The 144,179-nt window shown below is 32.7% G+C and overlaps 2 protein-coding genes across 3 annotated transcripts; one reads left to right on the forward strand and one right to left on the reverse strand.

Moving 5' to 3' along the window:
* The first annotated feature begins 15,021 nt into the window (after positions 1–15,021).
* On the forward strand, positions 15,022–107,185 carry LOC129808325 (E3 ubiquitin-protein ligase TRIM9). Of its 2 annotated transcripts, XM_055858169.1 has the most exons (10): positions 15,022–16,292; positions 94,659–94,754; positions 94,880–95,011; positions 95,170–95,271; positions 95,402–95,561; positions 95,650–95,682; positions 99,999–100,138; positions 100,197–100,335; positions 103,448–103,681; positions 106,624–107,185. In XM_055858169.1, exons 1-10 carry the CDS (start codon positions 15,450–15,452, stop codon positions 106,914–106,916), a joined length of 2,172 nt encoding a protein of 723 aa, XP_055714144.1. In that variant the 5' UTR covers positions 15,022–15,449; the 3' UTR covers positions 106,917–107,185. The 2 variants fall into 2 exon arrangements, with proteins under 2 accessions (XP_055714144.1, XP_055714145.1); XM_055858170.1 differs by lacking the exon at positions 95,650–95,682.
* A 19,307-nt stretch (positions 107,186–126,492) lies between these two features.
* On the reverse strand, positions 126,493–132,657 carry LOC129808326 (ATP-binding cassette sub-family G member 1-like). Its single transcript, XM_055858171.1, has 3 exons — positions 131,453–132,657; positions 131,135–131,391; positions 126,493–126,867 (listed from the first exon to the last, which is right to left on the reverse strand). The coding sequence occupies exons 1-3, from the start codon at positions 132,597–132,599 to the stop codon at positions 126,517–126,519; spliced, it is 1,755 nt and encodes a 584-aa protein (XP_055714146.1). The 5' UTR covers positions 132,600–132,657; the 3' UTR covers positions 126,493–126,516.
* Positions 132,658–144,179: the final 11,522 nt, after the last annotated feature.

The raw sequence follows: 144,179 nt of genomic DNA on the forward strand, positions 1-144,179 counted from the left end.
ATTATTCTACGCATAAAATTTTGGATTCAACGATAAATAAATTGCATCTGACATGATGATATGGGAGGAGTAGGACAAATTTGTTTATAATTACAGTGAAAAAGGAGAAAATTGCGAAAAGTCGGTGTTTGTTCTTTGAAGTCATCTTTCGTTTTCAGTAAATTACTTCCACGCCAAAAGAACGGCTAAAGGGAAGTCATGTGCAAATAATTTGCTGAATCGATTGGATTAAAAAGGTGTGAGATTTTGTGTACGTAACCTATAAAGTTTTCCCCAATTTCCGGAAGCGGATGACCTTTTATCGCGCAAAATTTAGCCCCGCGGGAAGACACTCATAAAACATTGAGAGACGTATTTAACGTATTTCGCCGAATTTAGGTGTTGTGTACCTTACCGATTATTACCTTTACCCCCGTGTCAGCTATAAAATATGCGAATCAACGCCAAGTCCCCATGAATAAATGCGATTTAATGTGGATTTACCGTCACGAGATGCGACGGTAAATTTCAATTAGTGAGTCCTCAGACGCCAAATACGAAATAAACTCCCGTAAATAATTAAATCATGCTGCTGTGAAAGAATTAAACTTGACCGTGCGATATGCAAACTTCGCGCCAATTTATTCTTTTACAATTGACCACAAACATCAATCGCAAATATTTAATTGGCTTAATCTCTTGTGTGACCGCGTGATATATAATTCTACTGAGCCAAAAAGCCCAACAAGAAGTGAGTGGGAGTCACAAAAGGAGTGAACAACTTGTCAGAGAGAAAATTGCTGCAGGTTCACTCAGCCATGGAATTTACTACTCAATAATCAATCCATTCTTTGCATATATAAGCAATTAATGTGATTTACTGTCCATTATGCAAACAATATAAAATCCATTAAATTGGCGCTCACGAGCTAATGTTTATGCTTTTATTCTTCATCGTTTTCTTCATCTACCCATTCGATGGATGTCCCTGGAAGACTTCTATAGAGATATTGCACTCTACAAAGCACTATATTTGCATTATTCTTCAGTATCTCACTTGCACAAGCTTAAAAATACAATAGAGAAGATGAGCAATCCGGAGGTTAATCACTACCAAAAATTTATTTCTTGTCTCTACAAAACCTATTCTAAAAGCTTCTCCCAAAAATTACATTAGGTCCCGCCCTCATCAAAAACAATCATTACTTTGAATTAATTTTGATATTGTTATATTGCTGATTAATTTGAATGTTGTCTCAAATTATTCAAAAATATCAAAATTTGTTTTCTGAAATTATATTTCAGTCACATGTATTAAATAATTAATTAAAATTATATTTATTGAGACTTTTCATACAGATAGGTAAAATTAATTAGATTTACGATTATTGTGAAGCTTTCCTAAAAGGTTTTTATTCTGATTTGTTGCTAATGTAATTTAAACTGACAAATTTATTTCAAAATCTGTATTAACTTACCTTAAAAAATGAGCTAATTATATTTTGTCAACTTTGAAGATTAAACATTTTTATAATTCTTAAAATACAAAATATACTATTTACAAGACAATTACAAAAATATTTGACTACGTAAACTAATAGGGCGTAATGGTTTTTTATAATTTCTAAGAAAGAAATCATTCAGTCCTAAGATAAATAAAAATTAAAGATTTACCACCCAATTCTTAGATAAATCTTTAAGTCTTAAATCCTCAAATCAAAGGTCGATTCGTATTCTCTGATAAAAATCTTGAATTTGAAAGTGTCAAAATTTATTTAAACCATTAAGACTGTAAATTTCGAATTCTACGCTAAAGTACCAACTTAAAGATGTCAAACGTCTATAAATCGCCTTTAATTTAAAAGCTGCTCGATAGGACCTTTTAAACCTCTAAGTCCAGTTTAATTTAAGATTTTAAAATGTTCAAGGGATGTGTTTAATCAAAAAGGTAAGTCTAATTTATCACAAAGATGTATATTTTTCTGGAGAGTAATGTAGTTGATCATTTACATATGTTTTTGCAGTGTTCCTTTCGGGTGGCCCCATAGAATTCAATTTTTCGGTGAGATTTGACCAAAGGGGATCATGTCTGTCACTTAATGTATCCCTGTATCTCTGTGTTCCAGAACAAAATTGACAAAGCACTCTTTTTGGCTGAGAAGTGTGTTGGGCCCTTCTTTCTTTTCTTTGGTCCAGATGAAGCTCCTGGAACCATAAATTGACCTCGTCACTTATCTACAGCTACTTCATGTTTGAATTACTTACCACTCAAAATTAATTGACATAAATTGCTTATTTTTTCCAGAAAAAATTCTGAAACTGGGAAATCTGTATGAGTAGGTTAAGTGTGCCAAATTCCGGCCATCTTGCAATTCCGGCCACCTATTTTGTTCCTCGAATTTCCATTAATTTTTAATTTTTACTTACTCTAAAGATTATACAATAGAAAAGAATAACGAAAAATGTAGCTTTGACAAACCAGATGATATGAAAAAGACATTAGAAGAATTCTCGAAGTGCAAGGAACTATGAGAATACAGGTGGCCGAAATAGGGCACTAAAGCTATGTCTACATTTTTATTCATTTTAAAATCTATCAAGAATGATTTTAGAGTAAATTAAGACGATAAACAGTCTACAAGGTTCCAAGCAACACGCCTTAAAAAGAAGGAATAAAAAAATCAATTTGTATTAAAAATGTTACATTTCAAACTTGAGACTTTGCCGCTTGCATGCAACTATGCCAAAATTTGGCACACTTACCCTAACTTCCTGTGTCTTCTGCTGAATGGGTTTGGTGTTTGGTTGAGTAACTGCCGATATTTCGGAGATAACTGAACTCTACTTGATTTACTGTGAGGAATTGCGACATTGAGGAGAAGAGGAACTGTAGAGATTGTTTTTTTGGTTGGCAATAAATCGAAACTTTATGCACCATTAAAACTGGAACGTCTTGTTTTGACATCGTGGATAATCAAATTTCTTAAGGGGCGCTAAAGGCTATTTTATCCAAAATTCTTATAACTCGGGTTTCGAAATCTTTAGTGTCAAAGTTAAAGCTTTAACTTAAATCTTTAGGCTTCTTTATCTCAGAATTGTGGGGTAAGTTTCCAAATTGAAGATTCACCTCTTATTTATTATTGCAATCTTGGCTCAAGATTTTCAGTTTCTTACGTTCAGCTGGTTTTTCAATTCAAAAAAAAAAATGTTTTGAAGATCTATTTCAGTTTCATTATTGCGAATTCTAATATATTTCCATTTTAAAAGCTTAATGAAATTTAGCATTTTAAAATTAAAGATTTTTTCGGAGAATATAAATCATCTCTTAACCCTTTAATGACGAGACAATTTTACTGACCGAAAATCAAAAAAAAATTAAACCGATAAACAAAATCAATGACGATACATCTTTAATTAAAGTCGGTAGGAAATTCGAATTTTCAATGTTTTCTGACATATATGAGACTACAGCGCCCCTGGTGTCAGTTTTACGAACCTCATCTTTCCATAGGATTATCGGGCATGTAAAGGACAACAAATATTTCCATATTTAGAAATAAATCGGTTTAGCATAATTGGTGATATAGGCAATTAAGTATCATAATACGGCAAAACGGTTTCGCCTAGATTCCAGGCGCAAAAACAAAATGAAATCAAAATGATAAGTATTTTTATAAATCATTTGAACCAAGCAATAGAAAAATAGCATGAGAACTCAGGGACAAAAAAAAGTTCAAAATTGTTGCATATAGTGATTAAATTACGGAAAACATTAGACTAATCATGTTATATCCGAAGCATTAACTTGACTGACTAAGCCTTTTTGACTTAAAGGAAGAAGTCATTTTTTATTTAACAATTACACCTTAAGCTTTCCTTAGCTTATTTCACAGTTAAGGGATAGGCATTGCCAATAAAAGCCCCTTTCAGCCCTTCAATAAAAGACTTAAAAGAATTAGATATAGTGTGTTAAATTTTGAAAACTTCAGAAATTGTAATTCCTACATCCTAATTCTGATTTTTTTAATATAACCATATATTGAAATAGATCCCGGCCAAAATCCAGAAAGTCAGATTCCAAAAGCTAAATCCCGAATCTTAAAAGTGTCATAGCTACTCCTATGATTGCACCCGCGTTTGCTAGAAGAAAACCAACATTTTCAGTATTTTGAGAAATTATTCCATGCATTGTCATCTGTATAATTTCAATACCTTCAGGATTTCGGCCATTCAAATTTAGGGATCTTGACTTTTCGAGACTTTGGTTATCGAAATTCTAGATTTTCGAAATTTTGACTTTGAAAAATTCTTGTTTTCCCGGGATTTTGACCTTTCGGGATTAAAATAACCCATTCGAGATTTCGTGCCATTCAGGATTCTGTCCCTTCGGGATTTTGGCCCGAATCGGGTTAAACATGGCATTACATTTTTATTTTTCCTACATTTCAATTCTTAATAACGTTTCAGAAAATGATTTTCACGTTCCTCAGGTTTGAAAACCATAATTTAATTTTTAAGAAAAACTGGACTAGGTCTCAAATTCAAAATTAAATTAATTTCTTTTTAAATTTCGATTTTTTTAAACGATTAAAACAAAGATTTTAAATGGAAAACAAATTAAAGTTAAACAAATGTATTTTTATTTCGAAAGTTAAAGTTTGTGTGTTATCTATTAAGGCAAAAGTTCCTTGATTTCCTCAATTTCAGCGCCACTGGTAGTATTCGTACAAAGTTTTAATGTTAGAAAAGGTTGTTAAATTCACCAAGAGACTTACTTTTTTAAATATCATCAATTAAATCTTAAGGATGAGTTATAAGGTATTATTTCTTAAGAAAAATATGATTTTGAGAATAAAACAAAGAATGTGACAACCCCTTGAAACTCTTCGCACAATAATTCTTCTCTAATCTAAACCAAACATACTCTCTCTCTAAAGAACATGTAGCTCTGACGATTGATTGGTAAATGGAGAAAATTAAACGAACACACAAATTGAATTTACAATAAAATAATATTTCAATTTGACTGTCGATCAAGTCTGGCAAGATTGAAACATTGTCGGTCACGAAATCTTATCCACACGGCGCGTTATGATTTGAACTCTTCGATAAGAATTTCAATGTAACAATGTAATCGATTGAGATTTTCCCATTTCTTCGCAGTGGATAAGAAATAAATTTTATACACGATTTGCCGGAGGACTATCTTTCACATTGTACTACAATTGAGGCCTCTGTGTTCTTCTCCTAACGGCTTTAGATAACTTTTCAATGAATAGAGATATACCGAAAGACATGGTTTGAGCAAAAAAAAATCTGAGACATGAAACTATAGAGTTTGCTAAAACGTGAAGATTTCATCACATTTGTGCAAAGCTTAAGTGGAAGATTAAAGTGTGAAGGGAGAACAAAATCTGTGTTAATCCGCAAAATTGCCAGCTTTTGCAGTTCATTTTCTTTGAATTTTTCACCACTCATAAATTCTCCCTAATTAAGGACAAATCTCATTTTAAATTCTTGATTTAAGTCCAAGACTCTCCAAGTTAATTCCAGCAAATGTTTCTGTAGATCGGAGCCACTTCCACTTCCCAGCACGGAAGTTAAAGACAAGAAAAATTTTCCATCCAACTCCAATCATGGTGATTTGACACAATTTTTCCATTTTCATATCCCTTCTTTTGCAATATCACTCAATTTTCCTGTATATGTGGCTCGAGGGTGGATGAGTTTTGAGGAAAAGGGAAAAGAACTCTGCATATGAAACTTGTTGCTACTCATAGTCACATTTCCTGCACAGTTAAACACAGAGCTAAAGTATCCCCGCAGGGCTGAAAAAAGGGAATCTCCCTGTGATGGGTGGTTGTGGGTGAACTAAAGGTATCAAAATCATCAAACAGAAAATGCTACAAAATCGCCCCAGGACTCACCATTGGAGACGGATATGAAAAATCGGTTTAATAGAATCCCCGTCCCTATGGATTTTCATTTCAATTCCTTCACTATTTGCCAGGAGTACGCTTCACAGGACCTTCCTCCTTCATTTGCAAATTAAGTCCTCCAATCCTGCCTAGAATAAATCAGAATAAAATGAATATTTACCGAACAAACTGGCACTTTATTAACTTTTTTCTTTTACTCTCAATACCACCTTCTCTTTATTATGCTTTTATTGAGCACATAGTGCTTTTTTTTTCCTTTTTCTTTTAATGTTTAAAGCTTTAAAGTAATTTTTAGCATACCCCATGGTATGATTTGTATCGCATTTGACACCATTGTGTTTTGCCACACGAAATTGCAGAAAACAAATTCGTTTTGATTTTTTGTTTTCAAGAAACAACATCAAAAAGATTCAACCTGTATCTAAAAAACTCGCTATTTATGTTACTTGTATTATTTTTTTAAACACTATTACAGTGCGACCTCGATAGTGTTAATTATTTACAAGATCAATTATTTCCAGGCCTGTTGACACTATTGGATCCGTTTGAAAATCCGAAAATTGATCCGAAAAAAATCAATTAATATGAACAATTTTGATACGAAGAGGTATTATTTTATTTTTGTACTAGATCATTGATGAATTCAACGCGATATTAGAATATTTTATTTAATTATACCGTAAATTCTATAAAGTCGCACATTAATCGAACTTTCATTGTTTTAAGTTAAAGAGAGATCAATATATTATTATCCAATAACACTGAAATTCCATTAAATTTTAGTTAAAAAATTAAATATGATCAGCAAAAAATAAATTTTACTTATCTTATCTGCACCTGTATCAAATTACGGCCAGCTTACAATTTCAATCACTTCTTTTGTTCCTGAAAAGACAATGGGCAAAACGGTCGAACCTTTCGCCACGAATGAGACCTATGCCTTCGTATTGGCAAAGGTAACAACTTTTGTTCCTGGACCAATCCCAAAAGTATTGTAGGAAAAGCACTAAAACGTATAAGAATTGTAATGATTTTTTTGCAAAACTCCTTTTATACAATAAAGGTTAATCGTATATATATTGGTCCTTTTTAAGAATAATTTGAAAATAAGGACTCAAAGAAAATTTACCTGGAACTTCCTCTTTATTTTCTCTGTAGTTTTCCAGATCTTCCTTATAAATCTTTTACCATCCTTCAAATTCATAAAAAAAAGGATTGTAATCTAGGGAAATGTCTCTTATGCAGTGATATACTTCTTGAAAAAAAAAAGAGTTAAAGCCTCTAAAGATCACAGGATCCGAAAAGATACCGTTATTTACTTACTTTGAGTAATAAATTCAGAGAAAAAATGTTTTTGATTAATTATATTCAGAACCTTTTGTTAAAATTCTGTAGTAACGGCACCTTTACAAGCCTATGAACTTCTGCAATCCTAGCTCCTTTTTGAAGGAGAACATTTCACTAAAGACGACAAAAGGATGTAATCGAGGCAATACTTTTAATGGAATTAAAGAATATTCGAGGATATTTGAGCAAAATCTGGATACAACAAAAATGGAGGGATAGGGATACGGTTTTTTTTAGGACAATGTTCCTTGAGTTCAGTTTTCTTTTAAAAAACGTTATTTGGTGCCAACAACTTACGATATGCCGTTATTTAAAAAAAGCAGGTTTCATAAAAATAGTTCTACCCGTTCTACCCATTTCTTAAGAACCGTTACTTTTAAGATATTTGAAAAAGTTGACGTGATGGACCATAAGTTTCTTCGGGTAATAAGTTCAAAATACACAAAGGAATCCGAAAATACATGTGATTTGCCATTAAACAAAATAAGGTTTCGTTTTGTTGCCCTTTAATGTGCGATGGCTTTAAAACATGGCTAGTTTGTATGGGAGCTACCAGATGGAACAGTCAAAGGGAAAATCTGAAAATATTTATTTAAAGCCTAAGTCATATATCGACTTTGACCCAAATTTCAGTAAGATCGGTTAAACCGTTTTCGAGTAATCAATTGTCAAAGTTGCGAATTTTCAGAAGAATATCGTTAATTTCCCAAGGATTGACAGTCCTTTTTGACTTGGGTCTCGGTAATTTTTAAGTCATACACCAATATCTACAAAATGGGCCTAGTCCCATCTCTGGCGAAGGGTTGGACCAGCTCCCATACATTTCTGACCATTGTCCTTTGCATGAATTTTCAGTTCTTACGTAAAGATTAGTAAAGATTATACGATACAAAAAAGAAGAACTGTCGATTCAGCGAACGAGATGATGAGAAAGTCCGGAAAAATAAGGGAGTATGAGAATCAAGGTGGCCGAAATATTACCCAAAACTATGTCTAAATCATCTTAACCCATTCTTTACCATGGTATTATACATCATACGCAAATTGAGTGATTTTTGATGATATATATCTGGGCATTTTTATCCGAATTGCTGTCGGGAATGGATTTTTAGTAACTTTAGTTATTTAATTACTTGAGAAAAATAGTCCGCCAGAGATGAAAATACATTTTGTTATTATTTTCTTGCTTCGCGGAAGGTCATGCAAATTTTTTGCTCAAAATGGCGGACGGAAAATACAACATCTCGTCGAATTTGTTAAAATTGGCCTCTTTCCTCTTTCCTGATTTGAATTCTAGTTCCCAATTGGTGTTCTTGGATAGTCACTCTATCTAAAGCAATACAGTTTGTAATGAATTAATGCACAGAATTTAAATTCAGTGACCGTTAAGACGTGTGTTTGACAGAGGCTCCCCGCGCCCCCATATGAGATAATTTTTTTTTCCTTTTAAAAACTTCATCTACTAATCTGTAGGAAACTAATTCCAAAATATGAACATTCTATCTCAAGTATTTCTGGTACATTGACTGAATGGGTTAAAATATATTAAGAATAATTTTGGAGAAAACGAAGGTGATAAACTCTACTTCAAGATTCCAAGCAACATTCCTTAAAAAGAACTAAGAAAAAAATCAATTTGTATTAAAAATACTACATTTCAAGCTTAAGACTTTGACGCTTTGCATGCAACTATTCGGATTTTGATACATTTACCCTAACTCTTCAAAAACGACAAGGTATTTGCGATACTTCCAAATTCAAAACCACATTTTTCTTACCGTAAACAATCTATGATTTGATGAATTTAGACATTTTCTTCAAATAAGAATATCAAAGCGATACTAACTAAATTAATATACTAAACCTACCTACCGGTTTTGGCTGTTTTTCCTAGCGCGCTCGGTTAATTAACAGACCGCGGTAGGTAAAATGCTTAACAAATTTTTCTAAAAAAAAATTAATTGTACTGTTATTGTACTGTTACTGTTGTACTGTTGTATTATTGTACTGTTTAAATATGTGTTAAAAAGTTTTTAAATCGGTCAATTTGACCAATCTTGGTAGGATTAGTGATAATAAAATCAAACAAATGAAAATGCATTTATTTTTTTTATGTTAGGAAGCGTCACTATTGTAGTGGTTTAAAAAGTCATAATTCGAAAGCAAAAACCAAGAGGAAAAAATAAATAAACCATTCAATATAGAAAAAACGTTCTTAAAAAATGATATCAATTTAATGTTTTTCAGTGAAATAAAAATTAAAAGAAAAAAATAACGATTTTAAAATATAGCGCTCGCTGGGGATCTCAGTGGCGCAATAGGTAAGACCGTTGGCTCTTGGACGGTGATATCTCTGAATCAACAAAATTAAAAATAAATTTGCTAAATTAATCATGTATTTTCTGTATTAATTTTTTCTGTGAAATTACCATATTAAATGATTATTCCGAATATCAAATTTTTGTAATATATGTACTTTCTTCATTAATTTTGAATTAATTCTTTCTGTATTTTATATTATACATTTTATATTAAGTTAGAGCTTAAGTATTCTTTGTTCAAAATGTTTTATCGATCTTGGAATGATGGAAAATTTGAAAAGTGTGGTTTTATAATAAAAACCACTAATTTCACTTCATAAAACAACCATTCACTACTAGTCATATCCGTAGTCTGACTATTATATCTCCCCAATTATGCTTAAAATATTTTTTTACTGACTATTTGATCGATTATTTTTTTGTCTCCTTACTTTGAATTAGTTGAAAAATAAGTATTTTTTCGAAAAATCTTTTAAGACCGTTTCATATATTTTTTTGATTTTTTTCCAAAATCTATGTTTTTTCAAATGTCTAAGTGAATCAAAATCCAAAATCAAAGAATAGGGCACCTCTAGTTATTCCTTAACGAATTCGAATGAACAATATAATCCCAAAACTTTTCAGTATCATTTCATAACCAATTTACGGTTAAACTACGCGGGTTTATGTGATCAATCTTAATTGGATTTTTCGGCTCTTAACCGAATTTTGTGTTGAATCTTAGTCACTTGTACGGATTTTATGTACAATCCTAGTTGTTAAAACCTGTAAATAATTCTTCTGAATTTATAGCATATCTGGTAAATCAGAATAAGAAAACGTATCTCGAAACGTTGTATGCACCTTAACCTTCATATTAATTTCTCGTATAGTCCGAACGGTCCGAACTGACCAATTAAATAAATATTTCAATAATTTTGAAATTTTTTGAGAACTTACCAAGACTTTAGAAAATACTTTCGTAATTTCACAGGGCAGATATTCTAGCTTTTAAAGGTGATTAGGAATTAATTTTCAATAAGTTATGAATCTTTAATGTGTAAAGACAAACATTATTAATTCATTAGTTCTATTAGGGATTTAAATGTTAATAATTTGCCTTGGGGAAAGACCTATTAATTTCAGAGGATATGCAAAATTAGTTTGTGGTATACATTGTTAAATTACACAGGACAGAAGATGATCCAATATTATTCTTTACTAATTTATTGCTGCCCCATTTTCAGAATTGGCTCCAACTGACTAATTTTAACAAGGAATTTTACTATAGTAAATCATATTTATAATTTCTATAGAATGTTTGATTCAACCCGTTCAACCGCAACTGAAAGCTTTGAAATACTGATTGTACTGATTACACGTAACAGTGGCAAATTTATTGAATTGTATAGGGTATTTATTTTCCTTTAATTTCCTCTTGTGTATGCAACGGATCATCTTCAGTAGTGCTATATTCAGTGCAAATAGTGCCATTAATGCTTTAGTGGTTTATTATTAATAAAGAGGGTGACTGTTCTGTCGATTCCAGTCACACTTAAATTAATGGCTGAGGAGCGATTGTGGTCAAAGGTGATGATTTTCCTGCTGTCTGTATTGGCAACCAAATCAATGAGATTCAATTCAAAATGGTCAGAAATCACGTTTACGGCCTTTTCCTCTCACAAAACTCTTCCCACCGCGAAATGAACTTCCTGCAGAGAGCATCGAGGTCACAAGGTGAAATCTTCAGCGATAAGAATCTTGAACTTGTTCAAAAAGTTTTCATACCATTCGCTCTAAATCTACTTTTGTGATGATATCACTGAGAAGATTGGCACAATTGGCAATGCAGTAGTACTTTACTCTGCAATTTTCCTCGAATTTGGGCCACATTACGTAATCTTTTACGTATTTACCATGCGCTTTTTCCTTTCTGAAAGTATATAGCTCCAATTCTGTGAAATACAGCAGGTTGATGGTCCATTTTTCCTCGGTGCTTAACCGGAATAGTGAAATATTCATCTCAATTTCCAGAGGCAATTCCCATTTCAATCGCAATTCAAGAAACTTTTATTATCCACCAGAAATAAGTACGGGGAGAAAAAGCAATGAAAATCAATTTTAGTGCAGTTGATGGTTAGCCAAATATGAACTAACATTTGGCACAAGAACAGCCCAGAAATATTGCCAAAAGAGCCTCCAATATTGCTATCCTAAATCCAAAGAAAAGCATAGTTTTTATGATTCGGGGCAATTTCACTTCACTCAATGATGCCATTTCTACCACTTTTAGTACTTTAAGACAAATTTGAATGTCTTATCCTTCCACTCAATTGGTAATTCTTTGGAAATTTGTAGAACGAGATGTTTGAATAAAAATGCACAAAAACCTCTTGATCATACGAATGACAACCTGTCTAAAAAAGTTTTATAGTGGCAATTGGAATTTAGAAACTGTTTCACAACTTCTTATCATGAGATTACTTTTTGATCTAATCTAGGGGTTTTTAATTAACACAAAATAGTATTTTTGGATATTCGCGGTATTCCGAATATGATATAGAATATTCTCAAATCCGGCCGGCCGGGAACGTAAATTAGCCACATATATATTCGTGATCAGGAAGTGCTGAAACACATTTTGGCCAAGTTTGAGCGCGATCGGACGACATGAAATTTTGTTAGGATTATAGTAGGTGAGATTGTTAAGAATCTCACCTAATAATATACCCCTATTTTTTTTTCGTCCGAAAAAAAATCCTGGCCGGAGATACATGGCGTCAAAGATGGCGCCTCGCGCTTCATTCCTCAATTGCGATTTTTAGTAAATATTTTAAAATGCTCTATTTCGGGAACGGGTTGAGATTTTTTCTTACTCTTTATTTTTATTTGAAAGATAATTTTATACTCTTTAAAACGATATACTTGATTTTGCATTATGTGCTTAAGTTTCTTTGTAACGGTATTTTAAAAAATTTTTGAAAAAAATTAAAAATTAATTTTTCTCAAAAACCCCATTCTAAAAAAATTTCATTTTTTTACTGTTGATCAGTAACATTGAGTACTACATTCCCTGAAAAGGCGAGCTTCCACTTTTGCACTTACTTTTTTTAAAAAATATTTGAAAAATTACCATATTTTCAAAATTAAAAATAACCAGTTAAACTCAAAATTTTGAGTTCAACTTTTCAGGGAATATAGCACTCCACAATACTTATAAACAGCCAAAAAATCAAAATTTTTCGAAATCAAGTTTTTGAAAAAAAATTTTTTTTTTTGAGTTTTAAATACAAATGTCTTTTATTGACAAAAATAAGCCTTTAAATTATATTAAATACATGTACTAATTATGTTTTTTTGTTTTCTTTTACTTTTTCAAAAAAAAAAATTTTGGAAATTTTTTTGGATTATTTTTGAAAAAATTAAAAAAAATTTTTTTTTTGAAATTCCGTTTAAAAAAATCTACATATTGACACATGTGTCAAATGTATCTTAAAGTTTGATTTTTGTCAATAAAAGACATTTTTATTTAAAACTCAAAAAAAAATTTTTTTTTCAAAAACTTGATTTCGAAAAATTTTGATTTTTTGGCTGTTTATAAGTATTGTGGAGTACTATATTCCCTGAAAAGTTGAACTCAAAATTTTGAGTTTAACTGGTTATTTTTATTTTGAAAATATGGTAATTTTTCAAATATTTTTTAAAAAAAGTAAGTGCAAAAGTGGAAGCTCGCCTTTTCAGGGAATGTAGTACTCAATGTTACTGATCAACAGTAAAAAAATGAAATTTTTTTAGAATGGGGTTTTTGAGAAAAATTAATTTTTAAATTTTTTCAAAAATTTTTTAAAATACCGTTACAAAGAAACTTAAGCAGATAATGCAAAATCAAGTATATCGTTTTAAAGAGTATAAAATTATCTTTCAAATAAAAATAAAGAGTAAGAAAAAATCTCAACCCGTTCCCGAAATAGAGCATTTTAAAATATTTGCTAAAAATCGCAATTGAGGAATGAAGCGCGAGGCGCCATCTTTGACGCCATGTATCTCCGGCCAGGATTTTTTCTCGGACGAAAAAAAAAATAGGGGTATATTATTTTATCGTGTACTTTAACATATGTAAAATTCAGAAACATCTAAGACCATGACCCCTCGATTTGCGATTTTTTCGGTCGTTTTGAGATGGATTGGCCCAAATAAAAATGAAGTACTAAATTTATCAAGACAAAAAGGCCTGTCCTACCCCTAGCTTTACCCTACGAGATAATATTTACATTTTATTAACGTAGATATTACTTCTAAAAATTACGTAAGCCCTGTAAGCAAAGCTTTCGAAAGACTGCCGTCATTTTTCTGTCAGTTTTGACGTAACTAATTTAAAGTAAAAATAACGTAATATTGAGGTAAGACAGTGAATAGGAGTTACTTCAAGTTATTTCAGTGACGTACGAATAACGTGAATAACGTTCTCATGACTAAATTAGTACACTGTAGTAAAATTTTGCTATTCCGGCAAAAGGGAAATAAAATCAAAATGAAATATTAAACAATACATATTAAAACATTTGATGATGAATAAAATCAATAAACGAGTAAATATTGAAAATTCAGTAGACTCAATATTCTATTTGCTACACTCAATCTAAATTAGCAATATATTTCCATTCCTTGTGCCGCCTATTTACTGAGAAGAAGAGAATTGAAATTTACTTCCATTAAAATTGCATTGTGAATGTGTTTCACGGTGCTTAAAGTTGTTTACATGGTATGTTTACTTATTCATTGCATGTAAATAAGCAGACGCACATTTTTCAGCCGTGTCAAAGCTTTCCAAAGATCCCGCTGTGAGTTTAGTAATTCTTGGGTAGTATTTGGGTTAACCCATTTAGCCAATAAATACTCATTTTCCGATAAACTTTCCTATTTTTGCCCCCAGTTTTCTTGTCACCCTCACTTCACAAACACCAATCTCACTAATGTGTCCCCAAAGTGGCAACAGTCTCCAAATTGTTTCAAATTGTCTTCCATGGGAAGATGGTCCAAAAGTCCTAATACGAAAACTTTTTTTTCTGAGGCGAGAAAAAAACTTTCCTCCCACACTCAGCATCTTTTATTAGCTTCCTGTGAGTTGATTGATTGGTTTTATTCATCACTCCGGAGGAGCTTTCCCTTCTTTGGGGGCTTCTTTTCTGCTTTTCCTTCGCGCTGAGTTCCATGAAGAGGGATGAAGCGGAAGCTGCACGACAGCGGGATAATTTATTTAGGAGGAAGAGCAACTAAAGAAATGACGAGATGAAAAACATTGTAAAAAAATTGGTGTTTTGGCGGCAATAAGATATCAAAGAGCAATGGAATGGAGTGCCATCTCGGACTGGGTAGGGTAGAAATTGGTAGAGTGCGCAATGTGAGACCGTTTGAGGAGATTCCTGGTGCGCCTGGGAAGGTAATCGACAGCGAGATTCAGTCTGTTTTGGTGTATCGTGGAGTTCGGATCGTCAGCAGCTGCTGCCGTGGACTATTTTTGCCGCTCGTGCATGTGCTGAAGCCAAGAAAATTGTAAGAAAGAAGAGAGAACGAAGAGAGCAGGAAATTGTGGGATTGCTCGGTTTAGAGTGGATTAAAGTGGCGGAATCCCATAAGAAAGAGTGTGTAAGGCATGTGCAAGAGGTGCAATGTTTAAAGTGTTTTCACTGTGAAGTGTTTATTGGATAATTTTGCGTGTTAGACACTTGTCCCGGAGGGCCTCGTGTGCAGCTTCCGGGTGATCAGGGAAAGTATTATTAGAGAGAGAGAACACTAGAATAAAAATTTCCTCAAGAGACAGAGTGTAATATCAGTCAGTGTGTCTTCCTTGTATGCCCCGGAATTGTCTTTGGGCCACTCTACCATGGAGGAGGAGCTACGTTGTCCTGTCTGCAAGCAACTCTTTGCGAGTCCCGTGCTCCTGCCCTGCTACCATGCTCTATGCCTAGGCTGTGCCCTAGATCTGCAGACACCCTCTAGCACCACAACCATTGTCACGGCTCAGGTGCATCCAGCACCACCTAATCATCAGCATCCCCATCACGTATCTTCCTCCTCATCTGCATCCTCAACTTCCTCAGCTTCCTCCACTTCCTCTGCTTCCTCCACGGGCAGCTCCAGTGCCCCCGAGAGCGTCTCCTCGGATCAAGATCAAGCTGACAAAGTCAGCATCCTAAGCGAAGCCGATTCAGGTGTGGTCTGCTGCACTTCCAGACCTGGCTCCTACGCCGGCACCCCCAATCTCCAGGGTCTGCTTTTCCCACCATCCGGTGGGGCCGTTTTCTCCCTGGCCTGTCCCCTCTGTCGCAAGATTGTCTTCTTCGACGAGGGTGGGGCTCGCAATTTGCCCCCCTATCGCGCCATGGAGTCCATTGTTGACCGATTTTGCGAACGCGAGGCTCTCAGGTGTCAAATGTGCGAATCCGAGCCGCGTGTGGCTTCCGTTGTGTGTGAACAGTGTGAGATCCGCTACTGCGACACCTGTCGCGAACTCTGTCATCCCGCCCGTGGACCCCTAGCCAAGCATAGTCTCACCAAACCCCGCGGGGCTTCCACGGTCAGGGAGTCCGTCTGTGCTGAACACACTGAATCTCTGAGTCTCTACTGCATCACCTGCAAGTGTCCCACGTGCCAGCAGTGTCTCACTGAGAATCGCCATCATTCGCACGATGTTCAAGCCATCTCGGCCATGTGCAAGGCTCAAAAGGTAAGCTGGCACTTTCACTTCAATCTCCGTAATTGGGTAGCATACATAATGACCAAATTTGCGTTGCAAAATATAGGGGAACAAAAGGGATTACTTCTTTTAAGGGGCTACCAAAAACCTAAAGGTGATATCTCAAATTGTTTAATCTACAAATTAAATTTTCAAATTAAAAGAGAATTTTCTGGGTGATATCGATATGGAACAAAATATTCTTTAAACATTCTTACGGCGTTATCACACTTGCACATTAAAATTCTAATGTGATTTACATTAATTGTTGCTTGTGAGCGTCCAAATATGTTATTTATGTGTTTGAGTCACTTAATATTTGGGGTTTTTCTATTTATTGATAAAGAAGTGGACTTGGCCTGCAAAAATAAGTTTAAATTTACCTAAAACATAAATATTTTTAACATAAAAAAATTAAGAAGAATATCGCATTAATTTTTCGCATTAATGCTATAAATCAATTTATATCAAATTTTGTGGGCCAAGTTTACCTTTTTATCAACAAATAGATCAAATTTTGAATATAAAATGATTCAAACACATAAATTACACATTTGGACTCTCACCAGCGACAATTAATGTAAATTATATTAAAATTTTAATGTGCAAGTGTGATAACACAGTTAGGTAAATAAAAATTAGTTTCCAGTAATTTGTGTTAAATTAAATGAAATATTTAACTGACATACATTGGGACCTCGATAAAGTCAACTAACTAACTCCAGGCCTACTCTATTGAACTCTATTAGATTCGTTGACACTATCGAAGTCCGTAGAGTAAAAAAATATCTTTTGACTCTATCGAGAGTTATTTCTATCGAGGATTGACTCTATCGAGGTCCCACTGTATTTTTCCAGGAAATTTAATTCAATACAACTTTATAGAGGATCTATTTTCTCTAATACAAGGAAAAATATGTTTTCTAAGTCATTTTCTATAAGCTTATTTGGTAATGGTTCCGCAAAGACTTTAACTAAAAGACTTTGACTTTTGCATATTTGAAAACAAAACAATTAAGTCATTTGGAGTATTATTAAGTTGTGAGTAGGGGGCACCTTTGAATTGGGACACCTTCCTAGAGTTTTTTCTCCTAATTTTAAATAAAATTGGACCTTACTATGATATTATTTAGCTTCTCAAACCTATTGAGAAGATAATTATATTATGATAAATCTAAGTTCTATTCAAAAAGAGAAAAAAGTCCAATTTCAAAGGTACCCCAATTCCGTCTATAAAAAACTTTTGAAAAGATTAGTCAAAATACAAATATAATATGCAACAAATATAATATGTTGAATTTTATTTTAGTAAATATTCGACCGTAAAAATAATCGTGTTAGTTCTCTCAATCCTGAAATTCAAAAATAAACATTCAATAAATTGAACTAAATAAAAATATGTTTACAGTTTAATTTAATAAATACATGATAACATAATAAATATTTCAAAATTATTGTTAGGGACCTGAAAAAAGATTAGATTTAAAATTCTAAAAAAAAATAATTATCTTTCTTTTATTTAAAATATTAGGAATGAGTTCTTTTATTAATTTCTTATGCATAAAAAGCAAAAACATTGATAAATCATTTTCGAAAAATTCATTTAAAAATAAAAATTTAGATTATACGATATGATATTCGAGATTTTTATATGTTTACCTAGATAAACAAAAAGAAATATTCGAGTAAGAAGATGATTCATTATTCTTACTGGAGATTAACTGAACGATTTAAATAAAAATTAAAATTTGAATTTTTGGTATAGTTCAATACAAGTTTAATTTTCGGAAAAAAAACCATGAGAAATAAAATTCTTCGGCTACATTATAGTTTATTCTCTCTACTCACAAGTGGTGTAAAGTCTTAAAGAAATATATGCATTAATTTTGTCAAATTCCAATAATCGATTCATAAAATAGAATTTTGTGAAAAACGCAATCGGATTTTAATCGTCTATCGACCGAATCTTATTGCATAAATTTCCGAAGGCTTTAGGGAATACCGAGATACGTTAATCTAGCAAATGCAAGTTTTCATGTCTGTGTTTATGTCTTATTGATATAAGTAAAATTAGGATTTGAACTGTATAGTACCGTATAGTTCAAAGCTCTAGTGACCTAATCTAGAAAGGATAACGGAAAATGTATTATACATTGGCTACATGTGCGATATCAATCATCAAAGATTATTTCACTAAATACACTAAAGTCCCCTAAATTAAAATGTGTCACTTAAACTTAAAGAGAAAGACTTTAAATATTTTTTATGATATTTTTCTAATTGGGTCAAAATTTATTAAGATGCTTTGAAAAGTATTATGGTAGTATACAATAGTACTTTCTGACCTAAGTGCTCCTATTATTCACTCCTTAGAAATCATTGTTTGTTAGCCTTTCCTGAATGACTGGCTATATCTGCCTTGAGAACAGTTTTCCTGTTTTATTTTAAATAAAAAATAATAGGGGAGACAGGGGTAGATTTAACCTGATTTAACAATGTCTTCATCCTCAAAAGTACTTTTGCATCAGTTCCTGTTTAACAGTTCATAACGAATTTGAACCGATTCATAAATCACTCAAAATATCGTCCAAAAACTGGCTTAGACTTAGAAGTATTAAAAATGATTTTCGGATAAAAATTACTTATCGGTTATGAAACAATTCATTGCCGGTTCATCACCGATTGAAACCAATTCAGTCCTATCAAAAATTCCAAGACCTTTCCAACACACTTAAAAATAATACCATTCAGTTAATAAATATGCTCTTTAGAGCCTTATGAACGTTTGTTCTTGAAAACCCGTTTTAGAAATAATTCAACGGTAATTTGGTATATGGAGTAAATATCTGCCTTGGTAATCTCTAGAGCATATTCAAAAATGAAAAAAAGTTCACGACGCGTTTTTAGCAATCCCAAAAACATGGTTTTGGAGAGACACAAATTTTTATAGCCATTTTGTAAAAATACTTTGAAATTGTATCATAAGGTAATCATGATCAGTGTAATCATAAATTATACTGATCAACGAATGCCGGTGATAAGTCACAATTTTTGTAAAATTAATTATTGTCGAATTTCTTAATGGGTTAAGGTTCAATCAATTCCTATTTCCTCATTTACACCGCTTATTGTCAGCTATAAGTTAATTGGTAATGTTTTCCGGAGATAAGAAAACCTTTATTCTTTCAATATAATAATTAAGTTACATGTTCCTAATTCTATTCTTATTCGGCAAGATTAATTAATATTTAAAATATTTATTTTTTAATTACTTATTATCTAATTTAGATATCCGAAATATCTTCTCAAAAAATGACAATCTCATAATTTTTAAGCCTAAACTTTTCCAAAACAAGAAGCAAAAATTACTCCTGAAAATCACCCACAACTTCTTCCGGTTGATTGATGAGCTGTCGATGGCTCACTTTCCGGCAAAGACCATCCATAGCCGGAGAGCAAACACCAAAAGACGCACGTTTTCCGTATCACTCTCCAGTGTTTAAATAATTAACCACCTGTCAACCCATCAATTATCATAATCCATCATTTTGGTGAATCTTGAAGCCTTTCACTTTCGAAATTGTGTCAAATGTTCGTCTCAAATCTTCTGGGCAGCAATTGTGGATTGATTTTTTTTTTGTTAATGAAAAGATCCATATTTGCTTTATACTGTGAGAGAATTAATTCACTATTTCTTCCACGTTCACAATGTTAACAAGTAAGGCACGCAGAACAGTGCTCTCTTTTATCCTGCCATTTGAGAGCCACAAGCCGCCCTCACCGGCCCCCCGAAATGCCCTCCAAAGCGAATTGATTGCCAACGCACACCTTTTGTTGCCATTCCATCATTCCATTTTTATACCTTTACGGCCCTCTCGCTGTTTCTGCCATGTCGATTTATTAACAGATAAGATTCTCTCGTCCACACTCCACTGGAGTCGTAAAGCAATCTCCATGCCATGACATATTGAAGTCAGAACCACATAGGGGTATATGTCCACTTATTGGTTACTTTACATATAGATAACTCACTTTATTATTATTCAGGTAAAAATTGCCAGTTACTGGAAATCTTAATAACCACTTTCAGGCCAGTCATTAACTCTTTCGTCTCTTTTGGGACTCTGAGTACCCAAAGCAGCATATGAATATTCTATGAAAAACAATGTTTTTTAATTATTCAGAACTGATATAAATCCGATTCTTGTGGATGGTTACAAACTATAAGGATGTCCAAATGTAAGATATTTTTTGCTGGACCTCAATTATTTCCTGAGCTTAGATATTTTTGATTAAAAAATTGTGAAATTGGCTTGCAGCATATGCTGCGGTCCGGAAAGAGTTAAGAGTCTTTTCATTAAATCTGAATACAAAATGTATTAGCATAACGCTTCATAGAGAAACTAGACATTCCCGATCGGATTTTTAAATCATTTTTAAAATAAAGAAACTGGATTACAAATACCCTTAATGCCAGAAGAAATCCTGGTAGCCTAATGTCCTAGACACACTTACGACTTAAGCCGAGAGACGACTTAGTGGAAAATGATGGAAATGTATTTTAACCATTATTTCTAATATAATTACGCTAAGCCGTCTCTCGGCTAATCCTCATGTCTGTCAAGGCCCTAAATGGGGATTCGATCACGAGTTACTTGCATCTTAGAACATTCTTTACTCCACTCATATTAAGTAAATATAAATATTTTATTAAATATTCCCTTATATTTTGTATCAATTTAAAAATTACCACTTATTGGCCACCTTTGTGACCACTTTCCGGCCATGGCTTAGGAAGTTTTTCTAATGCTTCTTAATAAGCCTTAGAGTGGAAATTTTACTTTTCAAGGCTTTTAGAATACTCCAATCTACTTATAAGTGATCTGATATACTGAAGTGTGATCTGAGTCACTGAAAATGAATAAAGAACAATGGAGAGAAAGTCTAAAAACAAGTAGTTGCATTGTGTTTAGCTTGGAGATTATATTACCTGCCTCAAAGCATATTATGGCCAATTAGTGGTCATATTACTCTACAATGTTGTTTGAGATGGGGCATTTGGGTGCAAAATCACAGACTCGACACTGACGCACAATACACTGCTTAATCACCGGCAATCACTCATTGCTATCGCCAAAGATTTGTATTAGGGGTTTGACTTGAATTGGAACATGATAAAATTCAGATTTGAGCACACGTTTCGTTTAAACACCTTCGAGGTAAGGTAAATAGCAACTTAATTAGTCTTCCTCTTGTTCTCTCCATAAATCCAAAGTGTTATTTTTTTTCTTAAAAATTTCTCTCACAGAAAACTTCTGAAGAAAAAAATACAATGCCTAAAACATATTTCTTCCTCAACGGTCCTTCTAATCCAAAAGGGTTGGAAGTTTATGAGAGTTTGTCCAAAACTCGAGACTTGCCATTCACACTCTTACCCTCAACCTCCCAAGAAACTTTTGTTTAATAGTTTAATTAAAAAGGTTATAAATTCAGTGTATCCCTCCAGGCAAAAGGAGGGGACACAAATTTGCTAAAAACTCCTAAAGCTAATGGGTTTTGTCCCCAAGGAATTTTGTTATTTGCATGTTGGATTTGTTTCTATGCACCAACATACACCGCACTTTAAAGCCATGCTGAAGTTCATTAACTTTTCTTGTCAGCTAATGGGGTAGTAACATTAAAAAAATATATATAAAATTAAATATCATTATTTTATACCTTAGAGAATTTTCAAATTAAAATTTAGATTTCATTTCATTACATTAAATATCTCGCATTTTAGTTAATTTCACTGAGAAAAAAACGGGGGTGTGATTAACTTTTTTTTCCTCATAACTTTAACACTTTTTATGTGTAAAAATATATCAACATTTTTTAATGTTAATTTTACACCTTTTTAAGGGTAAAATTAACATGAAAAAGGGTACCTTTAACCCCTAATACACCTTAAAAAACATAAAATTTACATAAAATAAACATTTCCGGAATGTTATTTTAACTTTTTCGGATATCTCTCAGTGTTGTAATTAAGTGTTGAAATTGGATTTTCTTCAAGATTTTCTTCCTAAGATTTATGGTTTTCAGTAGGAATATTAGTGCATGTCCTTGAGTTAGTAAATGTCTATTCTGAGTGGAAGAGAAATTTCGAACACTAGAAAAGAATTGGAATGTCATATTTCTCGGACCTTATATGCTTTTGGCGATTTATATACTTTTTGCTGTAAATATTACCAGTTTCTAATACACGTTTGTTTAGTACACCGTATTATTCTTCTCAATATTGTTCTTTCCCTTTTAGAATTACTTTCAGTTGCTTTTAGATAAAGCGTTCCTTTAGATCTATTACAGTCATAAATAGAGTAACTTTTTAGGTTTATCTCTAATTTAGAACATGTCTGTACTAAACGTTTATATTTTAAAGTTTAATTATTTGTTTTGTATTTAGGATAAAGTGGTACAAGTTGGACAATGCTACAAGTTGGACAGGGCTTTTTTCTTGATAAATTTCAACTTCATTTTTCTTTGTATATTTTTAATGCTTTAGTTTTATAATTTGGTTCATTGTGCTTAAAAACAAATTTTGTACTGTATTTATCAAAAAAAAACCATGTCCAACTTGTACCGGCGAATTGTCCAACTTGCAACACTATGTCCAACTTCTATCACTTTACCCTATAAAACGTCTTCTCAATATTCTAACTTTAAAAAGTGAGAATTGTAATAAATCACATCGGATCGGCTTTTCAAACATTTTAGAACATATTAATATTATTTACAATACTAAATTTATTGAAGTTGCAAAAATTGTACGAAAATTAATAATTAGGGTGGAATAACCGGCTATCGCCATGTTTAGGAAAAAATTAAATTAATTTAATCATAACTTTTGAATCCTTGTTACAAGATAAGTCAAATTTGACACAAAGTTACTTAGATGTATTGGCTCTAGATACGTGAAAACAATAATCCTAGAACATAACGCTGGACTACTTAAAAAACTGATTTTTATTAATAATGCAAAAATAACCATTTCGCCGCCACTTTTTACCACTTTTCGCCAGTTTTGTAAAATTTGTAACCACTTCTCGCCACCCACTTGAAAAGAACCACACTCGGTTATTTTAGGCAATGCTATGAAAAGAATACATTCACCATTTCTCTTTCCTTGTGGTCACTTTATTATTACTCTCTTTAAATGATTTTTCTTCACTTTTATTTGAGAAATCAAATTATGGGGCTTTTGCAGAAAGTAAACAATGCAGATTTGACAACTGAGAATGTACGAAGTGAAGTTAGCGTCGCCTATTGAAAAGATATGGCGACAGGTGGTAAAATCAATTCCAGAATATTACCACTTCTCGCCATGCCTCATTTTTATACAAAAATAATATAAAATGAAATATTAATTGACTAAATACAAATTTTATGTATTCCACAAGTGCAATTAAATATTCAATAGACAAATTATTTACCCAAATAGGTATTTTTGGCCTGATGAAAATTTGACGACACTTAGTACATTTGGTAAGAGATGTTGGATTCGATGCACTTGCTTAAAATATTGCTCTAAAAAGTGATCAAAATCGTGAATCCAAAACGAATAATTATTATTTTTCGATTCTATGCGAAGAAGCAGAAAAAATACAAAAAAAAATTGCGACTCATTTATTTCATAAATTGCGAAAAATAGCGATTTCAATGTAAGTGGCGAGAAGTGGGGCACTGGCGAGAACTGGTGATTCCACCCTACTTTTATTAAAATCTTTCAAAGTATTATTTTAAGTTCTAATTATATTATACAAAACTTCACAGGTTTTGCCAGCTAATGGTAGTTCTTTTAGTACACGCATGTGAAAAATTTTTAAAGCATTAACTTTTCCAGTGCAAAAATATTGTATTACTGATCATTTTAATATCCAATAAATTTTTATGGGATTTGTTACTCATATTTTTAATATTGCGTGCAACAATTCAATTGAATATTAAAATAAATTGAACTGGAAAATAATTTGTGTCACATAAATATTTTAAATTATTGCTTAAATTATCTCATTAAAATACTGATTTACAAAATAGTAGTCAAATGTTTTATTATCTGTATTCTTCTATTATTTAATAAGTATTGTTTTAATTAAAAAGAAAAGGTTGACATGAATATTTTAAATCTTTTCTGAATTAAAATATTTCATTAATGTCATTAAAATATTAATGTCAAAAAACTAATATTCAAATGATAAGTTATGATTATTCTTTTGTTAACTTGAACAATATGCTAGTGAGCAAAGAGAAGAGAATTTATTAGGCCCTTGCGGTGCAATGACAATTGACACCGCACGGGCTTTCCTCTATGACGCACACGGCTACTTGAGCCATTTGTTTTTCTCTTCTCTTTGCTCATCATGCACTTTTTTAAATAATTTTCCCACAATAAAAATGGATTAGCTAGCAAAATTATTTGTATACAAATCCGAAATTTTGAATCAATAAATCCCTTCCACAATCACTTTTTTATTTTATAAATTCTTGGATATGCTATTTTTTTAACACAATAGATCATTTATTATATATCATTCTTTTAAACGATAACAAATATTAAATTCAATAATTTTCTCATTTAGATAATTTATTTTTATCGGTAAATGGTAATTTTAATTTTAAAATCGCAAATTTCGTTCACAATTTCATTTAGTACATGCATGTACTAAAAATTCATTTAATTTCAAATTCAAATATCTCGTTATCATTATTCTTTAAATTAAATACTAAAGCTAATAATTTTTTAAATTCATTTTTATGAACAAAGAATAATTTGATTTAAAAATTACAAAAGTCGCAGTTTCATTTGATACCTGCGTGTACTAAAAATTCTCATGGATAAATTTAAAAAATTAGATCTTGTGTTATCATTATTCATTTAATTTTTTTCAATTAAACAATAAGATTTACTTTGAAATTAGTACAGTTACAATAATGTTTGTTGAAAAAAATAGATTAAAAAATTTATCGCTTAAAAGGACAAGGAATATCAAATCCAACAAGTTTTAATATCAATTTTATCAGTGAAGCATTGATTGAAAATTCATAAATCTCAGTCGCACTTTCATTTAGTACATGCAGGTACTAAAAATTCATTGAAATTTCTCATATGAAAATTTACATAATCAGATATTTTATTATTATTATTAATTAATATTTTTAAATTAAATACTGCGATATGTCTTAGAATTAGTACATGTTCAATAATTTTTATTAAACACGATATTTTATAAATTTAATGAGCGAGAAATATTAAATCCAATAAGTTTCAAATTTATTTTCATCAGTAAAGCATCATTCGCAAATTTCGACCACAATATTATTTAGTACAATCATGTACAAGCTTGTAGTTTCATTTAGTACATGCATGTACCAAAAATTCATTGAAATTTCTCATAAGCAAATTTACATAATCAGATATTTTGTTATTATTATTCATTTATATTTTTTAATTAAATACTGCGATATGCCTTAGAATTAGTACATGTTCAATAATTTTTAATAAACACGATATTTTATAAATTTAAAGAGCAAGGAATATTAAATCCAATAAGTTTCAAATTTATTTTTATCAGTAAAGCATCATTCGCAAATTTCGGCCTTTTTGGCCACATTATTATTTAGTACATGCATGTACTAAATAAAATTATTGAGATTTCTCATAGATAAATTTGCTGTCATACCTCCATTTGCCTTTAAAATCCAAATTTGAGTAAAATCCCAAATTCACTCACCGACTATGCAATGCAAACAACATAAAAGCTTCTCATAACTCAAAAGTTTGTTTCATCTGCTTTGTAATTTCAATGTTTAATTCGCAACTATGTAGAAGTGTGTATATATTATTTAGGGTTCCATTGCAATAATATTATACATTAAATTCGCTTTATCTACTGTTTACATTATGTCTCTATTCGCAATGTTTTATCACAGAAATAATATATACAGATATAAATTGACCATGATTATGCTGCATATGTTTTAATCTCTGTTCTTGTCGTGATTTTTTTTATGATATAGCAGAGTGCAAATACCGACTGTCAAAGTAACTTCATTCGAATATTTCAAAGGAAATGGTAACATTTTTGTATGGGGAAAAAGAAGAGTCAAAATGTTGCATTAAATTGTAGCCACTTTATGCGTTGACCACTCTTTATTTTATGGTACTGTGAAAGAAGAGCCGGAAACTTAGTTTTCCACAATAACTGCTCCATTTCTATATTTATAGCAAGACATGGAAGTTTAACGAGAGACTTCCAAGTCCCCAATTTAATATCTTTTCACAAAGTTCCCGAGGCACAATTTTGCTATTTACCAACGCATTAAATTCTTTCAAGAATGAAAAAAAGGAAAAGCTGAAAGTAATTATTTAGTTGGCGCGTGGTAAACAATTTCAACTCGTATTTTCGTCAAAATTAGAAATACGTTTTTTTTTCACCCAGAAACGTGTCTTTGGCAAAAGAAGAATGGTTCTAGGAAAACTTTGGTATTTAGGTGAGTAAACAGGAAAACAATATTAGTATTTTTTCCCTTGTAATTTGCTACATAAACCCTCGATACCCTTCGAAAGTCTCAACCTAATACACTTGTAGTGAGCCAAACTAAGAGTTCTTCACCCTGGTTTTTTTCCATTGTTGGGTGAAATTTTTCTTCCCTTTTGGAAATGCGGAAAAAATGTCATATATTTATTCATTTGAGTGAAATGTCTGAGGGATTCTAGGGGATGGGTATAGAGCAGCACAAAAACACCCTTCTTCGTCCGTCCCTTTTGAAATTCATTCAAAAGGATCAAGGGAACAAAACCTTGTGCAATTGCGTAATAATATTTTGTCGTGTGTTTCCTCTTTGCCTTAAACAAAAGTTCTCTTTCTCTATTGGCAATTGGTTAAATTTTCCAGGAGCAAAAGAAGTGTTTTTATTGTCGTGCCAAAAAGGCTTAAGGAGGGAGACACAAATTCTACGTCATTAACATCCCTTTGCGTCTTCCGCCAAAAAGAACAAAATCTTCAGACTGAATTTAAACTTGAAAATCATTTTCAGTCTTCCATGGCACGCAAATAAAATGCAAATGAGCTCTTAACACTTTTGTTCTGAGGTTTTTATAATACCCAGAGCTATGCTCTGCAGTTCTTGTTCTCTCACAGATAGATTCCAGGTATGATGCCCAGTCCTTTGTCTCTCGTCAGATTATGACGAATGCTTCGAAAGATATGAGAATTTTATTCATAAAAGCAAAAGGGCGATGAAGTGTGAAGAACTTTGCTGAATGCTCAAATACTTGCTTCCAATAATCTGAATTAAATTATGCTTCAGATTATTTGGTTTGATTTAATGAAATAGCCCTTAGAATATTGCAATAATTTCATGCTATTAAAATTACTAAGAATATTTTTTATTAATGATTCAAAACCGTTTCGGATGCGAACAAAACATCTTTGATTTTCGAGAATTTTTACTGTAAATTCACATAAATTTCTGCAAAGATCGCATTTTCGGCTTTGATTATCCTCAAATGAAAGGAAATATTTCAACCAGTTTTTATACTCAAAGGCATTCGCAAATTCGATAATCGATTCCGAGCTTTTTAAATAATTTAGGTTCGGATCTGAAAAATTCCTCCATGGCTCCGTCCAGTAATAACATTTCGAAAAGACAAAATGGCTTCGGTCAGTAATAACCTTTCGAAAAGATAAAGCCACTTAAAAGACAAGACAAACTTATTCCAAAATCTACCGGAAGCCTAAAATCCAAGTTTACGCACTCGCCGCTTTAGCGCTGATTGTTCTGCCACTTTGAATTTCGGTATTTTTGACACTTCAATTGTCAAGTGTCAAGAAAAATGTGCAAACGTTTGATGCAAAAAATGATTTTTTTGTGTAATTTTGTGGAATTTCAGGATAACGGAACGTTTGAATTACAATTCCACTAAAACAGATGTCCTTTTGATGAACTAGCCCACTTTTGTGTAACTCATCGGATTAAACTTTCGAACTTCCAACGGGCTTTTAGGTAAGTTCTCTCTGATATTCCTTCGAATCGGTACAGAACAAATCTCAATCGGAGAGAACTCTCAAATTGGGAAGGTAATTTCTGAATAAGAGGAAAGACTCTAGTCCAAGCCAAACCTGGAAGTATAAAATTTGAGTTCACATATTCGCCGTTTTAGCACTGGCTGTTCTTCCGAATCGAATTTTCGGTATTTTTGACACTTCGTTCTAAAACCATGACAAAATGCGCAAGCGTTTGCTGCTGCACGTTATAATTTTAATTTCATTGAAGTAAATGTCCTTTCAAGAACTTATTCACTTTTTGCGATTCCTCGGTTTAAATTTTCGAAGTTCCATTGGATCTTTAGGTAAGATCTGTATACCTTCGAATCAGAGAGAGCTCTCAAATCGAGAAGGTTAATTACTGAACGTAAGGAATTTTTCCTTATTAGTCAATATTCAGAATCTAGAGAGAATTTGTACTGGTTCAACATTTATTTTCAAAATAATATATATAATTTTATGATTTACATTTATTTTCAAAATTCTCATTTTAAATCGCACAAAACTTTGTGGACGAATCAATAAATCGTAACTTACCCTTTAGACCATGTAGACAAGGCAAAACGATTTCGAATTAGATGATGTATAAATATACTCAATATGTATTAAAACTAAGATGTTTTGTTTAAAAATTTCTTTACAGAAAATTTGTTCCAAATTGCTCTTCAAAATAGAAAAAAACTACACTTTCTGTTATAATACAGGCACACTTGGGGGATTATTACAGTGTTTACGGAAATTTTACTTTAGGAATAGTCCATTACGCGGCATTTATACGGGGATTTTTATTTATTGATTTATTTATTTATTTATTTTCATAATAATGCTTTTGAGCTTGCGCTCTTGGAAACATATATAATGAACGAAAAAGAATACCGTTAACAAATAAAAACGAAAATCAGGACTTTTAATTCGAATCTGTCTTTTCCAAATAAAAATAATCTCACTGAGTTTTCTCGCAGTGTCAGTTTTGGCTACTCTCAGGCACACAAAATACCGGACTGATCTTTCTCCCACGTCAGTGACTATTGCCTATCTTTTTGGTGAACAAAAATAAGACTTCGAAAGCTCTATCAGTACTGTTCGAATATTTCGAACTTGTTTCTAATATTTCTAATTTGCTTCTACCGCCGATCTTATCGGGTAAGACTACAGAAAATCCAGAACCCATTTTCTGAAATAAATATCCTTGAACAAAATTCATTCAAAACGTATAAAGTGTAATACGGGCTTCAGACAATCCTACCTAATTAGCTTCATACCTACCGGGCTTCAGAGTTACCTAATCTAATCACAATTTTTGGAAAAATTTAACTTAGGATTGGATTATAAAAATAATTAACCTATTAGACTCTCAAAAAGCTATAAAATTGCTCGCTATTTAGGAATTAGAGACCTTCGGGTACTGGGCTAAACCTCTAGTCTGAAGACCGCTTAAGTTATTATACTTCTCATTATACTCAAATTTTCAAGATCATGAATACGAGTATTAAAAGCATTATAAAACACATATCTATTAGTGATGCACTCCGCAAAGACATTTACTAGGCTTTATATTTTAGCCGAGGCACACTTGAGCTATTTTACTACAGATCAAAAGGAGATTTTATCTCAGGAAAGAACCACTAGAGGAGATTTTCTAAGGCTCATTGTTGAATTTCAGCGTTATGCATCTGAAATACTTCCATATGCATTGTTCCTCATTTATTTTCAGTTCAGAATCCTCTTTTGCGTTTGTGCAACAAAAAGCTGTCTCAGACTTGTGAAAAAGGGAATAATATTTGTGAAATGTCTCTGTATACAGATTCCAAGGAAACCACCCCATACCGCTTAATGATGTCACTGAATTTAAATACCATCCACCTTGGGTGTGTTGTCTTTGAGCAAATCTTGCGTGATTTGCTCCTTTACATGCCTCTGTCATTCAACTGGAAGAGACACAACATACAACTGACAAACAAACATCATACCCCCTCAAGGCACACGATAAAAGCATGAATTTGAGAAAGCGAGAGTTTCCTCTTGCTCCTGATTTCTTCCATCGATAAGGAAATTAAAATGAATCCCACCATGTCTATTTAAGTATTTTCAACAAAAGCCCTAGTTTTATGCAGGCCTATTTCACCCATAATACTTTCCAACCCCATTTCTCTCCTTTTCAAAATGAAGTCATTATGCCAGTTTAATCTCGGATTTCCGACGCGCTTTATTCTATATTTTTTTTTCATCTCTTTTTGTTGAGTAACACATCCAAACAATCAAGAGGAAACAGCGAAACATTTCCCAATTTTGCAGCATTTGAAATTCAGGAGCATTCAGCTGCAATAAAATAATTTTTCGACAGAAAGGATTCCCTCCTCTAATACGAAATTCAATTACAATTTCTATTAATGTTCCTGTGTGGCGTGGAGTTTGTGCCTAGATGGGATACTGGCGTGCACTGAATTTTCGGAGGGTATGATTTTAATGCCTTGAGGGTGTTGGAGGGATGGTTATTGAACGAGAGTGAGGTGAACAAAATTCCTAATTTTCGAGGGTGACGCCCAAAAGTACATTTATCGTCCCAATGACGTTCTTCGTGATGAAATTTATCATCCCGGCCGGCCTAATATGATATTGTGCATAACAATCCAATCTGTATATTTTATGCTGTGCCGAGAAGCTATTAAATTCAACTTAACCTATATGGTTTTGCAATAAATAAATTGATCATAAGTTAATGTACCCAAAAAAGAAAAAGAAAAAACTGCATTTGAAGTAAATTTTTTAGCACAGGACTGTGCTAAGCCAATTCCTTGGATCAGAGGTGTAAAAGAATCGTTTGAAGCCGAACAAACGTCAAATGAAACTTGTTCGTAAATGGTCAAAAACGCTACCAGAACAAACTCATTTTGACGTTTATTCGGTTTCAAATGGTTCTTGCACACCCCTGCCTTGAATTATATTAGTTACTTAGCACATGACTGTACTAATCGATTCCTTAGGTCATTCCATTAAGAAATATTGCAAAAACAAGAAAAAAAAATTGTTTGAAGTGCAATACTATGCTAAATCAATTTATTAGATTATTTTCATAAAATGTATTTAAGAATTACATTCAAAGTGTGTTTATATAATTGAATGTTTAGCACAGGTCTGCAGTAAATGAAACTCATTAGATTATTTTATTCAAAGACGTTACATATACGACGTATACGACGAAACATATTTAAAAAATTATGTTGATGTAAAATTGGTTTAAAATTCATTATTTAGCACATGACTGTACTAAATAAATTCATAAAAGAAATCTAAAATTTTCCTATAAAATCAACTAATAAAATCAAGAACACATAATATTTCATAAAGAAAAACGCTATTTTAACAATGTTTCATAATTTCTTAGGGTTCTTTAAGAAAGTCGTCTTATTTTTGTGCTAAATTTCAGACGTGTTCCAAATTAAGTTAAAAGTTAGATTATTAATATTGTATGATTAGTTTTATCGACTTTCTCGGTTTTATTTAGAAGATTGTTGTATTGAATTTTAATGAATTTCATTTACGTTTTGGGATTCAATATAGAACACTATGGTATTGGTTTTTATTTGTTATGCAATTGAAAAAAAAAAACTTTGGGGTAATAGATCAAGCAGAGTTGAAATAGTTTCTAGGTAAATCAATAAGTTCTCTTTTAGAGACATTTAAAGTTTAACGACAAATTGGGATTTATTTTAGAATATAGTGGTATTGATATTGTGTGTGGTATTGGAAACGTTGTGGGATTCGTTTTACTACATTGAACATTTCATTTAAACTTATTGTATAATCGATTTTAAAAACACTGGAGATTTTTTTGGATGTTTTTTTATGAAATTTATGTATGGGGAGGTGGGGCTACTTTGTGCTGTGGGGCTTTATTGATATATGATTTTTTTCACCTATTTCCAAATGAAGCTGTTCCTTACAATTGTTTTATTTAGATCCACAATTGTTTGGTCTATTCAAATTACATCATGTTAAACTACAGTTTCCTTTGAAAATATGCGAAAAAATCGTTTAACAATGTAGCTCAACAACTCAAACCCCACTTCCCCGTACATAAGGTTATTAATTTTAAGGCATCGCAAGATAGACTTCAGTGAACTTTGGTTCGGCCTTATGGCATTCTGTCATTTTATTAATCTATCCCTGTCAAGCATTATGTTATTGATTTTAAGGCATAGTACGATCGATTTTAGTAACACTCATAGATTAAAAAAAACATTGTGGTATTCATTAAGATTTATTACGTGGTCTATTTCAAAACAACTTTGAGATTGTGAGAATGCTTTTTTACTAATTCTAAATAATCGTGGAATTGCCATTAGAATTTCTTATAGATTTATCCGAACTCTAGGTGACATTTTAGTACTATACTATCATACCTTATGGTATTGATCTTATGATTTGAAATTCTATTCTTGGATTCACTGGGATTGATTTTAATTTATTTTTATATTTATTTATTATACAACATTATCAAATTTATTACAATCCCACAAACCTAATTGGATATAGGTTTATGGTATTGGTGATATTCATTGAGGAATATTGTGAGATTGTTTTTACAGCCTTTTTTTTAAATCTCCGAAAATTGTGGCATTATGGCATTATTTTTACTCACATTCGGATTTTAAGTTTAAGACATTAGTGGTATTCATTTTAAGTTTACTATATCGGACAATTAAGCGAATACCACAACGCTAGTACAAATACCAATACCAATAATAATTTTAATGACTTTAATTTAGCTTAAAATGTAATTCAACTCTTCCCCTACATTACGAATCTCATTTTAATTTAGCATAACGAATCTTCCTGTGATTTTTTTTTTGCCTTTGTGTAATCTTTTTTACCGGAAAGTCCTCTCAATGTCAGCATTGAGATAACACATATTGCCATTTGACAATATTAGTAGGAAAAAGCGACCCTCTGTCATATCCCTCATATCCACATGTGTGCTGAGGAAAATTGTATTTCATATGGTGAATACCTCTGTGGCTGATGGGTCTGTTGAGATTGGAATGAGTCATCGACTACCCCGAAAATACGGTCATACACCTTTTGAGTGTGACTGTGATTTTTTTTTGTCGTTTGGGCATTGAATGGGACAAAATGCACATCTTCGGACAAGAGTGGACAATCGGGATGTTAATAGCATTGGCGGAATTAAAAAAGAACACCTCTGGTGCGACCTAGTGTCGCCCACGAGATGTGACAGGGCAGACAATGGATTTGTGGTAGGGGCAGAGGAGTAGGGTATCGGACACAATAGGATTTTGGGTGAATTATCGGTCGTGAGGGGATCATAGGATGAGGAAGGAAGTGCAGCATTGATGCGGGGATGTAGCATATGTTGGCAATTGGCTCTGACGCGTCGTGCAAGGCTGCACAGTATGTGATACAGCAATAACAGGCAGGAATATTGCTCCTCCAGCGGTACAGGAGAGATTGTCCTCATTGTCATGTGAGGGAGAGATTGTTCATTTCGTATCGAGAGAATGTTGTCAGGGAGACAAATGAAACAAATATTGATTTTGTGGTTAAGATAACAAACCAGGCGCCACCAATTATTATTGTTAATCCTTCTACACATAGCATCTGCAGAGAAAAAGCCTTCTCACCTCGCATAGCCACCGAAGGCAAATAAAAAAAGAGCCAATATTGTGTATACGTATCAGAAGAAGGGTAGTAGATTAGAGGATGCCGCAGAAAATCTGGCACGGGATACGTGAGAAATTATTTGTATTGAAATATTTCTTCGACTGTAGGACTGTTTTTTATGGCTTTTGCCAGCGTGAAAGTCAACAATGGTATAAATATATATGACATGGTTTTGTGAAAGACCAAACTAACAAACTGCCGACATTGCACGCTCAAAACAAATTGTTAAAATTTTACAATGTGCTATCTAGTCAATTGTATCTTCTTTTGGTAACGTTCTGTCTTTCTATGCGCCAAAATGAGCCACCGCGAAATCATTTCTAACTTATATACATCACGATCCCCCGTGTTACAGCTAATGTCATAAATCACTGATTATTGACTCCTTTATGAAATCACATCGCACATTTATACACGTAAAAATCTTTTCACATACTGTCCAATTCTTCTGTTTCTCAGCACCATTCTTCATCCCGCTATAAATCTCTACCGTGTCTTCAGTTACAGAAAATTATTAATAATGCCAAGATCCATTTATGGGCATCAGTCCACAATATATCATATTTATTGAAGAAGGGAAAAAGGGAAGAAAAATTCACTCTCTTCTTTATCTTTTTATTTCTTCTTTTCTTGAGAATTCACGGATATTGGAATCTAAGTGGTATGCTTAATTTAAAAGTTCTAAAAAATAAAAATTTTACCACATGTCTGTACTAATTTTATTCTTGGCATATGACAGATATTATGCACAAGGGACCTGTTTCATTGCAAAATAATAATGATCAAAAATCAGCGTATGTCATAATTATATTTTTAATTATATTTTCTCCAAACATTTGCTTCTCGCAATCTCATTTGTTTTGTACTAAAAAACCAAACCAAACATCTCTTGAGAGTCTATTTCTCGCGCATTTGTAGAAACCATTATTCAGCTAATTACTCGGTATATAGATATTGAACATATAATTGGACCTGTAAGAAAATAATAAAAAAATCCTAAGTAAACATTCGGAACTTTAGCACAAATCTGTACTAATTTTATTCTTGGCATATGACAGATATTATGCACAAGGGACTTGTTTCATTGCAAAATAATAATGATCAAAAATCAGCGTATGATATAATTATATTTTTAAGTATATTTTCTTCAAGCATTTACTCCAAGTACCTCATCTGTTTAATACTAAAAACTAAACCAAACATCTCTTGAAAGTTTATTTCTTGTGCATTTGTATAAACCATTATTATCTGGTTAATCGGTATATAGATATCGAACATATAATTGGACCTGTAAGAAAATATTAAAAACTCCTAAGTAAACATTTCAGAACTTTAGCACAAGTCTGTACTAATTTTATTCTTGCCATTTGACAGATATTATGCCCAAGGATTCTGTTTCATTGTAAAGTATTTAATTATAATTAATTACCGATTTGTTGCTTTCCCAATATTTGTTTCTGATAGCTCGTCTAGTTTGTACTAAAAAAAAAATAGGCTCAACAAGAAAAACAATTCTCAAAAAACAATACACATTTGCAATATTTGTGGCATTAAAATTTTCTATAGTTTTTTACACATTGATTTTTGCGAGTTTTGAAGTCAAGTAACTGAATTTATTTAAACTATCCCATTAATCTCTTATATTTTAATTCTGTTTTATATAAAATATTATTTAACCAATAATTTTTATGAATTTTTGATTGAATTTAACTACTTTATTTGTCTTTGAAACCATGACATAAATCTCGTATTTTATAATTCAATTATAAAGAATATTGTGGCATTGACTTCAGACAATTTTTGGGATTGATTTTACAAGATCATCATTACAATAATTTTAATAGATTGTGGAATATTTCTTTTCAGAAAATTTGAGTGCATTCTGGAATCGATTTCTAAATAATTAATGCTTTAATTTTAAAACATCGTGCTACAGTTTTCTGGAACATTTCAGTATTGCTTTTCAGAATATTATGGCATTGATGGCCATACTGGGTATTCTGGCATTTAAGATACGCTATTTTGGTATTGATTTTTATAAAATCCTAATTTTGGCAAGAAATGGCACAGAATATAGAGCACAATTCTTAAAATTAGTGAACTTTTAGAGATTGTACCATTACTGTGAGAAAAACATTTGTGGTATTGAATTTCTTTAGAAAAAAGAATTATTCAGTCTATTCCCTAATATTTATTTTATATAGATTACTTTTAAAAAAATACTATACCATGATGCTATTCCCAAATTATATTTCGTTTTTCTTACTTTAATATTTTACGAGAAATAAGATTTTTTTTACCATGAATTGATTGGATAATGGTGCTATTCCAATATAAAACGGACATGATTTTTTTTAGAACATTACTGTTCTCAAGTGATTCTACAGATACAGAATCGACTTCTCTTTTATGTTGATTGCTCTCACGACTGTTTTGTAGTTTTAAAACACGGCGAAGACTGGGAAAACAGTTGAGATAGGAACCAACCATGGAACCAACGCAAAGAAAAGTCGATAATGTAGAAGCACTTGAAAACAGTAATTCGCTAAACACATGTTCATTTTTATTGGCATATAGCATCATAGGCCATGTGCTAAAATAATTTACAATAAAATCAGAGCAATTTTATTTTTTTTTAAATATATTTTTATTATAATAGTTCTATAAAAAATGTGTATTTTTTTTTGACTAAAAAAACTGAAAACGCTTATAGTGCTGTTCCAATGAAAAAAGGAATTCTTTCTCCTGATTTTTTTTTTAGTACATGGTTGTTCTCATGTGCTTCTACGTAAGCAACTCTTTTCATTGTTGGTTCCTGCTACGACTATTTGGTAGTTTTTGGAAACAGTCGTGACAGGGACCCACAGAAAGGAAAGTCGATAATGCAGAAGCACATGAGAACCGTCATGCACTTAAGAGAAATGTTCAGGAGAAACATATCCCCATTTTATTTATCATTAGAATAGCACTGATGAGGTAAATTTATTGCAAATATTAAGAAACAAACTTTAAGCAATTTTGCATTTTTAGTACATGCCTGTGCTAAAATAACCCGTTACCTATAATTCCTTATAAATGGTCAAATTTTAGTAAAAAATGTTCTATTTAGACAAACTTTGCTTATGTGAGATATTTTTGCAGGTTTACCTTTCAAAAAGCATTTTTTACCTTTTACCAAGATGTTTATGTAAAAATCAAAATATTTGTAAACTTTTTGGGCCACACTTGATGTCAAAAGATTTTGGTAACTGATTTAATCCAGAACAAAACGGCTGCCAAAGAAGTATGATGGAGAAAGAAGACAATCTTGGCATAAAAATTGGGAGTGTCTTTTGACTCTTTCGCTTCAATTGCACCATTGTTTATGTGAAAAAAAAGGAATTTTTTCTCGTATACAATCTCATGAATTGAGACATTAAAATTATACTGGGGATTTAACTTGATGTATCAGATAGCTCATCATCATCACGAGAGCTACAATTCAGCTCAAGCTGTTTTCCACTCTATGGAGAATTTAATGCACACGTCCAGTGCTAATTTGCCTGAAATTTATTACAAATATTAGAGATATTGTGAGCTATTATCAAGATTTATAGGAGAGAAATATGGTACCGTGACGGATGCCTTTGAAAATCATAAATTGTCTCATACAATTTGCCTTTCGTTTTAACGTTGAACCCTGAAAATGCTCACATATTGCGCTTGATGACATAAATACCAGCATTTTAACGCTCTCCATATGAGTCTCAATGGTCATTTTAATCAGTTGATGAATTTTCAAGATTTATCTGTGCCCTCCATTGAGCACAAGTGACTGAAAAGTCACAAAAGAATAAGAGAACTCCGAGATTCCGGGTGTAAAGAATAAATATTTAATACAAAGTTTCTTGTCCTCATGCCGCCTCTCAACTACCATTTTCACTTCCATATCTTTCTCCGAACAATACAAATGGTGTGGAAAATAAGTGTAAAGTAGCTTTAAAAATAGACAAGACATGATAGGGAACCTTTCATCTTTGCCATTTGTGCCCCGTCTTGTGCTCTAAAGGAATGTTACAGCTCCGAAACTGACCCGTGTCGAGTGCCTTGTTGGCTAAAGATCACGTACCAAGATCATTTGTCACATTCAGTAATTTCCATTTGAGATGTCCGAACAGAAACATTTTCATTCCAAACATCAATATTGACCGTTTTCAGGGTGTCTGTTGAAAAGGCAAGAGATACCAAGAAAAATTGCCCTAACTTTTCAACTTTGTCCACTGTTTTTTTTTTTATTATTATTTTTTTCTATTTTTTAGAAAAAGTTCCTCAAGTGCTTTTGATACTGTGAAAATATGACTCAAAGACTTGGACGTTTGTCTAGGAAAACAAAAGTAAATAAAGCGAAAACTAATCTTATTATTTGGCTTCTGTCGTTCTTCAAATTTTCAGCCTCCTCACGTCCAGTGTACACATAAATAACAAGATTATTGTCACCCTCTCTCGTCCTTTGAAGGACCAACTGAAATATCAAAACAAGCCATCTGTTTGGAATAGCACAATAGAAATTGGAAATTCCTCTTGATTTTCCAAATAAACCTAAACATCCTAACACGGGTTTCAGACTTACATATTTTGCTCAGTTTCCGAATGTTTCTCAATGCTAAATTACAAACAATTTTATTAATATTTCAAAATCAAATGTATCAGTTGCACATAATATTGAATTCCAAATTAAAATTCGATTTGGATTCGATCAGAAGTTGGAAAATTAAAATCATATTGCTAAGGGGTGGATTCGGTGGAATGATAATTTTTCGATAATATCGAATCGATTGTATCGATAAATATGTATCTGTTAGATTTAATGTAGGGTCGAATGAACACCTCTTGAACAGGAAACCCCTATTGACATTTTTGTCAAAATGACGTATTTTCATTAATCTACGTTTTTCGATAAGGATAAGTGTTCAAATTTCGCATTCCAAATACGGTACAGAGCAAGGTGACAATAGATCCTGACACGAGTTCTTAAAGCGCCAATAGGCGTTCCTTTCACCCTATAACTACCTTTTACAAATTATTGAACCATTTATTGTGTCATTCTTAAAAGAATGTGCCTATTGATAAATATTTATATTAGCTACAAAAACAAAAACAGATAACCAAAGATACTACCGAAAAGAAATTATCATGTCACCCCGGGTCTGTAGCTCGTAAAAGTTTCTGAGTTTCGCATTTAAGAGTCTCTGTAAAAAACAAAATTTACCAAATCAACCGACAAAAACCTGAAGAAATTAGTGCTAAAATATACAACGTAAACATTTATGATATCTATTAGGATTTTAGTCACTAAAGTGTTAACGATGTTAAAAAGAATTTCATAAGTTTTTCCAGAGAAATTTTAGAAATTCTTTTTTTCAGTTACAAAACTTAACATGTTTGATTTTTATTGATGCAATTTACTATCGAAAGGTGGAAGCTAATATTTTTAATGTGAAATTATTTGAGTCGAATAGACTACGTGTACTAAAATTAAGATATCGATTTTAAATCGTTCATGAAATTTAGTACAAATATAAGGATAAGATACTAATCATATATCATAACTTATATGATTTATGTATAGTCAACATAATAATAATTTTCTACCAGGTAATTTGGTCTTAGTACAAATTTAGTACAGCTGAGTTCTAGTTATTTGAAAATTTTGAATTTTGCCATAATACATGAAAATTAAAATATAAATATTTGATACTGTACAGGGCGAGAGACAGAGCGTATTGGTGATTAGTAAATACTCTACAAAATATAATAGAAATAATAATTATAAATAATTTTATAAAATAGTTACTAAATAATTTAATATTAATGAAAAAAAATAAAAGTAAAAAATGTAATTACGAAATGTTTTTGATAATAATATTACTTATCAAAATTTTGCTGATGCCGAAGTTACATTATTTGAATATGAATTAAATATTTAACGTGTTAAGTGAAATATGATTACCTATTTTTGATACAAGTAATATGTGACGTTTGAAAAATTATAATAATAGAAAATGAAAAATTTGCGATCATATTTCTTTTCATATTTCTGCCAAAATTTCCAACATATTATTTTTGATACTTTAGTAAGATCTTTCTCAGTTATTGTTGTTTAAAAATTTTAGTACATAAATAAAATTAAGTAACTGATAAATAATTAATCTTTAAAAAGATAAAAATATCAAAATGACATGTGAGACACGTTACAAAAAAAAAATTAGTTGACTTATTAAAATTATGTTTTACAATTAAAAAATGTTTCAAGCAAGTGCTAATATTTAGTACATAGCAGTGCTAAGTTAAGTATTAGTTCTAATAGGACCAAAGTCGTATGTACAGAATTTCAATTCACTATAAGCATATTCAGTATTTATTTTGGTCTATATTTTTAAGTCTTTTCATAATTAATTTTAATTAATAAAATTAATTGTGAAAAGAAATAAATAAATCTTTGATCAAAATTATTTTCAATATTTTTAAATGCTTTAAGAAATAGTACTAATGAATTTAAAAGTAAACGTTTAACGACACTGAAAGGTTATTTTTCTAAAGTCGGTTTAGCACATGGATGTACTAAACCGGCAATAAATCTCAATGGAAAACAAAATCCAACCCAAATGTTTTAATTTTCTTATAGGTCTAGGAACTTTTGATTTCACATTTGAAAAACTGTGTTCTAAAAGTGTACTAAATTTCAAGCGTGTTCGAAAATATGAACAAAATAGCATGGAGAACATACGGCGGAAGTAAATGGGATAAATAAGTAGATTAATCCCAAAGTATTTCACATTTTTCTATAAAAGACCTCTGTTCCCAAGCTCAGAGTAATATTTAACCGAAACAACTTCTAAAACAATTGTAACTGAATTTAAGGTCTTAGGTATATTCAGACAAGTCCATTATCAGTGCTGTTCTTGTAAAGACTTCTTCAGACATAATTTGATTTCAGTAATTTCATGTAGGGGAAAGTACTCTACCTTCGAACGTTCATGCTTTCGAATAATGTGAATTTATTTTATCTTCTCTAAGAGACTTGCACACAATTATCACGCAATTATCAATAATTATTGATAAGCTAACTAATATTTAATAGAAATGTTTAAGTCTCTTAAGAGAAATAAAAGAAAATTCACATTATTCGAAGGCATGAATGTTCGAAGGGAGAGTACTTTCCCCTAATATTTTGGTGAACTTTTGACTTAGATTGACAGAATATGGAAAAATCTCTTAAAATTCTGTGCACAGTTTGCTGTCTTAAATTTAGAATATTTGAAAAGTACCTGAAACTTTTAGTCTAAAACGTATGTATATAAAGCGGTCTTCAAACTCGAGGTGTACTCTAGTTCCTGTAGGTTTCTAAATCATAAATAGGGGAAGGTGGGGCACCTTTGAAATTAGGAATTTTTTCTCAGTTTAAGTACAACTGAGCCATATAATGTGATTTAGCTCCTCAATCTGTTTGTGCACCTAAATTATGTCACGATAAGGCTCAATTTTATTTAAAATAGGTGAAAAATCCAAATTTCAAAGGTACCACTTCCCCCTACTAAGCACTTTTTCGGCTTTCCAGGAGTCTAATAGATCATCCTTCAGATCCATTAAAGTTAAGCCATATAGCCAAGAATTAGGTCTGAAGCCCGTATAGGGGTCGTGTTGGAACCAAAAAGTTCTTTTTAAGGCTACATAGGGTAAGTGTGCTTAATTCCGGCCAGCTTGCAATTTCGGCCACCTTTTTTGTTCCTCGAATTTCCATGAACTTTTAGATTTTACGTACCCTAGAGATTATACAATGCAAAAGAATAAAGAAAAATGTAGCTTCGACAAACGAGATTATGTGAAAAAGATATTGGAAGAATTCCCGAAGGGCAAGGAAATATGAGAATGAAGGTGGTCGAAATAGGCTACCAAAGCTATGTCTATATTTTTATTCATTTTAAAATGTATTAAGAATGATTTTAAAGTAAATAAAGACGGTAAACTCTTTACAAGGTTCCAAACAACACTCTTTCAGAAGAAAGAATTAAAAAAATCAATTTATATTTAAAATATTACATTTCAAACTTGAGACTTTGATGCTTGCATGCAACTATGCCGAAATTTGGCACACTTACCCTAGTTCTTTGATATTTTGCTTAGATTTTTCTGCAATTGGACATAGAAAAGAAAGTCATTCTTAGATAATAAACTGATAAACACTTTTTCATTTACTGGACTTATATTGTTTTATCGAAATAGGGCTATAAATAAGCTATTCATGCAGAAGAAATGCTCTTTTCCTCTTAAATTCTCTCTTCTCAAGCTAATTTGAGGTGATATCAATATCGACGTGCACATGAAACAAGATTATGGTGTCTCAAGTCTCAATCACACCAGCCTCATCCTTCTTTCGCCCACATCATCTTCAGCAACAGCGAATCTTGTTTATACTCGTGCGCTAATGATAGACAAATGAGTTTCTTCTCACTTGCCAGATGCATATGCGTCTCCAAGTCTCTTCGTCTCCTCAAAGACTCCATCTCCATCATCGGGCTCAAGCCATCAACTGAGCGCGAATAAAATTGCCAATTACTGCATTTTCCCTACTCTTTATCTCGTCTCAGTCTAGTGAATATTTATGCATATTGGGTGGTTTAATATCGAGGAAGTTAGAAAAAAAAGAGAGCAAAACTGTATGGCACTAAATGGTTTAAAAGCCCCCTTGAGTAAACATTCAAATTAAAATCTAACACTGACGTTAATTAATCTGTGAACCTAAACAAAAATTATCTCCACTTATTAATTAGGCAACTTGTAATCTTGGGACGAACAAAGAAATTCTGCTGAGGCAATTTTTCTTAGTGTGATAAGGGCCTCAATGGGCGTGTTCAGAGTTCCACTTGGAAGAAGAATGATTGTGACACTTTCTTGACCTCATTTGACCCAAGTGCCTCAGGTTGGGGATTCCAGAGAAAACAATGCCAGAGCTTATCGTGGTGGGAAAACAATCGAAAAGTTGGCAATTTCATTTTCACTTAGCGACATTTTGCATAGGTCTTCAATGAGTGGCTTCCGACTTAATGTTGGAGACTTTGGAAAATCTTCCATTCCAGCAGGATTCAATTACTTTTCAATTAAAACTTTCTGATTGCACAGGAGACTCCAGGAGATGATTAGAATTGTCCTCAATTCTTTCGAGTTTTCCGGGAAATTTTTGAAAGGGGATGAGAGTTGACAAAACTTTGGATTTACATTGAGAAACAATGGAGCAGACATTGTCGGTCGTAGGTGATTTATTTACGATTAACATGCCAAGGGTTAACGACCCTGAAGACATTTCAATCAGGAGCATAAAATATAATCATTTATTGAGCAATCCCACCCAAGACTCAAGTAACGAAATGTGACGAAATCAGACAACGTCAATACAAAGAAGTTATTGGTTACTGTCAGAAACAAAGTTTTGTCACTTTAATGAGAAAAGTGTGTTAAAAGGATACTTTCCATATAAAACGTGTGAAAAATTTTGCCAAATTGGGGAATGACATACTTTTGGCGTAATTTTAACAAGATCTGGTTTTCCGATTTCAATTTATTTATTAATAATCAATGCTTTTGATCAAATGCACTTTAATGCAACACGTGCGCCCACCGCCGTCTCAACGCAGAGCTTAAGCGTAAGATGGTTCAGATTGTGCATAAAACGTGCGCTTCTCATATTGTGCATAAAATCTGCACAGCTGAAGCATAAAACGGTTTACATTGTGTCGAAAATACGCACAGTTCAATTAAAAAAGGATAAGATTGTGCTAAAAACAGTTCAGATCAATTATAAAATTGTTAAATTTGTGCTGACAACACGCACAGATAAAGTAAAAAACGCTCAAGATCATATTGACGATCTGCACACCTCAAGCATGAAACTGTTAATAGTGTACTGAAAACATGCACATCCGTTAAACATAAAACGGTTAAGATTAAGACACCTGTTAAAAATTTAGATTCAATTTTATTTGAGCTAAGCAGGACTTATGCTCAATTCCAACCATTTTATTTTTGAGCTGTGCCCGCTGTGGCGGTTTCGAGTACCCATCCGTTTTAAGATTTTACCGGGGTGCATTTCGATCTTAAAACTAATTTTATTACTCAAAAAACTATTTTGGGCAAACTTTTGAGTAGTATGAATCGGTTCAAATCGTTTGAGAACCTGTAAACGGTAAATGATGTGAAAGTACTTTTGAGGTATAGTATATAGCATCTTAAGTCACGAGTTCAGGCATAGCCTGGGACGGTTGCTCATCCTCTTTTCGCACATCTTAGATCATCTCACAGATCTTTTCACTTTTAAACGACTTTTCTAAATTATGTTGTTACAATGAAATTAGTGCAATATTAACCCCAAAAAAGAGTTAAACGAATTAAAGTTTATTTGACATCGATTTGAGTAGTTTTTACTGTTTGTTTTCCTAAGTGTACTTAGGAGAAACTGGGGCACCACCAAACACGGGGCAGCACCGAACACTAATTTTTATTTCTAAACTACTTGGACTATCTCGACCATTTCTTCATTGGACAAGCATCCCTATAGTGCCTATAAATTCCTATAGGTCTTGTCCTCAGAAGTCGAATATCTGATTAAAAAATCGCAGTGTTTTGTGCTACCCCGTGTTTGGTGGTGCCCCAGTTTCCCCTATAATACTTGGTGTATTATGACTTTAATTAATTCGTGTCGTATAAACTTTTTACCAAGCGAAAATCTATCCCTTGGTATATGATACTTTTAACTGAGATTTCTTTTTAATAAGAAGAATACACTTATGATACGTTTATTAAGAGTTTGTGCCAAGCAAACAACAAACATCCATGTCAATTTAGAGCTTATTCCATTTAATAGAAGAGGAAACTTTTTTTGTAATAAACTTTCACCAAAGCACAGGTCGTCGTTACTATCCCTAACCGTTAAATTAGTTCAAGACCAACCAACGACAATAACTCATAAAATTTTCTAGAATTTTTGGAGACATCCAATTTAAAGTGTTGACACTGTCGGAAGTTTGGACACATTGTGCTCATACGTCTCAAGGAGAAGTACATTCGCAATTTCAGCATTAGGGAGATATGGGATTCTGCCACAAGTTTTCGTCTTGGCCCATTTATCTTGTTTGGCCTGAAACATTTGAATGAGAATGTGGAAAAAAAAAGGAGCAAGAATAGGCAAAATTGTGCTAGACCCCACAAAATAGGAATTCTATCGCGTGTTATATATGTTTTGTCATGTTGTCTTCCTTTTCCTTTTATTTATAGTTGATCTGGGGATCAAAGTTTTCCGAGATAAGAGTCCCTTTATCCCCTGGTACAGGGGTATCACCCACAATTCTCTGAGAATAGAGGATATTTTCCAGTTTTAGGGAAAAACTTGAGACGGGGTTTGAAGTGGAAAAAGATGAATAATAAGATCAAAATGTGATCTAGGACAAATAAAGTGGCTTCTCAGTGCCTCGGTCATAAGCCCCCTCATCCCTGTTTCTTTGCTATCATTGGACTAAAATCACGTAGAATTGAGGGTGTTGCCCACAAAATGCAGAAGGGTGACGTTTGTTCCTCTTTTTGGTCTTCATCTTTTATTTGAGAAACCACCCACAACACTACTGAAGTGTATTTCTATCAGTTTAGCAATAATGAGATAAAATTGTGCCAACAGCTGTTCACCTTCCTCATCGCAGAGATTAAAATTCAAGCATGGATATTATAGGAGTATGTTCTGTGGGAAGTGAATATTGTGCTTCGGTGCGTGGATAAATTTATGATCACGCAAAGAGAGAGGGTGCAGGGATATAAGATGGAAGTTCTCGAGGGTGCGGGAGCATAAGAGAAAATGATTGCATTTTTGTGATAAATTGAACGTCACCATCCGATCCCTCCATGAACATGTGTAGATATTATTAAATATTGATTTCATACATCCATCTAATTTTGACTCTCACCCTTGAGCCCATCCACAGGAAATTTATTCATAGACTTCCAGAGTGCAGAATACTACGGTAATTTCCATAATTTTTATTAAATTCCACACTGAGATAGCTTCAAGTCCCTTGTCGATGGTAGACACTCTGCTTTTTCCACAAGCTTGTCCCCTTGACACATAATAAAATATAAATTTCGCCCCCAACAGACATTTTTGCTGAAATTGCCTTTTAGTTGTCTTTACATGTGTGTGTTTACTTTACCAAAAAGCCATTTGAATATTTCTTGGGTGGCAGCTCAAGTGTAAAATGACTACAAATCGTGCGTTATATTTTAACTCTGGATGCACTCTGCAGAATCTCGAGCGAACCCAGCTGACATAGTGCAATATCCCGATGAAACTTAATATCACTCACGTGAAGCAATTTTAATTATTTATAGAGCTATTCTAAAGTGTATGAGCATATCACCGCTCCGGAGGCGTATGTCGATTTTCATGGATTCTAATGAAAATAAAAACAACTCTTGTGGCATTTGAAAATGCAATAATTTTGATCTTTGACGTTGTCTTATATACAATAATGTCTAAAATGGATATAAGAACGCTAGCACCAAACCTCATAGAGTGTAGTGAATCCACCTGAATGCAATTCGGTTACCTTTATTGCTAAAAAAAATCCTGGTGATTTGTAGAGAATTCGAACCGGGGACATTTGTATCATTGAGCAAGTATTCTATTCAAAAACCCATTATACGTATACGGATAAACGTTTTTGTGATACTGAATCAGCGATATTTCTGGAAAGATAAACCAAATTAGAATGTTTACCAATACTCAGATATTCTAAAGAAGAAGAGTGCGAAAGAGTAAGATAGACTATTGCAAAATATATGAGAAAGAAATGTGTGGAAGCACCATTATGGGTCTGCCACACCTTTCAGATCAGGAAAATTTCTTTCTTTCTTTCTTTTTCTTTCTGACACATTTTACATATGTCTATCTTACTCTTTTGTATTCTTCTTCTTCTTCTTCTTCTTTTAAACATCACAACAAATCCAATATAGCTCAGTCACAATCGAGCTTAGAATGCGAAAGAATAAGATAGACATATGCAAAACGTGTGAAAAAGAAGTGCAAATTTTGATGTCATGAAATTTGCCCGATTGAGAAAGTACGACGAGCGAAATTCAATTAGGGACAGACCTATAAGTGGGTGGTATGGGTGGTTTGTAAGTCCGATCGATTTAATATTTTTTGTGCCTATAGGCGTATCGAACAACACTTCTTATGTTTATGACCCACATGCATTCGCGTTCGTGCGTGCACGTCAGTGAATATATCAAATTTGTGGGCGACTTTTTTTAAATGAAAGTGAAAAAATCTGATTAACGAGAATTATTTTAATAATATGAACTTGATTCCTTATTCTTTATAACAGAAATGAATCTCTTAGGCATATTTAAGACCAATTCATGAAAAGTTTCTTGCTTAATTCGCTCCATGTCAATTTGACATTCAATTCAATTCATATTTATTCATCAGATTAATGCATTCCCTTCCTTTGCGGCCATCGCCGTCTTAGCGTTGTTACTCCGGGACGGAAACGATGGAAAGTCCCTTCTCTGGTTGTATGTTATACAATCACAAGATTGCTAGGAAGTCTGGGCTGCTAGGTCTGAGATGATTAGATTAGATGATTGGTGGATCATCTGTACATTGAAGGTAGAAGAGCCCTAACGGCTACGGGTTCCATTTCTGTTAAAGCATGGCGGACCTCTCCTCTAGTCAGATGTCGTACGCATTTAGCCAAATTATTAACTACCACGGGAGCAAGATAGTTGATGCTCCTCCTGAATGCTTCCGAGGTTGGACGTGGCACCTGCAGTAACTCACCCATGTGTGAGCCCGCATCATTCTTGAGGTCATCTACGGTCATTAAGCCCAAAAAAACACAGATATTGGCTTAGGGATCAGCTCTAAAAATGATAATTGGTGCCAATACACTCAGGGATCGGCCCAAAATTTGGGGAATCAGGCTTAGCTTCTAAATTCATGAGGTCTAGTGAATTTTATGAGGATTAGCGACATGAGCGCCAGTGACAAAAATATAAAACTTCACTTTGGGTGTTTTTGGGTCCTTTTTAAAATGTCAATTGGGTGAAAAAACATGGAGAGTAATGGTACGCAATGTCACAAAATCTTAAAATGCATTGAGATTGGCGTAATTGGAAGATCAGAGTATCTGTACGAAAAATCTATTGATATTGCACTTTAAAAGTGTTTCAACAATCAAAGTGTGCACATTAAATAGAAATTTATGCAAAAACGCTAATCCTTGATCCTAAATCCTCAGTGTATGATATTCTGGGCTGATCCCGTACCGCCAAATTTTTAAAGCTGAGTATTCTCGGGGATCAGCCTGTGTCTATTTTCGGCATTACGGTCTCTTTTTTCTCATTATTTTATCTTGCAGTGATGCCTCACAGATTTTCAATATTATTTGGGCCAGGTAAATCAAGTGATCAATACAAAATTTTCAGTTCTTTCTTCTGAAATGACGCTATTACAAGACTTACTTAGTAAATTTCCGCATTATCCAGCAGAAAGATGGCATTACCACTGATTTAGGCGTATTGATATGACTGAATCAATACGCCAGGGTTACTAAAAATTTACTTCTTGAGGACTAGTATTTGCTATGGTAAATTTTGGAAAAGCGGACACTTATGTTCCGACTTTTGGTATGTCCGGCTTTTGATACGTTCGACTGTCCGACTTTTAGCAAATTACCCTACATGCTAATTCGATAATTTCCAAAATATATAATTTATCAATTTTACAATTTTACACAAAAATGGGGCGAATATATTTCATTTATCTTCATTGATGAGGAAGGAAACACCAAACCTAATAAATCTTCATGGATATTTTACACAGCGGTTTTCTCTAGGTCAGTCGGGTTGTTCTTTTTGTTTCAACGTTGTATTGTCCGCGCAAAGGGTGTGGCAAAATGATTCTTTACCAATTTCCTCAACATGCCATTTCTCATCATAAATTGTGTCCTCTGTCGAAATTGCCACACTTGGGGCTATTCTCTGACGAATTATCGACTGATACGGAGACAGTGATTGAGAGAAGAGTCATGCGGGTACATGATGTTGATGTCGTCATCTGCCGGTGGAATGTGCAACGGAAATTGAACTGATTATGTGCAATTATGAATTTTCTCTGGTACATTTTGCTTGGCCCGTTGGTGTGTGCGTTTGCGTGACGATTGTCCAGTAATTGGTGTTGAGACCAGAGACTTGAGACATAATTGACCAAAATTGCCAGAAAGTCTGTTTTCTGCCCTGGGAATCAATTACGGGTTTTACTTCTCAGGAGGGCGACAACTTCATTTTCAAGCTTCTTGCCTAGAAGTTTGTTTCAGAATTTTCATGGGGAATGGGCAGAAAAACTGGATCGCTGCAGAGTCATGCTTGTTCTTTTTTTATCATGTATTACTCCAACTCTCCATGAACGTGCCAGATTCTCCAGTTTTGTGCGAGAAGATGATGGTCAAAAGGGAGGAAACCTGTTGGATGTCCAGTCCAGTCTTGATCTGTGACTTTTTCCTCCAATTACTCCTAACAAGAAACCCCCTTGTCTGTTTGATTAAATGACCATTAGACAGCACATTCCCAGATGACCACATTTTGATGGTCAATTTAGTCCAACGATGGCATGATTGACGCTTATTTAACCAGAAGAAATATCTCTATGAACAATACGGTTGAAGGGGTTTAACTGGCTACTGCTAGGTTTTGCTCCACATCTAAAAATAATCACATCTAAAACACAAGAGAAGCGAATTTTATAAATAGCCACCAGAAATTCTCATCTGATGATGAACACCTCGTGAATTTAATTTTTTTTTATTATTCTTTCTCCTCATTCTTCTTCGCGCCCCACAATCTTTATTGTACATGACGATGATGGAGAAAAACGTTAAAATCGTGTTTCTTCTAATCTTAATTGTTGATTGGCCCATTTGGTCCCAAGAATGATCAACTGTGACACTGAATGAGCATCAATTTAGTCGATATTTAATTAATGTGCTACCCACGTGCTGCAACTGTTCAGTGTACCTCAAATGATCGAGATAGAGGCGTGATTATAGTAATTTAGCAATTTTCGTAATGATTTCTATATCAAAAGGCCACCATTTTCGAAAGATAGTACACAGATAGATTTTCACAGTGGGAGACAAATGTCATAAATTTTTCAATTACACGACACTCAACACTTGGAGAAATCTTTTGAAAAATAAATCCAATGCAAAAGTACTTCTTTGATGTGGAAATGCAACACCATGCTCTGTTTACAATACAGTCTATCTTTCAACGGTTTTCGGTGTTTTTCTCATCCTTTGCAGTTTCACTTGACACTCTGAATATTTTTTTAGTGGCGTAAATATTTTGTGGAGTAAACACAGCTAATGAGATGAAGACTTTGGCAATAGATCTTTGTGTCCAGCTGGGTAGAGATAATGGAGCTATTATACAAGAAAGGGTTATAACACGGTGAATTATTCGTTATTTAATTTCCTATATTTCACCAGCTTTTATCTTCTAACAGATAAAATCTCACTACGTTTGTATTAAAAAAAAGCACTTACTATTTAATATTTCATATTTAGTACACGTGTGATACATTACATTGCTGACTTAAAAATAAATTTCACTGCTATATTTTTTATGATTTGCATCCTTTATTACTCGAATTTATTCAAGAGAATTGATTAAAGACAATTTTAGTACATATACGTGTGCAAAAATTGAGACCTCATTTTAACAAAATTAAACAGAATATTCTAAAGTTACAGGAATCAATTAGTATTTGCATTTTTGTTTTATTTTGTTTTTATTTCTGATTAAGATTACGGAAACACTTATTAAATATAAAAACATTCGAAGCAATTTGATGCACTATGACACTAACTACATTTAGTATATTTTAGTACATTTGTCACATTTGTTCTAAAAATTCAATTTCTTCAATTATGAAGTATATCTCTATTTCCGTCTTTCCCTTACTTTAATTTTAAAGATGCTCAAAAATAGAAAATTAAGGTAAAACGAATCCTCAACGAGCAGTTACACAAAAAAAACTACATATAGTTTTTTTTTTTTCAAATTAATAAAAATTTATTTTATAACCCTTAAAATTTAATAATTTTCATAAACTTTACCGACTTAAAAGTAAATTTCATTATTTTACGTTTTTAATAATTTTATATTCTTAATTTAGCGAATTAATTTCATATTGTTTATTTATTTGTTGTTTAGCACACACATGTACTAAAATTGTCATCTAATTTTATCTCTCAAATTTCGATATATTAACCAATATGTAGTATTAAAGAAAAATTCCTAATAAATTATACTAAATGCTTGTATCTCAAATTAGGATCGTATTTAATTACCGTTTTATTAAATTACATTTCATTTCTGATACATTTACAGAAGTACATGTAGAATACATGAAAAAATTATAAATAAATTTTATGTACTACTCAAATACTTATAATAAAAAGAACAATTAAAAAAATGAAAGTTTTAATTCAGGAAATAGGGAATTTTAGTACATACATGTTCTAATAAAATATACAAAATGAAATCACAAGTTTACTTTGAGTAAAAATAGTATTAAATCTCCCCTTTTTATTAAACTGAACAAAAATAAAAAAGGTTATTACAAAATATAAAAAAAAATCAATTACACTTACATAACTATAATTTTGCCAAGTCAATAATCATTTTATTTATTATTGAGTAATTTTCTGAGAATCATAAATTAAAATTAATTTAAAATATTGACTTCTTTGTAACCAGAAAAAAAAATCTGATATTAAAAAATATGAAATGAAAACCACACAGGCTGAAATTGCAAAGAATCTTACCTAATTTATTGGTTGGTTTTATGAATAAATTGAAATTAAAATTGAATTATTGAGACAAATCCAGATTAATAAGTTATAAATATTTAGTCTTGTAATTTAGTACGTGCATGTGCTAAACCAGTTTATAAAAGATCTTGATGAAATTTTATTCAAAATTCAATAAATTTGTATCCATCCTAATTATAATATTTTTATGCTGTAATAATTAACTTCTTTTCAAAATAAAACTGAATAAAAATTAAAAAAAAATATTAAATTGAATAACTTCGAATGTAAAACGCATAAATTCTCTTTATCTGCTTCTGTTTAAGAATTATTTTGAAGTTATTGTTATTTATTTTTAGTACATGTGTGTTCTAAACTAATTTATTAAATAATTTAAATTTATTTTAATAATTACTAGCAATTTAAAATTGGGAAATTTTATTTGAAAATAATTAATTTTTGCATCCACTTTTCTTAAAAATTTTCTCAAAGTTATTATGATTCTAATACTGATCTAAATTGAATCAAATCAAATTGTAAAAAAAGGAAAGAAATGTGTACATTAGCCATATACATTTATTTTTTTTTTGAGGTCCTTATTATTTGTTCTAAACTTCTTGTGGGTCATGTTTAGAACATGCATGTGCTAAATTAATTCACTGAAAAAGTAGAACAACAGAGAAACTTTTGACAAGCATTTAAGAATATTTCTCTAAAAATCTCTTTTAAACTTCTTTTATATTGCTGTCTCTTGAGTTCAAGCAATAATAAACTCGAGACCAACAACCCCTGTGCAATTCGTCATACGTACAACTAGCAATGGAGAATTTGGGGTATGAGAATAAATCTTCCTATCCTGAAAGTTTGTTTTTCTTCTTGAATACTCCTGCAACACGATACAATCCTTAAAAGGAAAATTATACACAACTAAGGAGGGTATCTGTTTCGACTGTATTTAACTCCAAAAGAGGAGAGAGCTTATGAAAATTTCCAATGAAAAACTTTAATTAAAGTCCGTGAGATGTGCATGGAAAGAACTGACTTTCATTTGCATATAGAAAGACTTTTTTTTGTTCTCCTGCGAAAATTGTTGCGAGTCCCAACAGACAAGGGGTATTTATCATTTTATTGTATACGGAATTCTTTTTTTTCTTTTAGATTTTTATGGGACATTCATGTTGCTAAATAAAGCCACAGTGGCTATAAATTTAATACTCGCAATTTACACGTCATCAGTCAGTGTCCGGCGTCATGAGGCGACCACGGATGACCATCCATCGTTCACAGTCACCAGATTGACTTTCTGTGGTGACATAAATATGAATTTGTAGGCTGGGCACGAGAATTTAGTGAAATATGGTGAATCTCCACAAAATTTATTGCAATTTGATTAACTGGGAATTATTGGCAAATTAATTTCATGCGCAATTTTTCTATGAACTGGCAATAACACTTGTATTCGGTGCTATCCGATATGATTCTTTCACAATTACAGCTATTGTAATTCTGAAAATGGCCATCTTCCAAAAGTTGAAATGTCCTTGAAACATCCCTAAAAACGTATTTTCAAGGACAAATATTAAAAATGATCTGGAAATTGTATTTCTTAACCGACTGATACAAGTTTGGTGTCGTTGGAAAGGTTTTGGAACCCTTGACATTACTAAACCGATTCGAATCAGTTGTGAGCAATTGATATAGAGGAGACCGGGCCGAATTAGCCAGTAAATGAAATTTTTTATTGGGTACAATTTTTATTAAAATGTTTGTATCGTGATAACAAATATATAAACTTCCCTATGGTCATTCCCGGGATGCACCTCTGGTCCTCTCAAAAACCCAACTCTTCTCCCCTGTTAGCGCTATCTATCTAGTCATTCTATTAACCGGGTCAAAGTAACAGACATTCTGCATAACGTTTACAAATGCTTCAATAAATAGGAAGGGAAGTGTAATTTTGGGATAAACAGTGGGTTCATTAATATTCCGTCTAAGACAAGCTATAACACTTCATTGCCTAATACAATGCGTGGCTAATTCCATCCTGTTCTCCCCTACACTAATTCCGAAACGATACTTATTTTTTTATCAGAAAAGATACGAATTAGCAGAATAATCAAATTCTGTCAATAAAAAAATTAATTTAGTTAGAAAACACTTAATAATTTAATCTAAATCTTAACAAAAATGAGTTACAATAGTTTTAAACTTAGAAAAGGTTATTCACTTTGCTAAAACTTCCATAAATAATTTCATTATGCCTTCGGCACATCTTTTGGTTCAGGAAAATTTCATATTGTCGAAAGTCACTTCTCTTTCTTTCTTAAAAGCTTTGCATGTGTCTATCCTACTTTTTATCACTCTTCTTCTTCTCTTAAACATCACAGCAAATTAAATTTAGTTCAGTCGAATTTTGAGATCGAAATAGAAGGTTAAGGCGTAAGAAAATCTTTTGAGAAAGAAAGAGAAGTGAATTTTGATTTCATGAAATTTTCTTGATCTAAAAGGCGTGCCTTGGACGTATAAAATCAAATTTAAACAGTAACTGCATTTATTACTTTCAAAGCAGTGATATTTTCATACAAGTTTAGGCAAAGAAAAATAAAGAGGGTTTGATTTTATCAGCAAACATAAAATTAATGACATCAATTATACAAAGTTTTTTAATGAATTAGGTTTCTTTTTGCCCAAAAATCAAAATGATTCATTTTATTTTTTTTGCTCACCAACTTTAATATTGTGTTTTTTTTTCTGCCTTGCATTACCGACCAAATCGCTATTTTGCTGATCAACGGGATCAAATCTAAGTTGTTCTGTAAATACTTTTACTTTGTTCTGTAATCGGTAAATTCTAGGTCTACTTGAAATCGTTCCAGAACAGTTTTAAATTACAAAAATCTATTAAGGTGTTAATCTAATGATAAACGATTTTTTAGCACTTTACTGTTCTCAAGTACTTCTGCATAATCGACTTTATTGTGATGGTTCCTGTCACGACTGTTTTATAATAGATATGGTTTTAGAATACGATGAGAACTGGGGAAAACAGTCGAGAAAAGAACTAATAAAAAGAAAAGTCGATAATGCAGAAGTGCTTGAAAACAGTTTTTTTCTTCATTTTGTTTAGAATAGCACCATTAATCAAATTTAAAAGTATTGCCTCACAAACTGGATATCTAAAAAAAACAATCACAGCTCTCATAAAATAAAGCAGACTTATCAATGGCATTTTACTGCGTGAATATTTTAAAATAACGTTCGTCCTTGATAGCCTAACGAGTGTCAGAGCTGAAAATTGTTTGCAACTCGTGCCAATAAACTCAAAAATAATTATCAACACTCGGGTATATTTTCATATTGATGATGAATTGGTCGTGGTGCAATTAACAGTGGCGCCATGTGTACAAACTTACAGTGTGTGGAAAATTCTGCAAATTTTCCTCTCTTGCAGTTGCATTAGTAAATAATTGCCGTGAATCAACAATGTCACATTCGCGAGGAGGATAAAATGTTGTAACATTGCATGATTCTAAATGTACAGAGAAGATCGAGGGACGAAGATGGGTATCAGAGATAGAAAAAGTTGCTGAACACCCAAGTAAACAACCATCAGAAACACATTCTCAGCAATTGTTGCAAATATCTTCATGTTATCTTTCTTGAGACGCTTGTTATGCCGGATTGTTCACGAATTGCATAAAGTGTGAAATTTATACGCCATCAGCGATTCGAACCAGCGATTGCCAACCTGAGAAATATATTCAAATGGCACAAGTATCTCTTATTATTTCACCATTAATAATTTTTGCACAGAGAAGCAAATTGACGACTCAATTGAGGGAGTAAGAGAAAATAGACACTTTGCTGTTCTTAGGAAGACATTTGGTACTTTGTGGGGAATAACGTTAGATATTTTTATGATCATGAAGAAATTCGCAGTAACTTATAAGAAATTACAGTCATTTTCACAACAACAAGGTGATATCACTCGTTGTTAAGAGCATCAATATATTAAAATTTAAATTTTATCTCAGTTACAATTTGAATAATAACTGTTTGATATTGGTTTAGAACATGTAAAGTATACTTAACGCATTCCACAGCAGGTGGAATTGTTTAATATATATTTTTTAATTTATTCATAAATCAATCCAATTTTACAATATAAGTTGATAAAAAATAAAGCTCCGCGTAACTAACATGAAAAATATCCATGGTCTGTAATTTGTCAAAAATAGAGGAAAGCGCGCTATCTTCGGACGATTGAAGATTCGGACAATCTTTTTTTTTCAATGTTTGTAATGAATTTGACGCATTATAATAGTACATTTAAACAGCTAGTCCAATGCATCAAATTTTCTAAAAAGAGCCGTATATCAAATGCATTGATGATATGAAAAAAAAACTTGACATGTCTGAAGCTTGGGTCGTCCGAAGATAGATCACATTCCCCTATACTCATATATATAAAAGTTTTAGAAGAAAAAAATTAAATTTTGTAAGTGAAAAACTAGATTTTGGAAAACAGAACTCAATACCAAAATAAAATATACCAAAAAGCTTATGAAAAAATTTCACTGCATATAGAGCTCTAAATTGAGTACTGCTCAAATTTGATTTCTTTTCTAACTAAATTCAAATTTTTACTGTTCATATGTACTATGCCAAATTTTGGCTAGAAAAAAGATAAGCGTGATCAGTAAAAATTTTGGAATAGTAAAAAAAAATCCCAATTTCTGTCGGTAAAAAAGCCATATTCTCTGTAATGAAATCGAATTTCATCAGTAAAAAAATACTTTGGTTAGTAAGAATGTAAATTTGTATAGTAAAATTAAATAATTCTGGTCAGCAATTAAATTACTTTTTAAAAGGTAAAAACAGATTTTGTTAGTTCAAAAATCAATTTTGATCCTGAAATAACTCAGTTTGGATCAGTGAAAAAATTTTTAATTGAATTGAAAAATTGAAACATTGTTTTCTTACTAGACAAAGCTGGTTTTTTCTAACCGAAATCGATTTGACCTGCCATTTTGTTGACCGAATTTTAATATTTATGGCTTCGGCACACCTTTTAGATCAGGAAAATTTCATGATGTCAAAATTCACATCCTTCTCTTTCTTAAAAGCTTCGCATATGTCTATCCAATTCTTTTGCACTTTTCTTTTTCTTCCCCTTCTTTTAAACGTCACACTAAATTAAATTTAGTTCAGTCAAATTTTGAGACCGAAAGAATGAGATAGACTTATGCAAATCTTTTGAGAAGGAAAATAATGCAAATTTTGGTTTAATGAAATTATACTGAGCTTAAAGGTGTGGCAAAGGCATTTGGTCTCCGACCTTTTAGATTTATAAGACCATTTAGAGCGGGAAAAATTCACGAAATTAAAATTAACATCCCTTTCTTTCTCTAATTTTTTGCATATGTGTAGTCTATCTTATTCTTTCGCACTCAAAATTCGATTGAACTAAATTTAATTTGAACCGAATTAAATATGAAGTGTCCAAAAAGTGGGATAAACATATTGTAAAATATTTGAGAAAGAAAAGATTAAGAATTTTGATTACACGAAATTCTCCTGATCAAAAAGGTGTGTTAGAGCCATTACTGATCAAATTGAATTTCAACTGATCAGTTTAAATTTTTCTCTGATAAAAATTAAAAATTAAATTTTATTCATTTAAACTATATTACATTATGATCAAATTTGCTATTTTTAGCCCATTTTTTTATTTATTGAAGCAATATTTATTGTTAAGCTGATCAAAGTCGAATATTTATGGCTGCACACACCTTTTAATAAATTTCATAAAGTCAAAATTCGCATTCTTTTCTGTCTTAAAAGTTTTGTATATGTCTACCCTACTTTTTCGCACTTTTCTTTTTCTTTTGTACTTCATACTAAATTAAATTTAGTTCAGTCTAATTTTGAATCCGAAAGAGTGGCACAGCTTTATGTAAACCTTTTGAGAAGGAAAGGAAGACGAATTTCGATTTCATGAAATTTTCCTGATCTAAAAGGTGTGCCGGAGCTATTATTGACCAAATCCAATTTTATTACTACTGAATTGAGTTAAGTATTTTATTCATCAAATCAACTTTTCTAACCAAATTTGCTGTTTTTCCAACCAAAACCATTTTTTGATTGACCAAAATCGATTTAAACCAAACGATTTCTCTTTGCAGACAAAATTAATATTCTTCACTAACCAAACTTTATTTTTTTACTGATCATTTTTACCAAAATATTGTTTATTCCGTTATGCCCAACGCACAATAACTTTTGTTTAGTAAACACGTTTTTGATATTTTAATGAGAGTGAGTGAGATCTAGATCTAGTCATCTCGCTCCCTCTCATAGGAAATTTTGAAAACAAGGTTACAAACAAAAGTTATTGTGCGCTGGGCATTACAGTGGAAAATTAAGTTAAGGTTTAATAAAATTTGCCATGACTGCTCCGAAAAGAGTTTTGTTAAGTTAACAAGAAAAATTTGTTAAAAAGACATCCTTCCATACATGATATGGGAAAGTCTTGTCAAAAAATGTATTTCAATGTAAAATGTGAGAAAATATTTTGTCAAATTAGCAAATAACATCCTTTTGACAAAATTTTAACAAAATCTATTTGTCCGTCTAACAATCCATTTATTTTCAGAGTAGAAAATATTTTGTTTCACAAAATTTCGAAAAGGAAAATATTCCTTTATTAAGCTGCTTTCAAAGCCCATAAGATTTTCAATTGTTTGATTTAAGAAGTTTTTATCTATTCTTGGAATTAAGGGTTTAATCGACAAGTTGATGGAATGATCACTTAAACTTCTGGATTTTTACCTCTAGAAACTTTTCCTTATTTTTCTCTCGCTTCACGTAGCAATTTTCATTGTTCACAATTAACAAACGAGACACTCACGTTCAAAACTTAGTCCCTGAAACATTTAATTTTGAACAAAACTTTCATATAAACATCCAAAACGTGAAAAAAATTAAATTGTTCTACACCATTTCACGGTAGATTTTTTTAAACTTCTATCAGGCAGAAAATCCCATGTAGAAAAGTTTTTCGATGATGGTGGAAAAGGAGTGGAAAAGATGGAAACTCTGTATCAGTTCTGTGGGAGTTTTTTTTTCTTTGTGTTATTCCGTCTCTATCGATATTCAAGTAAAAAACATTGTGAGGGAAGATGGTAAACAAGAGCCCCCAGAGAAGAAAAGAAATTTTCATAATCGCAGCCAGAAGGAATAGTCCAAAAGAGATTTAATCCCAAAATAAACCGACCAAAATTTTTACAACTGCATTTGTGTAAACAAAACGTTCATCAATTGGTGGATAGGAGAGCTGAATGAGTAGCTAAAGGAAAGGACTTTTGAGCAAAAAAATATCTCACCACGTTTTGTAAACACTATAAAAATATTTTTCGATATTTTTTACCAACGCCTTTTTGGTAAGGCAAGGGATTGAGTAAATATCTCAGATGACTTCCGACAGTTTTTCACGCGTTTGGGAATAATCAAGGAGTGGTGATGGTCTTGAGGTTCTTCCAATAAATCTCCAGATGCAGGAGATCTCATTAGTTAAGCGGCCGAGCTAATCGCGAGCTCGATGGCTAATTAAGAAGTGAGCAAGGAGTGTGTGGTAAATCAATTAGTGCACAATTCCCCGTCAACTGATGGCCTGGGAATATCTCCGTCATCGCAATTTGGGATGAGTGCTGACGGATGGAGATGCACAAGTGCTGGATTAAAATTAGAAATTGAGGTTTTAAGGTCGCCCAGCATCTTCTTTTTCCATCTTATACTCCTCTCCACAGCAAAATGAGACAGCTCAGATTTAATGAGATTATTAGTGAATTTATGGATATACTTCAGGAAATTTTCTTCCCTTATAAACCCACTCTTCGCTCAAAGGTTCAAGTTGGGATGACAAAAAAAACTCCAAGGAGAGGGATATAGTTAAGTAGGACAGAGTTTGTCGCAGGAAGTATTTAACTAGAGTATTTGCTCATAAACTTCCTCTTCGTTACGAAATAATCCCAGTTGACCAGGTGCTTATTGCAAATTCAGTAACAGATTGCAACGTTTATGGAGTATGCACAAAAGTTTTTATCTTGTAAATATGTTTTAAAAATGAGTAAATAATTGATTCAGTGAAATTACTTAAGAAAAGCAACTCCTTAACTCCCTACAAATTTAATAAAAATATTTATAGGAGACAGGGACTAAATTTACTTTTAAATATTTTTTTGCATATATCTTGTTAAAAAAATATATTGGAAAAAATTGCTAAATATTTCAGTCTTTGAAACATGTGCCTAATTTGATTAAATGCAAATTTACTGCACATTATTCCCCTTGGCATTTACATAATGTGAAGCATTTTTGTCAAAATAATGTGTTTTGACATATTTTGATACGATTTACGGAAACGATAGGCAAGCCAATTGCTTCGAAATGTCCAATTTTCACGAAAATTTATCACACTGTGTAAAAACATTGATGACATTAATTCAATAAAAAATTTATAAAATGGAGAATTTTGACATATTCGCATGGAATTTGAGAAAACATGGACAAAAAATCAATTTCTTCAAAATGTCCCACTTTGACGAAAATTTATTACAGTGCGTAAAGTCTTTAATGACATTAATTCAATAAAAAAATTTATAAAATGGAGAATTTTGAGATATTTGCATGGAATTTGAGCAAGAATGGACAAGTCAATTTCTTCAAAATGTCCCACTTTGACGAAAATTTATCACACTGTGTAAAAACATTGATGACATTAATTCAATAAAAAATTTATAAAATGGAGAATTTTGACATATTCGCATGGAATTTGAGAAAACATGGACAAATCAATTTCTTCAAAATGTCCCACTTTGACGAAAATTTATCACAGTGTGTAAAAACATTGATGACATTAATTCAATAAAAAAATTTATAAAATGGAGAATTTTGACATATTTTCATGGAATTTGAGCAAGAATGGACAAGTCAATTTCTTCAAAATGTCCCACTTTGACGAAAATTTATCACAGTGTGTAAAGACATTAATGACATTAATTCAATAAAAAAATTTATAAAATGGAGAATTTTGACATATTCGCATGGAATTTGAGAAAACATGGACAAATCAATTTCTTCAAAATGTCCCACTTTGACGAAAATTTATCTCAGTGTGTAAAGACATTAATGACATTAATTCAATAAAAAAAATTTATAAAATGGAGAATTTTGAGATATTTGCATGGAATTTGAGCAAGAATGGACAAGTCAATTTCTTCAAAATGTCCCACTTTGACGAAAATTTATCACAGTGTGTAAAAACATTGATGACATTAATTCAATAAAAAAATTTATAAAATGGAGAATTTTGACATATTTTCATGGAATTTGAGCAAGAATGGACAAGTCAATTTCTTCAAAATGTCCCACTTTGACGAAAATTTATCTCAGTGTGTAAAGACATTAATGACATTAATTCAATAAAAAATTTATAAAATGGAGAATTTTGAGATATTTGCATGGAATTTGAGCAAGAATGGACAAGTCAATTTCTTCAAAATGTCCCACTTTGACGAAAATTTATCACAGTGTGTAAAGACATTAATGACATTAATTCAATAAAAAAATTTATAAAATGGAGAATTTTGACATATTTTCATGGAATTTGAGCAAGAATGGACAAATCAATTTCTTCAAAATGTCCCACTTTGACGAAAATTTATTACAATAAGGGCTTTAGTGACATAAATTCAATAACAAAAATAATTCATAAAATAACTATAACTTTCTGACATATTTTGACAGAATTTAAGGAAACATGGGTAAGCCAATTGCTTCAAAATGTCCCATTTTGACAACAATTTTTACAAGATGTAATAGCCTTAACACCTCTACACACTAGGACCAATTTCTTTAAAAAATGCCTTTTTAAATAAAATTTCCCCTATCCTTGTAAGCAGAAACGTCATAAAAGGCAATTTTTGACGAAAATTGCTTCTAGTGTTTAGACACCATTAATGACATTAATTCAATAAAAAATTAATTCATAAAAAGCAGAATTTTGACAGAATTCATGGAAACATGGACAAGCCAAATGCTTCAAAATGTCGCACTACAACGAACATTTCTCACAATCTGTAGAGCTTTTATTGATTTAAAAAACATTTAATTTTTTTTTTGTAAGAACTAAACATTTCGAGATCTTTTGACTTGATTTGCGTGTATGTCTGCAGCGAGATGCTAGCGATTTACATCAAAATACTCCATATTGATGTAAATTTTTCACAGTATGTAGAGTCTTTAATGGTATTCATAGATTTAGAAAAAAATCGTCAAAATAGATCATTTCAACGTATTTTGATGCATCTGATAAGCATGTGATTTGCTTCAAAATATTCCATTTTGACATAAATTTTTCGTAGGGTCCATGACAAGAACTACTACATCTCATTCTAGTATTTGACATTTGCTTATTTAATTGCAAAAATTTTGTAAATTAGGCGATTCCCTCAACTGTACAATCATTATTGTTGAACTATAAAATAATTTGTATAAACAATAAAATTGTTTTGCTTATAATTTTGACATCTAGTAGTAGGATTGTTGAGTCTAGAGAAATTGGAAGAAGGAAGCCCGTCCTAACGAAAACTCTTCTAAGCCAACGATATAAAGCACTGTTCAGCTGCAGTGGTAATTCTAAGGGGGTACTATAACGATGGCTAACCTCAAGATATCACTATAGTTCCGCTAAATGGGGTTGAGAGTGCTCGACGAGTTATTCCGAAGGGTACAATCGAATTTATTCCTCAGTCAGTCTTCACCAGTGAAGTGAGGACCTGTTTTGGAATGGGCTATGGGGCTTAATTCCGGGAGTCTAGCGATGAAAGGTGCGCCAAAATTTTCTGGTGTGGGCCTGTAGCATTCGTGCTACAATCTTGTGAAATTAGAACAACTATTGCTCATTTTTGGGCAAGAGAGTATCCTTGAAACATTCTTTCTTTGCTTTTTCAATTAATTGAATTAATTTTCATGACGTATTGATTTATTTTGTATTTAAATAATTTAAAAACTTCTGAGATTACTCTTATAGAACCTGATTGATTTTATTCAGAACATATTTATAGGATATTTATGAATCTTTAATTTTACTAAAGAGCCAGGTTCCTCTATCTTGAAAGTAAACTGTAAGATGTGTCTCTAAGATTATTTTTGACCTTATTACGGTCGATTTTTGGGGGATACTTTCTCAGTTTTCCCCTATAATCAGGATTTGTAAATCGAATTCATTTTATCCGGATTTATCAACTAAGTTTTCGTTTTGAGAATTTACTTCCAAGAGAGAAGAAATGTTTTTTTAATATAAACTCTTTTAGATGATCCAGTTGGTTCGTATAACCTGATCAGGAATTCCCAGTATTTTTACTCTGGAGGTTGGTTATCAACACTAAGACGGCGGTGTCCGCTGTTGTTTAAAACATGAATACTTGTAAAATTAGTCTGTGATATTTGCTTTTAATAACTCTAAAACGCAAGCAGTACAGCAAATAAATCAAAACTGAAATAGCAGTTTTGAAATATACTTTATGATCTATTTTTAAGAAAATGATTTTATGGTAGTTCTCATTAACTATTATTGAAATATTTAAAAAATAAAGAAATAAACGATTTTTTGAATCTGATATTATCAGTTCGACCTTGTACTGTATTGTAATATGAAACAACTTATAAAAAGCTTATCTTTTTCGATGTATTGACTTTTTTTAACTTATGGGTATATAATGAACTAAGAACGCTTCTAATTAATTAAAAAAATAAATATCTTTCAGAAAAAAAAAATGTAAATATTTATTCAAATTGTCATTTTCGATACGATTTACCTCAATTCCAGTTAATATTTAGAAAAATATCGCATTAGTTTTTTTTTTTTTTTTAAAGCACGTATTTTATAATAAACATAATTAAAAGATATTTAAAAAAAATATTACGGTAATGCGAAAAAACTGTCAAATAAATCTAAAAGGATTCTAGAACAAATAATTTTCAAATTGGATATTTCTCACATTCTCTTCTTCTGCTTTAGCTAAACTGTTAGAGATATCGACTTTAGGTTTTCGACGACTCCTCTCTCTGAGTATTTTTTTTTTGTATTCCGGTTGTTTTGCTTCATCCTAACTAGAAATTTAACTTATTATCATCCTAGTTTTTTTTCGTAAGGTTTTTCAAAAACGTAAATGGAAATTGTCTATTACCTCTATCATTAAATTTCGTAACATTTCAATGTACTGCAAATTCCGATTGCACTGCATTTCCATAGCAAACTCCACGTGCACTTTAGAGATTTTATATACATACCAAATCAACAAGAGATCTTTTGAAAAATTTGCATTTTTTCCTGCAATTAATGTTCACACGAAAATTAACAAGCCCATAATGTTGCCCAGATACTTCCTATGGGCACAAAAATTACACGCTGCTGAATTCATTAACATTTTGCGCGCGCAAAAAGTCGATTTTGCAATAGATTTGGCAATAAAACAAATTAAATTGTGTCCATTTCGTGACACTCACCTATTTGAGAAGATTATTCCACGGAGGCGCTATTCATGGGGTGACCTCTCTGCAGCTGAAAAGATGCCTTCGGAGGAGACTCCCTCTCAGTCTCAATTCAATTGTCGTTCGATGACTTGACTGAGATAATATGCAAAATTGTCGCCAGTTGTGTGTCGCCCTCGAGATGTAATGCCTCTCCTGGCTTTGGGCCATGGAGATACTCAGCCCTAAAGAAATTGCGATTGTTATCGGGATTTGGTGTGGCTTGGGTGATATATGCGCACAGGCCAGGATTATCCCATGAAGCACAATAAGCGAAAAATAATGTTATTCGCATGATAGTAAGCAGCAGGGGAATTTTAATATTTCTTAGAATGATTCAAATATGGGGAGTAGCCCTTACGTAATAAGAAAGTAAGATTTACCACAAAATTACACTAGATCAAGGGTTTTACACAAAAAGTAATTCAGAGTATTTATTAAAAACAATGCAAAGTCTCTTAATCGAGTCATGACTATTCAATTACTTAGAATCATCATTACCCGATTTTATGGTTTCTTTTAGCTAGATAAGTTTTTAGATTAGTTTCTTGAAAAGATATGCTTCCAATAGATTCAGTTTATTTACATAAAGTGGCAAAATCGATTGTTTGTGACTGTTTTTTTTTAATTAAAGGCTAATTATCAGCGAATTATAATGCTAAATATTCTCTCAAGCAAATCATCAAAATCGGTCAGAGATATTTGAGGTTACTCAAGAAAAAAATATAATTTATTTGCGAAAAAACTGCCATTGAATCAATCTCAATAGCCGGATTTGTTCCAAAATATCAGGAATTAATTAAGTTTTTCATTTCCATAATAATCATTAAAATCGTTTTGAAACCAAAGGTTAGACCAAGCAGAACTGTCTTAATAAGTCAATAATGGCAATAATAACACTGAGAGAAATCCGAAAAAGTTAAAGTAACATTCCGGAAATGTTAATTTTACCCTGCGGTGTAAATAGTACCCTTTTGAGGTGTATTGGAGGTTAAAGTTAACCTTTTTCATGTTAATTTTATTCTTAAAAAAGGTGTAAAATTAACATTAAAAAATTTTGATATATTTTTTCACCTAACAAGTGTTAAAGTTATGAGGAAAAAAAGTTAATCGCAACCTCTTTTTTTTCTCAGTGAAGTTTACTTCATAAAGTTTAACAATGCGGTGCCTTTTGGTGAAACAACGAAATCCTAATTAAAACTTTTCTAAAATTTCCAAAATATGACTGAACTCTGAACGAATTTAATAATTTAAAATTTTTAATTTAATTTAAAGTTATGAATATCTTCCCTGGCACACCGCAAAATGATTTGCAACTATCTTTACTCTATCATATCCATAAAAGACTTAATTTGTATTTCTTTAAATAAATATAGAGATACAAATCTAACAAATATTACATTTTAATAAAAAATTTATAGAAAACTCCAATACCTTTCCAAAATGGGTAAATTTGATCAAAAGGGACAAGTAGTTTGGTAGTAATTTGAAAGTTTGTACAAAAACTCAAAAAATATTAGCCATGGAAATTTTTAACGGTCCACTAAATATTCAAACTGGTAGCCCTTCATTTCTGAGCTATAAATTTTAACTTAGTCAATTTTAAGTTACACATTGATATTTTTCTCTCGATTCTTTGGATAACCAAAATAGGTTTGTATCGCAATGCGTTACTTGGGTAGCCAAGTAACTTCTTCAACCATGGGCTTTCAAGTTAAGATGGGGAAGGGTGAAAGGCGTCTCTTTGGCGAAAATTCCCATCAAAGTGCAAAATCTCCTGGGCACTGAAATTTATAATCGCTTAAACGTGAAACGTGGTCACGCTTGAGCCTCTAATAAAGAGCACTTCAATACTCGAATTTTCACTTTAAAATACTCCCCAAATAAAGAGACACGGAAAAAAAATTAACAAAACCTTTTTTTTTTCTTCCGCAGGTAAATACGACAAGATTCCTGTCCCAGTGCTAGCATGTGGAAGATCAAATAAACTCCTGGTGGCAAGTAAATTCTCCCCCTGGAAGCAAATTTTCTGTTTATTGGATCCACGCAATGATTTATCGTTTTTTCCCATCTTATCCTTCTCGATTCTTTTCCTCATTCTTCGACACCCTCGAGCTCTTCCCTGGCGAAATTCAATCTCTTTAGACGCAGAACAAGTGCAAGAGCTCTCCTACAGCAATTCCCAGTTAAATTTGTATCCCTGAAACCCATGAATTGCTATAGTGAATCCCTCGGTGGCATTTCAAACAGGGGGTTGGGTTCGGAGTTTGGGGTACTTGCAATTAAAAGCAACATTTTCACCCTCTGCAAATAAATATGCGTATTTAGGCGTGCAGCTTACACAATTCACCATCAACTCATCCGTCACTTTGACACTTTAATTCGTCGGCAGACCCACCCCAATACCCGATCCATTGAACGGACCAGGGATAGTGATGGGATTTGATATGGATATCATTGCCTGCCCCTGAAATGGCCTTTTCTTGCGAATTTTCGTAAATAGCGGTATACCGCCCAGAATATCAAAGCTAAGGACTACTAGGGGCTGATAAGTTCACAGCAGTCTGAAAACATTTTTCTCTATGATTTTAATTAACTAAGATTCTGATTAGTACACGCCTGTACTACTCCAATTTGTTTTCATTTTAATACAATATTGAAAAAGATCATAATTGTATAAAAAAAAATCTTTCCAACATGAATTTATTCAATATTTACGAAAAAATGTTAAAATTCTGAGAATGTTTTAGATTGAGCTTAAAATTTCGAACATGCATGTACTAAAAAAGCTCGAGTATTAAACCTAATATATTAAATAAAAATATATATATGACATTAATCACCTTTACATTATTTGACGCATTAGAGAACTAAAGTACAAAATCTCAAATTAGAATAGAACAAGTTGGTTTATTTATTAGTTAAAATCAGGTAAAATTACAGAATCAGGCGTTATAAAATATACAGTGGCGGCCAAAATAATAGAATCACTTTGCAAAGCTTATATTTCTTTAACTTTTGTATTTTTTCCCAATTTGTGGATGTAATTCTGCAGTAGAAATCTCAAAATTATTAGAATCGTAGAATAAGAGTCGTTTTGGCCGATAGAGGTCTCTATTTTACACAGAATACGTCAATAGTGAAATTCAGTTCGGCCAAAAAAAATTTAAAACTGTCATTTATGGTTTCTAAACATAGCTTTATTTAAACTTATCAGATTTATAGACGACATTCTTTCAATTAAATGATAGTGGTCCTATCGAATTTTTTAAACCTAATTTGACTATTGATCTATTCTGTGAAAAATAGAGACCTCTAGCGGCCAAAACAATACTTTTTTGACGTAAGGTAATTATTTGAACAATTCTATATCAAAATTATTTAAACGAATTGGAAGAAACAAAAATGCTAAAGGTAAAATATTGGTTTTTGCGGAGGTGATTCTATTATTTTGGCCGCCACTGTATAATTACATATCAGTAGAGACTGTAGTACTAAATTTCTTGCATTATAACGTAACATCCTCAATTCTAATTCTAATTAAATCCTATGACTTAAATTTTCGAACTTAATTTCCCAAAATTCAACAATTTTCCAATATTTCAAATATTCAAGTAAATACTCAAAGTAATAAATCACAAATTCAGTTAGAAAAAGTCAGTTCATTTTTAGTACAATTAAAGTTAAATTTTTGAGCTTTTAGACATCAAAATAATTATGTACTAAATCTCTCACGTGCTTAAGTAATATCCTTGGTAATATCAGTCTCATCTTTTGGTATAAATCGAATTAAATTCATTGTTTTAGATTTTACTTACTCAACTAAATGATTTAAATGGACTTAAAAAAATGTTCATACATGCTTGTACTAAATTAGTTCATATTCTAATGCAGTAACAAGGACAAAGATATATTCATTAATATCGTTTTCAAGGTGTAGAAAACGTTGAAAGACTACCATTTCAAATTACATATTTAATATTTGAATAGTTTGTTCTAATTTTTAGTACTGCTCAAGTAGTGCTACTCAAGAACGGAACTAAAAGCAATCGAAATATTTAGTATATCAAAGAACTAGAGTACTAAATCGATCGGAAATTTTCTTTACATGGAAATTCACAGTTTAAACCAGCTGCTAATTTACGTGATGAATAAGTTACTACAGTTGCTGATCTAAACGACATAATGTCTTACATTAATCGGTAACCTTAGTCTCACCCTTTAGAGCACATCGTGGTTAAAGCAGTGATTTAGGTTTCACAACTGCAATTTAAAAAATCCTATTAAATTCTTCGAATGTATATAAAAGATGAGTACTAAACAAGTTCTAAAACTCATGTACTAAACATAAAAAATAACACAGATATATCCAGTACAATATTTTTCAAAGTATTTGAGTCTTCTAAAATCTCAAATGAGATTAGAAGAGGTTGGTCTAATTTTTTAGTACAATTTAATTTCAATATGTAGTCTTTTAAGGACTCATTAAAGCTCACCTAGGTCATAAATAATGACTCTTTATTAAAGCTCATGTAGATTGCGAATTTCCTGTAACACTTTGACCCAACTTATCAGCCTCTTGATGTGAGTATTAGAGGGAAGGCCTTGGGTTGTAATCCCATGCGGGATTAGTGGTCCTTGATGAAAAGAATCTGTAATGCTTTTGACGCAATAATAACTCACATGAGTAAATTTTCTCACTTCTGCCTTCATCCCTAAATACCACAACGTCATCCACCCCACCTAATAGGGATCCAAAGTCAATCTCTCGTACCAAGGCAGCTCAGAAATTGCCTATTCTGTGACACTTTGTCAGTTTTATCATTTGGTCAGAATCAAAAATTTTAATAGTTTCTGCACCAAATGTAGAATATAGACAGAGCTCCGAGGGACATGTCTGGCATAAATGCAAATGCCAGGCTTTTTCAACTCTTGCTGACCTCTGCATGATCATCCCAAATGAAATTGTGTTGTTTGGAGAGAAAGATTCTCGTGGTGTCCATCATCACATATAACAATGAGCATTGACTTTATCAGTTTGCCCATTCCAAAGTCTGAAGCATAAAGTTTACAAAGAAGGGCAAGACTTGCTGACTTTGCCAAATTTTCCTCCCTATCTTCTCTCTTCTTTCCTGCCACAATTCCCATCCTCATGGGCTTCTTTTGGCAAATTGGTGAATATTTTCATCAGCGAATGAAGTTAGTACTCTCATTGTGTCTTTTTTGGTGCCTTCCTCCACCAAAGTCAATTTGGTTGGAGCTTCGTGTAAAAATTCAGCAGAGTTGCTGAAATTTCAGAGGGAAGAACTTTGAGGCATTCTCTCGGTATTTAGGAGAATTATATAGTATATTCTAGGCAACTGTGAGAAGGAGGAAGTCTCATGCATATTTATGCTAACCAAAGTCACACAGACAACACACAAATAGCTACCGTGTATAAAAGCGAAGGGGGCGATCGTGGGTGGGAAAAGTGGTTGGAAATAGTTATTGCAAGAGTGGCAACAATCAGCAAATTGGCACAGTTCAGAGGCTATGATTGTCAACAACCCCACGAATTTTGTCATTTCCACAATCAACGTGAACCCCATTGAATAATTTATTTTAGTCTCTATGTGGAATTAATTTTGCCGCAATTTAATACCACTACCATATCGCTTTTCGTGCACATGAGAATTTTAGAGAGCCCTACGGGGAGTCACTAAGTCAATTTTCCCTTCAAGTAGCAAAACAAATTTTCCCGCCACGAACACTATTTACCATTTCCCACTGAAGACATTTTTACTTTACATTTCTTGATGGAGGCCAGTAAAAACAAGGGGAGATGTTAAACGATTTTTCTTGTTACCATATGCATAAGTTCTACTCTACATAGAAATGTATGTTAGTAGTTATCAGAGATATTGCTTTTGGAATCCAAATTCTTGTAGGTTTAATTTAGAAGAAAATCACATTGCCATAATTAGAAAACAAATTAGCTAAGATTCAAACCAACTTCCTATAAAAGTAAAACTACTATAACTTTATTGAACTTTACAATAATTCAAATAATATGTTTTCTTTTTGTCATAATAATAAGAATTATTACTTTTCGTGACCTTAATCCTAGAAGGTCTAAGTAAGAACAAAATAACATTAAAAGCCATAAGAAGACAATTAACTAACATTCAAACCAACTTCCTATAAAAATAAAACTACTACAAGATTATTGAATATTATAACAATTCAAATAATTTGTTTCCTTTTTTGTCGTAATGATAAGAACTATTCCTTTTGAGTAATCCTAATTCTAGCAGTTTGAATTAAAAGTTGAACTCTAGATGACATTTAGTCAGGACGCAATCCATCTTCCTATAAAAATAATACAACTATAGGTTTCCAGATCAGTTTATATATCTAATTAATGTGTTTCCTCTTTGTTTTATCTCCATGATTAAATACGCAGGATACTCAGGAATCATTGCAGTGATTAAAATTAAAAACGAATAAAAATTCAATCGACGTCATGCGTTTCAGATCATGGTAAATTCGTATTGGTAATTTTTTCCAAATCAAAAAAAGGATAAAATATACATAAAAAAGTTATTCATTCATTTATTCTCGTTATTTTTATCTCTTATAATGGTTTAAAAATACCTCTATCCGTGCGTCTATGCCGTCTTAGCGTAGTCAAGTTAAAATTGAGAGGTTTACCGTAGTTTTGAAGGTATTACAGAAAAAGCTTACTTATAAAGCTTACACAAATTTCTGATGGTATTCCTTGAATTTCCCAAGTGCCCTATGTTAATAAAAGTGTCCAAGTTTTGTAAGTGATACTCGGGTTCTTAGCATTCCTAAGAGTTCTTCAAGATTTCCCTGATTTCCCTGAGTTCCTCTGTGCGAACCATGCCTACGTTCCCCTAAAGGACATCGTTTTGCCCTCGTAATGAAGAGCATCGGAACGAGGAAAATCGTGTAGCAAAAATGAATTATTTTGCATGAGATTTTTAATTTATAAATTTCTATAAAAATTTTGTCATAGTTTTAGAATAATTTTAATGTTCTTATTACTAATTTGAATAATACGACGCTGTAATTTACGAGACTAGAAGTTTTCACAGGTTTCGCACCCTTCGCACATATTTTGGCCTCGAATACTTGAAAATTTTCCCATATTCCCTTTATGAATCAGGCTTAACGGCAATACTTTTTGAAAGAAGTATGGAAAAGATATGAAGTACTCGAAGCCAGAATGTGTTCGAAGCCTGAACGCTTTTCTTTAGTATATTTTACACAATGGTTTTTGCATTTCTGAAGTGTTAAATCATTAACACTGACTGGTTAAATTAAACGTATCACGACCCTTGTAATGTCTTAGACACTTTTACGGTTTAAGCCGAGATGCGCCTTTAGTGGAAAACTGATGGAATGTAGTCTAATCATTATTTCAGTTATAATTACTTTAATCCGGCTCTCGACTTAAGCCACAGGTCTGTTCAGTACTTCTACCGTTTATACAATATGTAGAAGTAAAAGCAAAGCGTCCCAGATTAGCGGAGTGCTCGAACTCATGAGAAAGAACTATTCGTGTATTAATTTTTCGCAGGCTTTGTAGGTACATATTGATTTACTATCGATTAAAATTATTGATAATTTTAAAGTCATTCCGAAATAAGAAATTGCTTAAGAAAAATAGGTTTTAGAATATTTTAGCATGAGTACAAGCTTTCGAATAAATAAAAAAGTAAGTCCGAGAAAGGTAAATCACTTACGCGTACTACATCCACTCATGACCGATTGTGACCGATGCAGTCATGTTGGAAATTTCAAGATCTTCCAAAAAAATTTTAAATTTAAGCAAATCGGTGGAAAAATATACCCTCCAAAATGAGTAAACTTCCCTATTGCAAAAGAAAACGGAATAAGGAATCACAAGGAAAAATTCCTCGGAATTTTCCACTATTTTTCCTTGGTAAATTTCACCGAAATTCTCCATGGTATATATCCAAGGAAATTCTTATGGATTTATAGTGGATTTTTTGTGTGGAATATTTCCCAGGAAATTCACGTGGAATTAATATGGATTTTTCCACCAAAGAAAATTGAGAACAAATGAAGCTGTCACATGCATCTCATATTTTCATTTCCCTATATTAAAAAAAAATGGTAAATTTCACGAGGATTTTGATATGTTTTATAAAATCAGCGATAACGAATTTACACTTTAGATAAGAAAAATCTATCGTACAAAATAATTATTTTCTTAAAAAAAAATACATTCCATGAAATAAAAACACGTATATTTTAAGACCGCAGTCTGTTTAATGTTATCACTTCACTATTATTTACACAAAACGCAGCTTCGCATAATTAATAAATATTATAAGTAACACAGAAATCACTAAGATCTTTGCATAAAATTTGCGGGCAAAATAATTAGTCTATTTTGTAGCGCCACAAACATTTTCTAGCGGTAAAGCGAATAAACAAACGTGTGGAATTTTCTTAGTAAACTGTATGGAAAGGTAGTGGAATTTTTCGTGGAATTATTCCTTGGATTTTCTCCAGGAAATAAGCAGGAATTTTCCTACAAAAAATAGGGCGTATTGCGGTAAAATCCATAGAAAATCCATAGGAAAACTTCTGGAATAGTCCATGGAAAATTCCAGTGGAATCCGCGAACATTTCACGTGTAATTTTCCATATAAACTTTCCATGGACTTCCACTAGAAAGTGACGCTAGATTTCCATGGAATGTTGTTCAAATTTTCCATGGAACGGCCATTTTCCATGGCCTTTCCTTGGAAAAATTCCATGGAAGACTTTGCGGAAATTTAGCATCCAAATTCCATGGAATGAGCGGAATTTGACGCAAAATTTCCAATGGAATTTCCGCGGAAGTTTGCTATGGGGTTTGATCTTCCAAAATTTTATAACGAAATGGTTTTCGAACACAGGTATCCAAGGGCAAAATATTCACTTTGACTACCTCTAAAACATATTCGAAAATGGAAGAATCGTAGGAGCCGTTTTCGAAATAAACCGAAAAATATGATTTTGGAGGGGTAGGAGGGGAATAGGGAGAAAAGAAAAAAGAGACTGTCCTAGATAATTTTTACTTATGGGTGGGGGGTCATCGAAGACCGAAAGTCGATATCTCTTACCGTTTGGCATCTCGTCGTGTGTGAAAAAAGTGAATTATAGAACTGCTCTCTCTTTGAAATTCCCAGCAAGACTTGAGACGAAGAACAAGATCCAAAATTGTGCCAAATAATACAAAAATTTGTAAAATACAGTGTAATAAGAGTGCCCCCATTCCCTTTTATGCCCTGGTGTAATCCTGACCAAAACCCTGAACGAGTCTCAGAGAAAGATTGCAAGACTTGACCACTGATGAAGGCTTGGAGACCGAGCCGAAAGCTCTGATGATAGTTGACGTGTTTCCCTGAGTGATTATCTCTTTCCGACGACTTCCAGTTTTCCCTATTGTTGCTCTCTCTTTGAGTTCGAGCAGTAAAACAGAACGTTCCAGAAACAATTTCATTCATCCGCCATATGTTCATGGAAAAATTGGGTACTTAATTTAGTCCTATCGCATAATTCTTAGCGTTAAGCACTTGAATAAAATCTAAAGCTGGGCGTTATTTAAAGCATTACTTCAAAGACTCCCGCCCCTAACCAAATAATGCAGGTATTTCTGGGTATTTCAGTGACTTCAAAAATAGCGATCCTATTTTTCTTTTTAATCAATTTAAATCTACGTTTTAATTTCAAGAGTTTTTTTTAGTAATGTTAAGTTAAAAATCTTCGTTTTATGGGCATCAGAGATGTGACCGACCACAGACGTTTTATTTCACAAAAAGTTCTTTCTTAAAGGATAAGCTCAATCTGCCGAAGAAAGACAGTGTACAAGGACAACGGACATAAAGTCCTTGGATGTATTCTCAAATCTGTCTTATCCCCATTTTGCCACGTCGAAGCTTTTTCCTCCGAAGAATACCAAATAAATTCCTAATTACATTCAATCTGTCTCATCTTTGTCCCATCCACTGGTTCCTCCTTCTTCTTCAGCTGAGATTGACACAAGACGCAATACATCTCTATTCATGCAGATATTGTGGGTGCCAAAGAGATTCCGGATAAATTTGCTGGGGGAGGGATGGGGAAGATGTGAGGCTTTCTCGGATATTGCCAAAAAACACAGGATTTTCTAAAAATACCATCTTTGATGCCTCTCCCAGTGTTTGGCGTTGTGGAGCCATTTGTCGTTCATCACTCAAGATTCTCCTCACATACTCCCGCATTTCCTCTTGCGATAAAAAAGAATCCACTATGCGTGATATTTACGCGAAAACCACAAATCTGGCAAAAGCCAACCCCAATAGACATTTCCACCAAAACGCGGATGGATAGTCCCTCGAGAATGGTTTACCAGGAATTTTAGATGATGCTATCGCGACCCTCTGCAATTCTGCATTTTGGTTTGTCTGTTGGATTTTTCTTTTTCTTTTTTTCTTTTGGGTGGAAAAATAGAAAGCAATTACCACCATATGTCATGTAATTTTCGACATTTACATGGCACGAGACCTAATACCCCAAGAAGAGTGTTAGTTGGGTAGAAAAAGACAAAATCAATACAAGATGTGGTGAGTTGGTGTAATTTATCACCATCATTTGTGTACTCAATCGCAAAGAAAAATATTTATTCTCGTAAACCACATTTTATAGGATAGATTCTTATGTGGTATTGAGGAGGAAATTCATTGTTTGATGAAACTAAAGTGGATTGATTTATTTCCGTCTTTTTAATTGTCTTCCATTTAATTAAACAATGATTCTTCTCCAGTTTTTAATGCAATTAAAAATCTTTCCTTTTTTTTCAATTCCAATTGAACGCCTTAGACGACAGCATGTACAATAAAATCTGATTTTGTGATTAGATTAGTTTTCTTCGTGTGCACTTCAACTCATTCATTACTTTTTATTACTTTATTTAATGCTGCAAAAATTTCTCGGCAATGCGTTTACGATTATAGAGATATCAATAAAATGCTTATCAATATAAATCAGTAAAAGTTTATAGAGATTATTTATGGATTTATTACGCAAGTTTTTCTGATTCAAATGTGCTAAACAAATTAACTCGAATGACCATTAGTTGCACTTATTTAGCCATTTAAAACTGAGATATATCAAAATGCGTGCAAATAAAAAAATGGAATAGGGGAAACTGAGGCACCATCAAACATGAGGTACCACCAAGTACTACGATTTTTTAATTAGATATTTGGGTTTAATTAGATATTAAACCTAATGTAATTGTACTGTGAAAAATCCTTTCAAGCAAATTGAGAAGCAATAAGGGACTGTACTAAATTTCGGGCGGCTCACATTGTCGGACACTTTGAGTGAAACATCGGACATTTCGAATATTTAATGAAGGTAACCCTAGGTACAAGGCTAATATATTTAGGGTATTTAGGGATTTAAAATAACGACAGGGACATTAGCCGCGGCACGGATTCGTTCTTACTTATTTAAATATTTCAAAGAAAATCTTTTGAAAAATAAGAAAGAACGAATCCGTGTCGCGGCTAATGTCCCTGTCGTTATTTTGAATCCCTAAATACCCTAAATATATGACCCTTGTACTTAGGGTTACCTTCATTAAATATTCGAAATGTTCGATGTTTCACTCAAAGTGTCCGATAATGTGAGCCGTCCGAAATTTAGTACAGTCCCTTATTGCTTCTTATACATTATTGCTTATTGCTTCTTATACATGAGCCTTGATCAGGGTTACCCCTCTGAACAGTTGATCCTAAACTGTGAATGATAACACGCCTTTAGCAAGAGTAACCTTATTGGGATATCACCACGAGTAGGCTCCTAACCGAGCCCTGTTTTTCAAGTCCTTGATCAATTTTGTTCGCACACTAAGTACAAACAATATCTTGAATGATTTTTTTTAATTTACTAAATATTTATTAAAGATCATTTTAATTCATTTTAATAATATTTAATTGATTGGATCTAGAAACAAATTTACTAGATGAATTTCGTTTTTCCTCTAAAAAAATGAATTTTTTCAGTGGAGCAAAGTTATGTTCTTAAATCGGACACTTGTCATGTTTCTGAAAATTTTATTAATTTTAAATTCCTTCATTTTCTAAAGGTAGTACAAATAATGCCAAACATTGAGAGAAATCCGAAAACGTTAAAATAACATTCCGGAAATGTTTATATTACCCTGCAGTATTGATCCGAAATCGGTGTAAATATTATGATTTTTAGGTGTATTAGGGGTTAAAGTTACCCTTTTTCATGTTAATTTTACGCTTAAAAAGGTGTAAAATTAACATTTAAAAATGTTGATATATTTTTACATCTAAAAAGTGTTAAAGTTATGAGGAAAAAAAGTTATGAGGAACAACTCCAAAAAGGCAAGAAACTTCAAGAAAATTGATGTCCGATATAGTGTGCAATACAAATATATCTTTATTCATTTTGAAAACAATAAAAATGATAAAATAATTTAGAAGATTCGAGATAACACTTTTGAAAAGAAAATTGGAAAAAATCAATTCACTTTAAAAATATTGCGGCTTAAACTCAGGTAATTGGCACTTATTTGCAACCTGTACGAAATTTGGAACAGTTCTCTTATTAGCAGTAGATTCATAATTTGCAGATTGTTTTAGAAATATACTCTTGAGATGGAAGAAAATGATTAGACATTTAATAAAACAAATAATTTAAAGTCAAGCGAATCTATGTATATGTATAGAAAAATACCATATTTTTTATAATTTTGCATTATTTTTTGTTAATTTCGCTCCGGGAACTTTGTAATGCATCAAATTTCATGATTGTACGTACATTAAATCGAGCCGAAAGTAAAACTTACATTACTCAATGTTAAATTGCGCCAAGAATTTGGCAAAAATTTTATATTTGAATATTATTACCTAATTTCATTGATATATTGACAGCCCTTACGAAAATTTATTATCCGCAATCATTCTTTCAATTTTATGTAGTTCAACGAGTTAAGCAAACCTCTAAATCACACTGTTTTTTTTGTAGTTCTGAACCCCTGGATTTGACTTCTTCAACAAATTATTTACCACAGAGAGACAGAAACCTCATTTTCTTGTAAGGTTACCAACATTTAACTCCAACAAGAGACAACAGCAAAAAATTCCCCCAACTGACCAATGTTTAGAGAGTTTTTCCGGATTTAGACCACCAGCTTTAGCAAAACAGGAGCAAAATGTGTTTGTTATGGGACACCAGAAGACATCCCTCAGGGACTCGGAGATGTGTCAAAGTCAACGGGTAACTTATTCCAATATTTCACTGTCAACAGTTTCGAGTTTCTCGGATTTCACGAGAATTCTTAAAGTTTCTTCCATGAAGGCTTCAGTACGTTTCTGAGATTTTGCGAAAACTTCCTGAAAGTGTTTCAGTTTTTATAAGATCTTATGCAGGCTTCTCATAAAACTTCTTGGGTTTCTTATGTTTAGTGAAACTTTTCTTCAGGTTTCTCGTTTTAAACGAAACCTTTAGTAACTTTTTAAGTTTTCACTGAACTTTTTGGAGACTTCTAATTAAATTTCTTGGATTTTTGAGGCTTATAAATTTTTCCGAAATACGCGTTAAAAGTCTGATAAAAAAAATTCTCATATTTTTAAGGTTTAACTCTTTAAGGACGATTTGGTCACCGGTGACCCAAAAATGAAATTTTTCCTGCAGCCATCTAAAGTCATGTTTTGCTCTAAAAATCAGAAAAAGTGATTTTTTATTACCCTCCATTTTTGATCTTCTCGTCCTCAATCGTGTCTACACACTAGAAGCAATTTTCGCCAAAAATTGCCTTTTTTAAAAATTGTGACGTTTCTGCTTACAAGGATAGGGAAAATTTTCTTTAAAAAGGCATTTTTTAAAGAAATTTTTATTTAAGTGTAGAGGCCATGAAAGGTTAAGTAAAGAGTTTTTTTAATTCCTGAGTCTTTGAAAAACCTTCGGACACTTCTCATAAAGCCTCTTTGGTGTCTTAGATTTCACGTAACGCTTCTTAAGGTTTATCGGTTTTAGCGAAACCTTATAAATCTAAGTGAAACCGTGTGAAGTCTTTACCTACAGTTTCTCACACGTTTCAGGTTTCGTGAAACATACCTCAAGGTTTCTCGGTTTTAGTCAAACACAATAAGAAATTGGCTTGTTCGGCCTGCTATAAAGCTTCTAATACGGGCTTCAATACCTTAGCCTCAATTATATGGCTTAACCGGGGATCTTAGTGGCGCAATAGTCAAGACTGTTGAGTCTTGGGCGGTGAGATCTCTGGCTCGAATTTCATGGTTGTGAGTTCGAGTCCTGCCCGGTGAAGCAAAAGAATGTCAGAAAAAGACAGTTTCACTGTGATATAACGTAATAAGTGCACTGCCTCTGGTAAAAAAAAATCAAAAGCACGGAAGAAGCTTTCACTAAGGGAAAGGCGTTCCTGGGCGATCTACGATCAGCAGATTCTTCTAATATGAGCACATTGTAATGATTACATTGTAATACAAATAAAGTGTCTCAACACGATTAACAATAATAATATTGGCTTAACTCTTCTAATTATCAATCAAGATTATTTAGAATTAGAAAATTTTGACTATAAGTCCTCGCTCATTAAAAGCAATTTTTGTCGAAAATTCAATTTCAATTTAATTTTTTTGTTCAATTCAATTCAATTTTATTGTTACACTTAAGTGTCTAACAAATCCATAGATTTTAAATCAAGACTAGGAGAAGTGTACCAAATTTCGGCCAGTTTCTAATTTCGGCCACTTTGTGTGTAATTTTGGCCATGCAAATAAATTAATTAAAATTATGTATTTAATCTTCGAATAGTCAATTAATTCATTTTGCTTTTAAATATTTATTCATTTTAGGATGTATTAACACAAAGACCGTTAAATTTTAGGTACAATTTGAATTTAAGTTGCGTTGTAAAAACTCAGTGCGGAAGAAGTCTTACGAAAAATGTGACAGATTGATTGTGTTTCTAGCAGTCTTACGATTTATGGTGAAGTGCAAAGGGTGGAAGAGTTCAGGAAGGGCAAATTGCTACAGGAATATGCGCGTAAATTTGAGATGCTAATCTTCAGGTCTTCAGGACAAATTACACGGAAGATTTCAGGGCTTGTGGGCCATATAAACGTATTAAACTCGTTCCGTTTGAAGTTTTGAAATTTTCTATCCGTTGCATCACAAAAGGTGGTCAGGAAAAAGGTGGCCGGTATTTCACTCAAAGTGGCCGGAGTACTACCCAAGGCAAAGTCCATATTTTTATTAATTTTTCGATATTTTAGGAAGTGATTTAAAGAAAACAAATATGATAAACTAGTCTTCAAGGTTCCACACAACCCTCCCGAAAAGGAAGTAACAGAAAATATCAATATGAATTAAAAATGTTGCATTTCAAACTTAGGACTTCGGTGCTGATATGGAACTATGCCGAAATTTGGCACACTTACCCTATACAACTTGCTTTTTGAAAAAAAAACGCCCTACGATAGAGGGAAATGTCAAAATTTATAAAAAGAACAATTTTTGACGAAACTGTTCTCACTATTTAGAAGTCTTTAGTATTGCGTAAATAATGCATTTTAGATTCTGGAAAACCATTAAAAATTGCATGTTATTTGGGATTCCGAGACCTTGGAAAACTGTGCTAAGCCTCTAGTCTGAAGACTGCTTAAGTTGTCTTATGTTTCAAGAAACATTTAAGGTTTCGCTAAGTTTTCGCAAAATTTGTCGATTTTTCCAGGTTTTAAGAAATATTTTCAAAGCTTCTCGGAGTTTTAAGTAACTCATTTTTAATTTAAAAAATCGTTTTCCTGAATCTAACAAAACTATTCCAATGTTTCTGAGGTTTCGCGAAACATTTCCCAAGTAATTGTCACGGGTTTCTAAATATGAGTACCCCCTTGGTCGAAGTAAAAGTTGAGGAAATGAGCAAAAGAAAGATACAATCGTGATTTCTTGTCCTTTTTCCCATTCTTCCTATTTTCCTGCTGACTTCTTCTGTGTCACATTTGACAGTGAGGAAGAGACGTATCCCAAAAATATCCGGCTGAAGGAGCATGTCTTGATGAAGATAAGACGGAAAGGATTATTTTGTCACACTATATACATATAGTGAGATAGTGAAATTTCTCCTACATTCGCATTATATGGAGATTCACTTGAATAATTTATAGTTACACTACATGAGAGTATTGCCCACATTTTCACGATGCTCTTCCTTTTTTTTCTCGCCTTCAGCACCATGTCCTGGGGGGTCTTCCCCATAAGGGAGCCTTGTGCCGAGATAGCAGAGGAACAAAAAAAGAAGCATCTTGAATACTTTTTATTATTTATTATTACATTTCTGGCAAGATTCAGATAAATGTGATATAGTGCGCCAGTTTGCGAAGATGGTGTGGGTGCAATGAAGAAAAACTCGCTGAGATTTTCCACAAGAGTTGATTTTGCACAAGGCACTGGGTGTTGGAATAAATAATCGATCTTATCGCCGAAAAATCTCACATCCTTGTGGGATTGAATATGGTGCTGGAGCACAAGATGGGAGATGAAAAGCCATAAAAGAAAAGCAAAAAAATGGCTATAAGAAGTTTCAAAAGGCGAAAGTTACAAATAAAATTTTACAATATCGAAAACTTGGTTAGAGATAAGGTGGATGTTTAGAGGAACCTATTGAAAAATGATGGATTATTTGTTCATGGTTCATCGTTTACTGTCGCTTCGTGCTGGAGGAAAAGCGGAAAACAACCGTAACGGATAAAATCTTGCAAGATTTTGATATAAAATGGAAAATATTGAATACTGATCGTTATAGGCAAGGTACTTCAAAAGAAATACATTTTATACTTTGTCTTGAAAATCATCAATAACAACCAAGCCAAACCCCAATAAAGCGTGTATCGTCAATACGCCTTGGACCAAACTGTCTCGCGTAGTGCAACTCTATCACTTTTATCTTGAATTTTCATACTCCATGGTATAATGGATAGTATTTTATATCGTCTCTTTTACCACTTTATCCTCTATTTTGCTCCTTCACGGTGTCCAGACGTGTGCAACGGCGCCTTTCACGATATTTCCTCGCCTGCAGATTTTGTATTAAGTGACAATTTCCACTTTATTTAAAAAGTCTCCATATATTAAACATGCCAGACGCGTCTCCGGAAGCCCAGAAATTTTCCACCCATCTTCTCTCAACACAACCCAACTCAATTCGGTCTTTTATGTCCTTATTCCGGGATGGAAAATACTGGAAGGAGAGTAGATGAAGTTGAACAAAAAGAACTACAGACTCTATTCGTCCTCCTCTAAGCATTAAAGTCAGGAAAATTGGGTGTACGTGAAAAAAGAAACTCGATGCATGCCTATGGAATACTAAAACATCAATTTTCTTTCATTTTCCCGGCACTCTCTTGGTGTTAAAATGCAAGGGGTTATTCAAACCAGTTACAATTGCTCGTGAAGTAACTGACGAAACCTGTGAAAACCTTTGGAAAGCTTCGGGAAGGTATATACGAGCTTTGAGAACAGTTTAGATTAGAACAGATTAGATTGAGAACAGATTAGATACCTTGATAAAGGGTGTTATTCGATCTCAGATAATTAAATGTGCTAACTTGTTGTATAAATTAGGGAAATAGCAAAAATAAATAACTGTTTTAACGTGAAGAATTTTGAGAACAGTTTCACAGGAATCAAAATACGTCAAGAGAAATTTCGCAAATACTAAAAAAAAAAATTCAAGAAAGTTTTACGAATTCCTATAAATCTCCAGAAACATACAAATAAAATGGAAAAGCCTTTAAACCAGAGAGTAACCTAATAATGTTATACGAAAAATGCATAAAAACCAATTTTCTAAAACCTGAAAAACTTTTAGAATGTTTCTAATTAACGTAGAACAAAATTCTTAAGGCCTTGTTAAAATCCCTTACTGGTAGATCTTAATATAGTTTCGAAAAACCCAAAGGAGTTTGAAAATTTCAATATAGTCACGCAGAATTCAAAAAAATATTGAAAATAGTTATTTTTGAAAATTAAGAAATTTTGAGAACGATTTCACCAAACTCGAGAATTCAGAAAAAAAATCAGAAATTTCGAGACACTTTGTAAACTATATCTCGGTACCCAAAAAAGCTTAAAGGAGAACTTAAAACCGAATAAACTTCATAAGGGCCCAAACATACTGAGGTTCATCCTCGAAATTATTTATCCTGTGAAATCTGGCAGTATAGATTCATCCGAAACTGTTATACATTAAGGGCTTAGAATCATTGATTAAAGGTCGTAGGTCGTATGCATAAATTTCCTTTACTTAATGCCTTACTGCCAAGCCAATTATCACGGGCTAAATAAAATATTCTCAAGGATCAGCCTGAGTCTATTTGGGCTCTAAAGTTTTATGAAAACCGAGAAATCTTGAAATGGTTTCGCAAAGCGAAAGAAACTTCGAGAATAGTTACGCAGAACGAGAGACATTTTGAGAACATCTCCACAAATGTAAAGAACATTAAGAATGGTTTTGTTAAACCCTAAAAAGCGTGGGAAAAGTGGAGATAATTCGAAAGAACTTAACCTAAAGACGGTTTGACACAAGCCAAAGAACCTTGAGAACTTTCTTTGTATGCCTCGAAGTACGTCGAGAACTGTTTTAGGAAAATTAAAGCCTTTGGAATAGTTTTAAAAACAAATGATAACTCATTGCAGATAAATCGAGCTAATTTGATTGAGGAACCCATGTGAAACCTTAGGAACTAATAGGAACCCGGGAAACCTATCCATTTTATTTCAAAAACTCATGGAGATAACCTCCTTCCGGGTGCGTCAGTGGTGTTTCTCTTTTCAGGGACACGAAAAACACACAAGATTCTTTCCCAAAGCTTTCGGCGCTGCAATGCGCCTTCCTCAGTGGCTCAGTTACCGTTCGACTATATTTTTTATTTTAGAAAACTTGAGAAACTTGGGGAGCGCATGAGCAACCTAGGGAATCCATACATTTTTCAGAGAACTCATGAGGAGCCGATAGGGAAACCATATATATTATTCAGGAAACCCGAGTAACTCATATTTTTTTCAGAAAACCTAGAACGAATTCGAAGAATCCATATTTTTTTTAGAGAACTCAGAACTCGAACTTAATGAGCTACCCCTTGTTTAAATCACTCGTAAAATCTCAAAAGTGTTTCGTGAAATCTGAGGAATCTTTAGAAGCTTATGGGGAACTAAAGTAACCTTGATAAGGCTTGACAAGAAGCCTTATACTGTTTGCAAAACCAAAAATAAAACAAAAACAATTAATGGAACTACTAAAATCCGCAATCGCGAAACCCGAGAAACAAGAAACCCGTGTCAGTCAGATGTATAAATGAGTTGCCCTTTGGGAAAATGAATGCCCGAAGGAAAAGTTGTAAATCAATATCTTGTGGAAATTACCTTCTTCCTCTTACTCAACACTTGACTCTCACTTTTGAATTAATTCCGTGTTAGCCCAGGTAACAGCAACAAAAAAATGACTCACAGACGGAGGAGAGACGTCGAAAAATAGTGCAAAATCGTAAAAAGTTTTAATTCTGTCCCGCGGAGTCTCTTCGATGGAAATTCCTCACTTCAGACTTAAGTGGTTGAGATGGAAATTGCAGCAATTTGCGATTTTGAGCTTCACATAACAATCAATGTGAGATGAGACAAAGTTCCACCAGGAAATTAGTTAGTAATTGAATTGCTCAGGCATTTACCAAATTGTTTAAAATTTATCTGCACTTTCTACTTTTCGAGACTTGTGTTCGTTCATTTGAAATGTGTGAGCTTTCAAATGAGAAGAAAATGACACAGCTTTTTCACTTTCTCTCACAAGATTTCCACTCCCTGAAGATTTTCCACAATGTATTCGAGAGGGGGTAGTCAATGAGAAATTCAATTACCACAAATTTGGCTCTTTTAATAAATAGAACATTTTTGCTTAGCTCTTGTTTGCAGCAGCTGCTGCAAGCAATTTCGCAAGTGGAGCAATTTGAACTTCAAGAATTCTAACCACAGAGGATGTTCCTCTCAAGATGCCAATATAGAGTTAATTAATTAAACACATTACTGATGCTTCAACTATCATCCATTCAATTGCAATTGAACACGAGTCTATGTCAAAGAAATGTCAATACTAATTTATTAAACAAACAGTTGGTATTCCGAATCAAAATTCATGTAAATATTTACACTTAAGTGAAATTAATAGACTTCACAGTGCTTATTGACAATGAATAATTGTTTAAGGATAACAGGAAGGCCGTTAATGTAAATGATAACCATCAAGTATACATTTGTTACATTTATATAAATACAGAATTTTCAATCATTTTTGAAATTGAATGCCCGTACTTGACATGCATAAACAAACATAAAGTCAAATTTTTGCACAAAGCTTGCCAAAATTGATAAGATGGAAAGGTATCGAATATCATAATAATATTATAATTCTATTCAATGCAAAAATTTTAAATAAAGTAATTGAAAAATAGATTGGTATAAGTTAAATTTTATTTTTAGAAAAATTTAAATAATTCTATTTTGTATTTGTAAAAATAAATTCTAGCAGTTTTGTTTTAGTAGTTCACTAAAATAATTTAATATGCAGGTTCATAAAACGCATTTAAAATTGTCTACCTCTTTTTCTTGATACATTTCGGATATTTTAAATTCTCTAATTTTTATAGTGTTCCAGAAAATAAGCAATTTTTGTGATAACTGGATAAATGAATTTTTATGAAAATGTATTTCCTAAAAAATAAATATGCAACTGCTAGAATAGAGATTTCTACGTTAAAATTTTTATGTTAAATTGAATTCTCAAACACGAAAGAATGTAAAACAAGGTAAATATTTTTTTTAAATTTAATTTGTTTTGAAAAACTACTAGAATATCATTTACTTTGTACAATCGAAACAAGATTATAAGAAAATGGCGTTGACATATTGTAGCACGAATACTATGACCCCTACATCGGTATATGTTGAGATACCTTTCCTAGCTAGCCCCTCGGAAAGGGAGCCCCTATGGTACCATTTCAATAGCCGCGAATCATGATTCCTCACATTTTCAGGGTTAAAGTCCGATTGACGAGCCGATTCGAATTCACTTTCGGGATAATCCATAGGGCGTTAATCAACCACTCCATCTATCGACGGACCCTAACTAAATTATGCCTATGAAATTAGCTGTTGTAGCACCCCTCAGAGTCACCACATCATCCCAATTGAACAGTTATTGATATTGGTGGCTTAAAATAGTCTTCTTCAGGACGAGCTATCTCCTTTTAACTCCTCTAAGCTCAATAATCCTACTACAATGTACAGAGAAAATATCTAACTTAAAACTATCATTTGCAGTGTTGTGGTGAATTGCTAGAATTAGGTTTACTTGATAAAATTATTTTAAAAAACATTTCATACAAAATTAAAAAAGATATATATCGATAATATGGCAAAGAATTTAGAAAAGCCCTTTCCAAATCTAAAACACAAATCATTAAAAAAGTGCTAGAATTCTGCTATTGAAATCTATACACAATATTATTAGCTTCTAAAAAATTGGAAGATAAAGAAGAAAGTAAAAACTATTCGGGTAAAGTAGTACAAGTTGGACAGGGCTTTTTTCTTGATAAATTTAGTACTTCATTTTTATTTGTATATTTTTAATGCTTCAGTTTTATAATTTGGTTCCTCGTGCTTAAATAAAATTAATACTGTTTTTATCAAGAAAAAATCCCTGTCCAACTTGTACCGGCGATTTGTCCAATTTATAACACTATGTCCAACTTGTATCACTTTACCCTACTCCCATTAATTTTCTTGTTATTTTATTGATGGCAACTGCAAGAATTGACCTGCAGAGAATAAGTGTTAAAACCTCTGATAAATTGTGTCTTTTATTTTTAGATTGCAATAATAGCTAGAATTTAATTTACTTTGCACAAAATTTCTGATGGAATTCTAAATATTTAATGCACAGTTAGGAATATAATGATAAACTGCTAGAATTTGTGTAACACAGTCATTTATCCATATTGTCTTTATAAATTTGATCAGGTTAATGGAAGAATTTGAATATTTAAATGTAAGTAAACATTTAAAAAAATGTATATTTAAATATTTATCAAACTGCTAGAATTTCGTTCATATGTTAAAATTAATATAAGATTTCGTAAATTATTAAAGAAAAATGAAGGATTATAAATAAACTAAAGAAATATTCCTCCAATTTCACTAACAATTTAATATCAAACTGCTATAATTCGGCTTTTCCAGTAAAAGTGAATAAGATTTTGTAGTTTTAATTAAACGAATTTAAAAGAGAGTAACAAAAATAATTATAACTTTATCATCAATAAAATTTTCAGAATTTAATATCAAAATGCTAGAACTCCAGTAACCTGAAAATATTTATTAATCATTTTAATTCAGAATCCTTAGAATCTCTTATATATTCTAAGTAACGTAATTGGAGAAGGGAATTTCTTTCAATTATCGTAAGAATCTTGTATCAATGCTTTTAGATTTGTGTTTAATCACATAGGATTAATTAAAATTATTCATTATTCAATTATTTATATTAATTATCATTATTTGTTATTCTTAATTCAAATATGTCAAACTGCTAGAATTAGGTTTTTAATAACTTGTAACTTCAAAAGCTTTTTTTAATATAGCCATTGCACAGTGAACCACGGATTCTAGTTCTTATTGTTCTTCTACACAATATAAATAAAACTGCTAGAATTGGAGTTGCCTATCAGTATCACCCGTATAATCAGTATAATACTAATATGAGATCTGATATCCGAAAGCTAATTTTCATACAGAATATTAATTGAAGTAATTGAAATGTATTTAAAATATTATTCCAAATTAATATGAGACCTCTTGAGTCATAAAAAGCGAATATGACAAACTTCTTAACAAATTTTATGAGTTCTTCCTCATAAAAGTTTCAAAGAACTCTTCCAAAGCATTGAGATTGATATTTCACAGACTCTTGACTTGCACATTAAAAAGGTCTTTCTCAAGAGATTATTATGTTCTTCAGAGTTTAGAATGTCAATCTCCTTTTTGCCACTCACCTGGAATGAATAGCTTTATCATACAGTGGAAAGAAAAGACATGAAATTACCAACTTTCTTGGAATTTTGAAAGTGATATTATCAAGCAGGTCGTATTCCTTTGGATCTACAATTGGAGTGATTCTTGTTGGCGAAATGTGATGCCCCTTTTGCAAAAGGCCATTAATCAAGAAAACGGATTTAGATGAAGGCTGAGGGGATGCGTGACAGAATTAAAGTTCAGTTGAGGGAGATATAGACAATAAGCCAATTACACGATAATTCATTTAAGTTAAACAAAAAGCCACCACCAAGTTGAATTGTACACAAAAAGTTGAGCAATTATTGATTCGGTTGGGCGCCAGAGTGTCATTTCCTGATACTCTGATGTTTATCCATCATTCGTGATATAAGTCATAGCACATTTGGCGGATATTTTGAGAATCCGAAGGCAAAATTGGCAGGAAATTGCCAGAGGCCTTGTCGACGGGTGGCAAATTCCATTTAATAAATGTGAATAGATTATTCTGCCGGCCTGTCGATTAACCATTTATTATCTGGTTTTAGGATGGGGTTGGACTTGCGACGTATAAAGATAAGAAAGTTAGATGAACGATGAGGTTCATTTTTCTCCTGCAACTTTTACACTCCAGAAATGCCATGTTAAATCTCCGTGCATTTGGCTATGGAGGAATTGGATGAAAATTAAAATGATAAATCGTCCTTACGGGGTGACAGATTAAATTGATTAAATGCTGTTGCAAGAAAATTCAACTAGAAATGCGAGAAATGCCTTAAGCACGCATGGTAAAACCATTTATTTTAATCAAATTTCAATTATTCGCATATGATTGAGCATTTGTGCTTCAGTTGTCTTGCAAGACGAAAGACAATTGATTTGATGCCAGTTATATGCAAACAGCAATTAAAGTCAAAGCCACGAAGAAGAGCAATAACTTCAACGTCAAGGCGAGACAATATCCAGGAAGAAATTAAATTGAATTTGCCGAGAGACAATACCATTATTGGTAAATCATGTGCAAATTTACGACGAAATTAAGAACTAAACATTTTCTCACTAGAAGTAATATACCGCTTCTCTAAATTAAAGACTGCTCCGCAAATTATGCAACGGATTTATATTACTAACGAAACCACACGTAGAAATTCTATCAGTTACGACAAAAGAGTGATACATTTTTGGAAATGTTTTAGAAGTCAAAGGTTTAAAAGACTCTAGAGATCGTATTTATCAACCGAAAGGTGTCATGTTTAGCTCATTGGAAAGGCCTTGAAGTTTCTGACAAGACTAAACTGGTTCTAATCGATTAAGTACCGGTAATAAACCATTAGTGAATTTATAATTAATTTTTATCTGAAAATCAATTGCATTACTCCTCAATGTGCGATCTTTTGAATGATTTACGAATCGGTCCAAATCAGTCGCGAACCTGTGAACAGTAAATGATGCAAAAGTACTTTTGAGATACAGCATTTAAAGTCACGAGTTCGAGCATTTCAATATGGTCAATATCGTCAATATTTCAACAGCCAATATCGATATTTTCTGAAATAAGTATTTTTTGTTTGAAAACCTTAAAACATGATTCGCTTAATTAGGTTCATAAAGGCTATCTATGATAAAAATTTGAAGATTGATATCTTTAATTATGGCACATAATCCTCTCGTTCAGTAATAACCTTCCCGATTTGATAGGTCTCTCCGATTGAGATTTATACAGTAGAGTCCCGCTATAGGCCATCGCTCTATAGTCCACAATTTATCGACCGTTGATTTCGAAACACTGATTTTAAGTTAGGTTATGTTTATTAGTACGCGACATGCAATGTTGTCATAATTATTTTAATATTTTTGGCAAACTTTATTGAGTCGTTCTGATAATTGTGATCCATAATGAAGAAAGCGAGGACAAGTACCGCAATCGCAAAGAAAGTGGAAGCCGTCGAGCAATTTCAATACTAAAAGTCGTTGATAATTTTAAAAAATGACATGGACTATAGTGCGAACCAAGTGTCAAATCTGGAACCAAATATAGACTATAGCGAGATTCTACTGTATTGTACCGATTCGAAGGTATATCAGAGAGAACTTACCTAAACAACCATTAGAAGTTCGAACGTTTAAACCGACGAGTTACATAAAAGTGAACAAGATCATCAAAAGAACATTTATTTTAATAAAATTTCAATTAAAATGATTGGCCATCCTGAAATTTCACAAAAGTGCACAAAAATTCACTTTTTAAAGCAAACGTTTGCACACTGTTGTTGACATTATTGACGATTGAATTGTCAAAAATATCGAAATTCAAAATGACAGAACAATTAGCGCTAAAGCGGCGAGTACGTGAACTTGCACCTTAGGGTTACGGTAGATTTTCAAATAAGTTTGGTATGGCTTTGGAGTGGCTTTGCCTCTTCGAAAGCTTTACTGAACGAAACCAAATATTGGCTTTTAGAATTTTCGACTTGACACTTTCAGTCGCAGTCTTTCGTTATCCATTTTCAGCATCTTTTTCTGGAACTTTCTCTCACGAAAACTTGTATTTATGATTTATGTACAGTTACGACATTTGTCGATGAAAAAAATTCTTAGAATATAGGGTAAGATGGAATAATTTGGAATCATGGGTAATTTGAAACCTTGAGATTTCCTAACAGTTTTAGATGGCAAAAAGAAAAAACAACGACGAAGTATTCTCGATTGTAAAGTCTTGTACTTCTTCATGGTTTTCTTTATCTCTTTGGCCATCTATAACAGTGCGAAATTCTCAAGATTCCAAAATAGACATAATTCCAAATTGTCCTACATACAGTAAAAATAATTTAAAATTATTTAGAGTAATATCAACAATTAAAACACAAATATTGAAAAATATAGTTACGTCAGCGGTTTATAGTAACGCAGATATGTAAGAACTACACGTTTATTGCGTACCCCGCCGTCTTGGTATTTATATCCAAACTTTAGCCGAAAACGAAAAAAAGCTCGTTCCTATCACGGAAATCTAATGGAATCTCTGCTTCGTTTGGGCAGGGGCCCATCAAGCCTAATAAAAAGTGAAGATATTTTTCACTTTTCCTTGTAAAAATTTTGCAGATATTTCAGCGCGACTTAAACAAATTTACTCGTAGTTCTTGTATTATTTCGGCGAACATTATGAAATATGTATTTTTAGATAGCTTTTAATGCATGATTTCAAAATATATCAGACTGATAAGTCAATCCTCTTTAGGAAAAAGCTTGCCAATAGTCTTAAGTGCATCTATGCAAAAACGTATGGAAAAATGAAATGTCGAGAAGCCCCTGGTTTGGGTTTATGACATTTTTCAAACTTCAAACTTGCATTGGCAATATGACTACTAAATCTAACTCATGTTTTAAGAATTAATCAACTGACTTAATTCATTTTAATTTTTGGTACGGTCTTTAAGACATAAGCTCTCTTTTCTAGAGAATGAATACACAGCCTCCGTCTAAATTAATTCCTCGATCACCATGAACGTCAAAGTGATTGAATTCGGAAAACCACAAAGCACACCTTTGCTAAATATTACGTGTTAATTGCATCGATTGCCCATTCCGTACAAAACAACTGACAGTAAAATATCATCCAATCCCCCAAAATCCATTGTCCAAGCATTGTTTGCGTGAGCTGATGCACCTGATGAAACAACAAAGGGAATCCAAATAATTCCCGACACTGGAATTGCAGCTTCTGGAGTGGGAGGGTTCTGGGTTTGAACGATGTCGAGGGCGTTCGAGGTTAGTAAATTCCCGACTCTCCCTGGGATTTGTCACACTTGGTGGTTCTGTTGCATTTGCCAAGCCATGCATTCCCATGTCCCAAGCCCAGAGAGACTCCCAGACTCAGAATGGTATTGTCTTAGTCATTTGCGACTCGACGGGTGGTTTCAGGTCTCTCGTGAGACTGCCACGAGCCACATGAATCACCTTGAGGTCTACTTCGGACGATTTGCTCATTATCACCCTGAGGAGTTACAGCACGCGCAAATTTATTGACATTCTCCTCAATTGTTAGCATAAGGCATTTAAATTGCTAAGCACACAAGTGGGAGTTTTATTGCTGTCAAATTAACGGATATGTCCCATAGTAAAATTCTGGGAATTTGATATGACCTACACCATTGAATATAATTTAATAAATTAAAGATGATAGCCTTTCATAAAGACAAAATTTCTAAAATAAAAATCTCAGCAAAAAAAACAATTTAGGGTAAAATGGGGTAATTCGGAATCAATTGTAATTTGGAATCTTGAGATTTCTTAGCAGTTTTAAATGGCAAAAAGAAAAAACAACGAAGAGGAACTCTAAAGTCTTGTACTTCTTCATGGTTTTCTTTTTCTTTTTAACTATTTGAAGCGGTGAAACCCCATCTTACCCTATCGAAGGGAAAAACTTATACTATCTCCTGTATACGGCACTAGGTTTCTTTCATTAGACTTCTACTAAAAATTATTTAAATGGTGTCACGAATAATCCTGAAATACTTGCCTATTTATTTTGCGATACGTCCCATTAAAGGACGTAATATCTTGCACTACATTGTCCACAAACTTCTAACGCCGCCAAAAAATGTAAAATTCGTTTTTGTTTTTAATAAGTCCTAACAGGTTTTTTAACCGTTTTTGATAAATTAATCTAAACTTAATACAATGAGCTAGTTTAGTATATGTATTTAGTAATACACGTCTTGACTTTCAAAAGAAATGATCGATTTTGGAAATATTTATTCTTAAAAGAATTGAAAATTTATGACATATTTTAGTACATGAATATGCTAATTGAGTTTTACGTTTCCAAATGTGACGTTTTTTTAAAGATTAGAAAATTTATATCAAAGCAAAGGATTAAAACTTAAGCGTATTTTTATTTCCACAGAAATATACGATTTTTTTAAAAAAAAATTTCGACAGAAAAATTGGAATTTTAATTCGAATATTGGTTTAGTACATACATGTACTAATTTATATTTGAATTTTTCTAGATATTTTCAAAGTACGACGCATTCTGAAAAAGATTCTTGTTGGAAAAACTGAGAGTCTGGATCATCAGATCCCCACGAATATGCCAGAAATATTTTTTATGAAGGCCAGTCCTCGTGCTATTTTTTTTTTCCAAAAATGACTTCTCTGATTTTTGTTGGTCAAAGTGAAAATATTCATCGTAAAACTCCTTAAAATATGTTGAAACTACCTTCATTACCCAAAACGGAAGGACTGTTTTTTTTTTTTTAATTTCACGCGAACAATCAAGAGCTAAATTAGTACATGTATGTACTAAATTTTATATTTTTCGAAATATGGTACATTATCAATTGGTTTGACCTGGACAAATTGCAACTGAAAATGAAAGGTTCCTGGAAGCAACTTATAGGGTAAACTTATAGGGTTCAAAACCATTTCTAGACGCTTTAACTTTGACAGAAGATTCAACACATTAAGTTCATATTTTTTCTGAAGAGAATAACATAAATTTGCTCCTTGACTCTTCTAGAATGTTACTGTTTAGTGAAAATTCTTTAGATATAATTTGAAAACGTTTTAAATACAAGAAAAATACGCGAGTATAAAATGCTTCTATTGGAAACAAATTAATCCAAATGGAGACAAGGGAAAGTTTCTAATTGGAGACAAACAGTGTAAGTGAAACCGTGTCGAAAGGCGTCCAAAACCTTGTTGAGTTGCTCCTGAGTGCAGGATTTGTTCTTATTCCTGGTCTTTTCTCCTTTCTCATCTAAAAAATAAGAAAATCTCTCCAAAAAAAAATCATATTTCCAGTGTTTGCTATTGAAGCATTTGAAGACCCTTTAGAAAAACCCTTTTTGTTCACGAAATAGGTAATTATTTCATTTGAAAACTTCACGTACCGTTAACAATAAAGATTAGCGCTTACTTTAACTAAAATTAGCTATAAATTATGACATACATGGAAAATAAAACGAATGAACATCAGTTGCTTTATTGTGTTTTTCATTGGAAAACACAATTGGATTGATCGATCTATAAAAAATTCAATGGTGAAAAGGTACACTTTTAATTTTTCTGAGAAATTAAAAAATTAAAATTTGTGAATATGAATGGATTTTCGCTTTATTTGGAGCAAAATTAACTAAATACTGAAACTGAGGTATAGAAAATATATAAATATAATAATTTAGTACTGTATTTATCACGAAAACAATGACGTTTCCATTTAGAGTAGCGAAAAATTTCCATTTGCAGCAGGTTTTGAATTAGCTTAATTTACCCTATGCTAATTTTTATTTTTTTCTAAAATGTCAAATAAATCAAAAGATATTATTTGACTTATTAAAAAAATATAGAGATCAAAATTTCTTTTAGTACATATAATCATTGTACAAATGTGTCAAAAATATAACAATTTTTTAAAAAGAGGTGTGGGCCTCAAATTTAGAAAAACTGGTGTGTTGTACAAGATTATTGGTTTTGTTCTAAAATAAGTTCGAAATAATAACAAAGAAAATTGTAAAATAAAATAAAGAAATTCTTAACCTAAATCTGTCTAGTCTACGTGAGTTTTCAAATAAGATTTTAGAAATCAAAATTTTGAGGATATAAAAAATATCAAAGAATGCAAATGTTCTAAAATCCAGTTGGTTCTAAAAATCAATACATTCTGCCAAACCAATATGAAGATATTTCATTTTAGAGCCCAAAACTTTAATGCAACGCCCCATAACTGGAGTGAAAACGTATTCCAGGCCAAAAATCTTCCAACATTTTCGCAATACAATCTAATGCCAACTAATAAAGAAAATCACTCTATGAAATCTATTGGGGAAACTCTTTCTAGTAGATCTTGGGCGTGTTAATATTCTTTTTGGCTCTGAAAAAGAAACTGCGTTGGATGTTTATCCTTTTCTGAGAAAATCTTCTTTTCTTTCGGACTTTTACAGACGGAACTATCGCACAATCTGCAGCAATTGTCAGAAAAAGCCAGATCAACGACAGAATTCATCCAGCGACTGAAAGGGATGAGTGACAAAGTGACTGTAAGTCTTTTTTTTTATGTTGATGCAACAAAATAATAATGACTTAGGATAGTGTGTCCATAAAAGGAAGAAACAGAGATGGGATTTGAGAGTAAAAAAAAAATGATAAAATGACGATTTTGCAGGATTCTTGTATTGAATTCGAGAGATTGGTGACGGCACAATGTGAAGCACTAATCCAGGCAATTCATGATCGCCGGGAATATCTCTTGGAAGCAATCAGGCGGGATAAAGACACTAAACTGCGGATACTTAAAGTAAGTTTAAATCCTTGAAGGGTTAGTGGAAGGGGTTGGGTGTAAAATTAATCTTCCGCTTGGATGAAATTTGTGAGGAAAACTACCGGAAAATCTTGCTAAATTTTAACACCATCTTTCCGCTTTTCATGTGCTCTGGGGAATATTCTGGGATTTAGGAACAGCAAACAAGTTGTACGGGAAAATTGCAACAAACAACAGGATTAATTCAGTTCTGTATAGAAGCTCTCAAAGAGACTGATAGTGCAGCATTTTTGCAGGTATCTCCCAGTCACATTTTCTTTTGTGTATCTTGTAGATTTTCAATCAAAAGTGTTTCCCTTTTCTTTATTGAAAAACCCTCCCCATGCCCCACGTCACTTTGTGTCCTGGCCATGGGAAAACACTCAGGTGGGAACGATGTTGATACACCGTGTTGCCAATACGGATGTTACATGGCATCAAGAGGTGACAAATGCAGCTCCTCGTGTTTCACCTATTGTGGACCTAACACTGGATGACACACCACTCCTGCGAGCCATTGACAATCTCAATTTCATTCAGATGAAGCGTAAGTTTATCTCCCAGACTTAAGCCATACATTATTCACAAACAAATGCATTTTTCAATGTTCTCTCTGTCTCGATGTTTGCAAGCAGCATCTAAAGATGGTGAGGAAAGAATACCAGCAGGTGATCATCATTTTAATCTTCCGCACCAAAAGCCATTGAGCACTCACAAAAATTAACCTCATTTGAATATTTTTCAATTGATTCTCAAAGTGTGAAGATAATGGGAGGTTTATTTGCTGCACTTGCACTGTTAAAAATCGTTTTCAAAGACCCTTTGATAGACTATCTGCGATATTTTATTTAGTAGTTTACTAACAAAGAGATTTAAAAACAAAACATTTTCTGGAAAATAATATAAATTTCACTGCTTATTTAAAGTTTTGTAGGGACGTGGTTTTTTCATGGGTGTATCCCATTAAAACTCTTTGTATATTCAAATAAATGGTGATTTGTTGGTTGAAGCTCTTGTAGAATAAGTAAATTAAAAATATTAACAGGTAGGAATTATTTTGGAAATGAAATTTTTTGCAACATAAAATACTTTAAGAAGAAATACCTTTGTATTTCTTCGACAATGTTATAAATATTTGATTCTCTGAAAGAACATAGGGTCGTCTGATGGTCCAAACAGTGTTGGAACTCAGGATATTTCAGATTAAAATAAATTACAAGATAAAAGAAAATCACTTTAATTTCTACGATACATTTTTCTTAGTGTTGCATAAAAACCTTAGGATAAAATGAAAAAAAAGTCCGTCAAGTGATCAATATTCTAGTACTATCACTCAATTTTTTATCGCAAAAATATATATATAAAATATAATTTACTAATAAATATATTAGTTATCAATTGTCTTTTTCATTGCTAAATTGAAAAGACAAATTTTAAATATAATAATTTTCAAACAAAAAATAGGAATATTTCAGACATTTTCAGACTATGGCCTCAATTCTGAGACCAAGATCAAGTTCAAGAAAATTTCAAGATTTTGGTATTCTGAAATCAAAAAATCAAAATCAAGATGTCAAATCTGTCAAATGTCTTGGAATCTTGAAATCCAAGCACAAACCGTGTGGATATCAAGATTTGTAATTCTAGAACTAATATTTCAAGATTTCAAGACGTAAAATTTCTTGTCTTCTTGAAATAATTCCAAAAACCTCTCGGAGGTGCTTGGAATTTTCAAGATACTAACAATTTGAAGAGTTTCATGCGGAAATCGTTTTTGATGAAGAATGTTTATACAAGAGATGATACAAAAAGAGAATGACTATGAAAAATACTATGTTTGATCTTGTAATTTAATCGTAATGGTTCAAAGCGTTCTAGATGTACATTTTAAAGTACAACACCCTGAGAATACCTGCAAAAGAATGACATCTTTCATAAGCATTTTAGGGTTTATCACACGTCACAAGTTTTGTGTGCACTTCTTTGATTCCCGATAATATCCTATCATATATTATTTAATACAACCTATAATTATTTTTTCTAATTTATATGGCGAAATTTCAATAAATTCGGCAAAGAAGTAAAGATATTGGTCAGAAATGACGTTTAGTTAAGTGTGGAAAATCTTGAAATATTGGTTATTACCTAAGACATTTTAAGTTCCAAAAAATGCTTCGCGTCAGAATATGAAATCTTGATCTTGGAAATATTTGACAGCTTAAAATTTTGATCTTGATCTTGATCTCAGAATTGAGGCCTATATTTAGAAAAAGATATTGCATCGTACCGTAGATTCAGGTGACTCTTCATTCCAAGATTGATTTTGTACAACTACTTGTAAGCTTTTCTTTAATTCAAGCACTTTAAGAATGGTCTTTATTGATCAGATGTAAGAGATCGGATCACTGAAAGCCGTTCTTAAAAGTGGTGCAATTATAGAAAAGCTTAAGAAAAACAGGGGTGCAAAGTCACGCCCGCAGTGCAAAAGGTTATAAAAGTTTCTTTTTCTCAAGTGAGTTCGATAAACAAAATTACACAGATTCCAAATATGTATATAATCTCAAAATCGCAAAAATTAAGTTACGACAAACGCTTTTTTAATTGACGAATTGTTCCCTGTCAAACAGGTGTTCTCTCGACGCTAAGTACCTTTGACCAATGACTAATCTACTTTAGTCAGTCAATAAATTAAATTTAATCAAAAAACTATTAGGGGAAGGTTGTGCAGCTTCGTGTGGAAAAAGGTGTCCAAGATTTAAGATATTTTATTGAATTCGACATAAACCGAATAAATTATACCACTATTTAAAAAAAATCTCTTTCTATTGGGTTGAGAATTCAACCTCACAAAATTCCTAGAAATCCTTGGATTTTCCTTTACAGGAAAATGAAAGTTTAGTGGCGATTTTTACGAAATTACACTGGTTTGCTGAGCTTCGTACATTTTGCTCACTTATGTAGGCTTTATTTTCCCCGGAAACATTACAGCGAACACAAAAATATACGTATCACTGCCTAGATGGAACTTTCATCTACTTGTTTTTTTCACCATTTGTAGGAGGTATCACGCATTAAAAATCAATTTTATGCTATTTTTCTAATATATGTTTTTTGACTTTTGGGAAACCATTTTTGCACTGCATTCTGACAGTCAGTTAACTGCTCGGTTAGATGTGATTCGCTCATAATCATCACACCTATTGTAAGGGCCTTGAGAGACATGAGGATTAGCCGAGAGATGGCTTAGCGAAATTATATAAGAAATAATGGTTAATCTACATTTCCATCATTTTCTACTAAGTTGTCTCTCGGCTTAAGTCGTAAGTGTGTCTAGGGCATAATCCTCAGATTTTCTCTAGCACCTCCAATCGATCTTACAGAACATCTTTTGAGTGTGGAAAATTCTGTTTGAAAACTTTGGATGAAAAATGGATTGGATGAAAAATACACAAAACGCACCACATAGGCAATAAAAGAATCACATATAGCATAAGCAGATTTAGGCCTAATTTTTGATTTGACAGATGAAGTAAAACAAAATCATCTGATAAAATCTCTGATAGGGAAGTGCGTGTTTTCCTTCGAGATTTTCGTGAAAATTGTTTAATATCCCAATATTCTTGTAAATTTATTCAGTGGAATCTCTGATGGGTTAAATACTCCAGAGCGGCGTGCTTAGAGTGGCCCAAGATAGTGAGGAATTCTAAAAGTCGGTGGTCAATAATTTTGACATATGTTTTTACGAAAGTGCAAAATTCAATTTTCCTGAGCTGCAAAGGTGGTAATCTTTGTGAATTTTCCTCTACCCACAAAATGACTCCTTTCCAGTCAAAGATATTAACGGTAAATTTTAACCCTGATAAACCGTCTATAACTTGGAATAGTTGTTTTTTTCAAATAAGCACTTGAAGTATGTAAAAATGCATAAAATATTACACATCAGAATTACGATTTTAGGCCCATTTTTTATTTTTGCCTTTTGGTCCCATGAAAAAAGGCCCAGGCTTCCAAGTTTGTCAGGAAATGTGAGATGTAGGACTAGCTATTAGAATATATGACCATGAATGAAATTCATTTAGTAACTTGGGAATAAATCATCTTTCACTTAAGCTGCAACATTACAAAGCTGCAAAATCTTCCCCTACTGAGATATCCAGAGACAGTTAATTTTAATAATACACTCAAGTTCCTCAAATATGAGCAACGGTTGAATTCAAATGTAAAGTTTGATATTATGTGAAGAAAGTTCTGCTCAAAGGCTTAACTATATAAAAATATTTTTCTCTGGTACTTTCTCAATATTATCATAAATACCTATTAACTTCCTCGACAAAATACATTTATTTAATAATAAATTAAATATAATTATAAATTCTCTAAAATCAATTTTTATTATTTTAGGTTAGGTGCATTTCACATAAATTTCCTTAAGTTTTTGAAAATATTGTCTCATCTATGTAATCTATACTCTCAAAATGTTTCTATTTGAAGAACTTAACTGTATATAATTTCTAATTTAATTTCAACTGCCCATTTACGTCAAAACACTGTCGAAACTTCTTTTAGTTATTCGATTTATTTTGTACAATTAGGCGTTGTACTTCAAAAGCATAAATTACAAAGTAATGTTTCTTAATATCAGCAGACATTTTAAGTGAGTCAAGAACTTCGCGAATTTGTCCTTTCTTTGCCCCACTCCACTTCAACTTAATTAATGTCTTATAAACTTTTCTAATCCTCCTGGTCACATTCTGTAAACACCAACTAAATTTATGTCGCAAAGTTATTGTAAATGGGGTAAATTTCATTGGTGGAGCTTACTGATGAACTTTGCCCCAACATGTGGCCAGGATTTATTTTCCACAAATTTTCAATTGAGGTTGATTTTGAGGGATTCCAATTTGTGCGTGAAGCTTTTAAAGTCCATCCATAGGCCCCATGAATCCTCATTATTTGACCATATCCTCCTGTTCTTCTGTTTCAGCCCCACTGGCACCAGGGATAATCCCGGAAGACTGTTCGGCAGAGAATAATTCAGTGACTGTGGCGTGGCAGGCACCAAATCACTCATTTGTCGAGGGATACGTCCTGGAAATGGACGATGGCAATGGTGGTGATTTTCGCGTAATGTCACTATGAGCAATTTTCCGTCGCAATGTTTAATCAAATCAATAATTTACAGGAAGTTTACTGCGGCAAAGAGACCATTTGTACCGTGGACGGACTCCACTTCAATTCCATGTATAATGCACGTGTGAAAGCGTTCAACAGTACCGGCGAAGGGGAGTATTCCGAACTAATTGGACTCCAGACTGCCGAGGGTGATTATTTATTAAATTTTCAACTCTCCATGACCCCCTTCCCTCCCTTCTCATTTGGCAAGTTGGTAGGGTGCGGATTTTCCATCTAGGTGCTATCTATCCTTGATTAAATTTAACCTCCAAACCCCTTAAGAGGAAGGAGAAGATGGTTTTCCCGCCAAAAAATCCTACCCCATCGATCTTCTACGCACTTCTTCACAGTCAATTTATCCTGGAAGGCATTTCGTGGCAAAAATCAAATTTTTTACCAAGATTAAATCCATAATGAGCCTTCAATGGTGGAGGCGTGCATAAAAGCGCGAGGGTGGAATAATACACTCTGGTGCAAAAAAAAAGAAGAAGAGGAGATGATAAATTACTTTTTTCATGGATACATGAATTCTTTTACTCCCTCACATTCTTCTGTATACTTTAGAACATTCGGAATTTTGGCTTTCGGGATTTTGGTTTTCGGGATTTTGGCATTTTCGGGATTTTGGCCTTTTCGGGATTTTCGCGTTCGGGATTTTGGTTTTCGGGATTTTGGCTTTCGGAATTTTGGCTGCCACCATATAAGGGCCACCATGTTCTCATATAAGGGCTAAGGGGGCATAACCAAAATCGAAAGTTTCTGACGGTATTCCGTTATTTCCCATGAATCTAATGAATTCCTAATAAATTATTTGATTCTTTCAGTGATTCAATGCGCTATTCCTTTATTTCGAATTATTCCACCTGTGATTTTGTATATTCCTAATGCAAATTTTGCTAAGTTTTAATGATCCCGTATAAAGCCGAATAAGAACAATAGACCAACGAGGGCTACTAATGGCTAAATGATGTAAATTCCATGGTTCCATTTGATTCTAAGGATTCTGTAACTGATTTCATTTGAAATTCTATCAGAATATTTCGAATGATTCTGTAGATGTGGATTCTAGCAGAAAAAAGTGTCGGTAAACCCTATTTGTTTAACCCTCTGTTCTCATAAATGAGTTTTCACGAGTTTTCCAAATTCATATCCAAAATTAAAACTAAAATTAATGGTATTCCAAAAAGTGGAATGTTTGGCCGATGCCTTATAATAAACTAATTTACAAAGACTTTTAAATGTAAAGTGTACCGGTAGATATGTATTTCTTGAGTTGGAAGGATTAAGAGGGATATGGCACCTCTAAGCCAACTAGGCACCACACCTTTTACCACTCAGCCAATTTCCTAGAGGCCCCTAGAGAGACCGAAATCCACATCGCCTTCTTATCCGATCGTACTAGTTCCCTCAGCTCTCCAGTTTATAGATACAGTGACAAAGACCCGAAAACTCTAAATCCCGAAAGCTACAATATAAGAATAGAATATAGAACACTTATTTTAATCACAAAATTGGGTTCATCGCTCTTGCAAACTACTACAAAAAAAATTAAAAATGGAAAAAAGAAGCCCAGAAGACAAAAAAATCCTTTCTGCAGATTCATTCAGTCTGAAAAAATACCGAATCCTATCCGCAGACCTACGCAGGTCACTAGGAATTGAGTTGTAGGGTGCAATACCTTTTGCAAGTAATGACCGATCAAGGCAGTCAGAAGACTCGACAGGTCACTCAAAAAGTAACAAATGAAGCAAAAACAGCACAGCTGTGGAGTTGTGACCAGAAATTCCGAATTCTTAAAAGTACCATTAGATTAAATTACAGTGGGGGCGGTTCCTCGCAGAACCGCTGCACTCAGGCTTCCTTTTGTACCCATTATGCATCCCCGGTTTTAAAAGTATCATAGTAACTCCCAGGATTGCACCCGCGCTTTCTAGACACACAGGAATTTTTATGTGCTTTTGGGTAAATATTCTACACTCCTTCAAATGTTGTCCTTATCAGGATTTTGACCATTCGGGATTTTGATTTTATGGATTTGGGCGTTTCAGGAGTTTAGATTTTCGGGATTTTGTATATTGGATTTTCGGGATTTTGGCTCATTCACGATTTTCGTTTTCGGAGTTTTGGATTTTCGGGATTTCGGCATTCGGGGTTCGGCTTTTCGGAATTTTGACTTTCGGATTTTTGACTCATTCGGGATCTTGGTTTTCGGAAATTTTGCTGTTCGGGATTTTGATCCATTCGGGATTTTGACTTTTGGGATTTCGACCGTTTCGACCCATCCAGAATAATTTATTTTCGGGATTTTGGCGTTCGATATTTTGGCTTCCGAGATTTTGGATTTCAAGAGATTCCCCAGAAAAGCTATGCAAGCCATTTGTGAGGAGGCGTCGCCCTCGGGGCAGACATAGGACAAGGTGGCTGAATCAAATTCAGAATCTTGCTTTGGACCGCCTTGGGATTGAACCTGAACATCTTTCTGCAGTGGCGGAGGATCGACAAACGTGGGCTGTTAAATTGGATGTCATAGGCCCGCGCCCCATTGGGATAAGCGGTTTAAAATTATGATGACGATGATGATATTTTGGCCACCAAAATTTTCAATACACTTATAAAAAACTCCAGATCAATTAATTTCAAAATTTTGATTTTTTTGCAGTTTTCAAGATAATTCGCAAATACGAAGCTCGATGAACGTGTATTCTAAAATATTAATAAAAGAGAAAAACTGTACTAAATATAGTTTAACCGAGACACAAACCTTTGCTCATAGTTTTGTATTAATTCTTTTATTCTTTTTTTTTAATATTCTTGCCCTACAATATCTTTCCATTCACTATAAGCAAACTTATACACTATGAATTTACCTTTGAGAAAAGGAAAAATGTGAAATTTTGACGATGACGGTGACAATTTGACGATGAGAGTGATTCTTCCCTAAATGCAAATTTTCCCATTTTGCAAAGAAGAATAGTAAAGGGTTAACAATCGAATATAATTCAAATACACCCAACTTTCCGGACTAAGTGTGTACTTAAAAAAAAACGCTCAACATGGAAGAGAAAGGCAAACCCGGAGAAAGTAATGTCCCAAAGGGAATTAAATTGAGAAAATAAATTCAATCGCTCTTTCAACCCGCATCCTTCCGACTCTCCATGAGTTTAGGGCCACAAAAAGCCCCATGCTGTGGGGGGTCAAAGCAAATGAATCGTCCCAGATGCCATTAACTTGCATTTCTTCCCCGTATCCTCCATTCTCTAGTTGCCTGGTTCACGTTCGACAGCCAGTTAAGTGGTGGTCCGTGCTCGGGATTGAACTTCAGCAATGACAACGCCACAGTTTCAGCTGACGGCTGGGAGCATAGGGTGGCCCTGGGATCAGTGGGATTCTCCCGTGGTGTCCACTACTGGGAGTTTACTGTCGACAAGTACACTGCAGACACGGATCCGGCCTTTGGAGTGGCGCGTATCGATGTGGCCAGAGACAAAATGCTGGGTGAGTCCTTTTTTCAGCTACTTTGAATTTGCTATATTTGGCATTCGGAACAAATGTCGGTGGCTTGTGAAAATTGTCTGAAATTCAATGGCATGGCCGGGAGTGTCTGCCCTGAATGGGGAGGGGACATCGAGAAGGTCATGCTAGAGCTTTAATGCGAAAATTCATCAATGTGATAGCTCCACTGGGGCTTCTGTTTAATGAACTTGACGTACCCACGAGAACCATTGTTACATTTTAGCAAATGAAAAATAGTTTTACCCAGCTATTCTTTCATTTTATAAAGTTTCCCAAATAGAGAAAGATTAGGGAAAAATCCAAATAAGTTTATGGTAGGTGAAATCCTCTTCATATAACCGAGGAGTGCAAATGCCATTAAGGATTTAAACAGCGAGTGCATGAATTTAATAAAAAAGAAAAGAAAATATTTCGATTAATCGGATTAAAACGATTAAAATGAACTCAGACTTTCTATAAAGTTTCCCTTTCAAGATTTAATACCATCTAAAACCTTTAATTTTTCAATTCAAGTATTTTTGTGGCACATATAAAATAAGAAAACTTTTTTTTGAGATTAATGGGATTGTGGGATTAGAGTATTAAAATTTAAAATAAATTCTAGCATCTTGTTGGATTCTCTTTTAGCTTATTTTGAGATTTATCCTTGGATTTATCATAAAACATTTTGGGATTCATAGTGTTGTTATTTTTTGGGATTGATTTTAGTACATATCGTAATAAATTTTATGACATTTTGGGATTGAGTTTAGCATATCTTGGAATTAATTTCAAGACTTCTTGTACTCTGAAAAAAATGTTTCGTCAAATTAACAAGACAAGTTTGTAAAAATGTACAGAATATGAAAAAGTTTTGTCAAATCGGCGGCCAACTGGATCTTGTTAAAAGTTTGTCAAAAGGGTGTTTTTCTATATAAAATGCAAGGAAAAGTTTTGTCAAATTGGTAAATAACATCCTTTTGACAAATTTCAACAAAATCCGTTTGTTCATTCAACAAGACATTTTTTTTCAGAGTGGAATAAGTATTAGTTTAGGAATACTTTCAGATTGACTTAAGTATACTCTAAAAGTGATTTTAGTACATTTGGCATTGGTTTTAGTACATTTTGTAAATGATTTGACAAACACTTGGAGGCCATTAAGGTGTATTTTAGGACTGATTTATTTTGGGATTAATTATATAGGGGGGGGGGGGAATTAGGATTTTCACCAATTTTTAAATGTAATTGAGTCATATCACAATGTAATTCAGCTTCTCAATCCGTTTGTGCAGCTAAATTATATCACGATAAGGTTAAATTTTATTTAAAAATAGGTGAAAAATCCCAATATCAAAGGTGCCCCAGCTTCAAAGGTGCCCCACTTCCCCCTATTGGTATTGTATTTTTTTTAAAGATTTTGTAAATGATATTATTTTATAATATTTTGAAATTGATTTTAGGACATTTCAGTTTAGCATATTTCGGGGTTAATTTTGAAACATTTTAAAATTTAATTTTCGAAAATTAATGTGTACTTAAATTACTTAACAGATTTTGGCATTGATTTTAGTACATCTTGTAAATGATTTGGCGACATTTTAATTTTGAATAAGATCTATTTTAAGATTTATTTATTTTGGGATTGTTTTTTTTGGTTTTGTGACTGGTTTTAGCATATTCTTTGACATTAATTTTAGTACATTTTGGGATTGAATTCAACATTTTTTGAGATTATTTTAAGGATATTTTGGTATTAACTTTCAGAAAATATAATATTGGTTTATGAAGACTTTCAGATTGATTTAAAGTTACACTCTAAATTATTTTAGCACATTTTGGCATTGATTTTTGAAATTTTTAATTTATTTAACGACATTTAGGTAAGATTAATTTGAGGTGTATTTTGGAATAATTTATTTTGGGATTAATATTAATATATATTGGGATTGTTTTCTATTTATATTCTCCAACTGGTTTTTTTGAGCGTATTTGAAGACTTACTTTAGGAAATTTTGGGATTACATTAGGGATATTTTGGGATTCATGTTAAAACATATTGTAAATGATTTTAAGAATGACATTTTGAGATTATCAGGTTATATTCAAGGTTATATTTTAGGATGAACTTTAGCTTATTTTGAAATTAAATTTAATATCTCTTGGAATCAAAATTGGGATTCTTTTTTTTTAACATTTAGGAACTTTTTTGGATTATTTTGGGATTTATTTTTGACCATTTTGGGACTGAAAAAAATTTGTCATTTTAATTTTCATTTAAATATAATTTTAAGTTTGATATTGAGACATTCTGTGATTCATTTTAGTAAATTTTTGTATTTATTTTAAGAAATTTTGTTATTAATTGAATATTATTAAACGATTAATAAAGGTATAATTTGGGATTCGCTTTTGTATATTTTAGAATTTATTTTGGTACATTTTGATATTGATTTTACCATATTTTGGGAGTGATTTTAGAACAATTGAGGCGCTCAGAGCAAAAAAATCTAAGTCGTATGCATTTCCCTATTAAAATAACGTTTTGTATTGCCCTGAGCTCCTCAATTTAAGATTAAGTTTGGTATATTTGGGTTAAAGTGTTGTATGTAGTACATCTTTGAACTGATTTAAAGATTTCCTCATCTTGATTGTGTATTTTGGTATTTATTTAGGGACATTTTAAAAGTGGTTTACGCGTATAATCGGATTGAATTTAGCTTCGACGATTAACAGATATGAAGAACGTTAAAAATTTTTATTTCCATTCTGTGAGTTATTTTTCCTCTATTTTTGTAGAATTCTTTAGATTAATTTATAATTATGTAAGCAATGTATTCGACATATGATAACAAATTGAAATAGACCATATCATCAAATGCATTGATACTTCCCTTCGACTTAAAAAGTAGAATACACGTAGATGTTTCGTGTTGTAATTCTAGGTAAGGATGACAAGGGATTTGCAATGTACATCGACAGACAACGTTCCTGGTTCCAGCACAATTCAGTGCACGAACGACGAGTTGAAGGTGGAATTTCCACAGGAAGCACAATTGGAGTACTTCTGGATCTGGAGCGGCACGTCCTGAGTTTCCTGGTGAACGAAATGCCTCAGGGTTCAGTTGCTTTTCGTGATCTCTACGGTGTCTTCTATCCCGCCGTCAGTGTCAATCGCGGTGTCACCCTCACCCTGCACACTGCCCTCGATGCCCCACAAATGGACTATCGCCACTAAAGTTTCCAATCTCAAGCAAAATTCATCCCTCATCTCAATGTTTCAAAGAGCCCAAAATACAAAACACTGAACGAATTTATCGCACTAACTTCACCCAACATATCTCCAAGACATTTTCGCACCACGGAGGGAAGATTCAGCTGAATTTCCTCGCATGAAATTGAAGGGGAAATTAAGTTAAATTCAATCACAAGCGTGTAAATACCCGTGAAAACATCCTTCATAGCAATTTCAAACCTACCCCTCTGCCATCCCCATTTCTCCCAAAATATCGAATTGAAAATCAAAATTAACGTCGTGAAAGTGAAGATGTTATATAAAACCGTAACGAAATATTCAATAGAACGAAGATGGAAAATTCGTTAAGAAAAAAATAGTTAAATGTCATGAATCAGTGTAATATCAAGACACCCCAAAAAATAGTCATAGAAATGAGCGTTTTATGTAATACAGCAACATCACACAAGTTTTCTTCATTCCGTGGATTATTTTTTTCAAAACTGAATAAAATATTTCTCAAGAAAAAGCAGAATGGTTATTGGATCATTTTGAATTGTTTTGTACAAATTATGATTGTATTGAATAATCATATTTAGTAAGAAAGTGTAATTCTATTTAAATTAACTTAATTATTATAACTAACAAGAATATACAATGCATAATATATAAATGTATTATATAATATATTATAAAAAAAACAATAAACAATTTCAATTATAAAATTACAATCTTCCCATTATCATCGGGTTTATAGAGTTTACGTCGCTGATAGATTTTGGTATTTAAGGTAAGTTCAAAGATTTTTTTTTAAATAATCTATCGTTCTATGGGAGTGTTAGGGCCCAAATATAAATATACTCAGGGTGATCCTAGAAAATATTTAGCTTGTAAAATGCAGCGCGAAAGGAAATTTAAGCAAAAGAACTTTTACCGATGATCCTAAGCCCACGGTATATTACAGTTTAGAATAAATAAGAACTTTGTTTTTTCTTTTGAATTTTTTTTTTACTTATCTCGTCGCAATGCTAAGAGAGGTGACCCTATTTTTGTGATTAATAAATATTATTAGGGGAATGTTGGTATGGTTCGCACAGAGTGAACGTTCAAACAATGCAAATTTTCTCTTTGTTTGCAAATAGATAGTTCGTCATTTCTTAGCCATAAGATGTATATTAGGCCATGAAACGAGATGAGAAATGCTAACTCAGCTCTTTACTAACAAAGAGAAAATTTGCATCGTTTGAAGGTTCTTTTTGTGCGAACCATGCCTACATTCCCCTATTATTATTATTATTAAATCTATACTGAAAAAATTTACAGGTTAAATATTGTCTAGGATCAACCTGAGCCTGTTTTGGCCCTATCTCTAGTCACAATTTTACTTAGGAATAAATGGTTTTAAGCTTTTTACCCTTTTTACCTTACAGTTAGAAAAACAGAAATTTTAAAACAATTTCACCAAAAGTAAACTAAAGACTTCCATTTTATGCTCTAATTGACCCCGTCTCCCCCTATAAAAACATTATCTAGCCATGTTTAGTTTTTTTGGTTTTTCTCTAAAATCGGCTCAAGCGATTTCTTTCATTTTCAGATATGCTAGCTGAGAGTCTTAACAATCTCAGTTTTGGAGGTAATCCAAAACCATGCGAACATTTTGTCCATAGACATCTATGACCAAATAAATTTTCGACATCGAATTTTCGAAAATTAAATTTAAACCACTTAGGGGAATTTCCCAAACCGAGTTGCTTACATATAGATTTTTTGGAAAGGTTTTGAAATTTACAACCCACCTGCACCAGACTTGGTCGATAATAAATCTCAAATAAAGCCCATTTTGTTTGAAAATTTTTATTTATTGTTCAAATATCTATATTTTTGATCTTGAAGCTAAACGGTAAAAGAGAGATATTGACTTTCGGTCTTCAATGACACTCCTCTTCGGTCGGAGCAATGTTTTTGAGGTTTTTCTCCGAAACGATTTCAGCCATTTCTTTTATTTTCGGATATATTTTGGAGGTAGTTCATGCGGACATTGTTTTTATCCATTGACACCTATGACCGAAAAAAATTTCGACATCGGATATTCGAAGGTCAAAGTTAAATCACTTTGGAGAGCCTATTTCTCAACCGATTTGCTTAGATTTCAAAAGTAAAACGAAAAGGATAATTCATGGAGAGTTCTATCTCATGGATTCGAGCATTTCACGAGACCTTTTATTTTCTGTAATATCGGATATGAGACCGGGGAGAGCTCCCCGGTCTCCCCTATGTAGTTTTAACATGCGAATCGAACCAAAAAGATGAGCGTTGTATGGTCAGTACTTTGTTCGTTTGCAACTGAGCTGAGGTTTCCTAGATAGCGCTGTAAATAAGCTTACTAATAAGTTTAATAATTAGTGTATGTTAACTGATGCTAATAAAAAAAAATGCTAACTGATTTTATCTTTTACCATACGCTTTTCCCTTTTCTGAAACTTATGAACAATTTATCAAAATGCTATCTAAACGTCATACATTCTTGATTCAATCTCGATGACCCGAACGAATATGGCAATAAAATTGATTTTGAACTCTAGCAAGGCCAAAGACCTTCTAAAACTTTAATTCAATTGTTCCTAATTAAATTTCAAACGTGATATACGAGGGGTGGTTCAAGGGTTATTTGAAAAATTTTAGCTCTTGATATAAATTGCAAATTCTTTCCGCAACAGTGAATGCACAAGAGAAAAATATTGTGGTCTTTTATTGTGCCAAAAAACTTCACTAGAGTAATTTGATGAAGTCAGAGAAGAAAAACATATCAATTCTATGGGGTGTAATAAATTTCAAATATGCAATCCAATTACTTTCCCCTTCGAATTTTATCCTGGTAACATTCTCTAGTTCTCTGTATCCCAATTTAAATGGTTTCGCATGACAGAATTCAGTATCTGGTGACACAGTCAGACGTTTTTACCCAGAATTTCCCTCCAAACTAACATCAAAGACATTATCCCCAAAAAACTGAAGAGGCTGTAGCAGAAAACAGAACAAACAAGTCAGAAATTCTCAATAGTATCAAAGCTTCCCCCAAAGACGCATCAAATGAAAAAATCCCAGAAATATTGGCAAAACTATAATGGATAAAATATGGAAAATAATCGACAATAACAATATTTTTCCTCTGCTTCATGGGGATATTGACGTGAGGATTGGATCTTCCCAATTTTTTTTCCCGTCACAAAACGAGCGACATTTTTGGGGAAGAAAAAGGTATGTTGTGTAAAATGGAAATTGTCGTACATGCTGACATTTATGTTTTACTCCAGTTCGACGGTTATCCTGATATATGCACCCCTGACAATATTTGGAGCTTCCACCCCCATGATTCAGTTCACCATCGCAACAATATAAGAACTTGTAGAGGAATATTTTAGGATTCACAAGTGAATTTTTGCTCCATCAAATAACCTGTAGGGGATATCAGGGATGCTTTGAATAGTAAAAAAATGTCAAAATTCAGAGAGGAATTTATGGTATCCTTGTGAGGATTAAAGGACTTTTACCGAAAAATACCATCGACTTATCTCTCTAAAAATATCACATAATGGGCAATGTTCCTTTCATTGTGACCAAAAATATTTCCTTTTTATAAATTTGTCTAAATATAAAAATAGAAATTTTGCTAAAAAACATGTTAAACTTGAACAAGAGAATTTAATTCATATTGATTTCTCCAAATGGTTTTGTTCAATTGAGTTCTGAAGAGCTTAATGCTTGGTAAAATTTCAAATCAAAACGATGCAAACCATGTTGATTTTAACACTCTGCAGTAGTTCCAATCTTTCAATAGACCATGAATTAAAAAGGAAAATAGTAGAATGAAGCTTGGAAGAGGCAAACTGAGAATGATCCTGTGTGAAAATCCCTTGTGTGTGCAATGTGGTAAAATTCTCCCAGAATTAATCTCCTTTTTCACTCTCTGGGTCTGCTTTTCCGGGGGCCAATTGACACAGAGTCAGAGAGGTAAAAGTAGCAAAAACAACAATTTATATGGCATGGGGGTCATGTGGGGATGGTATGTGGGAAAAGTACAGTGATGATCAAACAGAAGAGACAAAACATTTACAATTTAATGGGATGAAATTTGCCTTTGGCAGCGTATTGAGCTCAAAGCATTCCTCCATGATATGTTGCTATCATGGTCACCTCCCCAGAAAACCTCTGGCGGGGCCCCCCTTGGAAAATTTTCAGCTTAGACCACCAAATGTTGAGCACCGTAATGACTGACAAACAAGGTAGTGTTTTCGATGTAGCCTTCTGGAAGAAGGAACATCAAATATTATTTCAAGGCGAATACCAAGAAAAATAGAGTCCGTGGATGTGTAAACAGAAGATTCAGTCCTTTGTAAGTAAGGGTGAAAGGGCTGACCCAAGTGGCAAAATATGGTAACTTTTACGTAAGTTTATCGTCAGGGCATAATAATGACAGTTAAAATCCCGAAAACCTTTAATCCTTTAACGACGAGACACTTTTTACGGACTGAAAATCAACAATAAATATTTAACCGATAAACAAAATCAATAAAACGTCTTACAACTGACTTTCGAAAATCCAAGAGATTCTGATTCGATGCATTTTTACCTCTACGAGCGATAGAGACAAAAATAGCCAAAAAATTTAAATAATTTTTCTGACAATACAGTAGAGTCTCGCTATAGGCCATCGCTCTATAGTCCACAATTTATCGACCGTTGATTTCAAAACACTGATTTTAAGTTAGGTTATGTTTTTTAGTATGCGACATGCATAATTATTTTAATATTTTTGGCAAACGTTATTAAGTAGTTGTGATAATTGTGATCCACAATGAAGAGAGCAAGGACAAGTACTACAATCGCAAAGAAAGTGGAAGCCGTCGAGCAATTTCAATACTAAAAGTCGTTGATAATTTTAAAAAATTACATGGACTATAGTGCGATCCAAGTGTCAAATTTGAAACGAAATATGGACTATAGCGAGACTCTACTGTACCAATGAATAATAATTTTCAGTTTAATGAAAAATATTACGTATAAGTATTGTAGTTTCTTTTTCCAAAACGGTTTGGCTTGAAAAAAAAATTAGAAGTATAAAAAATAAATTAAATCATTTTTCAATATGAGAATTTAAAAATTCGTAATTTTAAGGTTAAATATTTACTATATAGCAAACAGTTGGAGACTTGCAAGAAATATCCTGGATTGATCATAAACCGACAGCCGACCAAAATCCCGAACTCCGAGCGCGAAAATTCCGAAACCCAAAATCCTGAATGAATCGAAATCACGAAATACCAAGATCCCGAGCACTAAAATCCCAAACGGCCATAATCCCGAAAGCCAAAATCCTGAATGGTCACAGACCTGAAATTGACGAAATTATACCAAGGTTAATATGTGGAAAATTAAAAAAAAAAACACAAAATTCCCTTATGCCTCTAGCAAGCCCGGTTCTAATCCTGGGAGTAGCTCTGCTCTGACACTTTTAAGAATTCAGGATTTTAGCTTTTCCAGACCTTGATCAATTTTGGCTTTTCGATATTTTGAGCCATTCGGATTTTAGAACCATTCGGTAGTTCGAGCCATTCTGAATTTTGGTTTTACAAAATTTTGATCTATTCAGGATTTCGGCGTTCCAGATATTTTCTTTCGGGATTTTGACCGGAACCCAACCGACAGGAATCATGCAATGCTATTACGATAAATCGGGTGAATTTATTTATTGCATTTATTTTTTCATTACTTAAATGCATTTTACTTAATGAGAGCATACTTACTAACTGTACTAAAAAGAAGCTTAAAAAGAAGCATTTCCGCCGATTGACATTGGAGGCTGGTTACCAATGATAAGACGGCGACGTTCGCATAGTATGGGGCTTGAAGAAGAGACACATGTTGGCAATTCAATACAATACAAGACAAATTGATAATTTTCGTCAGATGATGTGGCATTTCAAGCAATATTGTTCTAGGTTTCTTCAAGACCTCAATATTACCTTAACTAAAGTAGCAGATAAATTACTATAACGAATCAACGAAAACGATAGCGAAGAGCAACTCAAACTTAAGAGGATTGTAAAAGGAAACTAGGTCACACTTACGTTAATGTTACAATTTAGTTACTATATGATATAATCAGGTTTTTATACGTTATATATACGTTATTATTCCATAGTATTTATGGTGTAAATTATAAAAAAAACTGGTGTCGATAAACTTAAAATATAAACTTACCTAAATTACTGACGTGGCAGTAACGTCAGATGTACGTTAGTAAAGTTACCTCAGCTCTCAATTACTTTAATGAGGTAGAAAACTTACTTTTTCTTCACATAAAACATCAGAATTGATAAAAATATGTTACTCGGGGAGTATCTGGAGCTTGCTTCTCTGTGGTACATGATAGGGCTTTTGAGGGCAAGGATGCAGAGAAAAGTTCCAATGGTGTGGTGAGGTAATTTACGTTGGTTTCAGTTCCCTTTTTGCCATGGGTGTAAAGAACATCATAATTAAGTAATTCCCACTGGAATAATATTTTTCTACTCATTCATCCCCTCTTGCCTTTCCCCTCACCCCCAACAATAGGGTCTAGAAATAGGGGGTGTATGTAGCTTAACCACTTTATGGGGCTATAGCAGTAGAAAACTTTGCAACAGAGAAAGCCAAAAGAGTTGGGTGGAGGAAAATAACATAAATAATTGTTAGCTCTTGGCCAAACTCACTGGAATAACATTTTTCTCTAGGCAAATTTGCATTTCACTCCCATAATGGACCTTCTGATAAGATAATAAAGAAATGAAATTGCAATTTGCACAGTTTTTTTACGCTGCCAACATTAATATTTTCCCATCTGAAGCTGAATGTATTTGCACTCCATTGACACTGCATGGAAATTATGTAAAGCTATTACAGAATAAATATTAATTACCTGCAAATAACTGCATACGAATGTTTGTTAATTAATGGGATTTTTAATGGACAGATTATATCAGGCAGTTGCAATGAAATTTGAATTTTATCGCAACAAAATGAATCCTGCAAAATCAGTAATTAATTTGCATGGTATTAGCAAGACTTGTCAATGGAGGGCAAACATTGCGGAGAGATTTATCAATTTTCATAATAATCTATTTAATTTAGTTCAATGTACGAGTATCAACGGTTCAAAGCTTCTGTTTTTAGGTTTCAATATCTCATTAAAAATTATAATTTAGTGCAAATAATCAGCTATTTATATCATTATTAAATTGAGAAGTCAAATATATGAAAAATAGTTTTCGAGGTGCCGTAATCATAAGTTATTTTTATGTTTTGGAAACTAATTTATCAAAGTTTTTGTCACTACGTAATTCTGTATTGAGTATTAGACTTGCTTAGTAATCTCCACTACAAAAGAAATTTTAAGCCACGCCTATTCCAAAAGGGGTGGTCTAAGTTATCATTTTTAAAATTCTTTTTTGAAATAATTTTACCCTGAAACAGCGGATTAGGCAAGGAATGCAAACTATCAAATTATTTATGGGCGTAATTCAAAGTTTATAAAAATAAATAAATTTAAATAAAAGATATGAGAAATTAAAAAAAAAATGTTTTTTAACTAATTACTTACAACTACCTAAAAAGTACTTAGTCGGAAGTCCTTAATTAAGTACTTAGCGAACATATTTTTATGTCCTTAATACAAACTACTTAATTGAGGACTTTTACAAAGGCCTTAATTAAGTACTTAGTATCAAAGCAGAGTTATGCCATTTTGCTTTCTCTATTCGACATAAAGCTTATTAGAAATTATTTTTACTTGACGGTAATAGCTCTGTTTTAAAAAAAAAACTGTTATTCGCACTTTTTCAGTCTTTTGACCCATATAAAATTCAAACGGTAAGAAATATCAACTTCCGATCTTCGATGATCCCTCCCCAAATGACATCTCGTACCCAACCTCTTTATTTCTCCCCCATCCCCTTTCATACGTTCCTTATCCCCCAAAAATAGGCCAAAACTGAGGTTTTTCCAATTTTGCAAAAAATTGGCCCAAGCTTTTTAAATGATTTTTGGACGTGCTTTAGAATTAGTCCAGGCGAACATTTCGCCCAAACATTACCTATGACCGGAAAATTCGCCATTTTAAATTATTGAAGATCAAAGGTCAACCACTTTGGAGGGTCCATTTTTCATCCGATTTGGTTAAATTTGGATTTTTTGGAAAGATATTGCAATTTCGAACCCGGCTGCATCGGTCTTCATCGGTAAGGAAACAGTTAAGTACCGATTTTTGAATAATTTTACATCCCCAATAATTAAAATTCGCTAAAAATAATGTTTTATCCAGGGGCATGACATTTCCTATGCTTCCCAAATGTTTCTAGCGCGCCGAAGAAACTTTTCAGTTTATTAGCTGTTTTCTGTCATTGTAGAATGAATTAGCAAAAAATACTAAAACAAAATAGGAGCCAATTTAATAACGAAGAAGCAACCGAAAACCCCAAATTGATAAGCTACATAGTTTTGAAGATTTCTCGTGAAATGTGTACGGAAACAGGAAAAACTTTACACTAAAACTGGTCGCATTTTTCAGAGATAATGGCACCCTCCTGGTTTTATCGGTTTTTTTTTTCAAAATTGGTCCTAGCTTTTTCAATGATTTTAAGATATGTTTGAGAGGTACCCCAGGCGAACATTTCGCCCAAACATACCTAGGGGAAACTGGGGCACCACCAAACACGGGGTACCACCAAACACTGCGATTTTTTAATCGGATATTGGATATCAGAGGATAAGACCGATAGGAATTCATAGGCACTATAGGGATGCTTGTCCACTGAAGGAATGGTCGAAATAGTCAAAGTAGTTTAGAAATAAAAATTAGTGTTTGGTGGTATCCCGTGTTTGGTGGTGCCCCAGTTTTCCCTATGACCGGAAAATTCGCCATTTTAAATTATTGAAGGTCAAAGGTCAACCACTTTGGAGGGTCCATTTTTCAAACGATTCGGTTAAATTTGGAGTTTTTGGACAAGTATTGCAATTTAGAACCCGACTGCATCGGTCGTCATCGGTAATGAACTGGTTAAGCACCGATTTTTGAATAATTTTACATCCCCAAAAATTAAAATTCCCTAAAAATAATGTTTTTCGGTTTTTTTTTTCTTCAAAATTGGCCCGAGCTCTTTCAATGATTTTAAGATATGTTTGAGAGGTACCCAGGCGAACATTTCGCCCAAACATACCAATTACCGGAAAATTCGCCATTTTAAATTATTGAAGTTCAAAGGTCAACCACTTTGGAGGGTCCATTTTTCAACCGATTTGGTTAAATTTGGATTTTTTGGAAAGGTATTGCAATTTCGAATCCGGCTGCATCGGTCTTCATCGGTAATGAATCGGTTAAGTACCGATTCTTTGATTTCCAAATGCTTTTGTGATTTATGAATCAATTTGATCTCTAGTAGATCAGTGATTCCAAAAGATTATACAAAAAGCTACTTCACGGTGAGCTCTATCTCGTGAGTTCGAGCATTCCGCAAAGCTGGGACGCTTTGCCATCTCTTTTTAGAAAGCATTTTTTTACACAATAGTTTTCGCTTGTCTAAAGTGTTAAATCGTTCATACTGGTGAAGTAGAATATATCCCTATCTGTGTAGCTTCTATCGTTTGTATGAAATTCGAAATTGAAAGGATGTGCAATTGACAGTTTCATTCCATCGCAATTGATGTATGTGGCAAGATACAGTCCTTAATTTTGGCTTACCACTCGGATCTTACCGATGAGGGCCAAAATAGTGCCTAAAGCTGGGTGTTAATTAATGGCTCAACGGTGTGTCCCCCTTGCCCTGTGTCAGACGGGTACTTGTATATACTATAACTCCTTAAAATGAAATCATTTAATTTATAATTTATTAAGTGCTTAATGTCTACTTAATATTTATATTTTCCGGGATTGTTGTAAAAAAAATTTAGAAACCTAACTATCATTAGGTTTCGTTTAATTACTTTATTCTATTTTGTAATAATTTTACAAAGCAATTAAGACTTCACATTGTATCTCTTCTTCAGTATTTAATAACTTTTGGGTCGGTAATAAATAATAATAGTAAAATGACAAGAGATTTTCCAAAAGGAATGAAATCGTTTGTTAGGTCGTAAGATTAAATTAACTTTTTGACGATTTTTATGATAGAAATTTGCTTTTGTCTATTAAAGCTTAAGAATTTTAAAAACGATTCATCCACATTATTTAAATGCAATAGGGGAAAGTGCTCTCCCTTCGAACGTTCATGCCTTCGAATCATGTGAATTTCTTTTGTTTTTCGTAAGAGATTTACACTGAATTATCACGGAATTATCAACAATTGATGATAAGCCAACCAACATTTAACAAAAATGTATAAGTCTCTTAGGAAAACTAAAAGAAAATTCACATTATTCGAAGGCATGAACGTTCGAAGGGAGAGTAATTTCCCCTATTGTGAAACAAAAGAAGAAAAAAAGAACATTCACTAATCGATTTATCTTTTAGCAATTGTCATCTCTTTGGAAAAATGTTTTCCCATTTATCTTTAACTATTTTTCAACTTTTATTCCATTCTTAAATTTAGTATGGCTAATAAAGATGGATCAAAAGTATGCTGAAAAGCTCTGAAAAGAGCTTTCGCCACATCAATATTTTATGCATATTCGTGAGAATCAGAATGGGACGTGACTGGATTTTGTTATTTAAATTGTTTTGCTTTGCAATATCGTCATCCAAGAATGGGATTTTTTTTGTTGTTTCTTCAACTTTACTTTGAGAGATATCTTGAAAGTTGTTGAGATAAGAGAGAATTTATATAATCTGCACAAGGGGGATAAGTGGCAATTATAAATGCAGGAGTACTTTGGATATTTGATCCAGTCAGATGGAAAACACGAGCTACCGCATTGAAAATTTCCACTTCACCCCACTCAAGGAGCAATCCACACAATTCACAAGTAATGCAATTTTAGTTGATATAGGAGATTGTATTATTGAAAATACATGGGGAAAGCTCCAGAAGAGGAGCAAACAAAGTTAGCCACTTGCTGGCGTTCTGTGGTTTCTATTGTCTGTATACTTCACCCACACACCACTCCTGCTGACCCCCTACAAAGAGTATCTCACCTCTTTCTCTCTCGACCAGGGTGAAGAATTTCGCCCCTGAATTCGCTTTTATGGCTGCACTTAAGTGCTCAAAGATAGTTTTGTCGGTGGCCATATGAAGGTGGATGGAGATGGGATGCTTTTCGCCGCCCCAAAAGAGCCCGGATCATGTGGAATTACACTCAACAATATTATAAAGTGGGAAATGTTTTCCATTTCACATTGGAAAACTTTCTCAACTCTGTCTGTTTTATTCTCAACCGATTTCTTCGGTTTGTACATGCAAGTGTTTTCGACCGGCTGAGCTTTGCTCCAAGGAAGACTTGTGGTTAGACAGAGCTTTCAGTATTTGCTTGACCAATTTAGCAGTAAGCATTAAATACTTTAATTACTTTCTTTGTGAATACCATTACCAAATGTAATATAGGTTTTTAGAAATCATTCCTTTTAACAAGTTTTTAATTTAGTAGAAGATTTCTTTAATGAGTATTTTTCTTATTTAAAAGATATATTTTAGTTTAGTACGAAAACTATTAAACATTTAAAATAGGGTCAACTCATTTCACAAAAACGAATTATTATTTCCTTAAAAAAAACATTTTGCATATCATTGATATTCCTGAAAAGCTTCAAGTGGGAATAAAGAAAAATTAATACATCTTCCCTTTGCCAAAACTTAACGATGGATGATTTCACCGCTTTGGAAATTCTAATTTTATAAATGATCACTTTTTTCTACTGACCAAAATTAATGTTTTATCCTCCCGACTGTTTAGATCACGAAAATTTTATAAAATTGAAATTTATGACCCATCCCATTTTTATTCAAATGTTTTGCTTATATCATTTCCGTTCTTTGGCAGTTAAAAGTGGATTGAACTAATTGATTATGTTATGATGTCTAGAAGAAGAAGAATTGTGCGTAAGGTTACGTTAGTCACATGAAATCATTTGAGAAATAATTTATTGTGTATTTTGATTTCGTGAAATTTGCCTGACCTAAAAGATGTACCGACGATATAACTGACGAAAAATTAATTTTTCTACTGACCAAATTTGTTTTTTATTTTATTAAACTAAATATTTTTTGCCGACCGTGTTCATTATTTTACTTATAGGGGGAGGCTTTGAACTTTCGCACACAAAAATGATGTTCAAGTTCAGTGAGTTTTTCTGACTACCATGCAAACCGTATGGATTCTCCAACTATGCCAAAAAAATGTCTTACTTATAAGGTTCATAATCCCACCAAACAAAATCCCAGGAAATCCTTAGATTTTCCTCCAGAGGAAAATGAAAATTTAATGGCGATTTGTCCGATAGATGAATCAAGTTTCTATTATCGCACACGATTCACGCCATCATTGAACACCCCATTTTCACCGTAAATTTTGCACCGGACACTAAAAGTTGCACATCATTGTTTAAAGGGAACTCTAATCTACTTGATTAAACCATTTTTATAAGGAATAAAACATTTTAATATCACTTTTTTGGAACTTTTCTGAGAGATGTTTTATTGACATTAAAAACCATTTTTTTGCTTGATTCTACGAGAATTTCACTCCGGAAACGGTTAAATCTGATGAATACTTTCTTGAAAAGTCCAAATATCACCAAATTTACACGAATCAATAAGTTTTTAAAGCTAAAAATTGACTAAAACTCAGCAAGCGAGAATACCACACAAGATTCCACCACGGAGCCGGATATGCACAAAAACGTTTGAATGCGCATCATTGAAGATTTCTCTGTTCCTGCAGCTGCAGGAATCGGGATTTAGCACAGATATTGAGCTTCAGCAGGTGAACAAGCTAAAATTTTCACAAAACATCTTCTTACGGACAATTTCTTTTCTTTGTCATGCAAAACAACACAATAGTGAGGTTATGTCAAAGATTGTCAAAAAGCAGTTGTAAACTGTATGAGCTTATTGCAGATGTGATTCTTTCATTGCACATTCAGTTTGTGCAAGCTTGAAAAATATTTTTATATCAAAGAAATCCAAAATTGCTTAATAATTACTCAACTGCAACCTATTTGAGTCAAATTACTTCTTGTTTATCAACTTTACGATTTTTAAGTTTTCCTTTTTAGTGGTGGATCAAATCGGTAGATTACAATAGATGTGAATATGAGGGATCGCATCTAAAATGAAGTTTCTTGGAAAATGTGAGAGAAGCCATGTCTTCTATGTGCGATCGATGAATCTGAGTCAAGTTTGTGAATTTTGTTCCACCCACAAAAAGTGCCTGTTCAGCCTAAAAGATTTTTACTTAAATCTGATTCCTAATAACCCTTCTACCCTCTGTGATAGTAGTTTTTCAGAAAAGTGATATTAATTCTGCACAATCGTATGAAATATTGCACAGCAAAATTACAGTTTTGGACCTGTTTTTAATTTTTGTTTCCTAAAACTAGGGGAAAAGGATTAGACTCCCAATTTTTTCAGGAAAGGTGTGATTTAAGACTAGCTACTAAAATATATAGCCATCAGTGAAAGTTATAAAGTAATACCGGAGAAATTCGAAGTGTCCGATGGTAGCGTATGTGCGAAACATCAAAGCCTCCCCCTAGTAGAAGTAAATTTCACTGATAAAGTATGAATTTTTGGGTTTCAGTCAAAATTTTGAAAAGTCAAAATCAAGCCAAAATCCCGAAAGGCAAAATTCCGAAAACCAAAATCTTGAATTCTTAAAAGTATCATGTTGCTAGAAGTAAAAGCAAATTTTCCGTTTTCTGGAAAATTATTCTACACATTATCGTCCATATAATTTCGACCCTTTCAAGATTTTGACCATCCTAGATTTTGGCTTTCGGGATTTTAATCGGCACCGGATATTTTTACAGAAAGCTTTTATCAAAAAAAAAACTGCATATTCTGCTGCAGCCCAAATTAAACGGACGGTTGGCAAGGTCATAGCCAAGATTTAAGTAAGATGGAAGTCAAATTTGAAATTATATCACCTGATATGAGGATAATATTTTTGTAAGATTGTGATCGAAAAAAAAAACGTTTTCTTTATGGATTTGAGTTTATTGAAAAATCAGAAAAATCCTTTACTTCAGATATTTTGGAAAAAATCCACTTTGGAACTATTCTGTGAGAAAATTCTGTTCTTTGATTCATTTCATCTACGATTTTGATGATTATGAATTTAAACAAAAGTACAGAAACGATCTCACGGATCTGAGCAACTTGGAGAAAGTTGCATTTGAGAACTGCTTTTCAAAAGTGGTTTAGACTTCATTTAAAAGTCAGCATAAATCCAATTTTAATTCAATTTTTGTGATTTTAAGTAATTCGGATATGTTTTTAGAAGGTCTATATTAACTTTTTTAGATGAAATATTTTCAAAAATTGCTGAAAAATCCTTTAGGATTCCCTTTGGAAGTTTTCTACAAACTTTCTGTTTAAAATTCATCACTAATCCTTTTCCACGTCGGTTTTTACGATTTAAAATTATATGTCAAGACAACAACATTTCCAAATGAACTTATCTTAGTGAAAAATGGCTGAAAATATGAGTTTAAAATTTGGAATAGGGAAGACTCTGTGTGTTTGAGACGCTTTAACTTGTTCTTTGATTTAATTAAATGTAACAAAAACACTAATCTAGTTATTTTAATAAAGTCTATTCTAGTGAGGATACTAAGTGCTGTCCAAAATTTCATGATAATTTTCTGAGTTTTGGACGTTTTGAAAATAATGTGTTAAAGTTAAAATAGGGTAGAGTCAGCCCTTTCCGCCATGTAAGCACTTTTTGGTCACCTAAAAGACAACTAATTTAAGGAATTTAAGAATAAGTTGTACTACAACACTCACAATATGTTCTATTCTACTATTCTAATGGGTTATTCCGTTTCCAAAGATCAAAAATGTTGCAAAGATCTGAACGTCTAATTTAGGCAATTTTCATATATTAATAACGTAATATAATGCACCGCCTACGCCCAACAACTCCGGGAGCATGGAAGAAGCATCCACAATGCGGGGAAGGTGCTCCTGGGTGAGTCTAAAAACGGACTAGCAGATTCTTCTAACACGGGATATGGATATTGTAAAAATGATAACCTTTGTAATAAATATATCTCGATACGATTAATATTAATAGATAGATATTGTTTCACAGTATCTTTATACAACAATTAATTTTAATCTGACAAAAATTTCATACCTTACGAGACCATTAAAACCTAAGGACGACATCGGACTAGAGGTTTAGCCCGGTTCCTGAATGTCTCAAAATCTTAAATTGCGAGCAATTTTATTGCTTTTTAAGAGCCTAATAGGTCATTTGTCTTTAATAATCTAATCCTAAGTTAATTTTTTCTAAAAAATCGTATTTGATAAAAAATTAAAGTAGTTAAGCCATATAGCTAAACCTTAGGTCTGAAGCCCGTATAAGGGTGGCCAAAACTACTAACTCTACTCTATATAAAAGTGTCTCAAACATGCCGACTCTCCCCTAATTTCGGTTAAGAAAAATGATTTTATATATTATAACAAAAAAAAACACCCAATCTTGAACCTTGAAAAATTAAAAACCTGAAAGCTTACTAAAGACATCAAACAGATTTTTTTTTTTAAATCACTATGCAGATTCAAAAGCTTTTCTGCAAAGTTTTCTCTAAAAAAATTAATACTAAACTAATTTTAAAATTTTTAAAAAGATGAGGAAATCATTAGAGATTCCTTAAAATCATTTTAAAAACGTTGTTGTAGCTTTTTTAAAAGAAAAATTTATCAAAAACTTGCACAAAGTCCTCCCAAAAATTAACTTGAAGTCTTTATTATTTTATAAATATTTTGTGCAACGTTTTCACCTAAGAATATCAGTATAAATCTATTTTTTATCACAATTAAACGATTTTTGGATTTTTCAAAAACCCATATACAACGGAGGATATTTTCAACAATAATAAAGGGTTTTTTTCTAAATAGAGAAAGCTCATAAAATAAGCTAAATCTTAGTGTTCTTAAAATATTATGAGGGTGTGAATTTTGAGATTGTGAATTTATCACGTGATAAATTCACTGATCTGAGATCGTCTTCTCTAAGTCTTTTAAAAGACTCTAGCAAAAAATTATCATGTAAATTCTAGGATACCGTTACTGTTTTACATGAAACTTTGTGTAAAAAAAGCTCATGAAATACTCACAAAAAGCTGTCTAAAAGCTGTGAGTTTGTCACGTAAAAAACTCATGAATTTCAGAATTCATCTCAGTCTTAAATAACTGAAATATTGCAATCTAATACAAGTCAAGTCCATTTACAATATTAAGTTATCTTACACTTTTGAAAATTTAATAAAAAATAAGACACTGCAAAATAATAAGAATGTAAAATTAAATTTCATGGACCGGAAACCAAATTTTGACTATAACCAATTTTAAAGCTTTCAGGGCAGTTTTTAATAATACCTGCAATCAACTTAGAAACTTCTTACATAAATTAATCCCATTTTCGTAAATATTTAGATTTTTTGCTGATCAAAATTTAATGTTTTATGCATGGTTCCGGCACATCTTTTAGATCAGGAAAATTTCATGAAATGAAAATTCACATCCCATTTTTCCTCACACGGTTTGCATATGTCTATACACTGAGAAAAAAACGGGGGTGCGAGTAACTTTATTTCCTCATAACTTTAACACTTTTTAGGTGTAAATATATATCGTACATTGAATATTACAATGGCGGATCTCAGATTTCAGCATTTTTCAGGAGACGGCTTCAAAAACTAAATTTCATAATATTTTCTTATTTTCATTTACAAATTTTAAAGATTGTTTGTATATGATTCCACTGGATAGAGCACATATGTGGAACTCCAAATGTTGGACTTTTATTACCCAAAAATATAGTTATTTAAAAAATTAAAAAATGATCCGTCACTTTTACACTTATGCGGCAAAATTGCCAAAATTATACGTCACTGTAATATTAAAAATCCCGACAAGGATTTTAAGATACGCCTCTTGTTTAGTAATTTAAATTTTAATAGAATTATTTTTTATTGGATTTGAATAATATTTCTTTTGTTGTTCGACCATAAATTAATTTTAAAAATCATAGACCCATTGAAATTAAAAATAAATAATGAAAAGTTGTGTATTTTATTTATATTTCATTTTATTTGTCCATGAATCCATTTCATTTCTTCAGATCTCTTTGTACTCTATATAGTTACAATTGGCATTTTTTATATAAAAAAGTCAAGATTCGAATTACAATTTAGTCAAGATTTTGATAAAATGTGTGGTGCTTTTTTGGAATATTTTTTCGGATCAATTCTGCAGGGTAAAATTAACATTTCCCTAATGTTATTTTAACTTTTTCGGATTTCTCTCAGTGTAGTATTCTTTCGCACTCCAAATTCGGTCAAGCTAAAATTTAAATTGGTGTGATGTTCAAAAGAACAAGAAGAGTGCTAAATAGTAGTATAGACATATGCAAAGCTTTTAATAAAGAAAGGGATGTAAATTTTAACTTTATGAAATTTTCCTGATCTAAAATATGTCGAAGGCATCAGTATAACCGAATTTAATTTTAACTGCTCTTTTGTTTCTTCCCGGGAAAAAAATATAATTGCAAAAAGCTACAAGTAGGGAAGACATAAATCAAAATTAAATAACCAAATAGCATTTGGAATAATGAAGAAGAACAGCAATGAATAATTCACTGAGTTCCACTCAGAAACCACTCAAGAATGAGAAATGTCCCTTGTGCATAGCAATAACCTCATTTTGCACAATGTCCTGAGCAAAACAGTCTTTTGTATATAATTTAAAATTATTTCTCGCACTATCGTCTTTGTTCAGCATGCAATTTAAGGGCAATTAATTTTATAGTTGTCTAGCATGAAAAACCATTGGAAAATTCCATGGAGCCACTTGTGACTTTGCCGTCGATGTCGTGCAATTTTGCGGCTGTTGGGGAGCAAAAGGGAGCTTTTGTTGGGGTGAGGGGTGGAAAATGCAAATGTCACGGAGGTAGAAGCTTTTGAGTTGAAGAAGCAAAAAGTGGCAAATGCGAAGTGCAACAACTTTTGGCCACAAAATGCACAAAAGTTCTCAGGAAAAACCGTGTCAGACCCAGACATGTAGCATGAATACAAAATTTGCTGCATCTCTTAGCATGTTAGTAAATTTGCCATGGCTATTCCTCGTCTAACCGTGGAATTTATGGAGATATCACCAGGATTGCAGGAGTGTGTGAAAAGTGTCCGTGAATTTTTTATAATCTACACCAATCTACGAGAGCTTTTTTTTTTCTTCCCTTTTGGAATCCAAAGTTCCAAACCCTCTAAATAAAAAGGAGAACAGCATTTTGAATGCATAGCAGAGAATCGTTGTGGTGTTAAATTATACAAAACACACAAGAACTCACCCTATGTTACTCTGGAGGATTTGTTCTGTGGCTGAGGGTGTGAAAAATGAGAAGAAAATTGTACTAAAAACAATGGCTAAGGAATATTCGCAGGATACTCGAACTTATTGAGCTTTAACACACCACAAATACTTCTTTGTCAGAGTTTTTTTTACATGAACACTAGTCTTATATTGATTTAACCTTTGACGAGAAGGTCAAAATTGGGGGTCAGAAAATACCACGTTTTCTAAGTTTTTAGAGTGAAACATAACTTTTGATAACCGTAAGAAAAATTTCGTTTTTGGATCAGCGGTGACACAATCGCCCTTAACGGGATAATATTAGATCATAATCATTTCATGTTTATTCTAAATTTCAAGACCTGTCAAACGAATCCAATCTTAACCAATTCAGTTCGGTTATAGAGGAAGCTTTCTAGAGCCTCAACACTGTTAAAATTTATCCTTCAAAAATCCAATATGGCGTACTTATTGGTAATCGGTTTAAAGCAACGAAAAACTCCTACGGATTAGCTCCAAATCATACCCAAAATAACAAAAGATATTTGGAGTGCTTCTTTTTTAAATACAATCTCAAATACTTAACTTTGAACATCTCTACAAAATGAGGGGTCGCCGAAAACGTGAAGAAAATATCTCTTATCGTGTAACCTCTAGACTGATAACAAACAGACAATAATTTATAAATTCTTTCCAAAATATGATCCTTTGAAGGTAGGATAAGGACTTTCAAGAAATACATACCTATATAACTCAAAATCGATGGATTAGATATTACCTTCTCTTTGAATTCGAGCAATAAAAAAGGAAAGTGAGAAGAAGTGTCTGAATTCGAATCCACTTGACAAAAGAGACAACAATTTACCAGGCGTCTCCATTTCATCAACTCAGGGAGCTTTTCTTCCCCAACAAGCCTGACATAAAGAAATCCACCCCCGCAGAGAATTAATGATTTTCACGACAACTCAAATCGCTCCCACTCCCCTCAATACCATTAGAAGTCTCTCACAATGGGATGGGGTTTTGTATTAAATTTAACAACATTTGTTGCTCATCTCTCTAAAAATCTATTTTCTCGTGACATTGAGTATCCTAAAACGAACCACAAAGTATCCCGAAATGAAGAAGAAGAGAAAGATATAGAACATTTTGTGAAAATCCGACCATCCATCTGATTCCTCAACGTCCATTGCGTAAAGTACCTTCCGGGGATTTGTGTACTGGCAGAACAGCTCATCGCAGATCATCTTGGTTCTGTTCAGGCCATAAATTGAGGTGATGAAGGAATTTTGTCCATACCGCATGAAGGAGATATCAAACAACCAATTGAGGTAAGAAGGAGCATCTCGGCGGGTAATAAAGTATCCAGAACTTGCGAAGAATGCAACAGTAACAAATTGTCCAAGAATAGATGCATTCTGGAAAGATAATAAAATGAAAACTATTTAAAAAATCTGAATAATCTTCAATTCCTCGAATTAGGTGGAAGTGGGGCACCTTTGAAAGTGGGACACCTTTGAAATTGCGATTTTTCTCCCATGTTTAAGTGGAACTGAGCCATATCATAACATAATTTAGCTTCTCAATCTGTTTGTGCAGCTAAAGTATATCACGATAAGGCTCAATTTTATTTAAAAATAGGTGAAAAATCCCAATTTCAAAGGTGCCCCACTTCTCCCTATGTAATTTCCTATCTTTGTCTTTACAATTTCTTAATCCTAGAGCTATCATGATAAAAGTATTAACTAACATGCAGTATAGACACAAAGGATACTTGCGAGTAAGGTTAAATTTTTGTTTAAAAAATATTTTAAGCTGAGATTTCTTTATGGAACGGTGAAATTTAATTAATTTTATATAATTTTATTTTCAGAAAATATCGCTCAAATGTTCTGCTTTTATATAATTAAGATATGAATTTTTTTAATTTTAATATATGTTGAAAAAACTAGATAAAATATATTTTTCTTAATCTTTAAATTATTCGAGTTTTACTTCTCTTAAATTCACAATCTGGCTTTAAGATTTAGTATTAGAAAACTGAGGTAGAATGATAACTTTTTGATACTATCGAATTGATAGTATCGCGATAAATCTATATCTGTTAGATTAACTGAATGTCGACTTTTTGCTCACTGATGGATCATTTATTGTGACATTCTTAAAAGAATATGACTGTTAATAAATATCTGTATTAGTTACAGGAAGTGCAGCTATAGTTTAAATTTTTCAGAATTGACAGTTGATAGTATCGAAAACGAGTTATCATGTCACCCCTGATTTAATTGAATAAAATAATTCGGATTTATTTTAAATTTTAATTGCGAGAGAATTCATATTAAATTAAATATATATTAGGGCATAGAAATTTAATTAGATAGGATTGTAAATAATTGAATTGAATGTTTTACCATTTAAGCTTAAATAAATTTTCCATAAAAAATTAAAAAACTTTACTATGAAAAACAAAAGCTCTTGGAGATTGATTTTGAAAACAACTTTAAAATTAAGAACTAAAGAGCATAACAAACTTGAAAATGGGTCAAAGGACAAACAGTTGAAAGCGTTAAATAGATTCAGTCTGATCAGTTTGATCCTTGTGGTGAATACTTAACTTGCAAAATTTGGTGGGAAATGGTCAATCCAAATTATCATAAATACAGAGTGAGTTTAAGATCAGAGATTAAAGGTTTTAGCTGATATCCTTTTCACAAATTTTTAATACATATACCTAATATTTTATCATAAAATTTTGCGACATTAACGATAAGTCGGATCATTTTCTCCCGACAATAATAAAGAAAAAAATGATCCCAATACTATCCCAACATTGTTATTGAAAGAAGACATTTTCAGGGTAAAATTCATGTCAGTAAAAAAAAATTAGGCGACTAAAATTAAACCAATTCAAAAAACAAATCTGGTGGTCGTAGGATGAGAGTAGATTCAGCACAGAATAACTTTTTCTTTCCAGCGCTTTTTAAAAGAACAAAGAAAAAGCGTTTAACCAAAGAAATAGTTTATTGCAGAATGTTTTTATTAATTGCTGTAAAGTTATCTAAAAGTGTGTTAACTCGGCTACCTACAGTGAATGTCAAAAGTTGGTTGCCTATTGAGAAACCAAGTGGAAATAATTATAGAAAAAATTACTTTTTCATTTGCAAATGAGTTCCCTGTAATCCGTAGATCTCATTTATATATTTCAAATTAATTAATTAAATTTATTTCATATAATTTAATCTATTTCATATAATAGTAATTCAAAATGGTCAAAAACGTCAAAAACATATAACCAAATAAATGTGAACCGGTTATATTTTGAGAGGCAAATTGCAGGTATTCACACTTCTAAAGTTTTCAATTTGACTATTATTTTGGTCACTGATATTTTCATAAGAAAACAATTACCTAAAGCAAATGTAAACTAGGTAATTATTATTAACTGTAGTCTTCACTGTTAACCTTTAAGGACAAGACGCTTTTCATTGATCGAAAATTAACAAATAAAAGCGATACCGACAAATAAAATCAATGAAACCAATCCATTAGAGCCGGATGCGGTGTAGTTTTCGCCTCTATGGTTGATTGCAACCTAACCTATAACATTTGAGAAATTTTCAAATTTAGATTTACAAATAAAAACAGCCTAGATTTATATAAACTTGTACTGGGCTATAACGTACAAACATTAGAATAAAATAGCTTTAAATAATCAGGAAAGCTCATTTTCTCCACTGCACAGTGACTGGTAAAATAAAAGGATCAAATTGATCCAGATTTGATCCTTTTGCAAAGGATGGATCAAATTAACATGTTCTAAATGTGCATTCAGAGTTTGAAACTTGATCCATTCTTTGCAAAATGGTCAAATTTGGATCAATTTGATTTTTTTTTATTTTTATCTGATGAATCAGATTTGGTTTTCGGATTATCATTATTGCACAACAAGCAAAAATCCTTACAAAAATGCCACTGAATGGTCTGTAAGGAAATTCTGTAATGGTATGGCAATATCACATGGAAAATTCCAACCTTTTCAAATTGTAAAATCGGAAGAACCAATCGAATATCCGATTCATATCAGTCACTAAGAACTTCATAGAGCAGTTTCTACACTGAGAGAAATCCGAAAAAGTTAAAATAACTTTCCGCAAATGTTAATTTTACCCTGCAGTATTGATCCGAAAACGGTGAAAATATTACCCTTTTTAGGTGTATTATGGGTTAAAGTTACCCTTCCTTCATGATGATTTTACCCTTAAAAGGTGTAAAATTAACATTAAAAAATGTTGATATATTTTTACACCTGAAAAGTGTTAAAATTATAAGGAAAAAAAGTTAATCGCAACCTCTTTTTTTTCTCAGTGTAATGATCAGTGGCTGAACACTGGGCTTTAATGTTGTTCTACGACACAATTTACCACAAAAATTTGTCATATTGTTATATAATTCCCCTACTGGACGTCCCAAAGATGTCAATTTTTCAGAAAATGTCTAAAAATGAATGATAATGTGTTTAAGGACCTCAAAGTGAAATAGGGGAATTAGCTACACTGAGAGAAATCCGAAAAAGTTAAAATAACATTCCGGAAATGTTAATTTTACCCTAAAGTATTGATCCAAAATCGGTGTAAATATTACCCTTTTCAGGTGTATTGGGGGTTAATGTTACCCTTTTCATGTTAATTTTACCCTTAAAAAGGTGTAAAATTAACATTAAAAAATGTTGATATATTTTTACACCTAAAAAGTGTTAAAGTGCTGGGGAAAAAAGGTTAATCGCACACTCTTTTTTCGGATTTCTCTCTCAGTGTAAAATCACGAGGATATCGTATGACTATTTGTTCGACATCCTACAAGACATTTTTGATAGGAAGAAGCTCTTCGCACAATTGCTATCGCATTTGCCCACTTTGAAGCAAAACCGTAAAGGAAAATTGCACGAAATTCAGTTCGAATAGTCCTTTAACTGCCACTTTCCCAAGACTAGGACTTAAGAGTATATTAATATCACCTATTTTGGAGAGTTTTCGATAGACTTTTTTTGGACGAGATGAAAAAGTGAGATAATCGTTGAAAACGCTATATCGGTTTAATCGGTATTCTCTTGATAAACAAAATCGAATTTAACTAAAAGAAATTAATTTAATTAATTTTAATTTTTTCGTAAGTTATGTATAAAAAGATATTGACAGTTCTAAAATTTAGAAATTTTAGTGAAACTTGCATAAATTTGAAGACATTCACAATTTGCAAAATTTCTCATCAATATTTAAAAAAAAAAGTCATGCAATTTTATTTAGAAAAAATAATTCTATAACCTCTTACTTTAAATTCTTTAAATAATAAATAATAGTACATTTTTACATCATTCTTTTTTTCAATTAATCTGTTATGGGATTTTTATAATATGAATACAATTGATTTTGCATCGTAATTCCATATAAAATGAATATTAAACACCAAACATGTGTTGTAAATCAATCGTGGGAATTTAGAAAATTTTTATAGCCGTGAAATATAAAACAATTGGAACAAAAATAAACATATAACTAATGCTATTGTAGTGCAAGAAATATAAGTTATTGGAGCAAATAGAATTAAACTACATATGCAAATATATTTTAGTGTGGAAAATTTGAGGATTATTGCACTGAAACGTCTGCAATATGGATATTTACCAACCTGCACATTAAATATGAATCCATTGATGCATCCAATGCTGTGGGCAATGACAACGAGAGCATTGCATGCAATTGTAAAGATGATGAGCCTCTGGAACTCCATGGGTTGGTCTGTGACCCAAAATGTAACAACACTGTACAGAGTTGCTGCAATTACGTGAAGTGGAAGGTCCACAATGGCCAGGGAGAAGTAGTAGGGCAATATAGAGTACCATCCATTGAAGTGTTCCCTCTTCACTATTGGAATTTCTCGTGGTACTTCAATGATAAATTTCTAGTTACCATCAAATTAGCGATCTATGCTAGCTCATTGACTTACTCACTGAGAAACTGGCGGAATATGTGACAAAAGAAAAGTAGCTGAATGTGTAGAGGATGTAGCGTAAGTTGTTGAGAACATTTTCCGCCCTATGACCTACCCCTCGATACATAATGCATACGATGGCTATACAGAGGATGTGCACCGCACTCCTCATGGCAATTAGGGAGATGTCACGATAAGTTATTAGGGAACGGCGCTTCACCAAACCCAACAATTGTCTGAAGAAGCCACTTGACCGAGAGCGATATCTTGAATTGATCTTTGGCTGAACTTCTGAACTCCCCTGCTGAGTGAATTTCATGGCATCCAGAAGGCGACTTCTCCAGTCATTTTCATAGGCACCGGAAGCTATTTCCAGGAGAAACTCCGCTGGATTGTAAGACTGCGGGCAGATGATGTCAAAGGACTCCCTAAGATGCCTCACAATATCCCCATACACTCCACTGTAGATGCACTTCCCCTCCGCCAAGACGTAGAGTTGATCACATTGTTGCAGAATTAGAGGAGCTGGTTGGTGTACAGTTGCAATAATCACTCTTCCGTCTTTGGCCAATTTCTTCAGAACCTTCATGCACTGAATCGAAGAGGAATAATCAAGTCCACTGGTGGGCTCATCAAAGAACATCACAGAAGGATCTCTTATCATCTCCAGGGCTATCGTCAACCGCTTTTTCTCCCCTCCAGACAAATCCGAACTCTTCACACTTTTCACTTCAGACAAGTTCAGCGACTCTAGTATCCTATCAATATTCTCCTGGACATCTTCACTCTTCCTACTTCTAATCTTGAAATAGGACGCGAAGTTCATTGCCTCATTCACTGTTAAAAATGGCGCTACAATACTATCTTGAAGGATATACACGGAATTCACTGTCCTTATCACCTGCCCATTATTTATCACAGAAATATCACCTGAAAACCCTTTGCGCACAGCTCCCGCCAAAATGTTCAACAGAGTTGTCTTACCAGCCCCAGAAACTCCCATAATTATACTCAATTGACCACTATTGAAGCAGCCACTGATACCATTGAGAATCACTTTCTTCTCAGCACGACAGAAGCCAGACCGCCAATCACGCACGCGGACATTGTATCTGAGATTTGAGAAACTGAGACTCACATTCTGAGACGCAACTTCAGCCATGGTGAGCTGATGAACACGGGACACTGACTAGCTAGTGGAAGTTTAACTGCCAAACAACAATTAATTCAAGCATTACATTCACTACGTCAGAAAAAGTGAAACTAACTAGCAATATCTGGTACACTGTCAACTTTTGTGGGAAATTGTATTAACATTTTAATTACTTTGAAGAACTTCTTATAATTAAAAAAATATATATATCAAAATACATTAATTGCAGTTATTTTGAGTGAAAAAAATATGTGTACTAAATTTAGTACACGGGCTTTTGTATGTTCAGTTGACATAAGTGTCTAACAATTCATTTTTTTAATCCTTAGTCACAAACAGAAAAAACATGTTTTAATTAAATATTTTACCATCCTTTTAAAAAGAAGTCCCATATAGTTTTAGAACGTGTTCTAAAATTACTACACGAAAAATTTGTGTTACTGTTTAATTTTTTAACAGTAGATCAGGATATATCTGACTTATTAAAAATGGTTATATGCCATCCAAAAGGTTTAAATGAGAAACTATCATGTACTAAATTTAGCACAATGGAAAATGCATATTCAGTAACGGTGGCAGCCAAAATCCCGAAAAGGCCAAAATCCCGAAAGCCAAAATACTTAAAGCCAAAATCCCGAATGTTCAAAATCCTGAAAGGGCTGAAATTATATGGGGGAAAACGTTTAGAATAATTTTCCAAGACACAGAGCATATACCCTTTGCCTTCAGAAAGCGCGGGTGCAAACGTGGGAGTAGTTATGATACTTTTAAGAATTCGGGATTTTGGATTTCGGGATTTTGTCCCATTCGGGATTTTGGCTTTCGAGATTTTGGCGTTAGGGATTTTCGCTTTCGGGATTTTGACCGGGACCCTTCAGTAGATGTAAGCCATTTAGTAATCCCAACAATCATTAGTAATAACTTTGTTTTAGTTGAATATTTTGAATTTTTTCTCATATTAACGGTCCTTCTGGATCCCGTCTCCTTAATTTTAGTACATGTTCTAAAATAATTGCACTATAACTTGAAATGTACTTTCAATTATTCACTGATAAATTTTCAAAATATTGGACATACCACGTTCAGCTGAAACACTTATTGGTGCTAAATTTAGTACTATGGAAAATTTATGTTCAGTTAACTAAGTTAACACTCAATACCCATTACTCTTAAGCTAAAATAAACTGAAATTTTAAAACTGTTTTAAAACATGTTCTAAAATATTTCTTTTAATGTATTATTTTTCAACAAATTTGCGTTTCAAGGACTTTTTTGAAACATCAAATGCGTAGTACTATATTTCTGACTTTTAGTACTATATTTTTTTATTAAAAAAAATTTCTAATTATTATTCACAAAAGACTTTATGATTTTTGTTTGAATCAGGTTCCATAATAATATGATTTTAAAATATTTTAGAACAACGTTTAATTTTAAACTGTCTTAAGTTTCATTCATCAAATAACTGAAATACTAATGCTTATTTTCTTTGAAACGATACCTCTCTGACTTTAACGTACGTATGATACTATTTTTAAGCATTTCAGAATACTTTGAAAAACTTGTCAGACTTGGTTGTACTAAATTAAACCGTGACCCAAATTAAAATTATTTACAATGACCAGAGAAATTCACGTTAAATGTGTAACATTAGTAATTAAGGACTTTTCAATTACCTATTATAGATTAATACCACATAATTTAAAAAAAAATTTAGTACATCATGCGTACTAATTTTAAAGATCATGAAAAAAATTATAATAAGTTTGAAATTTTTCAAAAAGCAGTATGGAAAAATCTGTACTAAATTTTCAAAATCATAAGTACCAGATTTTTAGTACACAGAAAATTTAAATATGTTAATTAAAAATTAATCATACTGGTGCATGCTTCGAGTTCTATTTTTTCTTCAACCATTCTTCAATATAGCACTATTAGTCATTTTTTTAACAGTGTACTAAAGCAGAAAGAGTTTCTCCGAAACGCCTTGAAAATTCATGAATTTCACTATAAAAGTGTAATTGCAAATTGGTCGATTAGGTACACGTTTTATCCACTTATACGCAAAAATGGTCTTTTTTTTAGCAGATTTACGATGAATGAAGCAGTGCTTGTTGCTTAGCGGATAGTGATATGAAAAAAAAGTCCGAGAAATTGCTATTTTTTTACATCTATGGTGAGAAGAAAAATGTTGATGCGGAAAAATTACTCAGTGAACAATGACTAGAGATGAAAACTAAAGTGAGAAGATTATTTGTCATACAAGTTATAGGTTCACTCCCCCTTTTTGTTGGCACTGAATTAAAAATTCCATTTCATTTATATGCATTCTCGAATGATTTATGGAGAATGGGTTAGTGTAGAAAAGTACGAGCTGCAACTGAACACGACAGGCTGCAAAAAATGCAAACCTGTCAACTGAATAGCCAATTTTGTTGGATGCAGATGTTAGTGGAGAAAAAAAGTGCTAATTGTTACATGCTCCAGTTGAGAGAAATTTACTCCAATATTCCATTGACATCCAGAATTCGATACCTGAGAATAAGAAAAGAACAACTCGATTTTTTGCGAAATTCGTTTTTTTCGCTTTTCGGGTAGTCCTTGACACCCTCTACTTCCCCTGTGAATATTATACTGGAAAATAAATTATTCCCAAAGTTATAGTGCTTTTTCTAAAAAAGCAAAATCTCACTAATTTTTCAATTCAGTAAGGATAAGAGCCGCATAACTCGACCGTATGACGTCATCATTTTGCTTGTCAAAAGTATCCCGGCTGATTTCACTACAATACATAAGCTATTATTTGGCTGTGAATATGTATAGTCTTCAATTTGGTAGTAACTAGTTAATAACTAATATAGTTAATAATAGTTAACAAATCTTCTATAAAATTGAAAAAAAAGGATCAAAAACTAAAAAGTGGAAATTGAATACGGAATAGATGTAAAATGCTATTATTATCTATTATTATGCTATTATTTATCAAATATTACTAATATCTTGATATTTTTTAAGTTCTCGAATATTGTAAGTGTTGCAAAAACTGGATAAAAGCGATAAAATGCTAATTTATTATGCAGCAAACTTCTCCTTGGCGCGAGAGCTCATAACCTGTTAACTTTAAACTGTTAACTGTAAAATTGGTTTCAAATAATAACAAGAAATATGTAAAAAATGAAAAAAAATAATATAAGACCTATAGTTGGTATGGTTACCCGCCCTGGGAATCCTACTTTACTGAAACACTTCCTCTTGGTTCGATAATTATATCTTTTTATTAATCAATTTTCACATGAAAGTCTTCTACATGTTCTTTCGGATAATTAGCCGCCATTCCACACTTCACTTCTTCTTCTTCTTCCTCTTCCAGTTCCTCATCCTAGACACACACCAACAGTTCCCACAGGGGGAATTCTGTGTGGAATTGTCACGCGTGAGTTAGAAACCCATCAATGCTAATCGAACTTTCTTCTTCTCTTTATTTAACGGGACGTCATCCATTGAATGGTTTCCCGTACCAATCGAACTTTTGTTCTCATAATCACATGTGTTCGAAAATGCAATTAATTGATTTTTTAATGAAATCTCTCTTCAATTCAATGATTTTTGTTTGATTTGTTTAATAAAAATCATTGTCATTTAAATTGCCAGTAACCTCAAATGTGTAACTGGACTAGACTTGTAATGGTATAGTAAAGAAAAATAAAATGAAAATGCATTTTATGAGTTGTTCTTCTTTCCCGAATTCCTGTTGGAATTTTACAAAAAAAATCTAAAATTCACAAATTACAAATGAGAATTTAAAAATTGTACAGACGAATATTAGTTGTATAATCCTTACCAAATTGCTAGAAAAAGAAAATTCAATGGAAATTAGCTTTTTGTTACGATAATCTGTGAAAAATCACTTTGGCATTTTCTGCCAATTTTCAGAAAATTTATGCAAAAACCACGAGAAAATTGGAAAATATATATTAAAAAATTAATTTATAAGTCCTATAACTGCTGTGGAAGTCTTGTGAATTGAAAAACTATTAAAAATTTGCTTTTTTGTTAAGAATATCTGAACTAGCATAGTATGCCAACTTGGTAATCTACGTGATTTTTTGTCTCTTAAAAAATGGCTACTGATTTCGTTGGCGTCATACAAAGCGAGCGCTTTCCGCCAAGAACAAAATGGACGACGAGCGCCTCTCACGCTTTTCATGCGTACTTCGCTTTCCTGTCGGCAGTACATCGAGAAAACCCTTTAAAGTGCGGTAATCGAAATATCGATTTAATCGAATTTTCTGTGAGGATAATGTGTTTATAGGTATAGTTTATGCCTAATGGGAAATTGTCAATGAATCTGTCACAGTGATTAAAAACACGTGGTGGTTCAGAGCAATGGCCGCAATGGATTAGTATACATAGATAGTGATGTGTATGGGGAATGATATCGAAACAATTTTGACAAGTGATGCGTGACCAGCCGGGTCTTTTGGCAGCGTGGGAAAACTCGAGTTGTTTGGGTCTTATCCTGAGTTTTTGATATGACAGCTGAGGAAAAATATGTTACAACTCGGAAAATATTATAATAATTATTAAAATACACATTATTTTGTGAAAATTTTATGGAATTAAGATGGCTATTATAGAATCCTTTCGTTTGATGCACAATATTAGAAAAGTGAAGTTAAATTAATTGATTTATTAGCAAATGCAAATCTCAGCTTTAAATCGCTCTCCTGTAAAGTTGGCCATTCGTGAGTTGTTCTTTTCTTATTCTCAGGTATCGAATTGAAAACACTTTCAATACATGATACCCAAGAAACATTATTTCCACATTTTATGTTGTAGTATTTCGTAAGTATGAATCATAAAGTTTTACAAGCGGAGGCAGCCAAAATCCCGAAAGGGTCAAAATCCTGAAAGCCAAAATCCCGAAATCCAAAGTCTCGAATGTTCAAAATCCCAAAAGGGATGAAATTATATGGAGGATAATTTGTAGAATAATTTCCCAGAAAATTTTCCATTGCTCCAGCAAGCGCGGGTGCAATCGTGGAAGTATTCCGGATACTTTTAAGTATTCCGGATTTTGGCTTCCGGGATTTGGACCAGGATCTGTTACAAGATCGTTATGGAAACCTCTAAAAACATGTGCTACAGCACTTCAATAAGTCACTTCATTAAATCTATTAAAGATAAATCAACATACTGAACTAACAAGATACTCATAGTGCACCTATTAAAAGCTAGAATACAATTTGCGATTCTATATTCCAATAATAAGATAAAGTGTCCTCAATTCGATCACCCTGTGATCCTCAAGTCGATTGATGAACATACTTATTCAATTTACTTACATTTGCAATAATATTTACAGAGTGAATTATTACCTAAGAGTCAATTATTTCAAAAGTTATTACAAATTAGAAGTAATTTCATAAAAATTGATCATAAAACAATGAAAAAGTCAGAAAAAAGTGAAGCGTATAGGGATATTTTAAAACAAATTCGTGATTTTCAGCAAATTCTGATTTTTGTCCTATACTCCTCAAAATTTCCTCATTACACCCCCCCCCCCCTCCGCCGGGGAACGCTTTTCTCAACAAATCTTTGCGTTTCGGACGTCTCTGAGAAATTATGTCACGTTGTTTGACCATAATATGACGGTAATTACGGAAGTCATTTGGCGTCATAATAACTCTGAAATTACTCGCTCACTATTAAAATATAACGCCGACTTCCAGTCTCCATGTAAAAAATCTTCCCCTCAATGGGTATATCTGAAAGGAAGTTTCACTTATCAAATGGCAAATAAAATTACTCAATGCTATGAATCCGCAAAGTAATTGATATTTTCGCGTGTTTTCTCAATAATATTGTAGTGTAACATTAGGAGGAAAAGCTCCTCCGGTAGAGAAGTGTATTGTGATTCATAAAAAGACAGTGCCGACAGAAATTAAACGAAAATTAGGCAGTGTTTTGCATTATAAATACATGGACAATTTTTTTGGAAAGTGAAATTTTGTGGTTCAGGAGTTTGCTCCAGTTACTGGAGTGTTCTGTGATCAAAATGTTGTGTCGAAAAGATCTATTTAGTGAAAATTTTAAAAGAATTTTTTGTATTGTTGTTATCCAGTTAGAAAATTTTCGACATGTCAGATGGCTCACTCAGCAATAGTCGATCGGCAAAAATCCTCGTAAATATGAGTAGTGAATTAGGGAAAAATTAGAGAAATTTACATAAAACGTAGTAGAAAACGATAGAAAATGTGAAGAATTGTTGAGAAAATAGTGTCTCCGATGGTAGTACAATACAAAGTTGTGAAGCGTCTTCATTCAAAGTGCGTACGTCGATTTCGTACCTATGCGGAAGAGAAGGACTCCAATATACCGTCATTTGGAGTCGCTTTTGTTATTGCATAGTAGAGTAAATTTTAGAACAGTAAAATAACGATTATATTACTAATTCAATCTTGAGTAATGCTGTGACCAAAATTCGACTCGAATACGACTAATTTTTAAGATTCCAATTAGGAGTATTTTTTGACTATTTCTTGTACACCAAAAGACAGTCATTTTTGAGTAAGAGTAATTTTTCCGGATTGGGGGAAAACGATAAATTATGCCGAACTTACTTTTGAGGTATAACATCCAGGGTAAATTAAGCTAATTCAAAACCTGCTCCAAATGGAAATTTTTCGCCTCTCCAAATAGAAACGTCATTGTATTCATGATAAATACAGTACTAAATTATTAAATTTATATATTTTCTATACCACAGTTTCATTATTTAGTTAATTTTGCTCCAAATAAAGCGAAAATCCATTCATATTCATAAATTTTAATTTGTTAATTTCTCAGAAAAATTAATAGTGTACCTCTTCACCATCGAATTTTTCATCGATTTACCATGTTTTCCAATGAAAAACACAATGAGGTGACTGTTGTTGTTTTCGGTAGATTACTGACGGCAATTCGTATAATACTGTTGTTGATTCGTTTTGTTTAACATTTCATGTCACATTTCAAGCTAATTTTAGTTAAATTAAGTGCTAATCTTTATTGTTAACGATACGTGAACTTTTCAAATGAATTAATTACCTATTTCGTGAACAAAAAGGGGTTTTCTGAAGTGTCTGCAAATGCTTCAATAGGAAACCCCGGAAATATGATTTTTTTGGAGAGATTTTCTCCTTGTTTTAGATGAGAAAGGAGAAAAGACCAGGAATAAGAACAAATCCTGTACTCAAGAGCAACTCAACAAGGTTTTGGAAGCCTTTTGTCGCGGTTTCAGTTACACTGTTTGTCTCCAATTACAAACTTCCTTTGTCTCCATTTGGATTAATATGTTTCCAATTGAAGCATTTTACGCTCGCGTATTTTTCTTGTATTTAAGAAGTTTTCAAGTTATATCTAAAGAATTTTCACTAAACAGTAACATTCTAGGAGAGTCAAGGAGCAAATTTATGTAATTTTCTTCAGAAAAAATATGAACTTAATGTGCTGAACCTTCTGTCAAAGTTAAAGCATCTGGAAATGGTTTTGAATTTGGACATTTACCCTAAGTCACGAGTTCGAGCATTCTCAAACCCTGGAACGCTTTAGCACCCCTTTGCGTTAATTGATCTACAAGACAATATACGTAAGTTCTCATTATTAGTCTTGTACATCATTAAAGTCTACTTCAATTCTAAGATATTAATATTGTAGAATTTATAGAGCACAGAGTTTTATAATCACTTACTCTTTAACTTGCAACATCTTTAAAAAAATTTTTACTGCAAAATTCTCGCTGTTTTTTTTATATAAAGTGCTTATCAATTTTTGTTCAAAATGTATCTCTTTTGCTACTTGGGTTGCTCTCTTCATACCCGAAGCATAATTGAAACGCGCACGAAGCAAAATCCATTCAAGAGAGCGATTTATGAAATCATCAATAGATTTTTCCGTAAGTATCACTCAGTGACAGTGAATGAGAGAAAATCCCTGATCTCCAATACCTTTGATACCGATTCTCTCGAGTGACTTCAATTTCCCAACTCAACCCTCCAAACCTTCCCCCAATCGAATCGATAAAAAAAGCATCCCTATCCAATATCCGACTAGGAAGAATAAATTCACTGATTTCTACTCAAATAAAATTCAAGCCATACTGACCCTTTAACCCCAGCTCGAGAGGGGAGACTGGACTAAAAGGGAAATATGAATCTCATCCTCTGGACTACCACTATGACACAATAGTTATGTCAAGTGGGTGGTTTGGTGGGTTGCACACGCATAAACATCATAAATAAATGTTTATCGCTGAATGGCACGAATTCGTATTATATGTCCCGAAAATATTATCATTATTGTAATGTTTTATTCTCTCTCTCTCTCTGTGTTTTCCTGATGTGTCATTACAGAGCTTTTTTTAACCCCTCTCGCCCCCCATCAAAAAAAAGCTCTCACACTCGATGGTGCCAGAAAAAAAGGCTGAAGATTATTTCCAACAATGTAATTAGCGAAAAAACACGCAAATTTAGCAGAAAAAAAAATAATTAAATTTAATTAATTAATTGAGATCGTCCTCGTTGCCACGATATTCTTTGGCAACCGAACTTGTATTTTAATTTCTTTCACAAGACAAATTCTGGAGCACTTTCATGATGGGCAGCAATATTGCGAGCCAAAGTGGATAATTAGGTGGAACTGGAACTTCAAGAGACCCTAAGCTGTACATAAATAAAAAGGTTAAATTACCCGATTATCTCCAAATGAATGGATTATCCGTGTAAGTAAATACGAAATAAAATTAACCATAATAAAAATCTAGAAAAATTCTAGACAATATTTGACTATTTTCATGCAAGAAAAACGTTATTACCGCATACAAAACGTTTGTGAGCAAGTTTTAAAAAATAATAGAACAGCAAGTAGAAACAATAATAAGAAATTTCACAATCTATTTGGCTGACCAAGCTAGTTTACTTTCAAATTTAAAGTTTCTGTTAATAAAATATGAAATTCTCCTATATCAAAAACCTCACAATCGTACCAAATTAACTAGAAAATCACACTTTCTATTTTAGTCAAGACACACTTGAGGGGATTATAACAGATGGCTGTTAGACTTCTTTCAGGCATAAAACGTCTGTAACTAAATGGAAAAATTTCGAATTGCACCTGTGAGATTCAGGATTCAATCCCAAAGGCGTCTTCTATACGGGGGATTTCGAAATGCACCCCACTGTGCTATGCACCGGTGAGTCTCGGGAAATCTCCCTTAGTGATTCATGCCTGAGATAAAGTTTCTCCACCCTCTGTTTATTTCGAAAAGTTTCAAACGTCAATCAGACAGTGTTTTACAATCAAAGAATTTGTTTATGCCTGGTGACGTACACTTAATAAGGAAGAGGAGATGGGGCACCCATCCTCTATATCAAAACCGTTCTACCGCAAGATTTTATGCCAACATTTTTGCTAAATTAAGAAAATATCCTAAGTTTTTAGTTTTCTATAAATCAACTTTATTCTATTAACCTATTTCTTTATTTCTATTTAAGGAATTATATTTGACAATTCGACCATATTCTAATGAAGATTAAACGATACATTCAGAAGAGTTATCAATACCAGGTACCTATTTTACCTGCTTTTCGACTCTTGATAACTTCGAAAATAGTAAACAAGAAAAAAATCTCTTGAAAAATAAAAAAAATAAATTATTTAAAATTGCTTGAAATGTCAAAATATTCGAACATAAGCAAATGAAGCTTTCGAAGAGGGAGATTTTAAGCGCCAAATGATAGGCAAAAATGCACCGGTGTAAAGCTCAGTGGGGGAATTTTGTTTCAAAATGGCGGTTTCGAAATAAAATCCCCCCCCCGTTTAGATGCTCCCTAATGGTTCGTTGCTAAGTTAAATTTTCTCCATCCTCTGAAGTTCTCCAGAGTGTCTTGACTAAAATAAAAAGTCTGAAATTTTATTTTGAAATATTTCGAACTTCAGTCACGTGTTTTTTTTAATAATTTCATAAGAAAAATCTTGAATTATATCTTCTGAAATATTGCATTTTAGTAAAATCCTGTCTAGTAGATTCTTCGTCTGTTTTATTAAAAGAGAGAAATTTAATTCGTCGGGAACTTTAACTTTGAAATGGAAAGTTTCTGATAAAAATCCCACCTTTAGATTGTCCCTTACAAGGAAGATTTTCTAATTTGAAATCGGATTTGTTCATGAAACTTCATTCAGTCCCTAATTCAGACCCAAAGAATTCATTGTTTTTGGTCTCTAAATTCGAAAAACTTCAAGATGGAAAGAAATAAAATAATGTTTCAAGGTTATTATCATATATAAACGAAATGCCCACGTGGACGAGTTCCAAGACTTTGGGATAATTCTAGAAAATATATTTAAGACCAGAGGGACTTTAAAGAAAGATTCCCTGGGTCGACTTATAGGGAGGTCAGAATAACATAGAACATACTAACCGGCTAACTCTTGACATTTAGAATCCACGACCGGAAAATGTAATTTTTGATCTTGCCGTATAAAGCGAACAACAATTTTTCAAATTCTGAGGCTATCAACAAAAGATTTCTTGAGTCCGAATTAAAAAGTAAAGAAATTTCATCAAGAAATTCTATTTCGAGGTGTAGGTTTTCACCTAATTATAATAATAAGGATGGCACAACGTTCCATACAGGAACTTAGAGGCCTTCCCGCAAGAGTAGCTCGGAACAGCCATTATTTCTTATACACGGATGAAATTGTCAGTCCCATGCTACGTGAAATCAAGTGCAGTGAAGCTCAATGGATGCAACTCGAACACCTTTAACGCCAGAAAAATTCCTGGTAACCTAATAAGATTCAAACCCGGGAAACTTGCATCACAGAGCGAGTGCTCGACCACTTGACCTATTGTGTGCCCTCCGAATACAGACACAAATCAAACGTTATAACGCATATGACATAATTTCTCTAATTACTTTTTAAACAATATTTTAAGAAAATATTGACTTAAAATTGAATATGACAGGGAAATGGTACACTACATTTCTAAAAAAAAAAACAACAATAAAATTGTTTGTTAAATATTTTAAATTCAGGACTTTCGGAAACAAGGCTGAGCCTCCGCTCTAGAAACAGTACCAATAAGTTTCTCCATTCTAAGCCAAGAATAATCAAATTTAGGGCAGAATTAATTCCAATGCAAATACGTAAATTAAGGATTAAAAAATACGTAAATACGTAAATTGAGGCTTTGATGGTGACGGTAAATGTGATCCTGCCCTAAAATTGTTTATTTAAAAACATTTTTAATTTGTCCACTATCACTTGATCTTTTAATAATAGTTAAAAACTATGGAAAGCTCTTTATAAAGTTATATAAACTTTCTGAATTAACACAAATTTAATTAAGGGTAATTAACTTGTTTTATGTCACCAATTTTTTTTATAATTTTAAATGATAGTTTAATTACTTAACAAACTGTTGCTATAATAGTGTACTTTGGACATGAATTTTTTGCCAATAACACTCTCAGTGAATGCTTCATAGACACTATAGTCTTTGTTTAATGATACTTCCTGCATTTGGACGCTGATGGCACAACAGCA

Source organism: Phlebotomus papatasi, chromosome 3, assembly GCF_024763615.1.
Source record: "Phlebotomus papatasi isolate M1 chromosome 3, Ppap_2.1, whole genome shotgun sequence".
NCBI classification, from domain to species: Eukaryota; Metazoa; Arthropoda; class Insecta; order Diptera; family Psychodidae; genus Phlebotomus; species Phlebotomus papatasi.

What these genes read in the sequence shown, in the direction of transcription:
- LOC129808326 (XM_055858171.1), bottom strand. Translation starts at nt 132,599, where the DNA reads ATGGCTGAAGTTGCGTCTCAGAATGTGAGTCTCAGTTTCTCAAATCTC. An exon ending in TTCCGCCAGTTTCTCAGTGA is followed by an intron (nt 131,392 to 131,452) that starts GTAAGTCAATGA and finishes TTATCATTGAAG; the next exon opens with TACCACGAGAAATTCCAATA. An exon ending in GATTCATATTTAATGTGCAG is followed by an intron (nt 126,868 to 131,134) that starts GTTGGTAAATAT and finishes TTATCTTTCCAG; the next exon opens with AATGCATCTATTCTTGGACA.
- LOC129808325 (XM_055858169.1), top strand. Translation starts at nt 15,450, where the DNA reads ATGGAGGAGGAGCTACGTTGTCCTGTCTGCAAGCAACTCTTTGCGAGT. An exon ending in CTAAACTGCGGATACTTAAA is followed by an intron (nt 95,012 to 95,169) that starts GTAAGTTTAAAT and finishes TCTGGGATTTAG; the next exon opens with GAACAGCAAACAAGTTGTAC. An exon ending in TGGACTCCAGACTGCCGAGG is followed by an intron (nt 100,336 to 103,447) that starts GTGATTATTTAT and finishes TCCATTCTCTAG; the next exon opens with TTGCCTGGTTCACGTTCGAC.